This window comes from Lissotriton vulgaris, chromosome 4_1, assembly GCF_964263255.1.
Source record: "Lissotriton vulgaris chromosome 4_1, aLisVul1.2, whole genome shotgun sequence".
Classification (NCBI taxonomy): Eukaryota; Metazoa; Chordata; class Amphibia; order Caudata; family Salamandridae; genus Lissotriton; species Lissotriton vulgaris.
Window position 1 is genome coordinate 321486806 of NC_141691.1, and position 144179 is coordinate 321630984.

Below are 144179 nucleotides of genomic sequence, written 5' to 3' on the forward strand. Positions count from 1 at the left end.
GTCATTTCTCTCTGTATGCTGCAGCGTACAGAGAGAACAGGGAGAGTGGGGGGTGTTGCTCGAGGGCAGGGGGAGTGGCATGCCCACTGTTGTTCATACTGTCTGCTAGGGCGGCCTCAGGCTGCCCAAGCAGTCAGTATGAACAACAGTGGGAAAGCCACTCCCCCCTGCCCTCGAGTAACGCCGCCCACTCTCTCCACCAGGAACTTCTGGTTTATCGCCGTACGGGAAGGCAGAAACAAATGGTAGTTATTATGGTAATATTTACCATTTGTTTCTGCCTTCTCGCACGGCAAGAAAGCAGGGGGGCGGCGCCCAAACGCCCCCCATGGACGAGCCACCACTGTGCAATTGTATGGAAAAGGAAAGAAAGACTAAGAAAGTTGGCAATAGATTCTGAATGGGATAAACAATGGCAGCCCTTTCATCCATGAAACATGACAAAAGAAAACCTTAAATCTGTATCAGAGCCTGAGGTTTATATTACACATCTACATTTCAGTCTCCTGATGTCTCCCCGCTAGTTGCTTTCCTTTCTCGGGTATCCTTGTGCAATTAATGGCACCAATGATCGCCCTATCAGCATACCACTGCTGCTCTTCATGCTTGTAGTGCCAATGTTAGATGATGGTCCTTACCTATGTGTGCTACATTGGACGGGCAGGGACATTTTCGGGACACTAGACCCAAAGAGTTTGGTTTCAATTTGAGTTCTATATTGATTTTAATGTGCAGACAAATCCAATGTTCAGATGGAGATGGTAATTAAGCAATGATGCTTTAAAGCAATGCTTGCATTGACTATGGTTTTGTTTTTATATATCTGTAAATGAGATTCGGCTTCTCAAAAAAGAAATAGAAATTGTCTGAAAAAGGAATTATTATAAAAATGGACTACCCTTTTCTAGATTCAATAATGAGACATTTTAGTGATAATACAGAGATTTCCTTTCCACGTGATACTGCAGAGCTAGAATAGAACAAATAACCAAGGGTCACAAATACTTACATTGATGTAGAATGCCACACAGCGCGTGCACGCTTGTGTGTGTGTATATAGCCTTCATATGCATTGGCAACAACAATCAAATAAAGTAATATATATTTTTGAAACTGAAATGCATTAGCTTAAAACAATTGGATTGATGTCTGCCTCCTAGAATCTTTTAGTCAATCCAAAGTAAACTGTCTATCTGCATATTCAGAATACAGCACTCTAACCAAGACCATATACAAATTAAGCATTTGCAATGGAATAGGTCTCACCTTTGTGAGAATTTAAGCTATTGGCATTGGCAATGATATTGCCTTTTATTTATATGTTTTGATAATTAAAACATAAATAAAAGGGGGTGTGGCTACGAGGGCCAGCATGGCGGACGCAGCTTAGTACAGCTCCGTCCTGCCAGCCACTAATCTGCCGATATATCCTGTCCCCCATGCCGCTTTGAAGTCCCGAAGTGCAGCGCTTTGTTCTGGACCCCTGGGGGAGGCTCCGGTGCCAGTTGCGGAACGAGGGGGCAAGCGGACGATCCACGGAGCGGAGCAGCGGTCTGCGGCCTAGTCTGCGCCTCCGAAGCCGAGGCCTCGATTTTCAGGGACCCCCGGGCTCGCAGTGCGTGAGGCGGCCACCGAGACAGAAGAGCTGCGGGTGGGCCGGCACGTCCCGACCAGGGCTGGTTGGTGCAGACTTCCCCAGAGAGCTCTGGAGGTACGTGGGTGGCCACAGTGAGGCCTGATCCTTCCCGGGCGGCAGTACAGAGGCCCAGAAACCCTGCAGGCCCAGAGGTAGGCCGTGAAGCCAGGGAACACAGTTTGGAGCTGCCTCAGACCGGTATTCTTGTGGGGTGGAGCTTGGCAGGGGCTCGGGGGTAGATCGGCCCTCGCAGTTAGTGGTTGGAGAGCAGGGGTGCGCTGGAGTGGGGGCGAGGCCTGACACCCCCCCAAGGGGTGCTATTGTGGTGGACTGCGGCCTGGTGGGGTGCCAGGCATACAGGGCATCTTATTCACCTATAGGAGCCCAGGGAACCCTGAATCCTAAGGAACACTGGCAGTGACAGCAGTGACATGAGGAGTGGGCACCAGATTGCCTGTATGTGGCACATATTCAGTGTGAATGGCCTCCATGGGCGATTTATATTATTTATTTATTTTACAGATTTGTAAAGCGCATGGCTGCCCGTGAGAGCGTCCCTGCGCTAGTGATAGATCAGAAGAGGTTGAGGGGGAGGTGAATTAGGGAAACAGCCAGGTCTTAAGTAATTTGCGAAATGGAAGAAGGTTGGGCTGGGCCCGGATGTGTGAGGGCAGTGTGTTCCACAGCTTGGAGGCATTGTATGAAAATAATCGGCCTCTAGAGTGGGCCTTCCTAATCCTAGGTACTGATGCCAAGTTTGAGTGTGAAGAACGGAGAGTTCTGTTAGTTTTGTAGGGGGCAATAAGGTCTTTAGGATGGGTGGGGCCTTTCTGTGCAAGATTTTATGGGTGGTGCAAAGAGCTTTAAATGCACTCTTTCTTGGATGGGCAGCCAATGTAGTGATTTAAGGGCTGGTTTGGGTGAGCAGCGGCTGTGTGTCCCCGTGAGAAGACAGGCGGCAGTGTTTTGCACAGCCTGGAGTTTTGCCAGCACCTTGTTGGGGTCCCCTAGATACAAGGCATTGCCATAGTCTAAACGGGACACCACAAGGCCCTGAATCAGTAATTTTTGAGATTGTGCAGGCAGCAGAGGGAGGATTTTTCTGGAGGTCCGTAGGAGACCATAGCAGGTTCCGGCCATTTTCCTGGCTTGGGTGGAGAAGATGAGACCCTCGTCCAGCCAGATCCCTAAGCTCTTAATTTCACGTTTAGGGGTAGGGGGTATGCCCATGCAGGGAGGCCACAGGGACTCGGGGCGGAAGTGTGACTGGTTGCCCAGGACCATGACCTCCGTCTTTTCGCTATTAAGCTTAAGGTGGGACCTGTCCATCCATTTGGTTATGTCACCAAGACAGTTTTGAGATTGGTGGAAGGGTGGTCATGCTGACTAAGGGATACCACCAGCTGGGTGTCGTCCCCATAGGTCAATAGCTTGATCCCAAATGGAGCGACGATCTTCTCAAGGGGGGACATGTACACATTAAAAAGGGTCGGGCTCAGAGATGAGCACTGAGGGACCCCACAGTGTATAGGGGTTGACTTGGAGGTGAAATTACCGTCCGCTACCTGGAAGGAACGGTCACTCAAGAAGGATTCCAGCCAGGATAAGGCAGGCCCTGAGATACCCAGGTCCTTAAGCCTGTGGACCAGTATGGAGTGGTTGACGGTGTCGAAGGCCGCACTAAGGTCCAGGAGGATCACTGCCACTGATCCTCCTGAGTCAATGATCTTTCTTGCTTCTTCGACCACCGCCAACATCGCGGTCTCCGTGCTCTGGCCTGGTCTAAAGCCCGTCTGTGAGGGTTTAAGAAGGCCATTGACTTCGAGGTAGTCGGAAAGTTGACGATTGACATATTTTTCCGCGACCTTACTGATGCCTGACAGTAGGAAGATCGGCCGAAAAGTACTTAGCTCCAGGGGATCTAAGTGTGGTTTCTTGATCAGGGCTTTAATGACTGCCTTTTTCCAGCTCGGCGGGACAATACCATGAGAGAGCGAGGTGTTAATCAGATTCGCAATGAGAGGCAGGATGGTAGGGGCAACTGATATTAGGATGTTAAAAGGTGCAGGGTCCAGTGGAAATCCACTTTTGATTGATTGTAGTACTGGGGATAGCGTATTTACTGTTGTGGGAGCGAACCGAGTCAGCTGGGGCTCCGGAGCCTGGGATACAAATCTGGGCGGGTTATGAGGGGAAGGTTTGTCTGGTGTTTGTAGGGGGAGGGAGGTGAGAATTTTTTTAATCTTGGAGTAAAAAAATTCGGCTAATTCGTTGCACGGCTGACCGAGGGTTCCACCGGGGAGGGAGGATCCGGGGTTTTTAGGAGTTTTTTTGCAATTTGGAAGGTCTCCCTAGATGAATTGGCAGATAGCATAATTTTTTCTTCAAAAAAGTTGGACTGTACAGCTTTGAGGGCCTTTTTATATTTAAGGATCATATGTTTATATTCTAGTTTCTTGATGGGGTCGAAGTTTTCTCTCCACTCTCTTTCAATTTTTTTGCAGAGCTTTTTTACGAGACGTACTTCCTCGGTGAACCAGGGCGAGGTGATTTTACCTCGAGGTTTGCAGGTAGATTTTTTCGGGAGAGTTTTATCCAATGTCTCTCCAATCCACTTTGAGAACTCGGAGTCAGCTAATATGGGATCCGAGACTAATAATGGAGAGGAGAGCTCCAGGTTGTACTTCCATTTTTCCGGGTCTAATTTAGCCCAGGGGCATGTAGGTTTGCTAAGTGGAGGTCTGGGGCGGGAGAAGGTGGAGAGCCGCCAGTTCAGCAATATTAGGAAGTGGTCTGACCATAGTATCGGGGTGGCACCTAAGATTGTAAGGTCAGGGATGTTGGTGAAAATAGGGTCCAAGAGGTGCCCTAGCGTATGGGTGGGATACCGACTTTCCAGTCTAAGCTGGTGGGTTTCAAGGTCTAGTAGCAGATCAGAAGCTAGTTTATCTTCGCCCTTATCGAAGTGGATATTAAGATCTCCTAGGATCATAAAGCTAGAGTGGGTGGCAGCCAGTGTGCCTGAGTGTTCCAGAAGTGAGCTACAGAATTGTCCTATTGGGCCCGGCGGGCGGTAAAATGTAAATTGATACTTGTATAGCGCACTACTCACCCCCAAGGGTCTTAAGGCGCTTGTACGAATACCGCTGTGGAACCCATCCTGGCTTTCCCTGTGAGGCGTCCACTCCTGGGCACCCCCAAGGTGGAGGCCAGGCATCCTTAGCGTTGTAGGGGCTGTTGTGGAGGTTAAGCAAGCTATTGCCCAGAGTTGCAGAGTGGGACTCCATGATTGGAATAGGCACCGAGGCGAGAATTATCAGGTCCGTTGAATTTTGAGCCCAAGACCCGCCGAGGCGGGGAATTGAACCCTGGTCCCGGGCTAGACCTCTGCATCAGGGTCTGCCGCTCTGGTAGATAAGAAGTCCCGAGAGAGATTTACATGAGGAGACTTGAATCATAAATAGAACATTTTCGCAGTCAGAGAGGGGGCTGCCTTGAAGACGGCAGGAAAGATGGTCCCTATAAATTATGGCGATTCCCCCTCCCTTCCCTTTTGATCGGTCTACATGCTGGATAAGAAAGCCCTCTGGAAGAGACTTAATGATGTCTGGGTCTGAGTCAGGTCCTAACCATGTTTCTGAGAGGAAGAGGATTTCCAACTGGAGGTCTTCTAGGATTCGGTAGATTTCTTCAGCATGTTTTGGAAGCGATCTACAATTGACTAGGGCCATACGTATTGAGATGGAAATCGCTCGACAAGGCTCATTCAACTTAAGCTTGTAAGGGCGTGAAGGCAGCGGTTGGAGGGACTATCCCCTGACATAGAGTGTAAGCAGGGGGTTGCTACCTTCTGTCTCATGTGCATCAGGGCATCTCTAGAGTATTCGAGTGAGACCTGATGATATCCTCCCATAGTGCCGAGCTCTGAGCTCTGCCTAGCGCAGACGAGCGCAGACAGGCTTACCTCTGGCGCACCTCCGGCACTCCATCGTCGCGCCCGCTGCGCTTGTCCACTGCGCAGCCGAGATGGGAGGGGCATTTTGTAGTGCTGGGGCCTAATCGCCCTAAACACTAGCCCGCTGAACCTGCGGTCCACCCAATATGGCGCCTGAAGGGAAATTGGTTGTGCCTAGTCCCGCGTTCCAGAGGCCCTTAATCGTCTACTGATGCAATGGCAGTCCCTAAGCAGTTGATTTGCGGTACTAAGATCCCTAACGCCGAGCCCTGTGGCGCAGGCCAGACATGGGCGCCTGTGAGTTGTGTACAGTGGACGGGACTGGCGCTCCTAGCCTGGAGATAGTAGGATCCTGCACGGGATCCACAAGAGCAGCGACGGCCCCCCCACTGTGGAGGGGTGAGGTGAAAGGTGTAGGGCCTTGGAAGTACGTGGCCCCTTGGCCCTTCCGGAGCTGGACTGTGACTGTCGCCACAGAGGGGTCTGTCCACGCATTGAAGGATCTGAAGGGGAGCTGAAGGGGTGCCGGTTGACGGGACACTTGGACTGTTGGTGAGTCTCCTAAAGTGCCGCCCAAAATGACATGAGGTGGGAGTGGAGGGAGCACCACGAAGCATGGGCTAATTGACAAATATACAGGGCAGAATGGAGGGGCCGGAGCAGCAGGAGGCCCTCAGAACCCGGGGCCTGATAACGCGACACTGCTAGCAGCCATCACCCAGTCCCGGGATATGTTGGACGCGAAGATTGGGGCGGTGGGAGCGGACGTTACCCTGCTGCGCCAAGACCTGCGCAATGCTGTAGCCCACATCACAGAAGCCGAAACAAGACTATCGGGAGTGGAGGAGGATGTGGCGACCCTGAAGCGCAAAGTAGCCAACATGGAGAGTGTACAAAAGAATCTAGCGCTCCGGGCAGAGGACACGGAAGGGCGGGCTCGGCGAAACAACTTGCGCTTTGTTGGGCTACCGTAGGGCTGCAAGAAGGGCAACATGGAGAAATTCCTGATGCAATCACTGACAAGTTGGCTCCCCTCGGCTTCCCTATCAAACTGTTTTGTGATAGAACAGGCACACAGGGCTCTTGTTCAGAAACCACTGGTGGGGTCCCGCCCCGGGCGGTCATTGCTAAACTGTTGAACTATCATGACTGCGACACCATTTTACAACAGGCACGGGTGAAAGAACCCCTTCTCTATGAAAATCAGTGGATCCTTATTTTCCCGGACTACACAAAGATGGTGCAACAACAACGACAATCGTTTATGGGGCAAAGGAGGGTCTGCGAGACCTCAAGCTCCCATATGCCCTACTTTATCCGGCTCGTCTGAGGGTAGTGTTCGAGTCTCTTACCCACTTTTTTGACATGCCAGAAGAGGTCTTTCAATGGACCGACGAGATAGTGAAACTACGGTACATACCCCACCGGGCCTGAACTCCGACGCCTCGCAGAGTGGAACACAGTCGCAAACGGCCAGAGGGTCGGGGAGCAGGGGGAACTGGCGTTCCAGGTACCAAAGGTGCTCTAACTCAGGGGGGGCTGAGGGGGGCTCGAGGGGTGCTGCTGATCCTCCCATAGTAGATCCTGACTGTATGTCCCTTGGGTAATTGGATTATAGATACACCTCACAATTATAATGCACTAGGCATTGCTGAGGGGGCCTGGTGAGCGCTGCTCTGGAGGAAAGCTCGGACTAACAGGACTTTAAATGTATGATGCAGTTGCTATTCAAAGCTAGCGGGGTGGGGGGATGATGGCAGCGGGTTATTCCCCAAGTTTGGTTTGTTGGGGGGAGGCGGGCTGATGGGTAGTGAGGGGGGGATCCATTGGTGGGGCCGGGCTCAGGTCCTAAGTTATGGGCCTAGGGCTACCCGCACCGCGATAGGTACTTCAGGGTTTTTGAGGTATGGGGTTGGGAACTGGGAGTTGGGGGAGGGGGCGGTTTGTTGTTTTACGAAAAGGGTCCGTTGGGGTAAGGTCACACAACAATGAGGACGTCTTCTTGTTTTATTTACATGCCTCTAAAGGGCCAATCGTAGGGACAATTCCTTTCATGGGTTACCGATGGCGGATGCGGAGACTAGAGAGCTAGGTCCCGGGGCCTCTCTTCGAATCCTCAGCTGGAATGTGCAGGGTATGCTGGACCAGATTAAGAGGGGAGCTGTACTGCGACAGGCTAAACGGGAGCGAGTTGATGTATTACTCCTACAAGAGACACATTTATTGGGTAACAAAACACTTTGCTTACAGCGATTTGGCTACCAACAGGTTTGTCATGCGGGCTTTGTCAGGGGCTCCCGTGGGGTGGCCATATTAGTGCACTGTAGACTCTCCTATGTCTGCGCCACTCAATGGGTAGATCCACAGGGTAGGTACATATTTATCAGGGGTAGAATTGGGGAAGAGACCCTGGTGTTCGGTAGTGTGTATGCTCCACCTCCTCTGCAGTGGTCCTTGGTAGAGAGGCTCTTTGCGCTTTGGGCCGACATTCCTGAGATGTCAGAGGTGGTAGGGGGGGATTGGAATGATGTCATGGATGGTAGGGTGGATAGATGTAGACCCGGAGGTGGGCGGGGGCTACCAGCTACTACTAAATTGGGGGACATGGGTAAAAACTTGGACTGGGTGGACACATGGCGGTATCTACACGCACTTAAGCGGGAATACACATACGTATCTGCAGGTCATAACTCCTTCTCTAGGTTGGATTATATCTTTGTCCCACGATGAGTCATTGGTAGGGTACGATCGGCGGCTATTTTGCCGCGTGGGCTATCGGACCACTCCCCTGTAAGTATCGAGTGGCTGCTGGGTGGGGTGAGGCAGCCATTCCGATGGCGCCTATCCACATGGCACCATCACAATGAAGACTACCAGAAGCACATGGGGGAGGCCATTACCCAATTCTTGGCTGAGAATGTAGGTTCAGTCACAGCGGCCGGGACGGTGTGGGAGGCCATGAAGCCCACGTTGCGTGGTGTGGATATTGCGTGGTGCGTTGCTGCGTGCCGACAGCGCAAGGCAGACTTAGTACGCGCCACCGAGGACATAGAGACCCTGGAGCGTCGTTGTAGCGGTTGGAGAAAGTCAGATGGTGGGGCAACTCCTCCTGGCACAGCAATCTTATTCATCCCTGCTCCTGGAGGAGGCGCGTCAAGCGTGGCTGGCGACGCGCAGCAGAATCTGTCAATGGGGGGATAAGTCGGGAACAATGCTGCACTGGCTATGCCAGGGCACGTTCCAGGCTCAGACTTTACAGGGGCTTCTGGATGCCGCTGGGGATCCGATCACAGACCCGAAGGCGCTGGCGGAGAGTTTTGCGCTCTACTACCCGTCCCAGTAGGCCCCAAAAGAATGCCTACCAGCGGAGATGGTAGATAAATTCATAGCAGACTTGCCGCCTAGGGCAGTGTCGGATGAGGTGCGTGAGAACCTCGAGCTCCCATTGACGGTGGAGGAGTTGGGAAGGGCCCTGGGAGAACTTAATACTGGAAAAGTTCCAGGACCCAATGGGTTTCCAAGTGAGTTCTACAAGAAATATCCCCTCCACCTTGGCACGCCATACAAGTCGGCACTAGAAGAAGCGCGGGAGCGTGGCTGCCTCCCCGCAGACTGGAGACATACTGAAGTAGTAGTATTTCAGAAGCCGGGTAGGCCTCCGGAACAACATGCTTCCTACAGGCCCATTTCTCTATTGAATGTTGAGGCCAAAATTCTAGCCAAGGCGTTGGCTAATCGTCTCCTGCCACACATGGCGGGACTCGTCCATCCAGATCAGGCGGGGTTCATGCCACATAGGGCTACCATACATAACATTTACAGGGCCCATGTAGCAGTGGCGGCGGTTCAAGAAACTAGGGGGCAGGCAGCACTTCTCTTAGCCGATATTGTTAGGGCCTTCGACTCACTGAGCTGGGTTTACTTATTGGCGTTACTAGCCCGGCTTAACCTGGGGCCTCGATTCTTGTCCTATCTGAAATTATTGTACAAGGACTTAACAGCCTCGGTTAGGGTAGCAGGTGCCATATCCTCTAAATTTGCAATCGGGCAGGGTACTTGGCAGGGTTGCCCCATTTCGACGTACCTATTCACCCTAGCCATAGAGCCACTGGTGGCTTGGGTGCGTATGGACGCTCAGCTTCGCGGATTCGAATGGGAGATGGGTCCGTCCGACAGAATAGCCATAGATGCAGACGATGTCTTATTCTTTCCTACCAACCTTAACAGATCGGGGCCCCGTATACTCGAGATAATGCAGATTTTTGGCGAAACTTCGGGCCTGTATCTGAACTGCCGTAAATCCTCTCTGTGGGTTCTTGGAGCGCAATCCGGAGTTGGGGAATGGGCTTCCACGCTACAGGTGGCAGGTGGGGGCATTAAATACCTAGGAGTGTTTATCTCAGAGGTCCCGGCGATCTCCTGGGAGCGCAAATTGGTGCCAGTATGGGACCGGGTCCGGACCAAAATGAAGACATGGTCCCATATGCCCCTTACGATCTATGGCAGGTCGGCCATTTTTAAAATGGTGGCGCTCCCCGTTTGCTTTATCAATTGCAGAATCATCCTTATCCGATATCACCCCTGTGGTTCCACCAAGTGAATTCAGTGCTGGGGCAATTTCTTTGGGCTGGAGGTGTGGTGAGGGTGGCATTGCAGACGTGTTTTCTTTCAACGTATTGTGGTGGTTTAGCGACCTCCGATATCCTCTCCTACTACCAGGCCTCTCATCTCCTGGTTCTAAATGAGTGGTGGTACGGGGATAGGGGCGACCCAGCGTATGCCCTGGAAAGACACCTGATGGGTTCGAATTCCCTGCATAAGATACTGTATGCGGCACGGCTTCGAAGGAGGCTGCCGCCGGCTACTCAACTAGTATTCCAGATTTGGAGACAGATGCTGCGACGAATGGGATGACGGGGCACCCTGACTGAGGAAACCCCACTGTGGAGTAATGAACGCCATCTTGCGTTGGAGTCCCTTCGGAGTTGCAGGGGATGGGATAATATAGGGATTTCATGGCTGGGGGATGTAATGTCAGGTACGAAACTTAAATCCTTCCAGGATCTCCGAATGGAGTATGCCATGCCCAGCTCCCAATTTTTTCAATACCTGCAGTTCTGCCATGCCATTGCGCCGAGCTTGGAAGGTCTGGATTCCCTCCCGGAGTTTAGTCCATTGGAAGCTAAGGTCTTTATGGGGGATCTAGGGGGAAAAAAGTTATCTTGCATCTATCAGACACTAGTCACACACTGCTCCATGACATTGCAGAAGCTCAGATAGTCATGGGAAGGGGATGTTGGAGTGCTGGAGGAGGAGGACTGGCAGGAGGCACTGGAGGCTCTTAGGGGGGCAGCCATTGTGATGCGCCTGCGGCTTATCCAATTTAAATACTTACACAGAATCTACTACACTAGGGAGAGACTATGGCGGGCAGGCCTCATTGCATCCCCGGATTGTCTTAGATGTGAGAGGGAGATGGGGACATTGTTTCACACAGTATGGAGTGGCAGCGCGCTGGCTAGATTCTGGAGAGGGGTGTGGGATTGTCTGTCCGAGGTCCTGGGGTGGGAACTCCCACGCACAGCGCGACTAGGTCTGTTGCATGTGATGGACGAGGTTGGGGGGAACAGACATAAGAGGCATCTGTTGTTATTAGGCCTGACCCTCGCCAAACGAGATATTGCTAAAGCATGGAAAGACCCCGAGCTCCTTCTATTCCGGTATGGAAGAAGGGATTCAATTTCTGTATGGGGCTGGAGCAACCGATCTTTGTAGCCCGTGGTTGTCCGCGTAAGCACTATAAGATATGGAAGAGGTGGGCTGGTTATAGGGGCCTGTGGCTGGAACCTCCGGCGGAGCGGGAGGATACTGTGGAAATTATATGTTGAGCCACGATGGAGGATGCATGTAAATTTCAGACTGAGAACTGATTTGCAGAATAGGGGAGACGGTGTTGTGTGACCCGGGGGGGAGTATTGGGGGGGGAAAGGGTTGGGGGGTTGGGGAGGGGGGGAGGAGTTCATATTGTTAAGTTTGATATTGATACCTGACAAAATGATGTAAACATTGCTACTTTATTGAAGACTTGTAATGATTGGCAGTTTCCTCCGGAGTGCGGGGTGCTGCACTATGTATGCAATCTATCAAATAAAACCTGTTTTTAAAAAAAACTATAAATAAAAGGTATTGTCATGTACAATGTCAATAGCTCAATCTCTTGTAAATGCGAGACCTATGGAAAGAAGTGGCCGCAATTGTACCAGGCGGCTTAGAAAGTGAAAGCGCGCTGAATGTTTCAGGAAAACATGTTGTGCCTGCAGTAGGAGAAACTACTTAAAGAAAAGAGTGCTTTAGAATAAAAAAGACTCAGCATGTTACAACCAAAGTAAAAGGGACAGTCCTCATCAGAGGTTACGATTGAAGACAAGGCAGTACTAAGCAGGGACTAATAAGCCCATTAGCACATCAGAAGCCAGCATTTACGAAGGACAATGACACAAGCCAATGACAACTATGGGCAGAGAGTGGGCGGGGCTTCTAGTCCATACTCCAATACAGCATGCTCGCAGAGCAGCGCATGCGCTGTCCAGGTGCGACTTAAAAACAAGATTTTTGTCCCTGTCCAACATGTCTCTCCTACATCTCTTAGGGCCAGATGTAGGTAGACTAATACCGGTCGGTAACGGCCGCAATTCGGTAATTTCGGCAGTTACCGACCGGTATATTGTAAATGAGATGTAGGAGTTAAAAATCTACTGATTCGGAAAATATGAGTCGGTATTTTCCCGAATCGGAATTTACTGAATCGTTAGTTACCGAATTCTTATTTACCTAATCGGTAAATAAGAAATGGTAAAAAATGTCTATGGAGATGTAGGTAACCAAAAAAATACAGAATTTCATGAAATTCGGTATTTAAGAGTCAGTATTTACCATGGATTGAAAGCAGGTGGTAACCAGGTGCAGGCTATAAAATAAGGCCCCAAAATGCAACAGTGTAACCAGAATGGCGGCATTATACGGCATAGCAAGGCGGCTACAGCTGCAGGCAGCAGGAGAGAGAGAATAGAGAAGGGAGGAGCAAGTGTACAGGCAGAGGATAACACTCTTCCAACTGACTGAGCCAGATATACTGCAAAGGTACAGGCTACACCCCCAAACCATCCTGGACCTGATCAGGGACCTGCACCCACTCCTGGAGCACCCAACACCAAGGGCGCACGCCATCCCACCCCATGTGCAGATGCTGTGTAGCCTACACCTGCTTGCCTCTGGTAGTTACCAGAGTGTGATTGCTGCAGTAGGTGGTGTATCCCAGAGATGCCTGTCCTGTTTCTTCAGGAAGTTCCTTGAGGCCATGATGCAGAGGATGCATCATTATATTTGTTTCCCTGACACACCTGCGAAACTTGCGAAGACCAAAACAGATTTATATCAACTGGCACACTTCCCTCACGTGATAGGCTGCATAGATGGCACCCACATCCCACTCTGCCCACCTGCAGCAATAGAACACATATACAGGATCCGGAAGTCAGCGCACTCCATCAATGTGCAGGTGATATGCAACGCTGGCAACATCATTACAGACATTGTGGCCAAATTCCCTGGGAGTACCCCAGACTCGTACATATTCCAGAACAGTGGGATTTACACACGCCTTGTTGCAGGAGAGTTTGGGGATGGATACCTGCTAGGTAAATGACTGTGACACACCTTGATAGTAATAGCAGATGAATGTATCACGAGTATGTAACTAATGACACTCTTTTCCACCTAGGCGATAGTGCATATGCCCTGAGGTCCTTTGTGCTCACCGCCTACCTCAATCCATCTAGCAGGAGTGAGAGGCGTTACAATGTGGCTCACAGATCGACTCGCAACGTTGTTGAACGCACACTTGGACTCCTCAAGAGCGGGTTCCGCTGCCTCCAAAAGAGCAGAGGTGCACACCAGTATACTCCAATCCTGTGCTGCAAAATGATAGCGACCTGTGCCATGTTGCACAATCTTGCCACCAAGGAAGGCACAGAGGTGGAGATCACACATCATGAGGACATTGATGATGACACAGAACAGGCAGAGCCCTATGCAACAGGAGCAGCACCAGCAACAGATGGGAGACTGAGACGGGCAGAGATCGCATGCCGATATTTCTAAGTAAGGATACACAGACAGGCTTAGTTTTTGAAGTACGTAGTTTAATTGTTACTACTGCATTTAAATAATACAACACCATGGTACTACAGTGTCTATTATCATGAGTGGGTGGTCACAGTTAACCTCACCGTGACCTGTCCTGTGGGTTGAGGGCATGTTCAACTTTGCATCCAATCACTACAGTGCGGGATGCAGGAGGCTGGGTCTCAACGCTTTCGGTGGTGCCTGGGTCAGCAGATTGGCATTTGCTGCTCCTACGCATTTCAGGGACAGGAGTGCTAGAGCCACTCCTGCTGGTGGAGTCTTCTGTTTCCCCGACACTTGTGTCTCCAGCAGAGGCTTCCTGTTGTGGAGCATTAGCTCCATGGCAGAGGTGACTCTCCCCATCCCCCTTGACAAATCCATGCAACAGTGCACAATTGCATCCTGCATGGCGACAGAACGCCGGCACAGCAAGGAGGTTGCAGTAGCAAAGCGGTTCATTGCTTTTGTCTGTTGACGCATACACTGACGATCCCTGTGCCTCTCTGAGCGGTCTCTATCTAATTTGTCGCAGAGAGCACTCATGTAGTGGGTCATGTCCGTCATCCCCTTTGCCATGGACTGTATTGCCTCTGTCATGTTGCCAATACCCTGGTCTATGTTTGACATCTTGCCATTTATACTGCGAACCTGCCTGTGAACTGCTAATATTGCCTTTGCCTGCAGGCGCTGAACCTTTACCATGGTGGCCTCAAGACCGCAGAAGACCCCCACACCATTTTGGCCTTCGCCTCTCTCCCGTGCCCTTCGGCCTCGGACACTGGCTCCTGAAGTAGTCTGCTGCCCATCGTTGTCAGACACAGGTGGATTACTTGACATGACACCCTCCTCATCTTCCTCATCTGTTGTTTCAAGAATCCTGAGAGGGGGCACTTCAAGCCTCCTTGACTTTCCCTGCACAGATGACTGTGATGTTGGTGTGGGGGATAGTGCTGCTGGTTCCGACTCTTGTGTCCCGAACAACAAAGGTGACTGAGGCTGTGGTGTGGTGGGTCGCTCAGGTGTAGTGGCTGCCTGCGCTGTGGTTGTGTCTTGCTGAACAGCGCTATGACCTGCTCTGTCTTTTGTCTTCTCCCTCCTCTCAGTTGTCGGTGGCCTCTCTTCCATCTCCTGAGCTGTACTGCGCGATGACTCTCCTGTGGACAGATATGGACATTGGTTCAGTGGTGTAGTTCACCTGTGTGTCATGATTAAACCACATTCCTATCACACAATTACCTAGTCTTCCTCAGCGTCTGGGTATAGTGTGTAGCATGCCTTGCTGAATTCTATGGTGACTGCATTAATGTACCTATGACTACATCTCCCATGATGCATTGCTGGACATAAGTGAAACTTGTTCTGGAGTCTGATGCAGACACACACAGTGGGGAAGGGGGACAGGGAAATGGGTGGGGATTTATGTCCATGCATCTTACCTTGTTTCCTTGCAGTTGTGGCAGAGCTGTCAGCGTCCCCAATCCCATGGATACTTTCCGGCTCAAGGGTGGATTCAACCAGCTCCTCAAGGTCTGGCAGTTTTGGTGCTCTGTTTTTACCTCCACCTGTGGCTGCAGTTTCTTTTTTCTGTGCAGCAAGTTTTTTCTTTGTGATGATCCACGGATCGTCCCATCTTTTTTTGACGTCATCGATGTCCCTGTGGGTGACCCCAATGGCATTTACCTTGGACTGGATGTCAAGCCAGGTGATACGTTTCACAGACTGCAACATGCAGTGACTGTTTTCCAAAAATGTTGGTGTGGTGTTTAACCACCTCCTCAACCAGGACCTGCAGTTCTGCTGGGCTGAACTTGATTTTCCTCCTGCGCTTAGCTGCATCCTTCTGGCCATCCCGGGTCTCCATTCTGCTACTCAGGTATGCTCTGGGAAGCCTGGTCACATCTGATTGGTGGGTTCCTCTGTGGCTTTGTTGTGGGGTGTGGTGGGTGTTCTTGATTGATTCACAGGCTCACATGGGTTATTTTTATAATTACCGAATCAGTAAATACTGATTCAGTAAATCCCATTCATTCCTACGTGTCAGGAGGTAAACCATAAGTTCATTATTTTTCACCATGTTTACTCCATCATTATATGCCTTTTAGTAAATTCATACTTTATATTTGAATCCACATTCCGCATAATAGGCCTTTGATCCATGTTTCTTATGTTCGCGCTGTGCCCCTCTGGGCCTCTTGCAAGAACATGACAAGTGCCGGATTTGTCCAGTGCAGTGTATTTATTAAAAAAGCCCAATGCATTTCGGGCATCGAACGCCCTTCATCAGAGGTCACTATAAAAAATAAACAATACAAACAATAATCGTTTGCACCATGACCAACATACATCTTATGCAGATTTACATTTCAGATTAACATTCATTATTTCCTTTTTCAAAGGCCTATTATGCGGAGTGTGTATTCAAATATAAAGTATGAATTAAATAAAAGGCATATAATGATGGAGTAAACATGGTGAAAAATAATGAAATTATGGTTTTCAAGGAGTAATACATGGCCGCCAAGATGGCGCCAGTTAGCAGTGCAACTATTTGGGGCGAGAGGTCACCCCTCCCCTTGAAGTTGTTTATTACACAGGTGCCGTTTGGGTAGGGCACCTTCTCAGTCTGCACACATTCGTTGGATAATTATGGACAAGATGGATTTAATGTGAAGATAGGGAGTGCATCTCATCCGTTAATTAATAACTTCATGAAGACTGCCCTGAACTGGGATAGCACCCACCAGAATTTAAAAGTGAAATAAAGAAAAGGGAAACTGACCTGAGTCCACATGTCCGGTGAAACATCTTGGATTCGTCGTACAAGTCGGAGTGGATATTAGATGGAAACTAACTTGATAAACTTTAAAAACAACTAATTGCACAATGTGGTGATCAGCTGTAATAATGTTTTGAGAGTGTTTATTAGCAGTTACTGTGGTACATGGAGTATTGTGATTGAGACGATTTTGCATGAATCCTCATGAGTTCACTGCATTATGGGAAATGTAGTTTCTGGTTGTAAAACAGCACTAGCAGAACTGATGGCGGGAGTAGATAGTGTAGAGGGCCAATCAGGAAGTAGCAGGGAGGTAACATACCAGTGAAATAGGGGAGGGTTAAGGAAGTGAACAATCACTTTGTGGAAGGAAGAGGAAACCTGACGGTTTTAAACGTGCATGGCAGGTACAGTACTAGCAGTTTTGAATGTCATGGTTGAGGGGTGACAGCTTAGTTAATGATGTAGTTACGGGAGAGGGTATGTAAGGTAGGAGTGGATTGATTGTAAGAGACAGAGGGAAAGCACAGGTTTTAGTGAAGGAGTGTGGGATAAACAAACCAGTGGGAGGAGCAGTGGTTTAAACACAGGTGTGCAAAGTAAAGTGATCTATACTTAGGTAAAAGGTTATTAGTTTGAAATGAAGGGAGCAGTGGGTTTGAACAGTTGCACGAACGGTTGGGTGTAGGTGGGAATAGACAGCAGGAGCTATATTAGATTAAAGGGCCAAGAGTTCCACAAGTCTGCTGATATAGCGCTTGGTATGTAGGTTGCGAGCAGGAAGGAAAAGAGATCGGTTAGCAGTAAAAGCGTGATCAAGGGAGAGGAGATTAGAGAGAGTGGTTCTTTTTTGGATCGGAGGCTTTCATTGGTACTGACTACGAAGGGGCAGAGTATGGGGGGACATGAGAGGGTTGTACAGTATCATGGCGTTTGAAAAAATGAAATAATGAATGTTAATCCGAAATGTAAATCTGCATGAGATGTATGTTGTTCATGGTGCAAATGATTATTGTTTGTATTGTTTCTTTTTTATAGTGACCCCTGATGAAGGACTTTCGACGCCAGAAATGCATTGAGCTTTTTTAATCAATACACTGCTTTGGACAAACCCGGCATTTGTCATGTTCTTGCAAGAGGCCCAGAGGGGCACAGCGCGAACATAAGAAACATGGAAAAAAGGCCTATTATGTGGAGTGTGGATTCAAATATAAAGAATGAATTAAATAAAAGGCATATAATGATGGAGTAAACATGGTGAAAAATAATGAACTTATGGTTTGCAAGGAGTAATACATGGCTGCCAAGATGGCGCCAGTTAGCAGTGCGACTATTTGGGGCGAGAGGAAGCCCCTCCCCTTGAAGTCTTTTAGAAAGTTGGCCTTTTCTGTCTTAACCATTTGTTGCATGCAGCCTGTATCCTGGGTCACGTTCTAGGTGTAGCTGGCAGTTGGTCTCTGTGTATTTCTGCCAGACAGTAAGACAAAGGAGGAATAATTGTTGGCAAGACGGGCTATCTCTGACTTGATATAGGGCAGAGCTCTCACCTACCACATTAGCACATCACAAAGGCTTTTCCTCAACACACTCACAAAGGGTTTTACCCTAGTCTTTTGTGTGTCCAGACAAGCTGGGGCCAGGGCATGGAAGCATGAAATTCCAAGCACTTCTGGGGGCGGAACCCTCTAGAGACTTATCCTACTTAAAGCTGGGGATAAGAATAAACAATTGATCCTCAGGCCTAACTCTTCATTACACCCCATGGTCCTGAAGACAACTCAGAATGGCTGCTGTGCTGCTTTGCCGCAAGAAGGACTGCTACTCTGCTGCCTGAATGGAAAGGACTGGAGCTGCATCTTCAACCCAGGACCCTCAGAGTCACTCCAAGGGCTAGTTGGCTGGCCTCCTGATCAGAGTTTTAGGGATAGAAAAGGCTCTTGAGCCCAGCACCTGGACTCTGCCTGCTGTGAGTCTTATACCCAAGTGGCCAAGTCCTGCCACCCCAGTCCTGTACCTTTGGAGGTGGGCCTAAATGTGCTCTGACAGTCAAGCTGTGGACCAAGCAGGACCAATGCAGAGAAACACATCACCTCACAGCTCTGCATCAGAACCACCACTTTGCAATACATGCTCGACGCAGGACCCCGCAGCTCTTTGGAACTGCTGCTGTGCAACACTTCCCCGAAGCACAACCTCACATCGCAACCCTGCAGCACCTTCGAACAGCCACTGCGCGGCTCATCCTTGACGCAGAACATGACATCACAACTCACAGCTTCGTCAGAACCTGCACTGCGTGATGCATCCTCGACTCGGGACCTTGCAATGCTCCACATTTAAGGTATTTTGTTCAGCAGTTTAGCTTTTTTCCTGTGTATGGAGGACTTCATCACAGTCTGTCTGAACTTGTGACTATGTCCTGGTCTGGCACAACCAGATAACCACGGTTGGCGCTTTGTGCTTTTGTAACGCTGGTTCTAAAAATTGGATTTTTGTTATTTTGGTATTAAATAATTTATTAAATTGTACTCTATTTTTCTAAATTGGTGTGGGAATTTCCTTATGTTGTGTCTTCACTTTATTACTGCTTGAAGTGATGCATAAATACTTTAAACATTGCCTGTAAGTTAAGCCTAACAGCTTTTGTACCAGCTACCAGAGGGCTAAGAACAGGTTAATTTGGGGTTTGCTTGTGACTTCATCCTGACAGGAATTGTGGTTTCTGCTTGAGTAGGGTTCCACCCCCTCAACCAGTAACTCAGTTTCCTTCTTGCATTGGGGTTCAGCAATAGGATCTAGGAGTTGTGTTTGTGCAGTGCCTTACAGTGATTATGTGTGACCATTAAAATCCCAGGTACATTATTTGACACCATATCAAACTTTTCTAATTCTCTTTAATTGGCCTTTTCGCTTTTTCCAAACCTTCCTTCATTTTACGTGACTGTCTGTGGCTAGTGTGGAATTTGAGCCTGACAAACTAACTAGACTGCGGTTGAGCTCATGATATTCTGTAAGGGGAAGGATACTTCCAGCCAAGCGGAACAGCAGAAAGATGAAACTCCAGAAGGCTCAAATGGCTTGGGGGAAGCTCATCAATCACTGGTAGGAGCAGGGAATAACCAGCAGGGAGAGGATGATGTGGAGGAGCAAGTGGAGGACCTGGAAACAGGTCTTGAAGTGCAGCACACTGGGGAGGGGGATACATTGTCTTTTGAATTGGAAATCCCTCCCAGAGAAGACAGCAGTGTGTCCTCACAAGGCTTCTCCCCTGAGGAGCTGGCAGACAGAATGGCTAAAAGGGAGTTTAGGCTGCAGATGACCCCCTTGGGAGTTATCAGGGACCAAGCAAGTAAAAATAAATAGTAAACAACTGTTAAAAAATAATCCCTCATACAAGACAAAGCCATCCTGTCAGAATCCGTACATGATGGCTCACCCTACAGTCCTACTGCAAAGCTTCACCCCAAGCGAAACTCCACAATAGCTTCTCTAAAACCACCAAAGAGAAGTTCCTGAGATTCCGCCTATGCTTACTGCCATGGGCATACCACATGCCGCCGTGGCTGTGCCGTCCAAAGCCAGCAATCTGTTGACTCTGCGGAGAAGGAGAGGAGGACATAGTGCACTTTGTCACCATATGCAGGGAATTAACACGGGCATTTTTCGGACCCTCCTTAGACCACTCTTCAATAAGAAACCTATACCGACCCATAGGCAAGCGGTGCTAGCAAGCTTATCTGGCGAGGACGTCCAACTAAGCTGCTGCTTGGTAAAATTCATAATTGCCGCTGAATTTAGTATTAAAAAACAATCTGATTGCCTGGGATGCGGCACTGCAGCTGGGTTGAACTCGGTATCCTGACCGATTTTGTGCAAGACTCGGACTGCATTTCCACTCTACTGAGAACCCCAGCACAGTCAAGTCCTGGCACATCACGCACTTTAAATGGATCAACCAATTCTGAATGTCGTGGGGGCAGCCCACCCACGTTCTATCAGCCCTCCAAAACAGCAACCGGGCCAGGAGCTTTATGCTGTGGAACGCTAGTACTGAATTTTCAAAATTTGTTGTTTTGCACCCCATTGCTTCACAGAAGCCATTTCTAATATGTATAATCCGTTTTTCCATCTTTTAATTGTTTTAAATGAATGCATTTGTTTTATTTCAGCGCAAAGGTCTTAATCAACTATGCACTGAAACAAAAAAGATAGCTTGTTGTACCCTTAGAGCTAACTTTGGATACAACAGTGGGTTAACCTTTGCTGCCCTGCACTCAGCCATAAAGTTGTGCTTGCACTCTGCACTTTCCCTTGCACATTTTGGCACCTGCTTCTTGCTGCTCTATCTACTCTGCTGCTAAGTTTACGACTAAGGAGGATACTTTTTCCTGCTTGGCTGCTAAACTTTTGTCTATAGAAATTGTCTATCTGCACTTTTGTCTATAAAGGTTTTAGGTTGCTCATGTTAATGTGTTTTAAATGGTGGCTCACACTTTGTTTTAAATTGTCATCCTGAAAATAGGACACGAGATGCATGTTTGTAAAGGTTTTAATTTACTGTACAATAAATAATAGTTACTTACTTACTTACTTACAAACTCAAGATGGAGCAAAAGAAGGCTGCGGCTGAGAGAGTAAGGGTAAGGGAAAAACTGATCCTAGAAGAAAGGAGAATGGACCATGGGCTAAATCTAAGAGAGTTTAACATAAGCAGGCAGAGTCCAGCAAAAATGGTGGCAGTATACCCACAGTGCCCTCTGAAGACACAAGGGTCCACATTTCCAAGGATCTAGTACCTAACTTTGGTGTGGGAGATGATGTCGATAAGCGGTTTGAAGCGTATGAGGTTGCCCTGGAGTTGCATGGAGACCCTGGAGAGATTCTGTGGCCAGTGTCTGGAGGCATATATCCAGTGGGAGGGATGGCCTGATGGCCCTACAGAAGGGGACAGGATAAAGTGTTCCCCCCTCTCCTGACTGAGGACAACCTTATCAGAAAGTATGGCCTCACTCCTAAAAGTGCAGGCAGATGTTCTCTTGACAGCCAGAGGGTGCTTCATCAGTCCAGGGTGGATTGTATGGACTCCTTTTGCAAGGCACTTGAGGGTTGGGTGAAGGGCAGTGAAGTGAAAGATTACCATGGGCTGTACAATTTGATGGCAAGAGACATGTTCAGTCTTTGTATTTAAGAGCTGCGCCAACACCTGATTGATATTATGCTCGCTGACCCCAGTGAGCTTGCTATGGAGGCAGACGCTTGCTTAGCACCAGTGGCCAGAAGAAGGTTTCTGGAGGGAATAACCACAAGGGTTGACAGGGTCCCTCCAGAGAAATGAGGGAGGAGGAGATACAAGTAAAAATAAGGTGTTCTCTAAAGGTCCCCAAGAATAAGTGCCGTGATCGTAAGCCCTCAGGGAAGTTCACCTCCAAGTCTCATGAGTGTAAACAGGTCGGGCACTTCAAGGATAATGTTGTGTCCCAAGAGGGCACATCCCTCCACTGGTAAGCAGACACTGGGGCTGGCTAGTGTAGCACTTGGGAATGAGATTGTCCCAGTTAGTATGGGGGGAAATGAAGCTGTTACCCTAGTGTCCCTGGGAGATGGAGATATGATGCCAAAGTCCACATACCTAGCAGCACTAAAATGTACTGGCAGTGGGTCACCGTCAATGGGCAGTGGGTTGCAGTTCTTAGAGACACAAGAGCCGGCAACAACCGTCAGGTGTCATCTAGTGTCTTAGGGCAGTTAGTCCCTGAGGTCTTCCTCCAGGCTCCAGTAGTTGACAACCACGAAAGTTACTATCCAGTGTCTCTGGTTCCCTTTGAATGAGAGGTTTCTCAGGATCCTTGAGGGTAGCTGTGAGTCCATCCATGCCTGTGGATTGTCTACTCTGTGATGACTTGGAGCACACCATGTGGAGATGTTGGGGTTGCATGAGTGGGTGTGCCTGACCACAAGGTCCATGACCACCCAAGAGGGTAGTCAGAAGGACCTGGAGCCCAGAATAATTGCCCAGGCACTTGCCAAAAAGAGGAAGGGCAAGGAAGCAGGAAACAGGCTCCTATATGATTTCTAGGACACGGGTTGTATTTTTGCTCCAGGCTTTCACCTATGCTCTATTTTATTTGCATTTCCTTGTACTTTTCTATCTCATGTAGATGTGCCCCTTTTAATACCTGTTGGATTCATGGTTGCAGATCATGTGTCCATTAGTGCCTCTTCTTATCCCTCTGCCATACTTTCACTGTGTGATTTAATTCGGGGCTGTGTGTCCTCCACAGTTTATCATTTAATTTTTCTGCTGGGGTTGCAGGTCCAACCTGTTACTTTAGAATGCTGTAGATGGTAAGCTGTTACATGTGCTTCTTGTTGGGCATTGACCTTTCCTGGTGGAGGGTCATTTTTTACCTACTCCATGGTGGACTGCCTGACCCTGTATCCTGTTGGCAGGTTTTTGTATTGACGTATCACCACCACAGCAGCCCCATAAGGGGTGTGGTGGCCTCCTTCAATGATCATCTGTGTCTTAGGGCTGATTTAGATGTTGGCAGATCTGGTTTAGTTTATAAGTATCAAGGACCCCCTGAGAATTAGATGCAGTAATTCCTAGGTCAGGGAAAACAACATATGAAATATAACAACCCAGGCAACAAATTCATAACAATTGTGAAGTAAGAGACTCAAAGAAAGGAAAAGAATTTATAATACCAGAAAATTCAAAGACAAGAAATTTATTAATACATTTAAAAAAGAGGAAAAATCCTATTGCAATCAAATAAAAAAATATACATTTAAATCAACACTATAAAATACAATAAACAGAAAACAAATACAATTTAAAAAGTGGCATAGATAAGTTCTCGACGCGCGTTTCGGCGACCAGCGCCTTCTTCTGGAGTAGTCAAGTAATACGTTTTTTTTTAAAAAAAAATTAAAAAAGTGTCTTGATTCTAAATAAATCCATATGGAATGTTTTGGTCATGAGCTCCTGTATAGTCAGGTCGATAGTGTTCACTCAAGGTAACACATTTTCTGCAAATATCTTTGGGATAATGTGCGAAATGTTTCGATTTCTAGAAGCAGTGACGATGATAATAGAGTGAACGTTACAATCTGCAAGCTGAAATACAACGCAGTGTGCTTAGCCTCCTGGTTGCCAAAATAGGTAAGTAGTAAACTTTAATTTGAATTTGATGACAGGATACCTCTAATAAGATATCTCAAGGTATGGGGCTCGTGTTCGATGCTCCCACGTATTTTTTGTTAATATGTTGCAAACCAGGGGCGGCACACAATGCAACTTAGTTTCAGAATACAAGCGGCTTTGTGTGCAGGATACAAGTTGCTTTGTGTGCCGCCTCTGGTTTGCAACATATTAACAAATAATACGTGGGAGCATCGAGCAAGCAGTTTGCCAGGGCAGGTTTTGGCCAATTTTGTTACCGGGGGCCGATGTTGCCGACCCCGGTAACAAAACCGGCCCCCCAGGGGCCCAAAACCAGCCCCCACCTTAGCGGCCTACCGGGGAAATGCCCGGTGCCCGCTATAGCCAGTCCGGGCCTGGTTTCATATACTTCTTTTTTTGTCTTGCTCTCTTGCTTAATGCTGGACTTTGGGCTTTGTGTGCTTGGCTATTTGTGCACACTGTCTGGTTCTCGTTTCTAGTGTCTCCCCTACTTACCTTGTTACTATTTGCTTTAGACTGCTGAGGGATGCTATGGGCTGCCTTAGCAGGGATAGATTTTCCTTTTTGACTATGCAAAATCTATACCTTGTTATGGTATTACAGAGCACCCGGCATGTTATGTTATGTTAATAAAATTTCTAAAGGGTGGCTGTTACCCTAAGGTGTCCTGGCGCTGACCACTGCCTAAATGGTTCCTGTGGAGTGAGTCACTATAACATAAATAACCAGGTTTTTAGCCCTTGCCTGAAGGAGAGGAGCTTGTTGCATTTCTGAGGTGGAATGCTAGATTGTTCCAGGCTTTTGCTGCAGAAGCAGTGAAGCTCCCGCCTCCCAAGCTAGCTTTTTTGATCAAGGGAACCATCACTTGTTTTGCTGCCAGAGAGCGCAAGGTACTTCTGGGGACGTACAATTGTAACAGTTGTTTCGGGTCGTTGGGACCTCCTCTCTTTAGTGCCTTGAAGACTCTGTAAAGGGCTTAAATTGGGCCCAATGTTTCACTGAGAACCAGTGAAGATGTCTTAGTTTCCTCTTGTCCGAGACAAACTCAGGTGTACCCATCAGCTGCCTGGCTGCTGCATTTTGTACTATTTGGAGTTTATTCACATGTTTCTTCTGGATATTCAAGTAGAGACTATAACAAGTAGTCTAAACGTGACTTAATAAGTGCTGTAACCACTGTCCTGAGCTGTCATCCGAAAGAAAGAACTTTATTTTCCTCAGAATTCTGAGGAGAAAGAAACATGAAGAGACAACCCCACTAATCTGATCTCCAAAATTGAGTTTATTGTCCACAATCACCCCCAGGTTCTTCACTTTCTCAGCTGGTGCTGGAAGAGTCCCCACTTCTTTCGGCCACCAGTCAGGTGTCCAGATGTTCATGTTATTATGAAAACTACACACTGTCCTAGAGTGTAACACCATAACAAGGTGTAAATACAACTGAGCAAACGGTTTTTTACCACAACCATGTCAGTGTGCAGCAACCAAACAAGAAACCTTATAATTCTCTGTTCAGAATGTTTCAAATCCATATGCAAGAAAACAAATTCTATTTCAAATGTGATATTCCCCACTGCAGCTATTGCGAAACCTGTGTGGTGTCTCTAGGAATTATCATAATCATTGAAACAGTAGGAATACAAATAATAAACAGTGGCTGAATTAAAGCAAATTAGAGTTATTTTACACACAAAGTGAAGGTGCAATGATACTAAGTATGGAGCTTATAAAGGCGCACCACAGCGTAGTCAAATATGTTCTTGCTCGCTCTGGCGGCTTCTGGAGGCTCTTCTGGGGTTCTGTAGCCATGGCTGCCTATTGGAGCTTAGAACCTGGGCATGCTTCTTCTGGTTGGCACATTCAATCTTGTTGGGTCTTTAGGCATCCCCACCTCCAATATGATATGGGTTTTGGTGGTGGTTTCCTGCTGAACTCCTTGTTAGGCTTGAAGCTTGGATACCCTAGGCAATGTTTGCATACTGTTGTGTGCCTTACTGTTGGGATTTGGTCTCCTTCTGCCCTGCCGTTCTTTGATATGGGATGTGGTTATGTACTTTTCCCTTGGCTCCCAGTTGATGATTGAGAAGGGGATACAACTGCTAGTGGCTGGGGTTGATAGTTTCTTGCTGCAGGTTTTGTTGTGTTTCTCTCCTCAGTTGGGCTTGTTTTCTGTAGGTCAAACACCTGCCTTGCCTTGTCTGTGCTCTAGTAAGTGTATGTGAACATGTATGAGTGTATGCCAACTTCTGGCCTTGGCTGCTTTGTGGACCGTAGTATACTGAAACCTGAACTTTGTGTGGAGTGTGCTTCCCGTGGGGCGCTGTTTTTTCTCTTTGAGTGTCTGATCCAGGCATGAGGCTTGGGCACTTTTCTGTTTTCCTTACAGGTGACTGTTGACCCTGCTTCTGACTTTCCCTTTTGGTTTGCCTTTGGTACCCAGCTCGAGTTGGTATGCTTTTGTGTCGCCATTTTTGTTGTGAAGGGTTTGGGCTTTTTCTTTTGCATTAATTTGAAATGATGAGACTGTGAAAGAACTATACAGAGTATCTTCGAAGTTAACTCAGCATCAGTACCACCCTTCACTGCCTGTGATCTAAGATTTGTTATTCACCCTGATGGTGAGGGCAAATATGAAGAGCCCGATAGAGACCCGTCTCAGCACCTGCTTTTTAGAACTGCCGGTGCTGAGCACCGCCTGGACCCGGGCCACTTAAAGTCCTGCATCGGAGGATTACCCCAACCCCTAAATCAGACCCTCTCTGAGGGAGAATCTGCAGAGTGGCTGGCTGTGCACAGCAGTAAGTTTCTGACGAGGGGTGGGGTTCCCACAGCTTGGTCTGTGTGGCTTGAGCTAAGCTATCACGTTTAATCTTTGACGCATTCGATGATAAAGGCTCTTTGCTCATCGCCACCCTGATAGACAACCTCGCCAACCTCGGACTGGAACAGCTCATCACATCGCCAACCCACATCGCCGGACACAAGCTCAACGCCATCTTCTCCTCTAGCCCACACGTCTCCTTCAGCCACATCTCCGAACCCACCTGGACAGACCACCACTGCATCCACTTCACCTTCCGGAAACCTGTCACACAGATCCCCCGTCACTGATGGGGCAAAATCACCGAAGTACAACTACAGACAAACATCACACTCAACCCACCGACCAACCCAGATGAGGGTGCGCGCACCCTTAGACGATGGATGGACGACTGCACCAACACCTTAGCCCCGCTGAAAAAAACAACCCTCAAAGACACCAGCAAGAGAGCCAACTGGTTCACCTCGGAACTCCTAGCGTCAAAGCGCACCTGTCGGAAGTTGGAGAACATATGGCTCAGCGAGAAGTCACCGGGCAGCCGCGCAGCCCACAAAGACGCCATCCGCAACCACCACCACCTCAGCGGGACCGCCAAGAGGACCTCGACAACAACGCACACAACAGCAAGGAGATTTTCAACGTTGTGAAGGAACTCTCCAACCCCAGCTCTAAAGCCAACGGCATCCCACCGTCGCAAGCTCTGTGCGACTCCCTCACCTCCTTTTTCCACCACAAGATCGCCGACATCCACGATAGCTTCAACCCCCGGCGAGACGGCGGCCCTCATCCTCCTGGACCTCTCCGCCGCCTTTGACACCGTCTGCCACCGCACACTACGCACATGACTCCACGACGCAGGGATCCGAGACAAGGCCCTGGACTGGACCTCCTCCTTCCTCTCCGGCAAAACCCAGAGAGTCTGCCTCCCCCCGTTCCGATCCGAAGCCTCCAAGATCATCTGCAGCATCCCACCGGGATCCTCCCTCAGCCCGACGCTGTTTAACGTCTACATGGCGCCTCTCGCACGCATCACCCGACATCACAACCTCAACATAATCTCCTACGCCGACGACAAGCAACTGATCATCTCCCTCACCAAGGACCCCCTCACCGCTAAATCCAATCTCCACCAGGGAATGAAGGTTGTCGCCGACTGGAAGGAGGATAGCCGCCTTAAACTGAACACAGACAAGACGGAGATTCTCATCCTCGGGCCCAATCCCTCAGCTTGGGACGATACCTAGTGGCCCACATCACTGGGGACGCCCCCCGCACCCACCAACCATGCACACAACCTGGGAGTCATCCTCGACTCGAAACTCACCATGACCAAACATGTCAACTCTGTCTCCTCCTCCTGCTTCAATACCCTCCGTATGCTCTGCAAAATCTACAAATGGATCCCGACAGACACAAGGAAAACAGTCACCCAGGTCCTAGTCAGCAGCAGACTCGACTACGGAAGCGCCCTCTACGCCGGAGCCCCGACCAACCTCATCAACAGACTGCAAAGAATCCAGAATGCCTCTGCACGCCTGATCCTCGACGTCCCGCACCGCGACCACATCACCACCCACCTGAGGAACCTTCACTAGCTCCCTGTCGACAAAAGAATCTCCTTCAAGCTCTTGATCCACGCACACAAGGCACTCCACAAGACCGGCCCAGCCTATCTCAACAGTCGACTCTCCTTCTACGTATCCAACAGGAAACTCCACTCTTCAGACCTCTCCCTGGCTACCGTCCCATGCATCTGTAGAACCACAGTCGGAGGCAAATTCTTCTCCCACCGGGCCGCCAAGACCTTGAACACCCTCCCCCTCATCCTACGACAAACCGAAGACCTTCTAACCTTCAGGAGACAACTCAAGACCTGGCTGTTCGACCAGTAGCAACAGCACCCCCTTCCTCCCCACCCCTCAGCGCCTTGAAACCCTTGAAGGTATGTAGTGTGCTTCACAAATTATATGATTGATTGATTGATTGATCGCCACTTCCCCTCCACAAGCTCTGTTATCTTCTCCTTCTATAGCTAGAGTAAATACGGGTCTCGATGCTGCTCTTTCGGTTAACTAATGATGCTCTTATTGACTATAAACTATTCGGCTTTCCAGTCCTAGCCACAGTAGTGATCGCCTTTGGCATACACATGTAGCCGTGGAATCCTAGTGGGGTTACTACTAACTGTGCAGCTACTACGTTGGCCTTTCGAATTCATTGGTTATAGGCAGCCTATTGTTGACAGCTCTTATGCAATTCTTGAAATAGCCCTTAGGGGGCACAACAGACCTGTGTTATCGTTTCAACTGTTTTAGTTTTTCAATAGAGTTAGTTACTTACTTTATGTAGATGAACGTCTAAACTGTGATTTGTCATTCTGTTTCTCATCAATATTGCTTCCGGATTTATGTTCAATTACTGTACATATGGCTATTTGTGTATTTTACGTTTTTTGCGTGTCGGTAGCATTATGTTTTCGTCCCACCTTTAGTTCTGTGTGTGTGGGGAGGGGTGGCAGGAGGAAATTGGGGGGGGGGGGAGGGAGGGGGGACAACTACTCTTTCGTTGGGTGGGCTTGTTATTGTGTTTGATTTTAGTAGCCTGTGTATAGTGCTGCATACCCCTGAGAGATCGCGAAGCGCTTCTGAGAAGTGATTAATAGGTAACTTTGTTATACTTGGTGAGTAGAGTGTGGTTTATAATGTGGCCTGTTAGTGTGGTGTGTAATGCCTGGTCGTATTCTGGTGAACTTGTAGCCATGTCTCTTCCTGGAGTGAAATGAACAGGCTCTGGCGACCCTCAATATTTTAAGGAGGTGCAGCACCGAGCCTGGGGTGGCACAGCGCGTACACTCAAACTTTGACGTAGAGTAGAGGTTGGCACCTATCTCCCTTTCTAGAGCATAGTCGGGTATGTTGTGGCAAGGCTGGTCCAAATACCAATGACTCATTAGGTGATGGCTACTTCTCAATACTTGGAGCACCAAAGAAATGGAGGAGTGTCATCTTGATCCCATTTGAGATATCGTAGGAGTGACTCGTATTCATGCGCAGTCAGCACTCGAATATATTCTGTGTAATTAACGTTACTAGGTGGAGTAGAGTATTGCATATTTAAGGTATTCCACATGACATACTCATGTATAGAACGTGAATAATAAAGGTTCATGTGACAGGATAAGTTAACATAAATGTGTCCCATTGTGAAGTTAGTAATTTTGAATGGGTCTTTCTGTACTTTTATATGATTATGTTGAGGTTGGTCTATAATGATCTGTTTCTAAATTTATAATTAAGCCCTACTAAACTCAGATTAAGTTGTGTTGTGGATTATTGTGTGACCACATTGGTTGCACTGAAACGAAATGTTAACAAATTATAGTTTTCTCCCTTTACCTCTCGTGCTGCTGGGAAGGTTGCCTATCTGTACATAATGATTTGCCTGGGCCCCAGCTCCAACAGCATCAACACAAATAGCAGATCTCCTAATGACAGCAGCAGGACTTTTAGGCTGCTGACTTGAAATAGTAACATCAGCAAGAATGCTGTCAGAAATTGCAAGTTTACTAACACATCCACCTATACATTCACTTCAGTGACTTAAGCTGGGGGTCGAGGCCCTGGGAGGATGATTGATTGCTCCCTTTTGGTACCCAAGTGGAAACCTATGGGCTGACCCAGGGACGCTGCATGTCTATAATGCACTTATGCATGTGCTGCGCCGCCAATGAATAACCAGAGCATGAAGTGCTTCAATCGCTCCATTCCCAGGGAAATGGCCGACATCTCATTACATGGATTGCCTCCTCACCAGTGCATCACGCGCTGGCATCCTCACTACATTGCGTATCGCGCGGAAGGCGGCGCTGGGGAGAGCACTCCATGATGCGGTATGGTAACAGGTACTTGCCAACCCATCTGTGGAGACCAGGATGCCGCTTGAAGGTAATACAACTTTATGTGTTATACATGCCTGTATGACGTCAGAGGAAATGAACACCTTCTTTCCAGGAGCCGACTCCTCCTGCCCCGCTGCCACCATGTTGGAGACTGACTACAACACATGGTCATGCCCAAACCTTAGCAACTTTTGGTCTGAGTCACTAGCCAACTCCGGGAATCTCTGGGCAGACCACCCTCCATAGATGGGATGGATGTGCCTTGGGCCTTTTCACATGGCCCAGGTCCTACAGGGGACTCTCTCGTTTCCTTGGCTTGACATTCGTGCTTGTGATTCACTCTGTGATGGGTCCATGGAAGGCAACAACCCCTCCTACCACTGACGCTTGGCCGTGGGAAACTCATTGCATGGGCAGGGGCTGAGCGCGCACTGCTCCATTGTGAAGAAGCTCGTGGGATTCAAAAACACCCGTTGTTGATGAGTTGAGATGTCCTCCTTGAGGCTTTCCATGCACAATACAATGACACCCTTCTGCTGTATCGTTCGTCCTAGGACTGCTCCCCCTGGTGCTGGCAGCTACTTATATCACTGCGCAGCCTACTCTAGCCCCCCTCATTGCCTACCTCACAGAGGCGAGAGAGCGGGCAAGGCGTTGCCTTCCACTATTGCTCTATGAGGTGCCTGCTGTCACATGAACATGTAACTAGGATCTTCATATCATCATAACTAGCCACAGCGCATTTGACAGAAGTGCAGGTCGCTTGCCATTGCTCGATGCGCACTTCTGCTATAGGCCCCTTTCCTCCTTGACAAGCGACACCTGCTCCCGCTAACCTGACACTAAACCTTTGAGAATCGGGGCCAAAGATGGTAAGTAACCACAAAGGCGACTGTAGTTTTTACTCCTGTTCACGCTGGCACTGCAGCCCTCGCAAGACAGCACCTGCAGCATGTGCTGCATTTCTTCAGCACCTGCAGCATGTGCTGCATTTCTTCAGCATCTGCAGCATGTGCTTCATTTCTTCAGCACCTGCAGCATGTGCTGCATTTCTTCAGCATCTGCAGCATGTGCTTCATTTCTTCAGCACCTGCAGCATGTGCTGCATTTCTTCAGCACCCGCAGCATGTGCTGCATTTCTTCAGCACTTGCAGCATGTGCTGCATTTCTTCAGCACCTGCAGCGTGTGCTGCATTTCTTCAGCATCTGCAGCATGTGCTGCATTTCTTCAGCACCTGCAGCGTGTGCTGCATTTCTTCAGCACCTGCAGCGTGTGATGCATTTCTTCAGCACCTGCAGCGTGTGCTGCATTTCTTCAGCACCTGCAGCGTGTGCTGCATTTCTTCAGCACCTGCAGCGTGTGCTGCATTTCTTCAGCACCTGCAGCATGTGCTGCATTTCTTCAGCACCTGCAGCATGTGCTGCATTTCTTCAGCACCTGCAGCATGTGCTGCATTTCTTCAGCACCTGCAGCGTGTGCTGCATTTCTTCAGCACCTGCAGCGTGTGCTGCATTTCTTCAGCACCTGCAGCATGTGCTTCATTTCTTCAGCACCTGCAGCATGTGCTGCATTTCTTCAGCACTTGCAGCATGTGCTGCATTTCTTCAGCACCTGCAGCATGTGCTGCATTTCTTCAGCATCTGCAGCATGTGCTTCATTTCTTCAGCACCTGCAGCATGTGCTTTATTTCTTCAGCACCTGCAGCATGTGCTGCATTTCTTCAGCACCTGCAGCATGTGCTGCATTTCTTCAGCACCTGCAGCATGTGCTGCATTTCTTCAGCACCTGCAGCATGTGCTGCATTTCTTCAGCACCTGCAGTGTGTGCTGCATTTCTTCAGCACCTGCAGCGTGTGCTGCATTTCTTCAGCACCTGCAGCGTGTGCTGCATTTCTTCAGCACCTGCAGCATGTGCTTCATTTCTTCAGCACCTGCAGCATGTGCTGCATTTCTTCAGCACTTGCAGCATGTGCTGCATTTCTTCAGCACCTGCAGCATGTGCTGCATTTCTTCAGCATCTGCAGCATGTGCTTCATTTCTTCAGCACCTGCAGCATGTGCTTTATTTCTTCAGCACCTGCAGCATGTGCTGCATTTCTTCAGCACCTGCAGCATGTGCTTCATTTCTTCAGCACCTGCAGCATATACTGCATTTCTTCAGCACCTGCAGCATGTGCTGCATTTCTTCAGCACCTGCAGCATGTGCTGCATTTCTTCAGCACTTGCAGCATGTGCTTCATTTCTTCAGCACCTGCAGCATGTGCTGTATTTCTTCAGCACCTGCAGCATGTGCTGCATTTCTTCAGCACCCGCAGCATGTGCTGCATTTCTTCAGCACCCACAGCACGTGCTGCATTTCTTCAGCACCTGCAGCACGTGCTGCATTTCTTCAGCATCCGCAGCATGTGCTGCATTTCTTCAGCACCTGCAGCATGTGCTGCATTTCTTCAGCACCTGCAGCATGTGCTGCATTTCTTCAGCATCTGCAGCGTGTGCTGCATTTCTTCAGCACCTGCAGCATGTGCTGCATTTCTTCAGCACCCGCAGCATGTGCTGCATTTCTTCAGCACCCACAGCACGTGCTGCATTTCTTCAGCACCTGCAGCACGTGCTGCATTTCTTCAGCATCCGCAGCATGTGCTGCATTTCTTCAGCACCCGCAGCATGTGCTGCATTTCTTCAGCACTTGCAGCATGTGCTGCATTTCTTCAGCACCTGCAGCGTGTGCTGCATTTCTTCAGCACCTGCAGCGTGTGCTGCATTTCTTCAGCACCTGCAGCGTGTGCTGCATTTCTTCAGCACCTGCAGCATGTGCTGCATTTCTTCAGCACCTGCAGCATGTGCTGCATTTCTTCAGCACCTGCAGCATGTGCTGCATTTCTTCAGCACCTGCGGCGTGTGCTGCATTTCTTCAGCACCTGCAGCGTGTGCTGCATTTCTTCAGCACCTGCAGCGTGTGCTGCATTTCTTCAGCACCTGCAGCGTGTGCTTCATTTCTTCAGCACCTGCAGCATGTGCTGCATTTCTTCAGCACCCGCAGCATGTGATGCAGTTCTTCAGCACCCGCAGCATGTGCTGCATTTCTTCAGCACCCGCAGCATGTGCTGCATTTCTTCAGCACCCGCAGCATGTGCTGCATTTCTTCAGCACCCGCAGCATGTGCTGCATTTCTTCAGCACCCGCAGCATGTGCTGCATTTCTTCAGCACAGGCTTCACAACAGTGTTGTCTGCGCCACGTCCAAATCAAAGTTCTAAGCCGAGGATGTGTTTGGGAATAGTGACAGGACATAAATGTTCCTTTCAGCATGTCTCCAGGCACATCTAACAGCTGCTTCTCATTATTGTGGTAAACGACCCCTTTAGCAGCGAGACCTGGAATTTGCATATGTAAGGCTGTCTCTGCCCTCTCATCCACTGAGCAATTTAACCTGCGATTGTCTTAATGAAAACAAGCAGAAAGCCAGCAACTAAATTATATTTTTCATTTCACAGCCCTGCTCTTTGAAACTAGGACATCTGCTGTCATCATCTGTTGGTTTTTCTCAATCAATAGCATGTTGCATTGTGGGACTTGTAGTTGTGCTTTTGACACTTTCATCATGGACTTCAAATCACAGCATAAAATGTGCTGTTGGACTAAAATGGTGGAACTGGCCAATTCTCAGCTATGTTTTAAAATTTTACAAAGTCAACAATTATATTTACAAAAATTGCTTGTTTCACACATTTCAGTTGTTTGGATATGGCCAGTATCAGTTGTCGGACCAAGAGCTTCATCTAGGAAGACTGTTAGGCAGCTTGCATCAGTGTGGTGTATTAAGTAATGTCTAAATGATATTTCTTCCCTTTTCAATTAATGACATGTATTAGGCCTTGTGATACCAGAGGTTCTACAAGCATTTGCTATCTGACCCCTCTATGCTTAAGATGTATGTTAGATGGGTGAAAAAAATAATGAATATATAGTTTTATTAACTGCCTACATCAAGCACTTTGTTTCACTATTGATGAGGATGGTTTCTCCATGCTGCTAGCAGAGGAGGATATTCATGTCCCGAGAAGCTGTTCTTCTTATCTGACGGTGTGGTCATGGGCTTGAGAGAAGCAACGTCAGATTGGAAAGAAAATAAATAAGTCTCCGCTAGAAGTGCATGTTGTGGAGGCGGCTACAACCCGGCTTGGCGCTAGGAGTCGGGGGCGCTTGATTGGCGGCCTTGTAGCGTGATCCCGGTGCTGCGGGGCGGACGAGCGGGGGGCCCCTGCTGAGGAGTGATGGCGGCAGAGCAGAGGGCGGAGGACCCAGACATCGCGAGCCCGGATCGAGGAACGATTGGTGGCAAATACCAGCTGACATCTGTGAGGGCCTGCCATCTTGGGACCGGGTGCCGGCATGTAATGGTGGTGCGTGCAGGCACCGGAAGATAGTGACGGGGCCTCGCCTACGGAGCAGAGCGGTGCTCGGCTATCGAGGGACAGTGAGGGTCGGCCCTGCCTGGAGCCGACACTCTAGGCCACATGTGTGGATCGGGGGCCGGGCGGCCGGCAGCTGGGCGGCGTGGCTGCCCGAGGTGTGTCACAAAACAAGGCAGATTGACTAACCTTATGAATCAGGTACAGCAGGAGCGGGGTTGTTGCTAGTTTCTCTCCTCCCTAGGAGCGGCACCTCAAGTGAGTCTTATAGATGAACACTCCCCTATGAGGACCTCACCCAGGGAAGGGGAAAAGTGGAGAAATAAAACATAAAGGGCCGGCAGCCAGAAACCATCTACAGCGCGTGACGACAGGATAGGTTCCATACGTTAGGTCTGTGTTCTGGTTCCTGCAGAAAGACACAAGGGACTGGAGAGCTAGTGGTTATAGTCTTCACTGGTAAAGATTCATACAAGTAGAAAGCTACTTAGCTCACGACTGAAGTCTCTTCTTTCTCAGCTGCGTAGTTCCAAAATAATCCTGGAGTAAAGTTTGGAAACAAGGCCTCTTGTCTTCATCACGATCTCCAAATAACAATCCGAGCCTCTCAACAGCTCTAAGGTTAACCAGAAAAGTTCAGAGCCCCAAAAAATAAGCAAAAAATAAACAAAAAGAGAAGAGCCGTACAATCGCTCTAAATGTTAGTGCTCCACTAACAAATGTCATGTACCTCCGTAAGCAATCGAAGTATTAAATATCCAAGTTCAGGGTTCTTGAGACACCGCGGAAGCAGAGAGACTCTATCTCAGCTCTCGCAGTGTAAGACACAGTTCACCCAGCGCGGCTCCGAGTTGAGGGTCAAAGTTCAAATAACACCGTGGAAACAGGGAGCGTCTAGCTCGACTCTCAAACGCGGCACACACAGCGCGTATCCAAAATGAAGGTCTGCTAAATCCAAGGCGGAGTATACAGACATCCAAATACGAGTTCAACACTACGGGAACTCCAGGTCAGACCGGGGCAAACACCACAGGTGACAAGCACCGAGCGCTTCCTGGGAGGGGCAGATAAAGAAGCAGAAGCAGAGCGGAGAGGGGAAAGAGAGGACAGACTACACAACAGGCATTCTGGGAGATGTAGTCTATAGGCTAATACAACTAAAACGTGACAAGGTGGATGAGACGCCCGCGGCCTGACGGGGTGACCACAGCATAGCGAGGAAGAGGTGGTCCTGGGACGCGACGGCCGCACAAGGTGACGGTAGGCTGCAGGATACCTTCAGTGGAGTATGGGCCTAGGGGAGCGGCTGCGTGAGGCTCCCGGAGGTGGCTGCTGACTGGTGTGGATCAGCAGGCCGGAAGCAGTGGGCCTAGTAGGACTGGACTGTGCGACCCAGATGGCTGAAATGTGACTGTGGCTGGGGGCCCTCAGAGCGGATATAAAGGTCCAGCAGCGGTTGGCACATGGTTACTGGATGGCGAGCAGTTGTGGTATTTGAAGCGGGCGTTGGATTTGGAGCCCCGCGGTGTGGGTGCAGCACGCCCCGTGAATGGAGGGTGCCAGAGGTGCCCTCAGGGTCAGTAGCGGCCACCTGCGCATCGCCATTGAAGCGGAGTAACTTCGTGGTGCAGTGTCAGAAGCCGGTCGTGGCAATGGGACAGCAGTGGCACAGGCCTGGTGCATAAGTGACAGACAGAGCTGGGCAGAGCTGCGGCCCCGGCTACATGTGTGATCTGTATGGTGGCTGGCTAGGTGCACCCTGGAATACGGCTGGACTGAGGAAAGCGGCGATTCCGAGGTGGGGTGATGTCCACATCCCGAGGGCGCAAGGATAGAACTGTGAAGGACCTCTTCGCTAAGGTCCAGGAGGATCAACAACGGGATGCCATGGCCTCGGACGCGAAAAAAGAGTTGTTGGCCCTGGGTCTGGTTCTGAGCCTATCACCAAGGCCTTTTTGGAGTCTTTGTTCACATCTCTGAGAGATGATATACACACCTTTAAAGCGGAGTTCGCCAGAGAACTCAGGGAAGTCCGCAGGGATGTTGATGTGATTGGGGAGCGGGTTGCTGAACTTGAAACGAAGGGTGACAATGCGGACACTGAGCTGACGGCTTTGCAACAAGAAATAATACGGCTCCACGACCAGCAGGCCGATCTTCAGACCCATATGGAGGATTTAGAGAACCGCTCAAGGTGCCACAACAACGCAATGTGCCTCTGAACGACGAAACTAAAGACCTGTTTTGCTATGCAAGGGAATTATTCAATCATGTCTTGGGGCATCGGAGCTATGCCTAGACGGGGCCCATCGTGTGGGGGCTTTGAGGGCTGCCTCTGGGCCCCCCACCCCAGACATTCTTGTCTACATACAGGACTTCCGCACGAAAGAGGAGATCCTGCAGAGGGCCAGACAAATGCAGCCACTGTCGTTTCGGGGGCAATCTCCGGTCCTCTTTCAAGACCTTTCTGCTCTTACATTACAAAAGTGCAGGCTCTTCAAGCCGGTCACGATCCACCTACAACAGCAAAAAATGTCATATAACTGGGGCCATCCATTCCGCCTAGTGTTTAAGTTTGATAACAAGCTGTATCAGCTACGTTCTGTGGCGAAGGCCTGCCGAGTGAAGGGTATTGACCCACCAGCAGAGGATCAGGGGACGATGAGTCAGGGGGCCAAGGCAGAGGATTCCAGGCCCCGATGGCGCATGCCGGGTCGATGGTGATGGATGAAGAAGCCCCCGGCGTCCGAGATTGCAGAAGGACAACGAGCGGCGGTGGAGAAGACTGCCTCAGACACTCAAACATCCCAGACTGGCTGAACTAGATGGCTAACTTGCACCTGCTTGTTTTCTTTGGTCATTGTTGGGTCGGCTGGTGGGAGGGGGAGCTGATGGGTGTTGCATGGATTACCCGCGACACGACATTTCCGATCAGCTGAGGATAGAGGACAATCTACCTGTGTACTGATCGGATTGCCCTGTTGCTGCATATTACCAATCACCTACGGATGATGTACAATGGGTTTTGTTGGAAATGTTTGGTCTTTTTTTCTTGGGGTTTTAGTTGGGGTAGGATAACGGGGAGGGGGTGGGTTTATTCCAGGTCCACGGATACCCATGGGAGGGTCCCAGTGCTTGGCCCATAATAACTGGCAGGGCGCAAGGTTTGCTGCATCTTTTTCGGGGCAATCAGCTTCCCCTAATAGCACGAGGGAGTTTTTTTGTGAGCCATGCCCAACACTGAACTTAGAATCCTGACGCTAAACGTTAGGGGGCCTAATAATCCAGTGAAGCGGAAAGCGGTCCTCTCCATACTAGATCACTCGAAGGCCGATGTTTGCCTCCTAGAGGAGACGCACTTATTACAGAGGGATTGCCACAGGCTTGGGTCACGTTGTTTTCCACTCCAATTTTTTTCCTCAGCCTCCACTAAAACTGCAGGACTTGCGATACTGGTGGTGCAGCGGTTCAGGGGTAAGGTTTTGCAGAAGGGGCGGAGATAAGAGGGAGGTTGCTGATCTATAGATTTTCCCTGGGTTCGTCAGTATTTACTATAGGTTCTGTTTATGCCCCCAATGAGGGTCAAGAGAAGTTTTTCCATCTTGCGCTTAGTGAGGCTGTCAACACCACTGACTGCCATGTTCTGCTGGGTGGGGATCTTAACCTGGTGTTTGACAACACTCTAGACAGGTCATGTCAGCGATCTTCCCAGACAGGTGCTCTCATCTAAAGGGCTGGCCCGGTTGGGGGAGGTGGGTATGGTGGACCTTTGGCGTAGCTTCCATGTGGGGGAAAGGGAATACACATATTACTCTAATGCCCATAAAACCTACACCCGTTTGGATTATTTTTTGGCTTCCACATCCCTTCAGACACTCATGACTGAGGTAGACATAGGTGTTGCTTCACTCTCGGATCATGCACCAATGATAGTGGTGTTTTCTCTTCCACTGGTTACGCGGGCCACGCGAGGCTGGAGACTGCGGGACACACTTCTACATTGTAAGGAGGTGGTTGGGAGAATTACGGGGGTCATTGCGGACTATGTTACACATAATATTAATGCAGACACCACATTGGCGACACAATGGGCAGTGCTCAAGACGGTGCTGCGAGGAGAGTTCATTGCGATCTCGGCGTCGGAATACGTAGAGCGCGCGCGTAAAAGGGAAGAGCTTACCCAGAAGACGAGCCAATTAGAACAAATGCATCAGAGAACGGGAGCCCCCAGGGTTTGGAGGCAGCTTAGGATTATGCGGCAACAGTTGGCGGCGCTGGACCAGGATCGAGCTGAGTATGCGGCCTTGCGATTGAAACATATGTATTATACTGGTGGGATAGGTGTGGGCGTCTCTTGGGCCAGAAATTACGCGAAGTTTGGCAACGACAGACGGTGAAGGAGATTGTCCCCTTGAGTGGCGGGCGGGTCACTGAAGATGCCGATATAGCCACTGCTTTTAGCGATTTTTATAATTCTCTCTACACCGGGTCCTCCCTTGAGCCCGCTACAGGAGAGTCCTTCCTAGATTCTGTCCCTCTCCAGGCTCTGACGAAAGAGCAAGCAAACATATTGGACAGGGACGTCAGGCCAGAAGAGGTTATTGCGGCTATCTCGCGTCTTAAGCTAGCAAAAGCGCCTGGCCGGACGGCTTCCCGGCTATTTTTTATAAGACGTTCTGCTCACAGGTGACCCCCCTACTGACGCCCTCTTCAATTCCTTCTTGGAGCCAGGTGCAATCCCCAGAGACCTATTAGATGCTACTGTATCCGTTATTCCCAAGCCAGGGAAGGACCACTCGCAATGTGAGGCATACCGCCCCATATCTCTTCTTAATGTCGATCTTAAGATTTATACAGTCATTCTCGCGGCCCGGCTCGCACCCCTCATGAATGGCCTGATTGACCCGGATCAAGCTGGGTTTATCCCAGAACGCCAAACCGCCAACAACACCAAGAGGGCTTTACATCTAATAGAGAAAGCTATGCGTACGCCTGGCGAATTTATGATGCTAGCGATTCGGGTCCATTGGCCATACCTAGAACAGGTCCTGATAAAGGCAGGGATGGGGTAAAGGTTCCACACACTGGTTATGAATTGCTACAAGTTCCCCACTGCGACAGTCCGGGTCAATGGCTGTACTTCACCTCACTTTCCTATTGAACGGGGGACGAGACAGGGGTGCCCCCTATCGCCCCTGTTCTTTGCTCTATATATGAAGCCACTGGCGCAGGCGATGAGACTTCACTCGCAGGTGCAAGGGATCAAATTTGGTGCCTATGTCCATACCATAAGTCTATATGTGGACGACGTGCTCCTCTCTTTATCTCATCCCAGAGAATCGTTGCCTGCTTGTCTCAATACTCTTGACATGTTTGCACAGGTGGCAGGCTTTAAAGTCAACATGAGTAAATCGGTGGCCCTAGACCTCTCTCTGGAAGGGCAGACGCTGGGCGCATCTGAAAGAGAACTTTCCCTTCCGATGGGCGTCTGATGCCATCCCATACTTGGGGATTCAGCTGGCGCCTACATTGCATGACACAGTTTGAATAAATTATGCACGGGTACGCCAGAAAATTAGGAAAGAGTTGGGCAGATGGAGACACTTTCCACTGTCCTGGCTGGGAAAGGTGGCAGCAATAAAGATGACAATTCTTCCGCAGATTCTTTATTTCTTCCGCACAATCCCCCTGTGTCCGCCAGTTGGTTGGATCCGTTAGACTCAATCGGAGCTGGCGCAGTTTATATGGAATGGTAAACGGCCGCGAATGAAGCTCCGACTGGCTACACTTCCTCCCAAGAAAGGGGGTCTCGCTCGGCCTCCCAGACTTGCTTCTTTACTTATAAGGAGCTCAGCTGCGGTTTCTTGTGGAATGGAGCAGATGGGAGTCCGAGAAGCATTGGCTCTTCCAAGACCAAGCGGTCGCAGGTGGCCCGCTTTAGGAAGTCCCATTCTTACGCCGGCAACATAGACCCGCCAACCTCTATGCCTCGCATATTACCAGAGTTCCGATGGAGGTGTGGGATCACACCAATATCAAGCACGAGCTCACCTCGTTTCCGTCGCCCCTCACGCCCCTGATGGACAACCCAGACTTCAGACCCGGGCAAGATACTATGGCTTTTGCAAAATGGCGTCCGGCGGGGTGTAGGTCTCTGTACCATTTATACGCCAAGGGAGGGGTAATATCATTTGAGGCTTTCCGACAAGAATACGGCCGGCCGGAATCGGAACGGCTCAGGTACCTACAAGCACGACATTGGGCATTCAATGGCCAGGTTCGAGCTGAGGCGGATCGGCGTCTGTGACCCTATGAATATTAGTTAATTACACGAAAAACTGATAAAAGCTTATATCTGACCTATATCGCATGCTCCAAAACAAGTACACGCACATTTATAACTCGGGAAGGGCACGTTGGGAGAGAGAGCTGGGGCCCGCGCTCAGCAACAAGGACTGGGATGGCATTTACTACCGGGCGCGACAATAGTAACATATTGGTATTACACGCCGGAGAAGTTACACATGATTGATTCCAGGAAGGAGGCTACCCGGCGCGGGTGTGGGGAGACGGGCACACTGGTCCATCTACTGTGGGATTGTGTTCAGCTGCAGGGGTCCTGGAAACAAGTCATTGACGAGGTTGATAAGCATTTTGACACGGAAATCCCACGGTTCTCTTCATATGTTCTGCTAGGGTTGCCTAACCCCATCACATATCCATTGCGCTCCCGCAAGGACCGATTACTGGCTATTGCTCTGGGTTCTGCCATCTAGAACGTCTAATCCCACTGGCGCACCATGCACACCCCCACGTTCCAAGGCTGGCTACATCGTTTGTGGCACGTGTTAGGTATGAAGAAGCTGTCCCTGACATTCGTGGGGGAGGGTGCTAAATATTCGAAGCTCTGGCAGCCTTTCTTGTCCCTGCTTGCCACAGAGTTCAGAGAGGTCACCTGCCCTCGCTATTTGCGTTTGTTGCGCCTGTCAAATGTGGACCATTAGGGATCTTTTTTAGTGGACTGCTAGGCTTGTTGAGAGGGGGTAGCGGACCTGGAACATGGGTTGTGGGTGGGACGAGGGGGGTGGGCTGGAGGTGGGGGTAGTTGGGTGGTTTTTGGGGGGGGTTCTTTCTTTCCCCTCCCTTTTTTTCTTTTTTGTGTGGTTTTTGTAAAATGTGTCGACACCTACAGTGTGTTCAGCCCTGGTGCTAGTTCTGTCTCATGATATGGCTCACTGTATTCTATTGTCTGGGCTTATTTGTCTATAGCGTACTCAAAGTAAGATGCCTTATGATAATAAGCTCTTCTTGTATGTGTGCGCATATGTTAATAAAAAGATTTAAAACTAAAAACAAAAATACAACAATTGGTTTGAATTCACTTTTATGCAGCTGGCCCGATAAAAGGAGGGTAGACAAGAGTTAAGTGTTTTGTTCCTCAGCCTTCTGTGCTGTAGAGCCTGTGATACCACTGTGAGCGTACGGTGGAGGAGGATCCTGCTTCCCACAAACTCAATCTGCCAGCAAAGCCAGGAGGAAAACACTGCAGAAGACTCTTTGTCAGTCGTTCTTCTTGATAGAGGACAAATGCCTGAGGAGTCTGCCAATAATGATCACATGGTAGCTGTTGGGACGGGAAAGTTCCCTTCATACTCTGCCCTGAGTGCCCGAATGCATGTGAAACTGGTATCCTGACTTTTTGTTTGGCCCTAGCATCATATTAATGTAGTGTATATAATGCGAGGGCCAGGGCCTGCTTTGGACCTGGAGGGGCACACAAAGCATGCTCTCATAGTGGGCATTCGACTACTGTCCATGCCATGGGTAAGTCAAATAAAGCAGTGGATACAGTTTACTGAGTTTTTCTGGATCATTGGTGTGATCAGGCCCCTTTCTCTGTACCAAACACAGCGATGTCTACTGAACCATCTCTAGTGTTCTGCTGTTATGTGAGCTCCAGATCTCTGGCCTGTTATATTTCTCTGTCAAGTAAGTGTATGTGTAGTGAGTGTGTAGCACGTGTGGTAATAGGAATGTGTGTGTGATAAGAGTCTTGGTCCTGGGACCAGTGGGCTTCATTCTGGGTTGCCTCTGGTTGAGCATCAGACACTGACATGAGGAAGAACGGTGAAGACACTGACACGAGGGAGGATAGAATCAGGGGTATCCTTTGAAATTCAAGGAGGGACCCCTGGTATGTACAGTTGATACAGCTTCTTTAACACAGAAACAACAAGGTTGGACATTTGATAGATCTTTGCTACTTGAGAACGAATACTGCAATCACATGAGAAGCTGGATTCTTGAGTTCCTAGCAATAAATAAAGGAAGTACAACGGTAAATTTTGTATGGGATGCCCTAAAAGCAGGATTTAGGGGAGAAACTATACAATATTCCTCTAGGATTAACAAACAAGCTAGAGAATCTCTAAGACTGCTACAGGACGAATTAAAGAGGGTGGAAGAAGATCTTATAGGGGCGACAAGGGGCCCCTCCAATATAGAGGAAATAGATAATATCCAGCAACAGGTTGCAATAGCCAGAGCATCAATCACAAATGAATACACCATTAAGGCAGTAAAAAAAGCTACAGCCCATCGCAAAATAATGTATGAAGTTAGCGAAACAATGGGGAAGCAGCTAGCTATACAGATGAGACAGCAGACCGCACAGAATGTCATACTCGAGATCGATGACCCGACAGAAGGTAGGGTAACCGACTCAGGGAAGATCAGAGAAGCATTCTGGCGCTTTTACAGTGCACTATATACAGAGGAGGGAGAAATAGACCTAGACATGACTACCGAATATTTAGAAGCAGATACCTGTAAGCAATTAAAAGTAGAAGATCAGGAAAGACTAGAAGAGCCCCCCACTCTTGATGAATTAATAAAAACAGTGAAGGATCTCTCCCATGGGAAGGCAGCAGGATTAGATGCTATCCCATTAGAATTTTATATAGCATTTCTGGACCCACTCCAAGAAATATTGTTAGATCAATGCCTACATGTATTTAGAGGAGGCCAGCCTCCAAATTCATGGTCGAGGGCAAAAATTGTGTTATTCCCGAAAAAAAACAAGCCCCCGGATCAGATGGGCTCCTATCGCCCTATTACTCTAATAAATGTTGATTCAAAAATTTATTCTAAACTACTGGCTAATCGTATTTCAACAATTATTCATAAATTCATATCCAGTATCCAACATGGCTTTATCCCCGGGAGAGAAACCACAAATCATACACGGCGGGTAATCAGCCTATTTGACAGTACTCAAGTAGCAGGAGACCCGATGGCGCTAATATTACTCGATGCCGAGAAGGCTTTTGACAGGGTCTCCTGGCAATTCCTCTGGCAGGCCATGTCCCGGGTGGGATTCAAACAGGTTTTTATAAGGCAATCCAAAAGTTATATAATAATCCACGGGCCATGGTAATGGTTAACGGCTGCCTTTCTAAAGAATTGATAATTACGAGAGGAACTAGGCAGGGATGTCCCTGTTCCCCATTGTTGTTCACCATTTATATTGATCCGTTTATTCGCAGACTGGAAGGCAGTAGGAACATAGCCCCTATATCGACACAAGGCTACCTAACAAAAACCCTTGCTTATGCCGATGACATCGCCATCGCTACGTCCAATCCAAACTTGGCTATGCCTACTATTGAGTCAGAGGCCAAAATATTCTGAAAAATTTCAGGGTATGCACTAAACCAGGGGAAAACGCAGATTATTATTAATAATAACTGTGATATGACGGACTCGCGTATAACAGAATCTGCTACCTACCTAGGGGTGACCATCACATCTGACCTAGAAAAACTTGTCGACTTAAATCTGAAACCCGCATTGAATAAAATGCAGAAAGATCTCCTCCGTATTAATAATTTACACCTCTCATTGATTGGAAGGGTCAACGCACAAAAAATGGTCTATTTTCCAAAGCTACTGTATATATTTTGGAGCCATTAATCTTGAAATTTCAGACCGTTGGTTTAAGACAATGGAGCGTATCTTTACAAACTTTATCTGGTCATGCAAACAACCCCGCCGTTCATACAAACTGCTGACGCTCCCCAAAGAAAGAGGAGGTCTAGCGCTCCCAAATCTTAGAACATACTATTGGGCAACAGTCCTGTTATATAATCAGGAACTCGTCCACCTTGAGGGGATAGAGGTAGGGGAAGTTAACGAGACCCCATCAATTCACCGGATAATACTGGGGGATAACAGCACAGGCTATCTGTGGAGATATCTATTCGATAGCTATCACAAAAAAGTGAGATTAAAAACGCTTATAGGAGCGTTTAAGGTATGGAAATCTGTGAAGAAGATGGAAGGTTTAGGTCGTTTATCCTACTATACACCAACTCAAAACAATCCCTCCCTACCGGAAATCTTCAAAGATAGCTGTATTAATAGGTGGAATGTGGTTGGGATGTTTTTTCTCCTCAGAGGGGCTACACTCCTTTGGAACCTTGAGGGATAAGTTTCATCTGGAATGGAAAGACTTCTTTAAGTATCTTCAGATTAGAGACTTTTTGTCAAGACATACAATGGGAGAGGGTATCATGCGCAAAATAGACATAGCTGATAGGTTAAGCCACTCACAGAAAAAACTCAAGATCGGGGAGATATATTCTCTATTACTGAAATATCTAACAGATGATATTCAAAAAATCACCCAGAAGTGGCAAAGTAAAATCTCAATCTCCTCTGAGGAATTTGAACACTCATATGGGTTATCTCAAACGATCCTCATGTCTACTAAACTTCAAACTCAATTCTATAAAATATGTTTTTTTATGTATTATATCCCGGACAAAATATCCAAATGGGGTAGTGGGAGAGGTACATGTTGTTTTCGATGCAATTTACAAAATGCGGACTGTATACATATTTTTTCTGCCTGTCCCGTTTTAATTCCTCTTAAAACAAATATTGCACGTTTTCTGACTTTGATCCTCGGAATAACGATTAATCTATTAGATGAAACCATAGTTCTGGGTGTTACAAACCCTGCTAACCACAAAGCTGGTCGCGAATTGATTTTTATTTCGATGGCTGTAATGAGAATATGTATAGCCTCGGCGTGGCTAGATCCTATAGCCCCATCATATCAACAATGGTTTGCAAGATTGTTAGTAATTTTTAATTTAGAGATGGCGATAAACAAAAACAAAGGCAGGAAGAGTCAGATTAAAGGACAAAAAATCTGGTCTCCCTTAATAGAATGGTCTAAAATGCAATGATATATACAGTAATAACCAGTATGTTTTGCTTAAGCCGCAACTCATCTTTGCAATCTCACGAAATTGAATGTTAATGCATCAACTTAACTTGTAAATTTTCCTTTTCAGTATTGTTTTGTATAGCTTCCAATGATTTTCAATTGGCCAATTTCTTGCTTTCTGATCTGCTCGACCGGGGAGGGAGGGGCGGGGTCTGTGTTATTTGTTGTATTGTCTTTCTGTTGTAAAATCAAATAAAAATATATTTTAAAAAAAAAGAATTTCAAGGAGGGCCTTGATAGCAAAACACTGTAATTAATTCTTCATGAGCATTGCTATTGCCTACATGGTAGAGTTAAGGGCGGAACTGAAGTTTCTGTTGTTCAGGGGCTTTTCTCTTTGTTTGTTTTTGAGTACCTTATATGATGTGTGTAATCAAGCCAATATAAAAATGGATACTTGCTATAATTGGTTGGTCAATAGAAAGAGGGATGATAAGTGACAGTGGGCTATGATTCAAGGGGCCTAAAGAGTGCAGAGAAACATTGCTCTAATATAAAGGAAGTGTTAGCTTGCTGGTGGAGAATTTCTTCAGACAATATGTATGGGGAATTGAATTCACTGCATAAGCAGACTTAGATCTTTGTACAGCCAGGGGGTCGGAATATGACACACCACTAAAGTAGCTTTAGTCTGCCTACAAGAGTATGTGTAGATTATGGAGTAATTCTAGGTGTTAGAAACATGATGGATGAATATTTGAGACTGCTGGTCACAACAGTTGAGCTATGAGGAAATGAAGATGAGTTAAGTTAAGTTAAAAAATTTGAATAGTGCACTACTCACCCGGAGGGTCTCAAGGCGCTTGATGGGGGGGGGGGGTACTTTACTTATCGAAAATCCAAGTTTGGAGTTGTTTTCTGAAGGAGAGGTGGTTCTGTGTAAGGTGGAGGTGGGTGGGGAGAGAATTCCAAGTCTTGGCCGCTAAGTAGGAGAAGGATCTTCCCCCCATGGTGGATCTTTGGATGCGTGGAATTGCGGCAAAGGCTTGATTGGACGATCGTAGTTGGCGGGTGGGGGTGTAAAAGGACAGGCGTGTGTTGAGGAATTTGTGACCTAGGTCGTAGAGGGCTTTGTGTGTGTGGGTGAGGAGGCGGAACGTTATTCTCTTGTTGACGGGGAGCCAGTGGAGGTCTTTCAGGTGGCCGGAAATGTGAGCATGGCGGGGGATGTCTAGTATGAGTCTGGCCGAGGCGTTTTGGATGCGTTGGAGTTTTTTCTGTAGTTTGGCTGTGGTTTCGGCGTAAAGGGTGTTTCCGTAGTCCAGTCGGCTTGTGACCAGTGCATGGGTGACCGTCTTTCTTGTTTCGATGGGGATCCAACGGAAGGTTTTTTTGAGCATACGTAAGATGTTGAAGCAAGATGATGAGACGGCGTTGACTTGTCTGGTCATCGAGAGGGAGGAGTCCAGGATGAAGCCCAGGTTACGTGCGTGGTTCGTCGGTATGGGTGCGGTTCCCAGGGCCGGTGGCCACCATGAGTCGTCCCAGGCGGAGGGGGATGATCCTAGGATGAGGACTTCCGTTTTGTCCGAGTTCAGTTTTAAACGGTTGTTCTTCATCCATTCGGCTACTTTTTCATCCCTTCGTGTAGGTTGGTTTTGGCGGTGTTTGGGTCTTTGGTGAGGGAGAGGATTAACTGGGTGTCGTCTGCGTAGGAGATGATGTTGAGGTTGTGTTGGCGCGCGATGGATGCTAGGGGACTCATGTATACGTTGAAGAGGGTGGGACTCAGTGACGATCCTTGTGGTACGCCGCAGATTACTTCGGTGGCCTCTGATCTAAAAGGGGGAGGCGGACTCTCTGCGTTCTTCCGGCGAGGAACGAGATGATCCAGTCCAGTGCTTTTCCTTGTATTCCGACGTTGCTGAGGCGTTGTATAAGGGTGCTATGACAGACTGTGTCGAAGGCTGCGGAGAGGTCAAGTAGGATGAGGGCAGCTGTTTCTCCGTTGTCCAGTAGAGTTCGAATGTCGTCAGTTGCTGCGATGACGGCGGTCTCTGTGCTGTGTTTGGCTCTGAAGCCGGACTGTGAAGGGTCGAGGGCTTTGTTGGAGTTGAGGAAGGCGGCAAGCTGAGTGTTGACGGCTTTTTCGATGACTTTTGCAGGGAATCGGAGGAGCAAAATGGGGCGGTAGTTCTTGAGTTCAGTGGGGTCTGCTGTGGGTTTCTTCAGGAGGGCGCTGAGTTCGGCATGTTTCCAGCTTTCCGGGAAGGTAGCAGAGTTGAGGGAGCAGTTGATGACGTCTCGGAGATGGGGTGCGATAATGGAGTGTGCTTTGTTGAAAATGTGGTGGGGGCATGGGTCGGTTGGCGATCCTGAGTGGATGGTGTTCATCAGGCGGATGGTGTCTTCAGTGGTGATTGGGTTCCAGGCACAAAGGTTGTTGGAGGAGGGTTTTAGTTCGGGGGTGGGTGGGGTGGACTGGTCTCCAAAGCTGTTATGTATGTCAGCGATTTTGTTGTGGAAGAACGAGGCTAGAGAGTAGCAGAGGTCTTGGAGGGAGTGATGTCGTTGGTGCCGGCGGTGGGGTTGGTAAACTCTTTGACGATGTTGAATAGTTCCTTGCTGTTGTGAGCATTGTTGTCGAGTCGATCCTTAAATGCTGATTTCTTGGTGGATCAGATCAGTTGGTGGTGTTTTCGGGTGGCGTTCTTGAGGGTGGCTAGGTTGTCAGTGGTAGGGTTTTTTCGACAGGCTTTCTCGAGGGTGCAACAGAACAATACGGTGGGGGAGGACCTAGGGGAAGTTTAAAGACCAGGCTCTGGGTACTATCCCCACAAGAACTGATAAACAACAGAGGTACCAGAGGGTCTCAGATCAATGCGCCCATAAGTAAAGAAAACCAACCAAGAACCCACAATTTCTCACAGGTTGTGTCACAGAGAGCTCTCCAAGGATGAGGAAAAATACCCATCAGTCACCATTCGGATCCGCCCTTCATCATTTGGGATTTTATCCGTACCACCCGTCAGAGGTTACTTGTGCTCTACTCGGAGGTCAACCCGGTGGTAGGGGGTATCCTCAGTGAGTATTAGAGACGACAGTGTGGTGTACCACTCGGTGTAGGTGAGTGGCAGAAAAAGTGGGACTGGGGTGTGCAGTGCAGAAAAAGTGTGAAAGAAAAGAAACCAAGAAAAAGTGTGTTTAAAATTGGTTTTGAAAGAGCACTAGACAAAAATGTATTCCAGGTGTGCTTGACATACCAATGTTAAAAACAGTGCAACCGCAAGCTGTCTGTTTATGTAGACAGCCTAAGGTAAGTATGGTCGACTAGTTTCAGCAATTTAAGGACAATTGCGTCCTTGCTTTCATCAGGACCAGAGTTACAGCAAATACTACTGCACCAGGTGAAAAAGTAAATCAAAATGAAAGGTGACACCAAAGAAACATAAACAACTGAACACGGTCACCTGAATGCTCCGGGTGCCCTTACAGTCTGTGCAAGTCACTGTAGAGAGAAAAGGAGAAGGTATAGCTAACAATAGCAAATGGGCCAAACAGTAAGACCATCAATTATGGTTTAAACTAGAAAACACACACAAAGTGTTGTTTAGAAAGAGCACTTTCTAGGTGCAAACACAGTTTGAATACATTTGGAACAAAGTTTCAAATGCCAAATGTTATTGAGCTCTTACCTAAATCTGTAAGGCAGGCTGGCCTCACCCCACCTGGCAGAGGCTCAGGGGAAAATGAAGCACCGCTCTAGAAAACATGCAGGACACACGTTAAAACATAAAATGCACATGACAGAACAAGGCTCTTCTCACAACCATTAGCCGAAAATACATGGTCCTATTTAACCAACAGAGGTGATGTCATTCTCTGAGGAAGGCTCCGTCTGAGTAACTACCCATGGTGGAAAATGCGCGGAAAAGCGGCAGGGTGCAAGGGCTCCTCTTACCTAACCGTCGGTACTCCTGGCCGGCGTCCTGGCCGTCTGGGGAGGTACCGACAGCTGGCGCGGGACCATAGATAAACCTTACTCCCATTGGGTACGTCATCACGTGGGGCGTTCAATGGCGCCTCAGGATTGGTATAGAGGCAAATAGGGCTATACGCCCACTCGCTGCCCGACCGGACAAGGTTCGAACGTAGTCAAGGTAAACAGCAACAGGCAGGCGGAGGGCTGTTTGAAAACCGCGTTGCTATTGGACGCGTGGTCACGTGACACGCTCAATCGCGTCTCGTGATTGGACAGGGTGCGTGCTAAGCTGCACTCCTATTGGAAAACCAGGTCACTGGCTCATGCCGGGTCTGCCGTCATGTAGTCAAGGTGACGAGGGTAAACAAAGGGGTAAACAAGTCCTAATCGTGCACGGACCTATGGAAATGAATTAAAGAATGTAAGCAGCGTTCGATTGAAACGCTGTTAAATTTAAAGCGCTAGCGAGCAACATGTAAATGCGCAGGACTCTTAACTCACGAGGAGTTTAATTATATCACATAGGGTCAGGGCGAAGATGTTTATAATTCACCAGGAAAAGAGCAAGGCTGTTATGGAGTGCTACCCATAGGCCAAGTGGTCAAATGCCAGGGGATCCATAATATGATAAAGTGGTACACCCACCTGGAGACCTAGCTTGAAGCAGGGTGTAAATATCTCGGGGAATCTTGTGTATCTGTCTCCCTCCTGCTAAGGATAAAGCTATCTGCCTCCTACTGTGGGTAAGGCTACACTGTTGAGTGAAGCTGAAATAAGACGATGGTACTGCTGGAGGAATCAGTTACAGTGAGGACCACGGAATGTCGTCATTCAGACCCTCTTTGTGGGTTTTCAATTTGAGTACCCATCTTTGTTCTTTTTTCATTAAGTAGCTGGCCACATCTGATTTGTGTGTTGGTATGAAAGGTTGTTCAAGAACAGTCCACTGAAATTCTGTGGCTAGGTGTTTGGCTTCCAGGAAATGGGCAGTAAGTTTAGTGGCTTGTCTTGCACAACGGATCGTGCTCTTGTGCTCAGATATCCGTATGCGGACCTTGCGTGTGGTCATGCCCACATACTCGAGGGTGCGACAGATCTTCTTGGATTTCTTAAGGTCATCATTGAACCAGGGGGCTTTTTTGCTACCTTGCTTGGTTTGATTGTTTTTCAAGGGAGCTAATTCGTCAGCGCTGTGGGTGATCCATTGTGTGAGGTTGGTGGCTGCTTGGTTTGGGTCTGATGAATTGGCAGGAGGGTTTTGGTGGAGCGATGTGAAGAGCTGGTCGGTGGTGATTTTGTTCCAGTTTCTGCGGGGAATTGGTTGTGGGTGGTTGTAGGTCGTAGTCTTTTTGTAGTAGAAGTGAACACAGCTGTGGTCCATCCAATGGAGAGCTGTGGTGTGATTAAAGGAGATGTGATTGCTGTAGGTGAAGATTGGGTCGAGCGTGTGCCCGGCATAGTGGGTGGGGGTGTTAACAAGTGTTTGAGTCCAAGATTGGCGAGATTTTCCAGAAGGGTGGTGGTGTTGCTGTCATTCTTTTCCAGGTGGAAGTTGAGGTCTCCCATCTCCCAGTAGAATGTAGTCCTCGGAGGGGAGGGCGTGTGGGCTGATGAAGTCAGTGATGCCTTCGCTGAAATGTGTGCGTGATCCTGGTGGCCTGTAGATGAGGGTGCCTCTGAGTGTGGTCCTGGGGTCGGTGTGGATCTGGAAGTGAAGGAGTTCGGCGGCTGCGAGGTTATCGTCGGAATTGGTCGTGATGTGGATGGTGTTCTTGTGGACGATGGCAATGCCTCCCCCTGTTTGGTTGGTGCGGTCTTTTCGGATGATCTTGTAGCCGTCCGGGATGGCTATGGTGATGTCAGGCGCCGATGAGGCATTCATCCAGGTTTCTGTAAGAAAGGCGACGTCCGGCGATGTGGTGTCGAGTACGTTCCAAAGTTCAATGGCGTGTCTGTGAACCGAGCGGGTGTTGAGCAGGATGCACTTCAGGTGGTTAGTGTCGGAGCTCTGTTTGGAGTCTGTGGATTTGGATTTGGTGTGGGGCCACCAAATCCAAATCCTGCCAGGAGTGGCAGGTGAAGGGTCCATGGGTGTGTCCTGGGGCGGCTTGGTAGCAGTTTGGGAGTCGGCCGGGGTTAAGTGCTGAGAGGGTTGCGGCGTCGTACGTTATGCGGGTGGAGTGTATTTTGCGGGGGCCAGGGGGTTTGGCGCTGGTCGCGGTCCAGGCGCGGACGGGCGCAGACGGACTTACCGTTGGCGCACCTTCGGTGCGCATGGGGTGCGTCCGCTGTGCGTCAACGCTGCTCATAAGCTGTTCTGACATAAGTGGATAGAGGGGGGGCGGAGCGAGGGAGGGGCAGCTGGGAGGTGGGAGCGGGGTGCAGGGACGGGCTGGGAGGCACAACAACAAGATGGCAGCAAAACAAAAGCGAAACAGGACGAGATTGGGGCACAAGATGCAATATCGCTATGATGTGGGTAGAGGCAACGGCACAATCAGGTACTAATCAATTAAAAGGCAATGCGGACTTGGCAGTGAAGTGCTACGAGTTAAGACAGGCACAGATCAAAATCAAAATACACGCTATGTGGCCTCTTCAAGTATAGCACTACGCTATAATCAGGCACTGATAAATTACAAGCAATGATAAATTACAGGCAATGAGAGCAGAGCGCTACGTTAAAATCAGGCACTAATAGGATGCAAGCAGTGAGAGCAGAGCGTTACGATACCAGGTGACCAGGGAGCGTGGGGGAGCGATCGCTGAACGACTGAATTAAACACTTTGAAGACAGTGAGGTTTTAAGTAGTGCAGTTTAGTACATTAAGACTAGAAAATGGAAACAAACTGATCTATTGCAATATAGCTACAGACTTTTCATGGCATAAAGGGCGGCCGTGTAGCAAACATGCACTTGTGGTCACTGGTGCCATTAAATGTAGCAGATAAGAGTTTTGCAATATAGCTAAGAAGTTATTGTAGCATAAAGAAACTTGGCAACACAAAGATGCACTTGCGGCACCAGTGGGTTGTAAAGATCGAGTTCTTGATAGGGGGTCTTAATGCTATGTAACGGAGCTATAAATAGAAGTGTAATATCATAATTTTGCTAGCTGGGAGTGGGCAAAGAGGTTGGTTTTAAAGTATGATGATGTGTGCCTTGCATATGAAACAACAAGTCACAAAAATATGTAGTTTATTATGCGAAACAAATAACAAGACCTGGAAGTCCCTGAGAGAAGATTGTGCTTGACATAGCACAACCATTATCTTTGAGGGCCAATCAGAAGGATGATCATAGTAGTTTTTGTATTGGTCAGAAATAAAATTTGTAAATCGTGTAGATTCACAGGTTGTGATTATGTTCTTTGAGGAGCAGTTTGTACTAGAGGTGTTCAATCAGAAGTTGCAACAAACAATGGGGCACATGCATCAACCTATTTAGGAAGTGCAAACGGTGCGAATCGGTAAATTCGGCCGTTTGCGATTCCTAAATAGGTTTTTGGGATGCATCAGACATTTTTGGGAAAATCGCTATTTTTAGCGAATTCCAAAAATGCGATTGTTTTTAAGGAATCGCAAATTTGCGATTCCTTAAAAGCAATGCATGATTACTTTTAAAATTGCGAATTCGCAATTAGGGGGTGCAAATTACCACGAGGGTGAACCTCGTGGTAATTTGCGAAAATTTATTAAAATGCTTAAAATTGCATTTTAAAACACTGTCATGTTACAGACACACATGTCCTTAGGACATGTGTGTGTGAAACATGCACTTCAAAATACATTTCAGGGGTGCAGGGGGGGTCCTTTGGACCCACCCCTGCACCCATGGAATGCATTAACATTTTGCGAATCGCTAATTGAAATTCGCAAAATGTCAATGCCTTCCCATTGATTCCTATGGGCCTTTTGGCCCATAGGAATCAATGGGAATTGCGAAATCGCAAATTAGAATTCTCATAATATTTGCGATTCGGTAAAAATTGCGATTTTTACCGAATCGCAAATATTATGCGATTTAAATCATGCATCCCATTTTGCGATTCTTTATTTGCGATTCCCTAAAAATCGCAAATAAGGAATCGCAAAACCGGACTTTGATGCATGTGGCCGAATGGGTGCAGATAGTTTACAGAGAAATTATGGAATTTTTGAGTGAGCTGGATATCCAGCACACCCGAAAGTATGTTATCATCCCCAGAGCACCAGGTTGGTGGAGAGAGTTGGAACAGACTACTTAACGAATGTCTACACTTGCTTGTTTTGATCAACAGGACTGAAGAATAGTAATGAGGAAACTGATTTGTGCTTATCAGCCTACATTTAGTCTTGCCAGTGAAACAACCTCTTACAAACGAATGCAAGTTAATTGTGCTTCCAAGCTCAAGCAGCAGAATGAGGTTGCAAAGTTAACCATCAGCTCTGCGTGAGCAGTTCAGGGTGAAGTTATCCTACTAGGTTAAGAAGAAACTATCTAGGTGTTCTACCCATTCGCACGAACGTGAAGAGATCCGGTGAAACTGTCTGATGGGTTTGCATGAAATTTGGCAAGTTGGTGCATGTCCTTGACTGTAGATTGAAGGACGAGAAGTAGTCAAGGGTGTAGGTGAGTTGCCTGTAGGGGTTCCTGTGAAAGGAATCGGAGTGTCAAGGAAAGAGTCCCTGACTGGATGAAAGACTTTGGCACTTTTTAAGTTTGGCTTGAGAGTGCAGCTTTCACCAGACCATATGTGAATAAAAAAGAGCTTTCACAAAAACTTCTTTGCCTCCGCCCAGATGCTGGTTTATCTGTGTAAAGATTTTGATTTGTCAAAAGCAGTCTGCTTCCACAGAAAGAGCGTTTAACCTTCAAACACCGGGGATCATTTGATTATCCAGCTGCTTGAGCCATGATCTTTATCAAGCAAAGTTTGCCATTGTGATAGATAGAGCTTGCACTTTAAGATGCCACGTATGTTACTGGGGTCCTATTAAACAATTTCTAAATAATTCAATAATTATAGTGTTTGTTCTTCTCTAGCTGGTATGACGGAACGCTTATGCTCAATACGGGATGGCTTTGTTTGTTACGGTGCCAAGCCAATAACCAAAACTATATAATAGATCTGTTTACTAAGAAAAATTACGAAAAGGTCAGTGGGGCTGACTTATTAATTGTGAAAAGAATATCCCAAAGTGAATATGCATATAAGAGTGAATTGTTATCACTCTATTAAAATCTGCATAGTGGTATTATGTTTCTTGGAATCTCACACTTTACTGTAGAAGGGAAGCGTATTAATGTTGGTTACCCTCTCTGACAAACCGTGGGGATGAAAGATTTGCACTGTGATAATCCTTGTTAGGTTCTATTAGGAGACTTAGTATTTTCAATGCCAACTGTATTGTTGTTTACATTTCTAATGTTGTGGCTGTATGGTTAATGGTGCCTTGGTACAAACAATACAGTAGACCTAAGTTGATTAATGTGACAAGCCAATGATAAATGGTACAGGCCGGATTGGTTCGCTGGTTATGTCTGAAGCCTTAGGTCTGATCTCTTTGTTATAAAACAATATGACAAGGGCATTAGGGTTGGCGTACATACGTTAAAAAGCCTTTGTTAAAGCAAATAGGCCTTTAATGGTGGATTGTTATCACACCATGTTACAGGCTGTAGACACATATGTTGTTACATGAAAGCTCACAGATTACTATAGTAGCAAAGATTTGGGAGTTTGTACTCCTGATGGAGCAAGGTTTCACATATTCCGAAAATTACTTCTATTCAGCCCTCTCTAAATAACTTGTAATATATTAACCAACATGTTTTGTTTACTAATATTTGCATTACACAACATTTGTAGCATCTAGGGGAAGCTTGCCTATGTGTTTCTACTAACAGTAACTCTAATGCATTAAAATGGCAGCCGAAAACACGGAAAACCTTCTGCGCATGCGTCTGTCACATTTACGTGGCATGATGTACCTCTCTGCTTGGTGGGAAATCTCTGCTTCCGCGCACTAGTGCCAGAATGGCTGCTTTATATCTCACATGCTAATGCTTATGCTGGAGCTTGTACTAAACTTGTTCGTTCTGCTTAATCATTAAAACACAAGTTAAAATAAAGTAATGGGGTTAGAGTAGAGATAAGAGGTATACAGTGCAATCATTTATTTTTGTATTCTAATATGTTTCTTTTTGACTTTGGTACTAGCTCGTACTTTGGGCCTGATCACTGATACTTCTTCCATCTTGGACGATTCTGCACACGTGCACTCGGACTCTGAAATCGCTGAAGCATTGGCATTGAACATCTGCTAACACCCTTCTTGCCCATGATGTGCCTAGAAACCTGATCATCTGACCTCTAGAAAGGAAGCTACCAAACACAATGTATTCAACATGTGTACTAATATTGTTGGGCGGAATAAACTCATGGGAAAGTAAATGGTGGGTGGGGATTCAATCAATATGATTCCAATAGAAATTACATCATCTTAGTATTGTGTGATGACCTCTCCTCGTCTTTCCAACCAATCACTGAAGGGGAACACATGGATTTGCAGCATTTAGGGGTGGTACATTGCCCTTAAAATGGTATAACTAAGGTAGGCTCAGATAGAGAAATTGTCCGACTTGTTCGAATAGCTGACCTGTCTCTGACCCAATGCACTCAATCGAGAGCAGAGGGGCTGGCGGAGCAACTGTGGTGGCACGACGGAGCCGAGACGAAGAGACGAAGAGGAGTGATGTATGGTGTGGGGCGACGGCCGTGCCTGCGAGCGGCTGCGAGTGCCTGCAGGTGAGCGGAGAAACCAGCGGGCCATTTGCCAAAAGCCAACCGGCCAAAAGCCAACCACTAACCGCAAATCGCCCACGCAAATCGCCCACGCAAATCACCCCTTCGCCCACCCGACCCTCGTTCACATTCTAGTCCCGGTCCCTTCAAAATCTCTGCTCAACCCACGCTCGATAGTGGTAGACGACCACTGTGGGGAAGGAAGCCTCCAAGGATCCTGAGGCTGATGAGAGAGGAGCAGAGTGCAACCAGCTGCACCGGAGAGCTTGCAGATTCCAGTCCAGTCCTAGTTTTCCGTTTTCCGTTTCCAGTGGTGGTGTTTCCGGCAGCACCATGTAAACAGCAAGGAGGCCCCCTTCAGCCACCTTCAGCCTCTTCCAGCCTGCTGCAGATCCCCCCGCATCTTTCTATCTCCCAGCTGGGGCTGGCAATTGGAACGCCGATTAGACATAAACAAAGCCGGTATTTTGCTGGTATTCTGAAGCTTAAGCAGCTTCCAGGGTCTACACAGCACTTCTCACATTTCCCTCGCGCTGCCGCTCCCCTTCCTCGGCTTGACTGGTTCACCCTCCTTCCCCTTCCTTCTTCATCCCTGTTCCCTTTTGCCTCAGCCCCCTGCACAAACCATTTCACAGGGTGACTGTGGATCACTACGCAGCAAACTTAAACTCCAGCAAAACACAATAGAGCCTTTGAGGCAAAGAGAGAGAGAGTATACAGGTCAGAATCGTACCAGGCACTTCGTGGCAGATTTGCAGTTTGTAAACTCGACGGAGCTGGTAGAGGAGCGCCGGAAAATTACCTGTGGGACAAAAAAAGGAAAGGAAAGCACTTTTTTTTTATCCAGGAAGACGGATGACAGACTGAGTAATCTTTATAGTACTTTCCATCCACCCTCTACCTACCCCCACATTACTACTAATCGCATAACCCAACTAATTGCAGTACCAACTCCTGTTCCTCCACAAAACTGTATTAATTGAGTTGAACGTATTGTACTTGCTGGTCTGCATAGACCTCTTCTCCAGCGCTGTTGAAACTTGCCCCAAAGCGATACTCATAGCAATTGAACGATTTCATCAACTCCGCCTGTTACAGTGATTGTGTATATTATCAGTATTGGCTCTGTGTTCATTTCGTGTTTTTTTTTTGGCGAACCCGCGAATTGAAGAGTGGAAATCCTGCGTCCGGTCTTTGGTGTTGCATGAGCGGCGCATCTGTGGTCTGGTATACCTCTCTAAGTGGTCGGCTTGCCTAAAGGTTTTCTATTCTTTAAGATCTAAGTAATTACTGCAAAAAAATTGCACTATGGTAGATTGGTGTTCTCTAGGGCATGCAAAAAAACAGAGCTAATCGTTTAAGGAATAATTCATTGCAAATAAACATTCTGAAGAGTTTTAAAACCATTCCATCTTTTTTCCCAAAAAAGGAATAGGTCTTAAATCAGCAGAGATGCAGGGATCTCTTCAACAAGATCCTGTAGATCACGTAGGAGCCAATGAATCCATAGGAAAACCACTGCCCGAAGTAACCTCTAATTTATTGTCCGAAAACAGGGGCCCATGACCTATAGAATTTGGGGAGGGTGATTCCTTGTTGGCTAATTTAACTATTCACTCTCTATCTAAAGGAATTGTTGAAACCGAAGGGACGCCTCGCCCAGTTTCAGATCCAGGTGAACATATTTTAGAAGACTTTACGCTTCCTGATATTAGGTTAGATCAGTCCCTTAAGCTGCCCCAAGTGTCTAACTTGGAATCATCTAGGATAATTATTCCTGCTACTTCTCTCTCGGTCAAGCATTGCCCAGCCAAAATGCGTCTGTTCAGCAGTACACCTAGTGAATCGGGCTCAATTGACTCACGGGGTTCCCTAACTCCTGTTTTGTCCTGAGCTGTTTTCCCTCAATCAGCAATCCAGAATCAAAAATACCTATGTCAGCATCACTATTTTGTCTGGAAAGAGTGCTGTCTTCTATTCTAGCTTTTTAGGAGAGATCAGTAGGTAACTCCGACCTTATTCTGGACTCTGTTTTGTCCTTGACAAAGTTTATAGCCTCTGAACAAACATTTTTGACAAGCAGAGCTGGAAAATCTCCCTCTATCATCGCTAACACAGGGAAGAGATCATCTATTCCCCCACTTATAGAGGATAACTTAGTCAAGTTTAACTCTATTTTATCTGCCCTACTTTAAATGGTAAAAGTCGGGACTTTGACACTCAACCTTGGAAGCCAATCAAAGGGAAAGAAAACACGAATCCGGTAGATAATTTACATCTATCCTTCTTGCAGCAATATTTTGATCCTGAGCCTTTAGTTACAATGGCTGTATCGTTGTCTTGTCCACAAGTTATGCTGGAAAAAATAAATACAAGTATATCCAGAAAGATGTTCCCCATTTTTCTCAAAACAATCAAAAAGTCCTGTAAGCAACCAACAGAGTCAGATTCGAAAGTTGGATGTTCATTTGTCCAAGAAACGGCCATTATGAATATATGTAATATTGAGTGTAAAAAAGAGAAAAAAGCAGAAGGGTTAGCAAAAAAAGGACAAAATGGTTACGTTTTGATCCCAACCCTACTAAAAAAATGCCCGTAAAACTGGATTCAAATGTTTTGAAGGAGGAGGATGGCCATTCAGGAATTAGCCAATTGGGCCATTGCTCCTCTCTTCCAAATTTAAGGGTACCTAACGAGCCGTTACAAGAAGCAGTGTTGACAGACTTAAATGTTTCCCCTATTGTCCAGAATACTCTGAATCCCAAAGCTTCTCTATTTGTTTCTTCCTTAGGTATTGATGCCAATTATAACCCACACGAAAATTTTCTCAAAGTGACCAGTTTTGTTGATGCCACGCAACATCTCGCCCCCAATATTTTGTTTTTTTCATTCATTTTTTACCTTGAACTCCATATGAATAGGTCCTTTTTGCTGGGGTGCTTTGCTGTAATTCCAGGCCTTCAATTGATTGAGAGCAATGACATCGCCTTGGTTGAGATCCAAAAATGTAATAATAATCTTAGGGGTGCAAGAGTGACATTTAAATCCAAAGTTATCTCATATTTGATTCTGGTACATAGTGATAAATTATGATCTATTGGCATTGATGTGTTAATCCCAGACGTGGAGCAAGCTTCAAACAAAGTGGCTTAACGTAAGCTGCCTAACTTTGATTTGGAATCCTCCAATAGGGTTAAACCTTTGTTAGAGAGAGAAAGTACATTACGGTTCTTTCTTGGTAAAGAAGGTAGGAGGGTTTCCCTACAAATAGAGAAAAATACTGAGCACGTGCACCCCGTAGAGGAGGAAAAAAAGAAATGGAGCTGGCTAGCAGGTACACTTAACACAAATAGATCCCTAAGCCTAAGAGGTAGGTAACCTTCCTAGCAAGGATATTAGTGTGTTATCCTGGAACGCTGCCGGCTTAAGTACTAGTAAAAATAAACTGTTATTTTTAAAAGAGCAGCACGCCGATATTATTTGTCTCCAAGAGACGTGGATCACAAATAATTGGTTCACGGAAGATTATAAAGTACTAAGGAGGCCGGCGTCTCCAGTAAATAGAGGCCACGCTAAAGGAGGTATTGCCGTTTTGTTAAGCACAAGCCTCAACTGGTCATATAAAGAATTTCACCATGCCTCCAACCTAATTCACGCAATTAAGATAAACCACAAGTATGACCAAGGCAATTTGGATTCCTTGCTGATCGTAAATGCATATCTCCCCCTTGATAGATCTTATTCCTTCCTATTGAATGATTTATTTGTTCTATTTTCTCTACTTTGGAGAGGGAAAACTGTAGGTCCCTTATATTAGTGGGAGATCTGAATGCTAAAGTTTCATCGTACAGCTTAAAGATATTTGCTAATTCTGAAAAAAATGAGACCCTAAATATCCCCAAGGGTCAATTCCCGACTCAATGCAGGACTGACAAGAGAGGAACCCAACTATTTGAAGGTTTTAGAAACCCAGATCTCATAATTGGGAGGCTATAAAAAGATATTCCAGCAAACTATACTCATGAGGCGCCATCTGGGAGATCTGTCATAGACTATTTAATTACTTCGGCAGATTTTGTCTGTAAACTTAGAAATATGAAGGTCATGGAAAATGCTCTTATTGATCAAATGATGATTTGCTTTAAATTTGAATTTATTTGCGCTAAGTAGATCCCTGGAACTTCAAAGGTAGTATAGTTGGGTTTAATGCGTCTAATGGTAGAATCCACTGGAATTCTCAAGCTACCACTAAATTAAAAGCAGCCTTAATGGTTCTAATTAGGGACCAATGGCAATTATTGATGGGTGAGTGTGATCCTCTCGAATTGGATTTATTTGAAGTGTATTCCCACAACATAGGAGCCTTGGCCAAATCTTGTAAATTACCGCAAGCTTCAACTAAATGAAGAATACATTTCAATCCATTATTAACCCCTTCCATGCTGATGACGAACCCCAGCCGTCATGCACTACGGTGCTCGTGTGCTGATGACTGCTGGGGTTCGTCACGGCCCGCCCCTGTTCGTGCTGTTTACAGCACACCAGGGGAATCGCGGCCGCATGGAAAGGGTTAAAATTAAATAGGGAAATAAATAAACTAGTGAGAGCCCAGTTTTTGAATTTTTCTCATGAACAAAGTAATTTATTAAATTTACTCAAGAGGAAGCGACAAAGGAAAAAACGCTCTCTAAGGCAAACAAAAGAAGATGGAGTATGGGTGCAATTAAAAGAGGCTGCATCAAAAAATCATGCCAAAAGATATTGGGAAATAGTCGCCGATTGCTGTGGCACAAGAGTAAATTTGCTTCCTATCCCCATTACAGAAGAGGATTGGAAAGTTAATTTATTAGAACTATACTCTGCTAATCATAATTCTACTAACTCTGCTAATCATAATCCTACTAACTCCACCCTCGTGACATCTAGTCAGCTTTTAACTTCTGAATCTAACCATGTATACGTAATCAATAATGTCGTCGGAGCAATCAAAAAAATGAGATCCTCTGGAGCGATGGGTCCCGACGAAATCCCCATGACAATAATTAAGAAAGAACCACTTCTGTGGGCTACCTATCTAACTCACCTGTTTAATCAGTGCTACTCTCAGGGAAAAACTCCTCCATCTTGGTCCAGAAGTATTCTAGTCCCCTTATATAAAAAGGGTTCTAGAACACACCCTGGTAACTACCGGCAAATAGCCCTATTGGATGCTGCGGGAAAGATCTTCGTCCGTAGCATCCTTGATCATCTTACGGAATGGGTGGAGGAGAAGAAGGTTCTCCCTCTAGTGCAAGCAGGTTTCAGGAAAAATCATTCCACCTTAGACAACATCTTCATGTTAAAATTAATAGAGGAGAAATATACAATTATCCGCAATTCAAATGTATATATGGCGTTTATAGATTTCTCAACGGCATTTGATAAGATAGATCGCCCTTTATTGTGGAGAAAATTGCAAAAAATGGGTGTGCCCCATCCATTGTTATCCCTAATTATTGCACTACATTCGCAAACTTGGTGCAAGATACTAATGAGTGGAAATCAAAGTCTCTCTGAAGTTATTCCTACTGAAAATGGCCTGAAACAAGGTTGCTTGTTAGCGCCATTGCTGTTTTCTCTATATATAGCTGATTTACCTGATAGTTTTATTTGTGTTGAGGAGACCCCCAAAGATAGGTAACCGGTCATTTGCATGCCTCCTTCATGCAGATGATATTGTACTAATGGACCTAACCCCTATTGGGTTGAACAGAAAGTCGATTTCCTTGCAGAACTATGCAGTCAACTACTTCCTGAAAATAAATTTTCAAAAAGCACAATTTTAGATATGAAATGAAAGAAAAATTGAAAATTATGTAATTTCAATTGGCACATAGGTCCTGAAAAATTGGAGGTTGTAGACTCACATCCTTATTTAGGGAAACTAATGGCAGGTAGCAGAAAGAACAAATTCCATACTGAACACAGCGAATCTAAAGCAGTATCGCACGCCAACGGTTTGCGTATCTTTTATAATGCTATGGGTAGAAAGCATTTTTTGCATGCATTAATGGTTTTTAAAGTAAAACTGTCATCAACTCTGCTTTATGCCATTGAATCCATCTCTGTCAAAGATTGGAATTTTTTGGACAGAATCGAAGGTCAGATATTACACAAATTGTGTAATTTTCATACTTTAGTCCCAACGGCTGCTATTAGGCTGGAGTTTGCTAGGGTTATGCGTTGGGGATACCAGTTGAAAAATAGCGAGCAAGATTTATTAAGAGGGATCATGTGTCAAGACGTTTTTGGTGTTCCGGCAAATAACTATTCCTTATCATGATTTTTTATTTGCACAAAAAAACTTCTCTGTACAAGAAGATTTAGTGAATACTCTTCTTCCTTCAGAATTTAAATCTTTTTTTAAAAACCTCTAGTGGAAAGATAAGTTTGATTCTGGTAAGATAAGTTGAATTCTGTAATTTCAAAAAGAGACGAGTTAATTTCAAGGACAAACACACCAAAAACATCTAAAAAATATGTATACTAGAATTTACAGCATGGAACCTGAAGGCTTCTCACACTTTGTCGCATGAATCTTTTACCTTTAAACGATTTAACTGCACACTGGTCCCCTAATCTGAGTAATGGAAAAATCTGTAATCGTTGCAATTTGAGTGTCCAGACCTTGGATCACATCTTGTTTGCATGTCCTGCATTGACCTTGTGCCGCCATCGTTGGCTTCGACCATTTTGTTCTTACAAAATGGTGTCAAAAATGTAACTTTTCCATCGACTTCTTATTTTGTCCAAAAAATGAAGCAGTGTGTTTAAAACTTTCTAATTATTTTAAGGAGTTCATGTGTATATTTGAATCCTGTTTTCGCTGCTGTTTGCACAAAAGGGAGTTGCTGTGTTCTTCTTCCCTCTTCTTTTCTGCTGCTAGCTTAAAGTCTCAGATAAAGTAAGATACTGGATTGCGCCTTTTTGCACATGTAATGCTGCTATTGTACTACTCTCTGGCTAGGATAGGATATGCTTTATAAATTCCGTTTGCTGCTAAAATCGAATAATCTGCTGATGATGAATTTTGCATTTTATTTTGTATTTTAACTTGTTGACTTATTGTCCCTCATACATTTTTTGTACTTTTTAGGATACATCTTGCCATTTTATTCTGTCTTCTGTCTGTGGAATAATTGTTGCTATATTTACACTTTCATGTATTCATTTGTATATATTTTATGTGGACCTCATATGAGTTCCAAATCTTTTTTTTTTAAATGTTTTTATTATTGCAAGAAAAAACGGCTTATAATTACATTTCATGATAGTAACAATTAAAGAATAGATAAACATGAAATTATCGTCACAAAAGCAATCAGAAGAACAGAGGAGTGAACTAATACAATTTAACAAAAGCAAATGTAGTTTTAACAAAAAAAAGTAAAGATCTCCTTAGACTTAGCCTCTTCAGACTTGATTGCCATAAAGTTAATATTTCAAAGTTCAAATAAATTTTTCCAGATTTTTTCCTTCCTTTTTATTGCCTGTGGACCTCTATGTCTTGCTAATGAAAGTTCCATTGTTCTTATTTCATTTATCAAGGTAAACCATTCAAGTGTGTTTGGAGGTTCTTTTGAAATCCATGATCTTGCTATTACTAACCTGGCACAGGCGAATATTATAGTTATCAAGTCTTTATGCTGACGGTTATCGTCTTGAATGTCCAGTAGCACCAAGTGTGCTGTAAGAGGTGGGGTAATAATTTGTTTATTATTTAAGACATCCATTATCCCCTTCCAGAATGTAAGTAACCCGGGACAAGTGAAGAGCATATGTTCTATGCCAGCTGCATTCAAGTCACATTTCGGACATTTTGTTCTGTCATTTACTTGATTCCCCTGTGCCCAGCTTGATATTCTTTGCGGCGTATAATATAACTGCATAATGGTTCTATATGATTGTAATCTTAAATTAGATGAATGGACTATTGAGTTTATATGGCATAATGAAGCTACAATCTGTATGGGGTTGATATTCATACCCAATCTACAAGTCCATTTAGATGCAATGTTAATGCTATCATCCGTTTTACCCCTAATTAAGTATCCATAGCCCAGACTAATAAGTGATTTTATTTTGTCAGAGTATAAACATGCTAATAGGTCTGATTGGGCCACTTTGAATATTTTCATCTTTCGGTGCAGGTAGTCTCTTATTTGGATATATTCAAAATACATTTCATCATTTAGATCAAATACTAGTTTTAATGTGTCGAAGTCCATAAGGCCATTTGGGCCATATAAATCCCCCAATGTATTAACGCCATGTCTAGCCCAAATATTTCCTGCCCCGTCTGAGAAAATATCCGGTAGGCCTGGGTTGCCCCATGGTCTAAGTTCTACATTGAAGAAGGAGATCTTATCAATGATCATGATTTGGTCCCAAATTCTTTTGATATGATTAGCTGTCTTAAACTTAACTCGTTCAAAGTAATTAGGATCATGTAAACGAAATAGAAACTGGTTGCTATCGGGTCCCAGCATGTATTGATGGTAAAATAATGAACTATCATCTTTCAACAAACTTCCTATACGACGAAAAAAAGTCACAAGAAAATATATCTTAAAGTCGGGGAAAGATAGTCCCCCTTTTTCTATTGGTAGTTCTAAAAATTTTATAGCCCTACATGCTTTTTTGTATCCCCATAGGAAGCTGCTACAGATACCCTCTAGTTTTTTAAAAAGTCTACTAGGTTGTAGGGGTATTGCCCTAAATAAGTATAGTAATTTCGGTAGAATTTTCATTTTTACAAGATTGATGCGCCCCACTAAACTAAACGGAATCTTATGCCATTTTTTAAAAATTAAGGCAATTTCTTTTAATAAGGAGTCATAGTTCATAGTTATTATCTTATCTATATTCGCTGCTAGCTTGATTCCTAAGTAAGTCGCACTTTGACATATGCCAGGAATAGACTCTGCTGATTTATAATTAGCAATGACTTGTGTCTTGCTTATGTTTAATTTGACACAATACCAAACTGTGCAGCTTCTTCGAATATTTCAGGTATGGCTCTAACTAAGTCTGAGGTATATACTGCAATGTCATCTGCGAAAGCAGTTATTTACAGACTCTTCCCGCCATGGTGAGTTGGAATAATATTAGCTTGTACTAACAGTGCATTTAAAAATGGTTCTAAAGATAGAGCGAAGAGCAGAGGGGACAGAGGGCAGCCTTGCCTTGTTCCCCTCCCTATCTGAAAGTTAGCTGACTCCTTTCCCCCATAACTAATCTTGGCCAATGGGTTGTCGTAGAGTGAGGATACCCAATCGAGATATTGGTCCTGAATGCCCATCTTCTTTAACACTTCGCACAAGTATCCCCACCCCCCTCGGTCAAATGCCTTTTCCGCATCTAGCATAACCATTCCGAGTGGGGTGAGAGTAGTTGAGGCTACGTCAAAAGCTGTAATTGCAGTATTTACATGGGCCGTGGTGTCTCTTCCCATCACAAACCCATGTTGCTGAAAATTAACCAAATCCGGCATGATGGGAGCTAAGCGGTTTGCCAAAATTTTAGAAAATATTTTTACATCTGAATTGAGCAGAGATATCGGCCGATAAGAGCCACATTCCTCAGGGGGTTTATTCTTTTTGAGAAAAAATATTATTTTAGCTATTTTCCAAGATGTAGGAGCTTTTTCCAGATGTAGCTATCGAGTTAATTATGGATTCTAGAAGAGGCAGTAGTTCTTGTGCACAGATTTTATACAGTTCCAGGGGTAGACAATCCTCTCCAGTAGGTTTTCCCAGAGGTAGGGCAGAGATGGCTAAGTTTATTTCAGCTAATGTTATTGTTGAGCTAAGTTGTTGAAGAGTTTCTATATCAATATCTCTTTGTGTTGATAAATGTTTGTTGAGATATTGCAATATTATAGCCTTGGTGGGAGTATTATCTGGGGTGTATAATTGTCGATAGTATCTAACAAACTGATCTAAGATCTGATCTGGTTGTTCATACTCAAGTTGATCGGGACCTTTGTTGCTTGTGTAGTAGCTTCGGCAAGTTGCAGTTCTGTTTGCAATATATTAGAAGTAATTATCTTAGTGGCTCGGCGTTTCTCAGCATTTGACCGCAAAATATATTGCTGAGCGAATCCCCTAATACTGCATTTACAAATGTCCCACACTGTGTTTATATTAGCTGAATTAATATTCAGCTCTACAAATTCTTTAATGTGCTCTTTTAATAATGTAACAAAGCGAGATTCTATGAGTAGGTATCTTGGAAAAGTAAAATGTTGTGTCTCCTGCCTCTGATCTCTAACTTCGATTTCAAATAATATCGGATTATGGTAAGATGTGATCCTTGGACATAATTCAATGTTGCAATGACCGATTATTTGGTCCGTTGCCCAGACCATATCTATTCGGGAACAAGGTCTATGGGGTGCCGAGTAGTAAGTATGTCCCGCTATAAGAGGGTATTTAGAGCGCCATATATCCTTCAAGGTATGCAATCTACCCAGTTCCAAAATCGCAGATCTAACTTTGCGCATTCTAACTAGGGAGCCCTGCCCAGTAGAATCTATTTTGTAGTTAATAACACAGTTGAAATCACCCATGACCAAGACCTCCCCCTCCCATTCTAATAACTCTATACTTAGCGGTTCGTACAGTTTAGGGTCATCTATATTAGGCCCATATACCAAACATAGAACAAATTGTTTGCATTCGAATTTTACTTGAGCAATCGCCCACCTTCCCCGTGCATCTGAAGCGGTCTTAAGAATTTCAGCCACCATTCGTTTTTGTTTAAGAATGGCCACCCCCCCCCAGATTGAGGCTCCCAAAGTTGAGCATACCACCAACTCGTAACCCAATTGAGATAATAATTTTCTGTCCTGGTAACTAATATGTGTTTCTGACAAGAGCGCGAAATGGAGTTTATACATATCAATCTCCTCTTGTACTAATCTTCTCTTTTGCTTGCTATTGAGGCCTGCAACATTCCAAATTAATAGTCTTAACTTAAGCATTTCTTATATTGATAACTTTAATTCTCCTCTGTACATAGTCTTTATTAAACAAATATGACTTGCTTTTGTCTAATGCATATTTCTTTCTTGCAATACAAATTTTTCCCCCTTTTTTGGACCCACCCTTGCCCACTGCCCAACCCCACCCCTTCACCCTCACGTCTCTGAGGGGGGAGCACCCCTCTATCCCTTGCTGCCGCTGTGGGGGCAGCGTAGGGAAGTGTTAAGCATGGAGACTACCCCACCTGCTTCCAACATAAAAGTCTTCAATTTATCAAAGAGAAAAAAGCAAAGAAAAGGAAAGAGACAGACAAAAGAGAGAACCAGAAAGGGAAAGAAAGAAATGGAATAAAGAGGAAAATAGAAGAAGATGAAAAAATGTGAAAGAAGTTCTTCCCTAGACGTGCTTCATTTAGCACTACAAAATCGAGTATTTCTCGGATAATCAGCTCGTCTGAGGATGTATCCTATGAAATTATTTCAATTATCTTTTTCTATCCTAAGCGTGCTTCGTTTAACATTGGAAATTCGAGCACTACCCGAAAAATCAGCTAATCAGAAGTATGTCCTATTGAAGCTATTTCACTTGTCTCTTTCCGTTGTAAACTTTTCTAGAGCCTGGACGGCTTCTTCAGGTTCGGAAAAAAAGTATGGCTGGCCGTTTCTGATCACCTTGAGGCGAGCAGGTTCTTGTAAATATACTGTACAGCTTATGGCCTTAAAGGAATCAATCATTTTGCTAAGCTCCCAGCGTCTATCCATAGTGCCCTTACTCAGGTCCGAGCGCACAAAAAAGGAAATGTTATCAATAGTGACCGGGCTATTAGGTTTAGCTTTGAGAGATACTGCCTGTCTCAACAAAAAGTTCCCAAAGTATATCAAAAATGGTCTAGGAAATTTGTTGCTTTTGTTCCTTTGAAATAGAGGCAGCCTATGCACCCGTTGCAGTTGAGAATCCCAGTCCCAATCCGATAGATCACTGAAGGCTTTTTGAAATAATTTCATAACAAATGATCTGGCGTCGGCCCCTTCCGTGACCATATGAGTTCCAAATCTTAATAAATATTTGAATTTAATTGAATTGAGCACTCTGTCAGAAGAATCGATTACCCAATCAGGGTATTAATTGGTTTTCCTAGAGAGAGGGATGTGACGCTGGCGTTGCACTTAGCTGAGGTCACTTGTCCTGATCTGCACCTGTCTTGTCCCGTGGACACCTGATTAGTTGGGAGCCTGGTCCTGGTCCTTATTTTGCCCCAGCCCATGGCCAGGATTGGTCATTACACCATTCTAGGTAAATATAATCCATGTGGTATGTCCATGTGCTATTTCCCTTTCTCACCCTTCCCAGGTACCAATGTCTAAAGGAGTTACTGTGATTTCTTACAAACTTTACGTCCTACTGGTAATATTTCTGCTTGTAAAATTTATGGTCACAAGATTGTGGCCCTTTTCATTTTGACTCAGAACATCTATTATAGACAATAGTTTTAAAACTTTCCCCGAGTCTGTGGTTATTATAAGAAAATTAAATGTGTTTACATATAGCTTGTTTATGCTAACTCCCTCTGATTCACAGGACTTATAGTAGGTGACAAGGATTGGTAAGTCATGGTTTACAGATATAAGTCCTAATCGGACCTCTGGGCAAACTGATAGAGTGATTAAAGTAGTAAATTGGTTAGGCAGGACTGCTAGTTCAAGTGTGAATGTTGTATGGGCCCAAGGTGAGTATGGTAAAACTGAGCTAGTTGGTCCTTGCGCGCTCAATCACTCCATGTGACAAACCCTGGGGGTAGAAGATTTTCATTGTGATAATCTTTGTTAGGCCTTTGGAGGGGGGGTTTATATTGTTTTATCAACTGTAATGTTGTACATATTTGTAGTTTTATAAATGTGTGCATGATGGGTGCTAGTATACGCACACTTCAGTAGGTCTGGTTGATTATGTGTTAAGCCAGTGGTAAAGGCTATAGGCCTTATTAGTTCATTGGGAAACGTTGAGTCAGATTCTATAGATTTGATCTGTTTATTAAAAACAGTTATGAGAAAGCAAGTACTTTCCTGAATTACGGATTGTGAAAAACCTGAGTTAAAGGCAATAGGGTTTTAATAGTGGATTATTATTACACTGTGGCCATAGCCTATAGGTAGGTATTTTGTTAACTTGAATAGTAGGCAATAGTTCGGTCGTTGGAGACCTTTTCAAACAAACTGTTACATTTTCTGGGGCTAGAATTAAGAAATCCATGGCATTTTGGCATGTCTTGCTACCAAGATCTTAGAGCTTAATTTCAGAGTTAAGTATGTCCTTGGGAGACGAGATTCAGGTCTGACTGTTTGCCTAGATTGCATTTAGATATTGTGGAGGAAGCACTCTCTGACTATATAGAAGTTTGCAAGAGTGATGTGAATATACAAAATAAGCAAAAATGGAAAAAAGGGTTATGTAAAACATGGTTATGCAATCATAGCATGGCCTAGGGAAAAAACATGACGAAATAGGAGACACAACCATTATGGAAGGTAGCAGATATGTTATCAGTAGAAAAAGGTGACAAATTAGTTCCAATGGCCAGCTTAGGATGAAGGATTTTGGAGGTAGTGCATGAAGGCAATTTGGGCACATGGTTTACCAAAGGATGAATAAAAGAGGAGTTCTGGTTGCCAGGTATGGATAGAGACATTGAAAGGAAAGTTGAGGAAAATCCCCCAATGCAACGTCACTGATAAACATTTAGGAGTCAGATCTCCACACAAGGTATCAGTAATTTGTCCTGATAGGGCTTGGATGAATGTGGATCTGGATTTCGTAGGACTATCAGTCAACAAATATGTTAGTTTTAATTGGTAATTGTTCATTTTTGATGAAAGTGAAATTCATTGGTGTACCAAATACAGGAAATGTTAGCAATTTTTTTTAAAGTATTAGTTTAAAAACAAAGGGTACCAAACAATGTTTAAACACACGGAAGGTACCAGAAGTCTCCTTGGCTTGGAACCTGTCAAGTGTTCCACATGAATAGTCGGATCAAACAAGGTTAATCCTAAAGAGAGACCTTTGTGCAGGTAGAACAAGGAGAAAAGATACAGAATATAAAGATGAAAAGTGTACCCATCAGCCCACTCATTAGTGGAACTTCTTCATCTGGGTTTTTTGGAGGCTGGTGTCCAATGTGTCTCTCATCAGGACAAACCTGAGGCTGGCAAACCAAGGACCCAATAGTTGGACCCTCAACCACAAAAGATGACAGAGTGGAAGGCTGAAGGGGCACAGTTGCAGTGTTCAGAAATAGTGAAAAATGAAAAGGAAAAGGAAAATAATCCAAGTGGTTAAAAATGCCTATCTTGATGTCATAGAAAAACTTTATTAGGTCTGTCCATCAAGGTGGTATGATTAAAAGCAGAGTGATAATAGCATGCAAGGAATTGCTATTCACCATGAGTGTTATCTGGTCAACATGTTTCAGCCTTGATAGGCTTTCGTCAGGTCACCCCCTCGGCTCAGTCCGATATCTGAGGCAACGACGGAGAGTGCGGGCCTCCTTTACCCTCAGCAGTTGCCAGGTGAGGTGAGGTTTTTCCTCCCTGCAAGTTGGGAGAAGATACACCAATTTCCATTGAGAATTGGACATAGTCTGTAGATTTCCTATCACAGCACACAAAAAGTAAGTGTTGCAGTAGTGCATCATAGGTCCTGAGGAAAGCCTATCAAGGCTGAAACATGTTGACCAGATAACACTCATGGTGAATAGCAATTCCTTGCATGCTATTATCACTCTGCTTTTAATCATACCACCTTGATGGACAGACCTAATAAAGTTTTTCTATGACATCAAGATAGGTATTTTTAACCACTTGGATTATTTTCCTTTTCCTTTTCATTTTTCACTATTTCTGAACACTGCAACTGTGCCCCTTCAGCCTTCCACTCTGTCATCTTTTGTGGTTGAGGGTCCAACTATTGGGTCCTTGGTTTGCCAGCCTCAGGTTTGTCCTGATGAGAGGCACATTGGACACCAGCCTCCAAAAAACCCAGATGAAGAAGTTCCACTAATGAGTGGGCTGATGGGTACACTTTTCATCTTTATATTCTGTATCTTTTCTCCTTGTTCTACCTGCACAAAGGTCTCTCTTTAGGATTAACCTTGTTTGATCCTACTATTCATGTGGAACACTTGACAGGTTCCAAGCCAAGGAGACTTCTGGTACCTTCCGTGTGTTTAAATGTTCAGTTGGGGGACAAGGTACTAGTAGGTCTATAAAGACATCTTTCCCTTAGGCCCTCCATTACTCTTTGTTATTTTTGGTACCAAACAATGTTCCCTATAATTTTTTTCCTCTGTGTGCGGCAGTTGAGGGTCTCTGTGCGCTGCAACTATGGCTATGTGCACCAGGAACCAGACCGCGTGCGCGTGCAACGCCAAATGTCACTCCTTTACTGCTTCTGTCAGCCAGCCCCTTTTGTTACTTGCAGTTTATAAGTTTAAATCCTAATATAGAACATTGAGCTATTAACAATGAAAGAGCTGCATTTCCGTTCATTGCAAAGGCAGAAACCCTGCGACAGACCACCCAAGCAGAAGAGTAACATAGCTTTTGATTGTAAGAACTTAAGGATGTTTTTGAACAGTAAATAAGAAAAATTCAGCCTAAAATTTTAAAATCAGTATCAAGAGGAATAACCTTCAATCATGTTTTACTTGCAGATAAGTTTAAACAAAACACAGAACAAGGAACAGTAGGGCGGCCTATTCAAGGGAGTTTCTCAAATACTAAAATAGATATCTAAATAACAGTCAACCACTATAGGTCTCAAACCACAAAGTGACCAGCTAGAATTCAAGTTCTGCATGTTTGACCCCATACCTCATGCTATGCTGTAGGCACCACGAGGGAGAGGCGGTACAGCTTGCACCATACACACTGCAGCCTCGCAGAGTAACTACATTTAATACAGTTAGTGAGAGTGCGTGTGCTAGACTGTGGGTGCGCATGCCTTAATGTGTGTGACTGGCGCATTTCCAGTATATGGCCAGCATAATGTTAATAATTCTTTGCAAGTTAAGGGAATCCATGGTATGATGGTGCCTACCATTTGAATAAAACTAGCTCAAGCTTAATGGTGGCAGCTCCAGGAATCTATGGCACGATGATGCCTAACCCTGGGATAATGCCACCCCCTCTTGCATAATTGTAACCCTCAGTATGTTGTGGGCATCCATGACTTGCAAGGCCTGGACATGCAAAGCACAATCCAGCACTGGCAGCAGGAGTTGGTAGTCTTTACCTATGCTCAAACATGTTTTTGAGTGTCTTCATCTATGTCAGTGGTGGCTGGTGACATGTGGAAGTGGTGAGGTGTAAACCAATAGTCGTACTTCTCGGCGGCGAGCAGGCGTAGAGAACATTTTGATAAAAAGAGTGGGCAAATGGGGAGTTTTCAAGTAAATTTGTGAGTGCAATCCCACTATTCGGACTCCTGCCTACTGAAGCCCTGCACCAAAACACAGACAGACCACACTCACCCTACAGTAAGATAAGGCCTTCCGCTACTACCACACGCTACACACAGACCGATCCCAGGCACTACATCCCAACAATGGCTGACACTATGACTACCCCAGAACTCTGCAGTTAAAACTTCTCCCTCGTTCTCGCCCTGTTTATTTCCAGCATTCTCCCTCGCTTGCTCATTTTCTATTGTTCCCCTCTGTCTCGACTTCTTCCTTCCATTTTCTCACACCCTTGTTTTCTGCACCCCACACTCTGGGGTCGATTAGGATCGCGGACGGACTTGAGTCCGTCCGCGACCCCAGAGTATGAGGGAACGTCCGCATGGGCTGCGGCGTTCCCTCATGTGCGATTAGGATGTGACATCCTGGATATTTAACATTGCGGCGGGTGCTGCTTCAAGCAGCACCCGCCGCAATGTTAAAAGTGCATGTGTAACATTTACATGCACAAAGCGGCAGGCACCGCGCGGTGCCTGCCGCATTGTGCATGTAAATGCTGGGGGGTACCATAGGTACCCCCCATGTGCACCCCCCACCCACCAACACCCTGGGGGCCCGCAACGGGCCCCCAAAATCAAAAGTACACATGCTTTTCCACGGCGGAAAAACCGCCGCGGAAAAGCATGTTTTCAAATGCTTCCTAATTTGGCCGGCGGTGTCTGATAGACACTGCCAGCCAAATGAGAGCTTTTCCGCCGCGGTTGTAATCCGACCGCGGCGGAAAAGCAGCGGACAGAAACCAAGACCCACCAGCCATCGTAATGTGGCGGTGGGTCTTTGGTGAGCCCGCAATGGATTTTCCGCCTCCTCCGGGCCGGAGGTGGCTTCCGCCGGCCCAGAGGAGGCGGAAAATCCTCCATCCTAATCGGCCCCTCTATCTTTATCGTTCTCGAACTCTGTCAGCCTCTTCTCTCTCCCTCTCTTGCAATCTCTTCTGCCTCAAGCCCGAACATCTTTCTCTCAGCCTCACCTCGCAGTCTTGCTCACAGCTCTCCTTCTCTCTCCCCTTCTTCTCCCCCATTTCATTCTCCCTCTCTCTTAGTAACCCTCTATCTCCTTCCTCTATTTTCCACTCTCTCTCTGTCTTTAACCCCCTCCCACCCTCTCTCTCGTTGCTGCAGTTAGAGACACGTCTACATACTTAAAGATGTCAGATAGGACTGTGCGTTCCTAATTTGAGTTTTGAAAATGAAGGGAAAACAATAGTGTTTCTGTTGAGGCCTGTCTGTGCACAGTCAAGGTAGTGAGAGGTGCCCTACCAGTTCTTTCATCAAAGTTGCTATAATTATCATCACCGTTGTGACACAGATGTGGGGACTTTTTCCCTTTGAAATACTTGTGTGCGTTTAATGAGAGATCTAATGCCTCTGACTTGGTCATATTGACTTTAAAGCCTGATACTCTAGCAGAGGCGTCGAGACCTGCCATGCAAGCCGGTAAAGAAGTTTGGGGGGAGGAGAGTGACAGGAGAATATCGTCGGCATAAAGACTGATGGTATGTGCGTAGGCCCCGAATTTAATGCCTTGCACCTCTGGGTCGAGTCGTAGCCTCTGGGCTAGCGTCTCCATGTATAAGGCAAAGAGCAGGGGCGACAAGGGGCAACCCTGCGTCATGCCCCGCTCGATTGGAAAACGGGTCGATGAGCGTCCGTTGACTTTAACCGTCGCTGTGGGAAATGAGTAACAATTAAGCGCCCATGTGCGGAATTTGACGCCCAGTCCCGCCTTCACCAGCACTTGCTCCAGGTAAGGCCAAGGAATGCAGTCAAATTCCTTCTCGGCGTCTAACGCCAGAAACATATATTCTCCCTCCATTCTCGCTGCTTTTTCTATAAGATGTGACGCCCTTTTTGTGTTGTCTACAGTTTGGCGTCCCGGAATGAAGCCCGCCTGGCCCGGGTCAATCAAGCAATGCATTAGTGGCACCAGCCGGGTCGCCAGGATACTCGTATATAGTTTGAGGTCTACATTTAATAAAGAAATAGGCCTAGATGCCTGGCATCGCGTACGGTCCTTCCTCGGTTTGGGGATGACGGAAATGGTAGCGTCCAGCAGATCCCTTGGGATTGCCCCTGGCTCCTCAAAAGAATTGAAAAGAGCGGTCAACAACGGCACCACCTGCGCACAGAATGTTTTATAGAAAATTGCGGAAAATCCGTCTGGTCCGGGCGCTTTGGCTAGTTGGAGGCGTGAGATGGCTGCAATGACTTCCTCCGGTCGTATCGGCCGATCTAGGGACTCTGCCTGCTCTGAAGTCAGGGACGGACGGGGTATGTCCTCTAGGAAGCTCGCACCCTCCGCCGGGTCCAGGGGATCCCCTGCATATAAAGAAGCATAAAAATCGCTAAAGGCTTCGGCAATGTCCGCGTCTTCGGTAACCACCCCTCGATCTTGTGTATGAATCTCCTGAACCGCTTGGCGTTGTTGCACCTCCCTCAGTGCCCGCCCCAGCAGCCTCTCGCACCAATCCCCCCCTGTGTAGTATAAGTGTCGCACCCTCAACACAGCGTTTTCTGCCCGGTCCTGATCTAACACAGCTAGTTGCTGTTGCACCTGTCGCAGCTGTCTCCATACCCTTGGGGCCCCGGTACGCTGATGCATACATTCAAGCTCGCGCGTTTTCTGTGACAGCTCTTTTCGCTTGCGCGCTCGTTCCGAGTTCTCGGCAGCCGATACTGCTATCAGTTCCCCCTGAAGGACTGCCTTGAGCGCTGCCCAGCGAGTAGCTAGTGAGGTGTCAGTGGTGTTATTATGTGTTAAGTAATCTCTAATAGTCCCCTTAAGCTTCTCCGCCACCTCAGCTCGATGCAGGAGTGTGTCACGCAATTTCCAAGTGCGGGGTGTGTAAGATGTCGGGGGGAGAGCGAACACTCCTAACACGGGTGAGTGGTCAGACAGGGACGCGGCTCCAATCTCAGCTATCTTGTAGAGTGTCCATCACTAAATTCAAACCCCCCCCACCAGGATATGTCGGTCAGGAGTTGTGGCGACCTCTGTGAGGGCTGTGTTAAGAAACTTCTCTTGGCCGTCATTTGGCGCATTAATGGAGCACAACGTGAAGGTGGAACCCCCCAGGGAAAATCCATATGCAAGCAGCCGCCCTTTCAGTTCCGCTCCCTTCTGCAACACTCTCCTCTGAGGTTCTTTAACTTTGACTCCATTTTACATTCAGACTCCATTTTGTGTTGCCTTTACACAGGCTGCATGATTCACGAAGTGTCTCTGCCCTTTTGAACTGCAATGTGTTGAAAACCCCCTCTGTCCTTGTCCTGAAACTCATCTCAGACACCAGCTGGCCTAAACTAATTCTTGTCTGGACCACCTAATCCCTGTATCAACTATCTGTTAGCCTTTAGTATTCTTCTTGTGCTGTATATTATCTTTTGGCCTACGCTATTCTGTCCCTGTGTTTTCCTATTCCACAAACCTTCCCTTTGAAGCACGCAAACTTACTGATTGACCTATAGGTGCTGTCATTGATTGACTTATGGGATTGGGCAAAGACATGGGGAATGTTCTGGTTACATGATGCCTTGTTTTGAATATTTTCCTATTGACTATTGTTTGCCAGATCTTGCATGTCCTTGTTAGGCATTTTGCATGCTTGCAAAAGCTAGGACTGCCCCTTTCTTTTATGCTGAGTTTTGTAACCCTAAGCATATATAAGGCCTCTGTTTTCTGTGTTCTTCAGACTGCCTCATTCAGTTGCTAATGCTTCTGTGTGACGTAGCCTCGCAAAATAAAGATGTCTTTTTATTCCAGCTTCTGTGCCAAGTTCTTTATTCTATTAGTGAGACCCCTGAGAATGAAGATTTCGATTCTTCTAATGGCACCCAACGTGGGGTTCATCAGAGAAGTGACTATCTGTGGGAGTGATCTTGTCAGAAGACTGAAATCTACTAAGGAGGACAGAACAGGATTCTATTAAGAAGGTACTCTGTGCACAGGGATTCTGGAGATTCTTTGTTTCTGCAGCCCAGTATATTTCTGATCTTCCTGATTTTGATCCTCCACATGATGTCACTCCTGACTGAGAACCTTTTTGGCACGAGTATTCTAAAAAAAGACCGTTAGGTCATGTAGAACTTGACGGTTAGAATTTGGATAACCTTTTGATTAGTAAGAGTAAGAAGTATAAGTGTGTCGCTCTCATGATCTTGTTTGATTTCTTGGTTTTGATTTGGTTATTGCAATTACCAAAGCCGAGGAGGTTGTATATTTGCAAGTTTATCATTTTTGATAACCCCTTGAAGTTTGAAGCTAGATTAGTGAGCTATAAAATGCCTGGTCTTAGCAAATTTAGGACTGTAGCTTTGGAATTCCGGAATTTGTGTTGGCCAACTTTAGATATGTTTTGGATTTTGGATATGCAAATTGCAATTTGTATAGGCAGGTAATGAGGATTTCTTGGCATGCCTGTTTTCAAGCTCATATTAAAGAATGTGTTGCTTTTTTGAAAGGTACCATAGTGTGATGTGAAGTAAATTAGCCGGCTCCCCTAGAAGGAATAACTAAATAGGTTTTAATTTAGAAACATATTTCTTCCTCAGTGATTTTTTATCCCCAGAGAATTAAAATATGACATAATACAAAACAAGGATCCTTTGTTCTGCGCAATTTTATGAATGAAGATATGCAGAGCGATTTTTTTGTGTTCTGCCAGCCAAAAGCTAGTGAATTGAGTTTGTTTTGGCAGTCTTTTGAAACACTATCTAGAAGCGTTTCTTGTAAATATGACTTTCAACTAGTATTTGAAAATGGTTTGGTTTAAGTACAGTCTGAGGACTGTCCTTTGTTTCTGTCCTGAGTATTGATTTGTGGGTTAAATGTGTGTTTAAATGTCTATGTGGTTTTCCCATTAGTGCAAACTTCTGTAAGTGAATAGCGATGGCGCTATTCACGAAATGCATGGCTAAAGCGCCCTGTATTGTGTGTCCTGAGTGTTTTGACCCCTTTCTGTTTATGTCTGAAATGAGCTAAAATGTGTGTTTGTGTTTTTTTATGTTTTCAATCTATTAAGCAAAATGTCCAAATGCTTAAAAAAATATAATTAAAATTCACATTCACTAGGAATAAAAAGGCCCCAAAAACGAATGGTGTGTTTTGTAGAAAAACAAACTTATAGCATTTTTACTTGCATACATTGTATTAGAAATTTCCAGGTAAACACTTCAGCTGAAGTAAAAAAAAATTCTGAACTCAGACGCATATTATAGAACATGCGTTGATGTGTCTTAGTTTGAAAAAGACGGCCTCCGTGCGCATGTTACAAACCCTGAGAGACTAGCTAAATAAACAGGAGTATTTACTTAGCCAGGACTTTTCCTCAGTTAAACACGGGTGAATCCTTGCATTTCAGAATGTTGTTTTCAAAAGGTTCCAAAACTAAGGTTCATTATTTTGTATTACAGGAAGACATTTCAATTAAGGGTTTCATCTCTTTAAGCATTTCTGTAAACATATTCTTGGGTCTGTTGCTGAATAAAATTGTCCTTTTTAGAAAGAGAAAAATGTGGCGCAAACTTTTGTCATGATTCAAGTTAGGCTTCTGTGCTTAGGCTTATAAATGAATGCGTCTTAAAATGATAGGCAAGAGATGCAGCTTGCTTTTATATGTGGAAATTATCAAAAATGATTGAGTTTATTAAAAATAATTATTAATTATGAAAAATAATTATGAAAAATAAGTGCTACAAAATTCATTTTTTACTATTCATGAAGCTTAATGCTCATACCGTGACCTCCTAGCATTTTAATTTAATTTAAGTTGTGTTGGGCTTCATAATGAGGACATTAGCATATGGAATGTTACTTAGCGCAGGCGTAAAAAACTCATTTGTCTAAGGATTTACATGGGATATGTCTAATGTCCAATCTCTGTAATTTGTAAAGAACATTCTGAGGATGATTAATATGTAACACAATTATAGGATATTTATTTTTAAGTGCGCCTAATATCAAAGTCGAATTTTGGTAAAATAGACCATTTAAAACAGCATTCTTGCCATTTATAATAGCTTTAAAGTGCTTTAGGCTTCAGTAAATGCATACATTTAGGTATAATACAAATTTGCAGGCTGTCCCCATTTGGGGTTTGCTTTTAAATGGCCCAGTGAGATCCATTTAAGGTTGATGAAATGAGTACCATCGCAATAAGCATGTGTTCTAAAAACTGGTATGTGTGTTATTAGGTTCTGTGAATTATTCACAGCAAATGTTGTTTAATAATATGGGAATAGAGATACTTTTTAGCGCCTAAAAAGGAGAAATTATTTTTCAAAATAGAGTGATTTATTGCAGGTTAGGAGGAATTAGGAAGGCTTTTTGTCTTTGTCAGCCTCACAGTGAGCAAAAGCTGGGGGCTAGGAGAGCTGCAGAGGTTGGCTCAAGTCACGCTGCGGTGCTATCTTTAGTTTCCCTGTAAACAATGGAAGGAGGCTGTCATGTTGACATTTGTGACCCTTTTAATCAGGGCCTGGTCTCTGTGAAATGCAGAATGACCTTGCTAACGGGCCTCTAAAGAGGGGGGTTTCTGGTTTCTTCAAAAGAACATCAATAAAATGAAAGAACCTAATTCCAAAGGGAAAATATGAAAAAAGGGTTTCTTTGAAAGTCCCAATATCCTGCTAAATGCTCTGCAGAACAGATACATTTGTGTCTCTGCTCTGAAAAAATAATGTCTGTTAGTTGCTTTTATTTGACAGAAAATGAAGTGTTGCATTAAGTCTTAGACCGAAAATAAGACGCAGCCCTTTACTAAAATTTTGAAAGCTACATGCCTAAGTGAGAACGATTTGGCAACTAAGAATTATTTTTCTCAGTGGAAATTGTAGGTGCCAAATTAATATGGAGTGTCAGTGTAACAATTTTACTTTTAGAAAGGTAAAACTGAGGTGGCTTGATGTTACAAGCTGACTGTCAAGATGGTAACAGTTAAGTAATGGAAATTTATTTTTGTGTTTGTTAATGTGTATCATGTTTTGTCTTCTGATTAAAAGTTATAATTGATATTTAGTTTTTATGAGAAATGTTCCTCTTTTGTGTGTTGTGTATTTTTTTTGCTTCTGCCTACAGATCATTCATGGATTGTTCTGGGTGATTTTAAGGCTGACAAGACACGTGAGTTTGGTTGGTTGAAACAAGATGTGTTTTTGCTTAACTCCTTTGGAAAGAAATGTTCATGTGTATTTTATGTTTGTGTATTTGGTCCTATCATGACTTGTTCTTGCTGGTCCTGTATGTTAGAAGAGAGACAGTAAAATTGTATTTGACAGCAGATATTCACTAACTGGTAATCTACTGTCAAAAGGAGGGTAAGGATTTTAAACCTGACAAATTAAGCAGGCCCGAATATTGGGTTTTGGGCTGCAGGTTCACTGTTCATAAGTACATGACATGGTGTTGTACGTATATATGTGTCACCTTTCGGTTACAAGAAGGGAAGGAGCCAAGACTGGAGGGCGACTGTTTATCTATTTTTATTGCGGTTTACAGACTGTTGAACGCAAAATAAAGTCTTAGGTCAGACACGTTAACAAAATGACCGGTGGCAGGATTGTGGTCCTCTGGGCACTTCCTGGGTCGGGTCCGGGACACTCCAGCACATGGAAGAAAAGAAAAGAACGTGGCTTTTAGGGTATTGTTCACTTTCTAGATATGCTCGGAATAGGGAGGGAGTGAGGGAATAAGCAAGAACCACCACCACATTCAGTGAGTTGTACACAGCTTTTGCTAAGCGAGGTGCCCCGGTGCTTGTACGGTTTCCTATCCGGTCCCTCCCTTCTTAAAGTGCAGCAAAGAACCCAAACGAGCACGCACCTGGGAAAGCCACGCGTCCTCCTTTGCGTGGCTGGGCGAAACGCGGTGTCGTTGGCCTCCTGGCTTTACAGCTGCCTCCGTCCGCTTCTCCTCGGTCCTCAGCTCGGCACCTTCTCCGCTCCTGGTGTCGTCTCCTTCCAAGGACTCCGTCTCCACTGTGCTTTCCGCCTTCCCGATCGCGCGGTTCTCCTGGCGTCTCACTTCTTCCTCCCACGACGGAGACGCAGCGTCTTCCGGGTCTCCCCTCATATGGTGAGAGGCCTCTCCTGATAGGTCCAAAAAGTCAGGTGGTCCAGATGCGAGGCCTTCGTCACAAACACAAAGGCTATCCTTAAAGGGCCCGTAGTAATCCGCCTGTTGAGGAGAGGGACAATCGGTTAGCCCAGCCGGGGCCGAGCAGGGGACCCCCTGACAATATGCTATTGTTTTGTCTATGATTTTTGTGCTTGATATACAGCAAGTATATCTGATGGCTTGATATGTGCGTTTTATGCTTTTTTTATTTTATGCATGTTTTTGTTTTATGTTGCTGCTTTTGATACTATTACAAGTTTACCTGTGTTGTGAAGGGATATACATGACGATGCGTATCGCTGCACAACAGTTGGGTTGATTTGCTAAATTTCACAGATATGATATTTTCATTTTTGTGAACGACACAGACAACACTTCACCAGTGTATGTCAAATTTGGCTAAAAATAGTATTCAAGAAAAATAAAAGATATACAGGATCAAAGTGTGTCACCTGCTGTTAGTCACTTACTGCCCTCTTCCCTTAAAGGAACAGGCAGCCCTAGATTTATATATCCTAATTGGACGTAAGGATAAATTATAGATCTGTGACTCTTGTACATGGTGACCTAATTTCTATATTAAATTACTCAGTTTTGTTCTGCTTCCTAAGTAGTATATGGCTTTGTGCCATAAAGGAAACCAGGTTTCATTTTTCCCTGAAGAAGGAAATGGAACATTAGCTAAGGTTACCGTATATGGTGTAGCGGCCAGCGGTAGAGTTACATTTGTGAACTATTTTGATTTTTTGTGTATCACTCATACTCTTGGTATTGTGTCACATGCTTGACTATCACCCAAGTAATTTCTTGTTCTTCCTATAGATTTTTTGCTTTTGTTGCTTCTCCCCTGACCGATGTCTCATTGTACCTAGTTATTGGGGATTTTAGCTGTGTCCTAGTCCCATTTCTCTTTTCCGTATTCCTTTCACTAATCAGCTTTTATTATTATTAGTGTATTGTTCAGGTTCACACTTCCAGACTGCAGTAATGTCCCAGAAACCCCTATATTATGTATAATTCCCTTTTGGATGACCAGACTGGTTTTTAAGAATTTTTCTTCGGCCTACTTCATGTCCTTGATAATCTGTATTATGCGATTTTTCTTTTGAGATGTTCTAGATAAGGAATTTAGGAATACCTAGACTTAATCCTGTCGCTATCTACCCTTAGATGATGGAGGATATGCTCTCACACGGAAACCCAATTGAAGAGTCTAGAGGCACTGTTTTGCCTACTACCTTTGTCTTTGTATTGCCTTTGAAAATGACAGTGTATTCTAGACCAGAATTGTCCAATGGCATATGGCCACTCCTTTGAAGATTGCAGGCCACCTGCTTGCAATCCCCTTGTTATACAACGAACTGTTTAAAGCATCGCACTTGCTCCAACAGACGGCATTGGACATCACAGAACCAGAATTTCAGTGCAAAAGAGCGAAAGAGAAGGATTCCTGTTTTGAGGCTTCAGTTTTCCACCTGTCATGTGCTGGTAACCTCTGACAGTGTGCAGTCCCTTGAGCCCCTTGGCCTGCGTTTTGGCCACACACACCCCTTTTCCTTTGCTTCAACGGAAGGATCCAAGATTGGCAAAAGGCACTACATTCTGAGCGTCCTCTGACACTGAATGATGAGTGTTGGAGTCTGAGAATGGTCCCGGGTCTGCACGAGATGATCTGTGCTCATGATCAATGAAGATCATGCTATCTGTAGTGTCTGCCGCAGAGGAGAGACACTGGTGCACTGCATTGAGACATTGAGACTTTCAAGTGAGCTGTGAGTGTTTGCCAGGAGGGCACTCCAACGGATACTGAGAAACATTATTTTTCATGGGAGGCCTGAATCAAGAGGCCCATGCAACAACAGGAGCAGATTTGATGGACAATAGAAGCCTGCCAGAGAGGCTTTTGAACGGACTCTGGGCATAGTTGGTTTCACAAGAGGTTTCCGTGTGATTGCATAGACTAGGTGTTATGAGACTGATTCTTATTGTTTTGCTGGCATTGTTTTAAAATAGTATTCTGTTTAGTAAAAGCAGAATAAAGTCCATTCTCCGGAGAAAGGTATCCCCTTTTCACCTGAGAGCATTGATAAGGATCGCCACTGTTTTACCTGAATATATAATAAGTTACTGAAATGCATAGGAGCCTTAAAAATGTTACTAGATAATTTTAGGATTTGCTTTTTGCTTAGGGTTGGGAAAAATTATAATTTTGTTTGTAATAGGGGCCATTACTATATTTTAATTATGACCCAATGCCCTGTCCTCTTTGTATTCCTGCTCATACCTTTAATGAAATGTTTAGAATGGAAAATGCTCGCCTAGAAATGAATTAGGATTTGCCTGTGTAATGGCAAAAGGAGGGTCTGAGGTTCTTTAATTTTGACTCCATTTTACATTCAGACTCCATTTTGTGTTGCCTTTACCCAGGCTGCATTATTCACGAAGTGTCTCTGCCCTTTTGGACTGCAATGTGTTTTTTTAATAATAAATTCTTTATTCGGTTTTTATCATATTAAAACCATAAAAGCAACAGTATAAAATTACAGCACAGTACATTTAGTAAGATATCCGAAAGAGAGATAAATTCGCTCAATTTTAAAGGTTCTTCCGGTGCCTAATAATGCATTTTAAAAAGTTCAATACATGTTAACAGGTGCGCTCAGAGTCTAACATCTGCAAGGATATCATAGCCGGGCGACATTGTCTGAAACCCCAAGGCTTTAGTAATGGGAATAACCAAATTTTCCTGTGAGGATGAAAATATTTACAAAACAATATTGTGTGCATACACGTCTGTGGAGAAGTCTCATCACATGGGCATAAAGTCAGTTTTGAATCCCAAGTGTTCTTTCGTGGGAAGGCCACTAGTCTGTGGAAAAGATTAAGTCTAAATCTAGTCAGGAGCATCTTGTCATATGAACTGATTTCCAATGCGAGATAAGGCTGAATTTGTGGGGTTAGCTGTACCATATTTGCGTGTTGTACAGATTGTTTGGTTGAAAGCAAAGTGATTCTGAGAGTCTCTAGATGGCTCATGGCTTTCTGTTTCAGCTCTTTCTTGGTTATCTCGGTCAAAGTTACTGGAGTGAGATAATATCTTTCCAGGCCCAGGTCAGTGAAAAATCGCCTGGCATAGGTAAGCCAGGCTATTTTGTGCGCACGGTCCAGTGGCATTGAGTCCTCTAGAATGTCCTTGGTCAACATGTTCTTATTGGATAGCCAGATACGTCTCCAGAGTAACAATGGCTGAACTTTTATCAAGTCCTCTATGTAGGGGATTCCCAGTTCCGCGTGGCATGCATATATGGATGAGCACTTGGGGGCAGATAGAAGAAATCTCATGAACGAGTTCTCAGCTATTTGGAGAGAACCAACGTCAGCGTGTCCCCAGACACCGGCCCCATATAAAGCGATGGCTTGGCATTTTGCGGAGTACATTTTTAGCAGCTCAACTGGTGGTCTCCTTCCGAGTCTTTGGGAAAAGTTCATCAGGGCAGCTATAGCTCTCCTAAAAAGATGTCTCCTGGACTCGATGGCTGCTTTCCAATTTAGCCTTTCGTCAATCATTATGCCCAGGTAAGGGTACTGTGGAGTTCTCTCGAGTTTTTGTTCGTTAAGGAGAATGTTCTTTGTTCGTTTTCTCCCTCCACCTGCCACCATTACGAATTTTTTTTTGACATTTATGTTCAGATCTAAGGCGCCCATAAATCCAGCATATTTATTCAAGGATTTCTGAAGTTCTATTGGTGTACGAGCCAGAATGACTGCGTCATCCGCATAGAGCAGTGTGGGGATCAGGCGTTGTCTTAGTCTTGGCAGGTCCTGCCCCCCCCTCAACATCTTCTCTTCCAGCCCGTTTGTATACAGGGAGAAGAGGAAGGGGGCTAGGACGCACCCCTGCCTGACTCCTCGCTCCACTCTAAATGACGCAGTGAGCTCTCCCTTTGTCCCATAGCGCACTCTCGCAGAAGCGTCTGCGTATAATTCCCTTAAGAAATCCAGGAGTGGAGGGTCCACCCCCATGTTTCTCAAAAGGGTCCATAGCTTCGCGTGGGATACGCAATCGAAGGCAGAGGACAAGTCCACGTATACCATGTACATTGTCCCCTGCTTCGCATGAATGTACTTGGATATGATTAGGCTTAGATTGAGGGCCTGTTCTACGGTTCCGAACCCTTCTCTGAACCCGAATTGTAAGTCCGATAGGATCTTTCTTTCGTCTGCCCATTGTTGGAGTTGTTCCAGGACTACTCTACCAATTACTTTTCCTAAAGAATCTAATAAAGAAATGGGACGATAACATTTAACGTCTTGGCGGTCCCCCTTTTTAAAAATAGGTACCTTGATGGAGTTGGACCAAGACTTCATCAAACCCAGTTTCGCAGTCGCAGTGCATACTCTAGTCAGTATGGGGGCCCAGAGATCCGGAAGTTGTTTGAAAAGATCTACAGGTACCCCATCTGGTCCTGGCGCTTTGCCCCCTTTGCTTAAGTTCAGAGCCTGCAGTACCTCAAGTATGTCAAATTGTATGCTGATTGGAAAGTCGACGGGAGGAAGGGGGTAAAGTGATTCTTCTGTTGGAGATGTTTGTTTAAAGATGTGAGAGAAATGATTTACCCAGGTTTCCTCTTCTATTGCTACGTCGATCGGGGGTCTGTTGGAGTCAGAGAGAAAAGGGGTTTTTACTATTCGCCAGAAGGACTCGCTGTTTCTTGTGAGTGTGCTTTTATGTAAATCGTCCCATAGAGCCTGTTTCAGCTCTTGTTTCCTTAGTTTCCTGACCTTTTTGTACTGGAGCCTTAAATGTTGGATCAGTTGTTGGTCTCTTTTCGGTTGTCTGAGAGCCTCTTTTAACTTGGTTAGTGAAGTGGCCGTCATTTGGCGCATTAATGGAGCACAACGTGAAGGTGGAACCCCCCAGGGAAAATCTATATGCAAGCAGCCGCCCTTTCAGTTCCGCTCCCTTCTGCAACACTCTCCTCTGAGGTTCTTTAACTTTGACTTCATTTTACATTCAGACTCCATTTTGTGTTGCCTTTACACAGGCTGCATGATTCACGAAGTGTCTCTGCCCTTTTGAACTGCAATGTGTTGAAAACCCCCTCTGTCCTTGTCCTGAAACTCATCTCAGACACCAGCTCGCCTAAACTCATTCTTGTGTGGACCACCTAATCCCTGTATCAACTATCTGTTAGCCTTTAGTATTCTTCTTGTGCTGTATCTTATCTTTTGGCCTTCGCTATTCTCTCCCTGTGTTTTCCTATTCCACAAACCTTCCCTTTGAAGCACGCAAACATGTTCTGCCATTACTGATTGACCTATAGGTGCTGTCATTGATTGACTTATGGGATCGGGCAAAGACACGACTCAAGGGGGATGTTCTGGTTACATGATGCCTTGTTTTGAATATTTTCCTATTGACTAATGTTTGCCAGATCTTGCATGTCCATTTTTGGCATTTTGCATGCTTGCAAAAGCTAGGACTGCCCCTTTCTTTTATGCTGAGTTTCCTAAGCATATATAAGGCCTCATTCAGTTGCTAATGCTTTTGTGTGATGTAGCCTCACATAATAAAGATGTCTTTTTATTCCAGCTTCTGTGCCAAGTTCTTTATTCTATTAGTGAGACCCCTGAGAATGAAGATTTCGATTCTTCACCCCTTGAACCTCTGGGCCACCAGAATCGCCACCCCGGCTGTTTTAGTAGGGGAGGAGGAGTAAAATTGGTGCGGGAAACAGAGGGTTCGCATCCTAGCACAACCCTTCTGCAACAGGTGGGTTTCTTGCAGGAGACAAATGTCCGCTTTGGAGTCCTCCAGAAGGGAGAGTATCGCCTTCCGTTTCACCAGGTTGTTAAGCCCCCGCACATTTAGTGTGAGGACCCGTAAATCAGTCGGGGTCAGGGGACAATTCGTGGGGGCCGGACCCCCTCGCCCTGCTTGCATTAGTGGGAATTACCCTGCTCGCTAGTAAGCATGTTGCCAGACCTGGAACCTGCCCCCCCAAGAGAACCCCAGAAAAGAAGGAAAAGGAAAAAAGGGAGAAAGAACATAGTAACCTCAACAGTTCAAAACATACGTATTGTCCATCATCCCAAGGTGATTGGTGAGTAGGTAAAGAGGACGCTCATAGATGGAATAAGCGGTCGTCCTCCAATCTCCCACGACGGCCGTCGGGATCGTGTCCTGGAACCACGGGTAGGTGGTCCCCTCCGGCACCAGCCAGTGAGCCCAAGGGTAAATGCACAGAGGAGAGAGTTCATTCCTCCGTTGTTGCCTCCGTCCCACGGGCCACTGAGGCCACAGCCACTCCCCTTTCACGCTGGGTGACCGTGGGATCCAGTCTCGGCGAGGGCTCAGGTTTGCCGACCATCTTCCATTCCTGGGAGCGGCGACGTGCCGAGAAGGGGAAACTTCAGTGTCAGTTGACCCTCCAGGTAGGTCCAGACCCAGGAGTTCGCAGGCTGCCTTCAGCGACCTGATCTGTATGAGTTTCGATTTCCATTTAAAGATAAGTCTGAATGGGTGACCCCAGGAGTAGGGCACCCCTTGCTCCCTAAGGAAGACAATGACCGGACGGAAGCTTCTGCGCTTGGCTAAGGTGGAGGCCGCGATATCCTGATATAACACGGGCCGATGGTCTCGAAATTCCAAGGGGGAGAGGCCTCGCGCCATTTTTAGGATTTGCTCCTTGAGCTGGAAGTTGTGGACACAAACCAGAATGTCCGGAGGTGGGGCCTTAGTGCCTCGCGGTAGACCAACACGGTGTACTCTACCCAGCTTGATGTCATGAGGTGCTACTTTGTTCAGAATGGATCGAAAAAGCGCTTCCACGTACTCTCGCGGATCTGTACCCCCCCCTTTCCACGGCACTGCCCGTATTCGTATGTTATTTCGCGAGACCGGTTCTCCAGGTCTTCCGCATATGCCTGGAGGTCTAGGTTTTGTTCCCAGAGGCGCAGGACATCCTGTTGAAACCTGTGTACATCCTCCGCGGTACCCAGGTCATGTTCCTCTATCGTCGCGACACGTTCCCCTACCGCATCTACATCCAGCCGCATTTCCCTTAGGTCGGACGCAGGCTGAGAGCGCAGCTCCGTTATGTCTTCTTTGATTGCTGCGAAAAGTTCCAGCATGAAAGCTTTGGTCGCTGGGCCCTCCGGGTTATCGCGGGGCGGGGATTTCCCAGTGCCTGGCGATGCCACCTGTTGTGTGACTTTATGCCCTGTGTCCTTCAGCGGTTTGTCTTTTCTGAGTCTGGGCGCTGCCATGTCCCGGCCCCCCGCTAGCGGCTGGTGCAGTCGCCGCCCTTCCCGGTGTCAGGCCCTCACCCAGCGCCTCGCTATCGCCCTCCGGAGGTCCAGGCGGTCCACCCCGCTCTCTCACGCGCTCCAACTCCATGTACGCAGGGTATCGTGGGCAGTTTCGACTGCGGTCGAGGGGCAGGGAGAAGTAGGCCCTAATATGGCACAGGTCGGTGCTGCAGTGTCCGCCCTCTGCTCTCTTGCCACTCACCCCACTACTGCACGGTCGGGGGGTCCAGGTAGCTGTGCCTCCAGGTAAGCCAATCCCTCCCCAGGCCCCTCAGGTGCTGTGGGCCCCCTCTGCGCCGTTCCGCTCATGGCTGCTGGGGTAGCGCGTTGTAGGCCTCAAAAGGGCGGCCGCCTCGCTGTTCGTGCCGGGTCAGGCCCTCACCCAAAGCCTCCCGCAACCGGCCGCCGGTCCCTTCTGTAGTGCTCCTCTAATGGCTCCAGATCCAGGGGTGGCTCACCAAGTGTGGGCGCAAATTTTCAAGGTGCCGATCCCGCCGGCAGCAGGCTGCTCTCACAGGTGCATCTGGCGGCGCCAAGTCCCCGCCAAGGCTCGCAAGGCGGCAGTCTTGGCCGCAGCTCCTCGGGTCGCCAGGAGGAGGGGGAGAAGCCTCACCGAAGTCCGCCACTGCTCTCGTTGCCACCGGATGCGTCGCGGCCGGATCACGTCCAACTGCGCTCGCTCCCTCCGAAGTCCGTTATGCACGGCAGCACCAGGGCTGCTCCTCCTGCCGCACTCTAGGCTCCACCCCGGTCGTATGCAACCCCTGGGATTCTGGGGCTATGCAGGCCGCAATCCTCCGCGGCTCCGGCAGAGTCTTAGATGGCCGAAAAATTGCCGCACTGCCCCCTGGCGTGTGCCGGTACTTTCGACACTGTTTCTGGCCAGCTGCAGGACACTCTGCTGGGCGCTATACAAGGCTCTGGAAGTGCGGCGCCGAAGGGACCGAAAAGTGCGTCCTACTCCGCCGCCATCTTGGCCACGCCCCCCCCCCGGTTTCATTTTAAACACCATTCTATTCAGACACACCACCATAATGGCAATGGATCTGCTAGAACGAAAACTAGGCATAGGAAAAACCAAATACCAGCTTTTACTTCTCCATTTATCTAATTTTTATTCAAAGCAAACTTTAGTATGTCCGACATTTAGGCATTTATTTATTTCTTTATTCAATAAAAATCTTTAACTTTATTTTCAAAATGATCATTTATTTTTAAAGCTCTGTGGGAGGGCAGGCTTGATGAACAGGCGTGGAGGCTTAAGTAAAGGTTTAAAGATGATTTATTAACAAAAGTGTGAGATGTAGATTGTTGAGATAGAGTTACTGGATGTTCCTCCTCTTCATCCAATGAATCCCGTGAACTGGAATGGTCTGGTGACCCCGGAGGCTCATAGGAGGATAAAGAGTGGAAAAGGAGCCGTCAGAATGGTATATGGCACTATTTAGGGGTATACTCCCATCACCACACCTTGGTGCACTAGATTTGTTAATGTGCCTCGAGAGTTCCAACAGCCAAGGATAAAGAAAGAAAAAAGGAAAAACGAATTCGTGGAAAAAACGATAAATCTCCTTAGCAGGAGTTTAGTTTAAGTGCCTAAGTCAGGAAAAGAAATGGTGCACACTCATTCAGTTTTTAAAGTAAGGGTTCTTTGTCTACGGGCGCATTTAGTCACAAAAAGGAAATTAACACTAGTATTGCCCCACTGTTTATACGCTTCTGCCCCCGATATTCCCCACCCACTTCTTCTCCCACCCTCTCCCAGTTACCCCATAGCCACAAACACTCACCTGGCCCCGCCGTAACTCTCCTGAGTCACGGCCGCTCCCCAGCCACCTCCGGACACCACCAGCCCTCGGACCAATGTTCTTCACCGTCTTCAGTGTTCTCTGGCATCCAGGTCTTCTCTGTGCCGGGTCCCGCATCTTCTCTCCTCAAACCGGGTCCCGCGTCTTCCTTCCGTAGGTCGGGTCCCGTGTCTTCTCCTTTCCTCAGACCGGGTCCCGCGTCTTCTTTCGGTTGGTCGGGTCCCGCGTCTTCTTTCTTCAAACCGGGTCTCGCGTCTTCTTTCCTGCTAGTCTCTTTCCCGCGTTCTTCCTCCTCTCCGTTACACTAATTCCACTCTCCTATTATTGGTCTCGAGCATCCTCTTCCGGTTCGCGAAGGCGGGACTTCCGGGTTGTAGCTCTGACCGCGTCCCTGTGGAAACAGAGTAGAGGAGTCTGGATCTCGTGGTCTTGTGGATTGACATGGAACCGTCACCCATTTGGTAAGGGTATCGCTCCGCTCGGTATCTTTCTCACATCCCCTTTCCCTTGCTGTCTTTCTTCTAGGGGGCTGTGACTCTTGTGGATATCTCGACAGATAGTCAGCATTCCCTTGTTCTCGCCCTTTTCTATGTCGAGTGTGGAATCTATACGGTTGTAAGGATAGAAACCATCTTAGCACTCTCTCGTTGTGGCCTTTATTCCTAGCTAACCATTCTAATGGTGCATGATCTGTGAATGATCTGTGAATAGAGAGAATTCTCTTCCTTCCAGATCATACAGCAAGGTTTCTATTGCCCATTTGATGGCAAGGGCCTCTTTCTCGATTGTTGCATAATTTTTCCCTCGAGGGAAGAGTTTACGGCTAATGTACAGAATTGGTTTCTCTCCCTGAGGTGTCTCGTGTGAAAGAACTGCACCTAACCCCTGATCAGAGGCGTCTGTTTGCAGGACAAAGGGACGAGAATAATCTGGACTAGTTAGGACAGTTTCCGATGTTAGAGACTTTTTCAGAGTCTCAAAGGAACGTCGTACTTCACTAGGAGGGGATTGTAATATCTGTTCCGTTTTACAGTTCTTCTGTAGATCAGTCAGGGGAGCCGCCATCTGGGAAAACTGAGGGATAAATCTTCTATAGTAACCTAGTAAACCCAGGAATGCTCTCAAATCTTTTTTTGTTTTTGGAAATGGTATTGGGAAATAGCCGATAATTTCGACGGTTGTGGTCTTTTGACACCTTCCCCCAATAAGTATCCTAGATACTTGACTGTTTGGGCTGCCAAATGACTTTTGGCTGGGTTGATTTTTAAACCCTGTGCACCTAAGGTTTGCATGATTGTGGTGAGATGGGTTAAGTGTTGTTCCCATGTGTCGCTGTATATCACAATATCTTCAATGTAAGCTCCAGCAAAATCACCATAGGGCCTTAGAATTGTATTCATGGCCCTCTGAAATGTTGCAGGAGCCCCATGTAAACCAATGGGCAACATTCTAAATTGGTACAACCCGTCGGGTGTGGAAAAGGCTGTTTTTTCCTTGTCTTCTTCTTTTAAAGGTATCTGCCAGTAACCTTTACACAGATCTAGGGTGCTGATGTATTTGGCTTTCCCTATTCTTTCTACCATTTCATCCACTCGAGGAAGTGGATAGGTGTTGAATTCTGAAATCTTGTTCACTTCTCTAAAGTCAATGCAAAATCTAATTGACCCATCTGGCTTAGGCACGAGTACAATGGGAGAATTCCATTTGCTCTTAGATGATTCTATAATTCCCATCTGTAACATCTTCTGCACTTCCTCTCTTACTGTTTGTCGCCTCGCTTCAGGTATGCGGTAGGGTCTTAGTCTAACATGCTTACCAGGTGGTGTTTTTATGGTGTGCTCAATAAGGTTGGTCACCCCTGGATTAGTGGAAAAGACAAAATCAAGAGGTTGTAACACCTCGATTAACCTGTCTTGTAAAGTCTTAGGCAATTCCGGATCAATCCATTGATGAAACAGGGGTCCCGGGGTTTCTACGCTATGAACAGCCACTGGAGCCGGTCCCTCCCATTTCTTCAGCAAATTCACATGATAAATCTGCGAGATTCTTTTGTTGCTTTCTACTTCTATGCGGTAGGTCACAGGGGTGACTTGTTGGAGTACTGTGTAGGGTCCCTGCCACTGTCCTAACAGTTTCTGGTCTGATGATGACATCATAAGTAATACGAGGTCCCCCACCTGGAAAGTTCTCAGTTTGGCCCCTCTGTCATATTGGATCTTTTGTGTGTTCTGTGCACCTTCCAAATTGTTTCTAACTATCTCTCGTATTTGTCCTAAATGTGTTTTTAGATTTGAAACGTATTCAGGTAAGAGTTTGGTATTATCTCGTTCAATCTCCCACTGTTCTTGGGCCATATCTAAGAGGGTATGGGGTTTATGCCCATAGAGTAACTCAAAAGGAGAATAACCAGTACTTTTTTGTTCCTTACACCTGATGGCAAAGAGGGCCAAGGGAAGAATGTCTTCCCACCTTCTGGTTTCTAGGTCCAGCAGCTTCTTAAGAGTGGCTTTGATAGTGGCATTATTTCTTTCCACCAATCCATCCATTTGTGGATGATATGCAGCTGTTCTGATTTGTTTTATTCCTAACTGTTTACATATATCTTTCATCAGTTTGGAGACAAAAGGAGTTCCCTGATCAGTTTGGATCTCTTTGGGAAATCCTACCCTGGAAAAGACTCCAATCATAGCTTTGGCTATATTAGTAGTGTCAGGACGACGGACTGGTATGGCCTCAGGAAATCTAGTGGCATAATCAACCATAACCAGTGCATATCTATATCCACTTCGAGAAGGTAACAGGGGACCAATTATATCCATACCCACTCGACTAAAAGGGTCATTGATAATGGGAAGTGGTAGCAATGGGGCTCTGGGAGGATGATAACGACTGTGTCACCAACAAATAGGACATTCTCTACAGTATTTCTTTACTTGCTGGTATATTCCTGGCCAGTAGAAGTTTTCTACAATAGTTTTCTCAGTTTTATCCGCGCCAAAATGACCCCCTAAAAGGTGACTATGTGCAAGATATAATACTTTTTCTCGAAAGGGTTCTGGTACTAACAACTTGGCTTTTTGGTCAGGACCTCCTTTCCGATACAACAATCCATTCTTAGTAAAAAAAAATATGGACCTACATGTTGTGGGTCTTCTTCTTCAAATGCTTTTTTCCATGCCTCCTGAAGTACAGGGTCCTCTCGCTGTGCAGCATGAAAATTGTGGTCTGTTTCCCAAGGGTTTTCTATTGGAATGACTGGCATTACCATGGGTTTTATTCCTTTTTCAGCCCTTCTCTGACTTCGGCTTTTCCGGGGTTTAGAGGACGGCCACTCTTTTTCTATGTCTTTGGAAAAAGGAGCTGTAGCTAGCCATTCATTCACTCCCTCTGATCCTGACTCCTGTAGCAACTGGGGTAGCTTGGCGTAATCATTACCAAGAATGGCTTGTTCTGGTAGTCGGGGTATTAGACCTACAGTTAGGGACGTGCCTTGATCCTGAGGATGTTGAATTAATACCTTAGCGGTGGGATACTGTTTGGTGTCCCCATGTACACATTTAATGGCGACCATACCGTCAATGGGATCTATATTGCTACCTAAGACTTGAGGTCGGACTACACTATGTAAACATCCTGTGTCAGCTAAAGCTGTAACTGATTGTCCATTCACAGAGACAGTGCATTTGTAAGGAGGAAGTTTCTTGTTAGGGGGAGAGCAATAGTAATTGCGAGCCATTCCTATTTCCATAGGCTCCTCTCGTTGTGCACAAAATCGTGCTATATGTCCCATCCCTCCACATTGGAAACACTGGGGCCCAGTTACAGGAGGTCTGATGAATGGGATACTGGGCATAGGGGTGCTGGGAACAAGAGCAAGTGGTTCAGGTTTCTTGACTACAGGAGGTCTTGTCGGCCTATGGAGTGGGTGTCCCCCGGTTTCCCTACATTTTCTTCTGTACCCTTCTAAAAGTCTTGGGCCCTACTATAAGCACTAGCTATTTCTACTGAGTTTCTAGAGTGAGGTTCGCCTGCTGCCGAACCCAATGTTGAATGGGGGGATGCAGGGAGGTTAGATATTGTTCCAGATAAATCTTTGCCATGATTCCATCCTTATCTGTATTGGCAGGTTTCAGCCAACGGTCCGCCATGTCTTTTACCCTAAAGTACAGAGCACGCGGTGTCTCCTGCGGGCCTTCTTTCATTTGCCTTAGTTTTATTCTATAGGTTTCATCATCAATTCCCAGTCTTTCTAAAATAATTTTTTTTATCTCTGCATAGGGAACTGTTCCTTGGAGGGTGGCAGCTTGGTATGCGGACGGTAGGTCTCCTGATAACAGTGGCCCCAAATACTGACCCCATTTATCTGCGGGCCATGAGGCTGCACTTGCCATGCGTTAGAAATTCCTGAAGAAGAAATCAGGATCTTCTCCAGTTACGTATCGTTGTAGTACTACTGAGGGGAGAATTGTAGGGCCTCTTTGTTGTCCTAGGGCCGTGGTAAGTTTGTCCATAACGGCCCCTTGAGTCTGTTCTTGATCAGCGATTACTTGGTGTAATTATCCTCGATCTTCCTCGACAACAGTCAAAAAGCGTTCCATAACCTTCCCCGATGTTCTTGGTTTTCAGCCATCTTTGCTAGGGCAGCCTCCATTTCGCCTTTGTATCCCACTTCTGACACCACTTGTGGGAGGGCAGGCTTGATGAACAGGCGTGGAGGCTGAAGTAAAGGTTTAAAAGATGATTTATTAACAAAAGTGTGAGATGTAGATTGTTGAGATAGAGTTACTGGATGTTCCTCCTCTTTATCCGATGAATACCGTGAACTGGAATGGTCTGGTGAGGATGAAGGTGTTGTCCTGTTTTCTGTTTGTCCCTTGACCGTGGTGGTCACCCCGGAGGCTCATAGGAGGATAAAGAGAGGAAAAGGAGCCGTCATAATGGTATATGGCACTATTTAGGGGTATACTCCCATCACCACACCTTGGTGCACTAGATTTGTTAATGTGCCTCGAGAGTTCCAACAGCCAAGGATAAAGAAAGGAAAAACGAATTCGGGGAAAAAACGATAAATCTCCTTAGCAGGAGTTTAGTTTAAGTGCCTAAGTCGGGAAAAGAAATGGTGCACACACATTCAGTTTTTAAAGTAAGGGTTCTTTGTCTACGGGCGTATTTAGTCACAAAAAGGGAATTAACACTAGTATTGCCCCTCTGTTTATACACTTCTGCCCCCGATATTCCCCACCCACTTCTTCTCCCGTCCTCTCCCGGTTACCCCTGAGCCACAAACATTCACCTGGCTCTGCTGTAACTCCCCTGAGTCACGGCCGCTCCCCAGCCACCTCCGGATACCACCAGTCCTCGGACCAATGTTCTTCACCGTCCTCGGTGTTCTCTGGCATCCAGGTCTTCTCTGTGCCGGGTCCCGCGTCTTCTCTCCTCAAACCGGGTCCCGCGTCTTCCTTCTGTAGGTCGGGTCCCGGGTCTTCTCGTTTCCTCAGACCGGGTCCCGCGTCTTCTTTCCGTTGGTCGGGTCCCGCGTCTTCTTTCTTCAAACCGGGCCCCACGTCTTCTTTCCTGCTAGTCTCTTTCCCGCGTGCTTCCTTTATCTCCGTTACACTCATTCCACTCTCCTATTATTGGTCCCGAGCATCCTCTTCCGGTTCGCGAAGGCGGGACTTCCAGGTTGTAACTCTGACCGCGTCCCTGTGGAAACAGAGTAGAGGAGTCTGGATCTCGTGGTCTTGTGGATTGACATGGAACCGTCACCCATTTCGTAAGGGTATCTTGTCAGACTCCACGCTGCAGGATCCGGTTGTTGCACATAAAACTCCACCTCCCGACCTCACCAACACACTGTTACTTAAAACACAGTGTGTTCGAGGGATAGGGCGAGGGAAAAAAGAAACAGAACAAGGAGGGGACGGAAGGGGACTGCAGGGAAGGGATGGCTGAAAGACAAGAAAACAAGTACACAGGTTACAAATGTTCACGGGTAAACCCTACACTCATTTCCTTCTCACTAAGTATATCAAATGATTCACCTTTTTGAAGAAAGTGTAATCCACCTCCTCCCTCTTGTATCAAGTGTGAATAACAGAACCTCTAGTCCATAAGGAACACAAATATCAGTTAATATCATATACTACAAAGAACAGTTGTAAGAATTTCTCTTTTCTATTTGTAACGTACCCCGCCTTGTGTTAGTTCAATGTCCCAAGATAAATGTGTATTACACCACAATCCAAAGTGAATCCAATCCAAAAGTCTGTTACTTGAAAGACAAAAGTATTCCTTAGAATATGTACAATTAGGATCCTAAGTAGACACGGCAAGACGTAGCCTCCTACTACTGTCTTCCGCTATCCAGCATGATAATCCACCGTGTCCTCAATAAAGAATGCTCCAAACACGGCAAGGTGTAGAATCCCACAACCTTCCGCTTTGGCACTTGACCCTCTAGACACTAGTGCCTTTCTTCGTAGCGGTAGTGAGCAGAAAAGCTATCTCCACTACACTCCGCTCTCTCTTTAACAAAATATAAACACCAATACAGGGCACCGCCGTGCCTGTCTCTCAATCCGGTGCCTTTCTCTTGCACACCGACAAATAGCAAATCAATTGAACACAAGCAACACGTTGAACGCCACGCGCTGCTTCTTAAACTCACAGTACTTGAAAGAGCTGCAAGGGTCCGCTCTTCTTCTGCTAGATTTCCGCTCCTCCTGGTATGAAGCGTTTAACAGGAACGCTAAGGTATTGCAGCTAAAATCCCAAAACACACGCGCTACTCGGAAGAACCCGAATCAACAGGAAATGCCAAAGCGCGTCTCCTCTTGCGCACGCCGGTGGTATCAAAACGAACGGAATAAAGGTTTCTCTCTGCTGGGAACAGGGGGAAGACGAATGACAGAAACCAGCGACTGGAAACCAAAAGCACTGTCAGTAACAAAATCACGAACAGTGTTAACTGGTTCCTCCCATCTTTATATAGGACCACGCCCCCCTCCAGGACTTCTGGGATATGTAGTCTTTTCATATTAGGCAGGCGCCTTGGCCAATCCTGACATATCTCTCCGCTCGGTATCTTTCTCACAAGCTCAGAAATAGACATTAATTTAGAAGTTCAGTAAAGTTTAGCAAAGAACAGATAGTTCCAAATTCACTCTCTCCTAACATCCCTAGCTAACACCCTCATCTTATCCTAACAGTCCTGCAAAGAGAAATAAACAGTCAGTAAGCAAAGTCGTTGTAATGGCTGGATTTTTTTGAGTAGGTGGGATCAGCCCCTAGGGGCCCCTCCAACCCAGCCAGAACGTACTCACCTTCCCTCCTCAGGACTAACTATCCAGGCACCTGGTACCTACCTGAGGATGGGGAACTCGCAATATACAAGCTCATATTATTAAAAACACCACTAAATCTATAGGGATACTAAGAATACTCACTGATTACTAGGGATATCCATACCCTACACCACACTTATTCACATCAGTTGGTCTCGCGGCCACCCCGACCCAGACCGTTCTACCCTAGGGCAGATATGACACACAATCCGGTGCATCTACACACGGGCCTGCAGAACCCAATGCTCTCTTCTCCAAATTGTTTGCAATCCTGCAAAACTACACACTAGTTCGACCTCCTAGTGTTCTCATTTACTCAAGCCACAATCCAGTGGGTATACACACTGATCTTCTACTCAGTGCTCTCATTAACGCCGCATATCAACGACGACCACATTCCTATGAACACCTATATATATATATATAGTGGGAAGTCTCTTCACTAAGGGTCTGCTACTACAATATTAGGAGTTAGCCAATTAATCTCATATATCTCCTACTCTTGACATCATAGGTCCACTCACTCCCTATTTATGTGATCACCACTTACCTGATTGGGATTACTCATCCATTCACGTACCTAGTAACTACCTAGGAGATACATTTACCTTCAGTGAACAAGAATAGGAGATACACACCAGTTTGTTATAAACTGGGGGGTTATTTTATTACAACAATATAAACATTTACACAGATCTGACAAAGACTATAGGTAGAACACTCCGCTGAAAGAGAAAAGATTAAACATAACAGGAACACTCCGCTGAAAGAGAAAGGATTTAAACATACAATAGCCTAGGGAATAAGGACAAGATTAAGATGCAAGTGTAAAGTAAACTAATGTGATGAAAACAATATCACCTGATTAGTGTGAAGTCTTGTTCTAGCTGTCATCTGGGTTCCTCTCTCGTCTGTGCCTTGGCTCATCTCAGACTCCCTCTCTCTCCTGCACTCTTGGGTACACCTCTGCGCTGATCGCTCTGTCTCTGGACTCCTCTCCCCCACACGAACTGTCTCCACCTTCCATCTTCAATCTTAATGGTTCCTGCCGCTCTGATCACCGTTCATTCCACTAGCTTATTCACTCTGTCTCTGCGCCAATGTCCAATTAACTCCATCTGCTCCCATAGGTTAGTCCACGATCTCTCCTCCGTCTCTTCTAAAAGGCATTACTTCAGACTCCAGCTATTCACACCTCCTCCTGATAAGCAACTGCTTCTGACTGCTTCCTTCAGTTCCAGCTCACTATTCAACTCAGCTCTTCTCCAGCTTGAACCCTCTCTCTCTCTCTGCCAACTCCACTCCACTGCTCGACTCTCTGCTTGACTGACTGACTCCGCCTCTGCACTTCACTGATATAGAATGCTGTTTCCTCATGGAAAGTTCCAGCCATCAGCCTGCCGCCCACCAGGTCTCTGCATCACCTCGCATCAAGGACACACACCCAGCCGGCCGGCCTTTTGTTGTGTCTTCTACACAGAGAATAATACAGCCTACCGATAAGGGCCGGCCCAGACCGGTTCTCTCCAAGTGAAAAACAGCCTTAACTATAAACTTTGCCTTTGCCCTGAAAAGCCTCTCAGCTTCATCAAGATGGAGTCCCTCTAGCTCTAGGCCTGTAGGCCTGAAAGGGGTGAAATGCTCCTTAGCTCTGTCAGAATACCTACATAAACCATACCAATGTGTCTAATATGTCAAAGCCAATAGGCAATTGACAGGTTAAAGTCAAGAATAAAGGCATATTAAGCAGCTATCCTCTTCTAGGTCTGGAAAAAGGGCTTAAAAGGGCCAACACAGGCTAAGAATACCTATACTAGATGCGAGCAAGATTAATGATCTATATCACTGCTAAATAAAGCCAAAAACTCTGCCATAACAGTCGTACATCCAGAAATAGATCTTCAGTCTGGCAGCATCTCCAGAGGAAATCGAAAGAGCGACCCCTTCTAAGCAAAATCAGGGGTTTTATACACTATTTCCTAACTTAATCTATCTAAAAAGTAACTAACATCACCAATTCGAGTTCTGATTGGACAAATTTGGGGTAGATGAGCACTTCCTCATCATTACAGTATGTTTTTCACGATGAATCAGCAGAAAAATAAAGGGGCTTTGTTTAAGACAGTTTGTGGCCTAGGCGCTTCCTTCACTTGAAACATAGGGAAAAGTTCTCAGGCTCTGAGCACTACATCGTCCATGCTTGGCACCCATCCTAGGTTCCGGGGCAAGGCGCCCTTAAACCTCCCATCCCAGCACAGTCAGCTCACTCGCGCTTGCAGGCTTGTGATGCACATGCGCAGACCAATACTCGCTTGCAGTGAATCTGAGTGGCCATTTTCTGTATAGGCCTCACAAGCCACATTTTGGAACTATCATAGAAACAAACACAAATTCATGTCAATTATGGTAATGAAACCCTTCTGTTTACCTCCCACCATTTTAATATTTCCCTATTAGTTGTTACCTAGCAAATAAGCCACATAAATGCGCTTTATACTTACATATCCAACGACTTTTTGGCCCAAATAACGTGTACAATAAGCACATTTAAATTGCATTTGTTCATAATTAAGCTGTGCATTAATTCGCATCACAATAACAACACATATTAGTTAATTTTATTGCATCATGCAAGCAAGATTAGTATTCCCATATTTTCTTGTACGCATATTACTCTAAGGTTGGTTATTCAAGCACATCACACCATTAGTGAATGTTATTGTTATGGAACATTGATTTCGAGAGGGGTATACCAAATTTTGCTTTTACCACCTCGCTCCATCAATTCCCTCATCTGGTGATCCTATCACCAAACATCTCTCAAAATTTTGGAAAATTTAGCAGAGTATGTTTCAAGTTCTTCATATTAGTATAATCTATACCCTAGTATCCTTCTCCTTTATTTCCTTAAAAATCTTTTCCCTAACTTCTTCCATCTCTATTTCATTCTTTTCTCTTTCCCTTGCTTTTCTTTTTAGAATTGTCTTTTTTATTGTTTTTCTAAAATGTCTTCTACTTTTGCATATACAACATAGCCTTATCAGAAAAATCACTATTACTATAATTGTTATTGGAATTAGTATTTTACCTATTATTGAACTAACTATCTCCTGAAACCAATGCTTAATTGCTGTAAGCTTTCTACCTAATTTCTCAAGAACACCTTCAACCTCCATTGGTTCAATCTCTTTATGTAAATTTGTAATGTTTGTAATATACCTTTCTAAATTTTGGCTTTTATCTGGAATATACAACAATGTTGCACTTTCAATATTCGACAGACTCCTCCCTCTTTTGCTAAAATTATATCAAGGCAAGTCGATTTTGCATTACCATTGCTCTCATGGCAGCCATTTCAGTATCAACCATCAGGAAACCTCCTGCAGTATCTGTTGACAATCGATCAACTATCGTAGACAATTTTCGGATTCTATTTGCATTGAATGAAATTCCCACTGCTGGTATCAGTGCTCTAAAAACATCACCTATTATTTCTAATACACTCTCTCTTCTTTTTCTACTAAGAAGTTTGCCTATCTCATGTTTACCATTAGCACCTCTATCTACATGGAAGATTTTTGGAAAGACCAATCCCACATAACAAGTTCCATACCAATGGTCAGGTAACTTATAATAAGCTCTATTCCCGCAAATAAAATAAACACCCGGTAAAACAGGATCTTTTCCTCCTTTAAATCCCCAAACCCCTATAATTCTATATGTGTCTTTACATTGAGTTGCACCCACAAAATAATTGTCATACACAGTATTGTCTCTTCTTATACAAAATTTCCCTAACATTGATGTATCTATGTTTATGGCTACATTCACATTCTTATCATCCAGATTTTCAACATTAAATGCCCAATACTTTGATTTTTCATGCTTTACTTTCTCACTTCTTATAAGTAATTCTTCTCTCTTCAACCATATCTAGAAAAGTATTTTCCTCAGTTCTCAATTTACATGTCAAATTATGTTTAAAAGCATACTCATGAGTCAATTCCTCCATTTCTAAAAAATACTCTCCCCTAACATTTCCAGGTCTCTTTTTGTTCAATGAATTATCAATTCTTAATTTAGCAAAAATCTCATCTACATTGGAAAAATGGTATTCCAATTTTCCAACCTGATATAACAAACTTGCAATCACACTACAGGTTACTCCATATGTAAGAGGAAGGTGATGATGTGTCACACCTTCTGACACTGATGCAGGTAATTTTACACAAACATAGCAATCATCAACATTCATGGTTTTGATATATTCAAGCAATTGCTTTGAAAATGTGTTTTGTGAAAAATCACTGACAGACCTATCCTGATGCAACCCTGGTTTATACACATGAGTCTCATGAACTTCTCCTTTCTCACTTGGCTTATTCAAACTCGCATTTGATTTTAATTTTGTTAAATTATCCTGAAAAGGAATAACAATAGCTAAAATTATCCTTAATATTCTCAATAGTCCCATACAAATGGAACAACATCTACACCATTTTCTAAAAATAGAATACTTTGTTTTATGTTTATTAGTAGTTATTTTCCCTAACACAATTTTCTTCTACCTTGTGTCACCTATAGATTCCACAATATCAGTTTCCCTAACAGAGTTTTCTTCGACCTTGTGTCAATTCTATTCTAATCTATATTATAATTTATTTCTCTAACAAGTTTTATTCAACCTTGTGTCAACTCCGACCTCTTCTATATTTACAATAACCGTCTCACAGGACTACAGGCTTTTACTTAATATCATATACTTTGAATACCAATCAATTTTCTCTTAAACTGACTTCTTTTACTCACTTTTCCCAATTACTTTTGGGCAGTACAAGTTTTCTTGACTACTATTAACCTCAACAATAGGTGGTAGGACTATATCCCCTTCGATGCTCATGACGAGCTCAGCTCGTCATGAGGTACACCTCTCGTACACTCATGACGAGCTGAGCTCGTCATGAACAATGGGAATCCATCATTGTCAGCGCACGGGGGAAATCTGCACCGCACCGATGGTGATGTAAGTCCACTCAGGTGATTTGTATTTCTGATTTGGTCGTCTTACTCTTTTTGGCCTTTGAACATCTTCTACTTTCTTTCCCAGTGTTTCTCTCTGGCTAGTGATCTCATTCACTTGCTCTTCTGTCTCTTTTGCTTTGTTCACAAGTTTGAATCTCTGTCCACCAGTTTCTTTAGGCCAATTATCTCCTTTACAGATTTTCTTAGTCTTTGGCTCTATCGTGTTATGCTCCACTCTCCAAGCTCTAGTCCTTGGGCTTTTTCTTAATATAATTTCATCTGAAGTGTCATCAGTTTCACTTTCAGTATCTTCAACTGTGTCATGGATTATGATCATTACAATGTCTTTGTCTTCATCAGATTCAGCTTTCTTTTCTGTTACTCTGTTAGGAACACCTTCATAACTGGAACTTGGAATCTCATCCTTTTCGTGAGTCACTTCCTCTTCCCCAGTTTCAGGATTTCCGTTCCTGCCTTCAGAGTTTCCAGATTTCTCTTCAGCTTTTTCCACTTCAATGACCTTGTCTTCACTTGCTTTTGCGTCTTTAATGGTGTCTGTCCTTACCGATTCTCGACCTACAAATTGATCTTCGGAATCTAGTATCTCCACAATCTCCCTTTCACCTCCACCTTCAGACGCAGAACTGGCGTCTGATACTTCCAGATGTCGACGTTCCTGTCGATCTTCAGTATCTGGAGTCTCTTCTGATTGAGCTTCAGAATCAGAGTCAGTTGTACTTTCACCATGGTATGGGTATTCAGGTGCAGGCACACAGATAATGTGGCTGGCATGTACCCACCTCTTCAATCCAGCACACTTGACTGCAGTAGTACTGACCAAGATTACCTGTCATGGCTTCTGCCACCGAGGTACCAAAGAGTTTCTTCTGCGATGTACCTTCACTCGAACCCAGTCTCCAGGGACAAGATCATGAGCTGGGTTTTTCTCTTTAGAATTTGACTAAGTTCCCACCTGGTGGAGCACAGAAGTTACCACATCAGACAAATTTTTGCAGTAGTCCAAAATGATATCATCATTTATCGTTAGCAATTTGTCAACAGGTACATAAGCTTGTCTCATTACCCTGCCCATCAAAGTCTCATGTGGACTTAGTCAGTCCAGTTTTCTTGTCAGGAATACTTCTCAATGTCATAAGGACAAGCGGCAAAGCCACTTAAGTCCTGTTGCCAAACACATCTTTGCAATTCTGTTTTTAATAGTTCCATTTACCTGCTCTACTACCCCTGAAGCCTCAGGTCTGTAAGCACAATGCAGCTTCTGGCGAATGTCCAGAGCTTCACAGATCATCTGCATCAACTCATTTTGAAAATGTGGTCCGCGGTCTGATTCAATGGACACTGGGAATCCAAAATGCGGTATTATTTCTCGTAAAAGCAATTTGGCAACAGTTATTCCATCATTCCTCCTTGTGGGGAATGCTTCAACCCATCTGGAGAACAAACAGATTATCACAAGAACATATCTAAGCCTGTTGCATGGGGGCAATTCCACAAAATCCATTTGAACCCTTGTAAATGGACCACCCTCCCGTCCTATGGTTCCCAAACTCACAACGGTTCTTCTGTTTGAATTAAATTGTTGGCATACTAGACACCTTCTGCACAAACTATCAGCAATCATTCTGAATTTGGGATTATACCAAGTTTGTCTGAAAAGATGAATCATGGCATCTCTTCCAATATGGGCTTGACCATGGTACATTCGAGCCATGTCTGAAATCATGCTATCGGGCATTACTGGTCTTTCATCTTTGTAAACCCAAATTTCCTCTTCTTCTCTCTGTCTACATCCTGCCTTTATCCAAATATCTTTTTCTTCTGATTCTGCCTCCTCCTGTATTTGCTTCACTTCCTGCCATGTCTCAACTACAGTGGTTCGCATCAAAGGACTCGGAACATGTTCTTTTGATTTATCTCGATTGATTGAAATGAGATTTTTCGCACAATGCTTTGCAATGGCATCCGCATAATTATTTTCCTCTAGAAATATAATACTCATTCTTTTTGTGTGCTGTACACTTTACCACAGCTATTCTTTCAGGAAGTTGAATTACATCAATTAGTGTCTTCACAAATTCAGCATGGGTGTTCCTGCAAAAGTTAAATAACCTCTTTGAGACCAAAGTTGTCCATAATCATGAACAACTCCATAACCATATTGACTATCAGTCACTATGGTTACTTTCACCTCTTTTCCCAGTTCACATGCTCGTATCAAAGCAATCAACTCCGCTACTTGAGCAGAATGAACATCACATAATCTGATTCAGGTTGTTGGATTCCACTGGCTCAGACACTGCAGGAACGATGTATGGCCCAATCCACTACCCTGACTCAAATGTCGCCCATGGGGTATATAACCATGAGATAACACTGGAGCCCAGGACAGGGGGTGGGAAAACAAAACAAAGGGAATGGACGTCAGAAGGCTTCACCCTGAGCTGGACTGTTCAACGACACTTGGCCACCACCTCCACGCTTCTGTATCTAAGAAGCAATATACACACAATTACTACTAGGACCAATACCTGTTGAACGCCCTTCCCCCCTTTTCATAACCACACTCCACCATATAAAGAAAACACAACCTCCTTACTTGTTTATCATACAGGATCAGCCTCGGGAGGTCTCGGTAGCAGGGAGAGCTTAAGAAAACTGCTGGAGGTGCCTCCACATCCAGGAAGGTGTCACGATAAGGCACTCCTTCACTCGGGGACTTTGAACTTTTTGTACGGGATACTAGGGGGAAAAAGCCTTGTTACTAGGCATAAAAACCCCCCAAGGGACTGTCCATATGCGGGAATAGGGTCCTAGGGTACAAACAAAACAAAACCCCGCTTCCGGGATTAACAGCGCTCTTCGTTGTCTCCAGCGCGGTGGAAAACGACCAAGCAGCCCATAACGAGGTGGACTGCCTACACTGGATGCGGAAGCAGAACGCGCAACTCGGCATCCATGCAGCGTCTTCCAAAGGTAATCTGGCTGTTTTCTCCAAAAACGAAATGCTTCTTCTTTCTGCAAATATCCGAGGGGACTGGAGCCCCAGTTAACCCTCGAATTTCCAAAAAAGTAACTGTACAAATGTTCCAAGAGCAAGGCACAAGGTTCCGGAAGAAGGAATAAAAAAAAACAAAGTAACAAGGGGAGGGAAGGGGCAGGAAAATAGAACCAAAAAAGGGAATATACTAGCAAGGGAACACGAGCCCGTGAACCCAAATCTGACTGAACGGGAGTTCAATACAACAACCCAGCACCTGGAACCCAAAGCTAAAAGATACCAAGCACTGAATCACAGGTGGGGCGGTTCTTTAATCACAACAGGGCAGGTCATGTGATGGTGAAGTATGGCCATGGAAAACAGACTAGACCTACTTTCCTAACACAGGTAATAGTTCATCCTCAATGTCTGGCCTGGGTTTTGTGCAATACTCAAGAACATCCAGACATTTATGATGAAGCTCACCTTTCTCTTCCGCTTCACTAGTGTCAGGTAATAATGTAGAAGGATTAACATTCACACATCTGGCAATAGTCACATTTTCAGCTCCCAAAATTACTTTTTCATAACGGGTCATTCTGCTGTTGGTCATGTATTGTGTTTTTGCTCTTGTGAGGAGAATCTCCACTGAATGAGGTACATACACCCTCACAGGAAATCCCATCACAATTCCTTCACTTTGCTCCAGACTTACACTGGTTGCTGCTACTGCTTTCAGACATCCTGGCAAAGCCTTTGCAACTGGGTCCATAACAGCAGATAAATACGCAATTGGTTTTCTCATTTTTCCATGTCTCTGAATTAATACTGACAATGCACATCCTTCTCGCTCACTGCAGTACAGTTCAAACTCTTTTTCATAATCAGGCATTCCCAATGCTGGTGCTTCACACAATTTTGTTTTCAGCTGTTCGAATGCTTCCATTTCAGTTTTAGTCAAAACTATTGGGTCTCTGATGTCTGCTTTTGTCAATCTCTGTAATGGGTTTTCAATCAATGAAAATCCACTAATCCACTGTCTACAATAACCTACCATTCCCAGGAACATTCTCACTTGTCTTTGAGTTTTGGGTGGTTGCATTCCTTGTATCATTCTGATTCTTTCTATCGTGACTTGTCTGATTCCTTTTGCAATCTTATGGCCTAAATATTGTACTTCTTTCAGACAAAACTGCAATTTGGATGGAGACACTTTATGTCCCTCTTCTGCCAAATGATTCAACAATGCTACTGTGTCAGTTACACATGCATCTTTCGTTTTTGATACAATCAAAAGATCATCTATGTATTGTACTAATACAGACTCTCCAGGCATGTTCAAACTTTCTAATGATTTCTTTAGCAACTGGTTAAAAATCGATGGACTCTCAGTGTACCCCTGTGGAATTCTACACCATGCTAGAATACGATTCTGGAATCGGAACGCAAAAATTGGCCGACTTTCTGTATGTAATGGGACAGTAAAGAACACATTGCATAGGGCAATCACTGTGTACCATTCTGCATCATGAGGAATTTGGTACAAAATCACTGCTGGATTCGGAACAATCGGGCAACATGGGCCAACAATTTTATTAAACTTTCTAAGGTCCTGAACAATTCTAAATGTTCCGTTTGGCTTTTTCAATCCCATGATCGGTGAATTACAAGGGCTGCTTTCTATTTCTCTAAGAATTCCTTGCTCAATCATTTTGTCAATCACTAGAGTGATTCCCTCAATTATTTCTGCAGTCATCTTATACTGAGGTATATTTGGATAACTTGTACCTTCTTTCACTGTAACTTTTACAGGATCAACACCTTTCATCAATCCTAGATCTTTTCCAGTAAAACCCCATACTTCCTCTTTCACTACTTCTTTTAATTCAACAGGATTCTTTTCTCGGTCAAAAACAGGAAATAACTTGCTCTGCTCTGCCTCAATCATGAGCATCGTCATTTTGTACAGACTGTCTTCATCTGGGGTTTGCAATTCTATGCCATCTGGTGAGCAATATATGTCACAGTTCATCTTACGCAATATATCTCTACCTAATAAATTAACAAGACTACTCTCACACACCACAAATTGATGCATATCTTTATAATTTCCAATTTCTACTTCAACTGGTTCTGTCAAAGGGGTTTGTATCTGTATATTTGCTACACCTACAACTTGTATGCTCACTCCCGAGAGAGGAAGATTTTGAATATCCACTGATCTAACAGTAGAACGGGTAGCACCAGTGTCCACTAGGAAAGTTATTTCTACATCATTCACCTTTCCGTTCACAAATGGACCAGACTAATCGGCCTCAAGAGTGGCTCCAAGCACACACTCTTCTCCCTCTCTCAGGCACCGTCATAAACTTTCATCCGACTCACTGGCACCTTCTTCTTGTAAACAATACTGAGGACACGCATTCACTCTTTGTGGTCTTTTTACCTGTTCACCTCCGCTGAATCATTTCTCTGCACTTTATCTCTGCTGGTTTACAATGTTTGGCAGTGGCGGTTGTGGCACCTCACTTTGCTGATTTGCTATCTGCTGTTGTTGCTGTTGTGGATTTACCTCAAACTGCACCTGTGAATTCAATGAATTATTTTCTATATTAACTCTTGGCAGACATTTACACTCTTTCTTCCAGTGCCCTAACTTGCCACAATTAACACAAGGATGCTTCTTCTTTAGTTCATCTATGTTTCCCACTAACTTTGGTTTACCCTTAAAATTTCCTTGATTCCCTGTATTTTTACTTTCCATTTGCACCACTTGCTGTTCCGCTACCTTTACCTGTGCCCACACGGCTTTCTCTTTCAGCTTTTTCTGTTTTGCATCAATCTCTTCACTGCAATATTTCGCTTTTCTCAAAACATCGTCCATAGTACCTGACTGCCAACCTATCATGTTGTATCGAATCATGTCTCCAATCTCTGGTCTTAATCCATACACAAATCTGTATATAAAGTGGCTCATATCCTTCTCATTTAATTCCTCATAACCACTATACTGTTTAAAGACTAACAGCAATCTTTCATAAACTTAATGTACTGATTCTTTTGGCTCCTGTGTGGTTCTGTCTATTTTTTCCCAATCAGTTTCCTTTGGAGGTATTTTATTTTTCAACCATACTATTACTTGTTCATATTTCCGCATTACATCTGGTGACGGAACTCCTGTGACTTTGTCTCTGGCAAATTCTTCCCTTGGCCAATTTATAGCTATTTTACATTCTGTCCATAAATCTGCTGGCACTACTATGTAAAACAATCCATCTAAATCAATCCATACAACTTTTGACACTTTCACAAATCTGTCTACTTGTCGATACCATTCTACCGGTTTCTATCTCAATCTTGGGAAATCATTAGTAAATGACAATATATCCTATCTGCTCCAAGGAACATGTACATATCCTCCTCCAGGTATCTCTGTCATAGGAAACTCAGTTGTTACTGCCTCATTTTCCCTGACCGAATAAGCTAATGTGGATTTGTCACTATTCTCTTCCTTCTTCTTTGCCCACTTAAGTCTCCATTTATTTACATCTCCCCATCTTTGTAACAGCACAATTAGCTCTTTTATTTGCAACAACTTTCCTGCAGTATTCATATTCTCAATATCTCTTTCTGCAAAATCCACTCTGTATGATTTCTGCAATTCACTTGCTAATTCCTCCAATTAATCATACACTGTTTTAGCTTTCCATGTAATGCTTTTACACATAAACATACGTTCATCATCCTAATATGTTTTCAGCCTATCTGTACCAATTGTTCCAATAATTAATTCTTCCATATCCACTTTGCTACATCTCATATTTTTGGTTCATTTTCTCTTAGTTTCAGAGTTCTAATCCAGACACTCAACTCCTTATCTGACGGTCCTACAGGAGTTTGTATTAAATCTATTTTATCCAGACTTTTCTCTGGTGTTGCAGAGTCAGATTCTGCACCAATCGGGTATTTGTACAATGAACTTTGGTTAAAAGTCAATTCAGGTGGATTCATATTAACAGTTCGCTTTATTTCTGACAAATCAGGATAAATATTCTCTCTTACTTTTTGCAAACCTTGTTGTAACGGGATTGTCAAGCTTGGTTCTTTTATTCTCTGATTTTCAAATACTGGTATTACCGGCCCTATCGTTACAGGGACAGTCACTGCTTCCATGTTTTTAGTAAGTTTCTGAATTAGTTCATGTGTAGAACGTTCATAATCAGAAATATTTGGTTGCACATCACTTCGATTCTCACTACTTTGCACACTTCTGTGTGAATCTTTCCTTGGTACAGGAGTACCTGTAATTCTAGCTTCCACAACAGGTGTATTTGGAATATATCTAACTTCTCTCTGTCTGGCATATCTTTTAAACTTGAATATGGTCTTGGGGTTTCATTATTTCTTTCATCTATTACCGGAGCATTTGGAGTAGTCCATAAAGAACTTGGCTGATATGGTGGCGGTCTCCTATTTAATATTTCTTCTAATACAACATCTTCTGATTCACTATCACCATAACTTTGGTTCGCTGTTTCTTTTTATTTTCTGTACATTTCCGACCCTCATATTCATCCATTAACGTAACTGGATACATACCATCAAACATATTACTGTCTCTCCATCTACGTATTCTGCTTTCATGGGTTTCACCCCATAAATTTCGACCTTTACCTCTCGGTCTGATATGTGTACATAGCCTTTCACTCTCTTGCTCATGCATCTCGTCTTCCCATTCAACTAAAGCCTCAAATTGCGTCGGTCTAGGTCTTGGCTCAAGCTTCATCATTTTGCCTCTCAAATTTCTCAAAACCACCGAATCAAGCGATCTTTCTTCAGCAAAATCTAACACACCATCATCCTGAGTATACCTTGCCCAGTTCTCTAACCAAACACATGTATGGTATCCAAATTTTGATAACATGTAAGAAGCAGGCGTTTTCGGTGGAGGAAGTAATTTTCCCTCTCTAGTCACAATTTCTTTGTCCTTTGAAAATACATTCTTTAATTTCTGAAACCATGAAGGTTTCTTCTTCGTAATAATAAGACATTTTTCCGATAATTCTCTGTCTCACAAAAGATCGCACACTTCCCTGTTTGCTGTTCCGTACACCAACCTATCACAGCGCGGTTTACACTAACGCACCAATTAGAACAAGATACGTCTTTCTAGTGCTTAACCAATCACTTTGCTGCTTTTTCGTGATGAACCTATCAGCTCCTACTCTGTCTTGGTCACGTGGACCAATCCCAGCGCGACACTTTTGACGTCACTAGCGCTCCGGCTTCTGCAGCACCGACTAACCCCTCCTTTACAGGGTTTTTTCAAGAAGCCGTATTTACAAGATATTGTACAAAAATCAGTTAGTAACTTACAGAAAACAATACCATTTGCCTGTTTCGCTGATAAAGTGATAGAATTTTCCAATCACACAAGTATTCTGTAACCGGAGTAGGCGATGCTTATCTCCTCAGAATTTTAGACTCGTCGATAAAGCAACACTACTGACCTTACCCTTCTATCAGGCAATAACAAACTCGTTTCTCCAGGAAAGCACATACAGAGATCTTTTTCACCTCCTTAGAGACAATCCCAGAGTTTCACTTGAACGCATATTGCAATTTCATTTACACGCGTCCATACAGAAATCCCTTCCCAAATCTACATGAACTCTGTATCACCAGTGGGTAGCGCTTACTTTTAGCCCACCACAGAATTCCTCTATCGTTAGTAAAGTAGACGCCACTCCTTTACCCTTCTATAAAGCTCGGGTTGAGTCCTACTACTCTCCTTAGTGATATGTTTTAGTCAGGAAACACAATGATCCCTATACTGGAAAACCGAGATTTCATAGACTACCCTCACTATGCATTTATCCTTTCACACCTAATGTCCCTAAACAGTGATATGCGACAATACCACCGCAGTATATGACAATACAACTTCTTTGCAACAGACTAATGCACTTTGCGACTTTACTTGCCACACTTCCTCTGCCTGCAGACAGAGGCACTAGCTTCACACAACACTTGGAAGCTTTTTTGAACTACATATAACGTAAAACGAACTCAACAGATGTTAGTTCATAAATCTGTACATTTTAAACTCTATATAGTGCTTTATACATATTCCTAGCTAATTTCCTTAGCAACCACTACTCTGCTACCAAGAAATAACTGCTACAGCGGGACTCCAAAAATATATTCCAAATCAATATGGCGATTTCCCCGAATCCTCAGAACACACATTCATTCAACAGTGGGGCCCATTACACTGCACACTTACTCTGTTCATTTAATTCGGCTTCACAGATCTGGTTAACGAACCAGGAGTCCTACTATAACATTGGCGGAGTGTCTAAAGCTATTTAACTATTTTATTTACTCCTGCAATATAAAGCAATTTACCATGGTTTCATTTTAAACACCATTTTATTCAGGCACACCACCATAATGGCAATGGATCTGCTAGAACGAAAACTAGGCGTAGAAAAAACCAAAGACCAGCTTTTACTTCTCCATTTATCTAATTTTTTTCAAAGCAAAATTTAGTATGTCCGACATTTAGGCATTTATTTCTTTCTTTATTCAATAAAAATCTTTACCTTTATTTTCAAAATGATCATTTATTTTCAAAGCTCAGAAATAGACATTTATTTAAAAGTTCTGTAAAGTTTAGCAAAGAACAGATAGTTCCAAATTCACTCTCTCCTAACATGCCTATATAAACAGTCAGTAAGCAAAGTCTTACAGCCAGAAATAGATCTTCAGTCCGGCAGCATCTCCAGAGGAAATCGAAAGAGCGACCCCTTCTAAGCAAAAGCAGGGGGTTTTATACACTATTTCCTAACTTAATCTATCTAAAAAGTAACTAACATCACCAATTTGAGTTCTGATCGGAAACATTTGGGGTAGATGAGCACTTCCTCATCATTACAGTATGTTTTTCATGATGAATCAGCAGAAAAATAAGGGGGCTTTGTTAAAGACAGTTTGTGGCCTAGGCGCTTCCTTCACTTGAAACATAGGGAAAAGTTCTCAGGCTCTGACCATTACATCGTCCATGCTTGCCACCCATCCTAGGTTTCGGGGCAAGGCGTCCTTGAACCTCCCATCCAAGCACAGTCAGCTCACTTGCGCTTGCAGGCTTGTGATGCACATGCGCAGACCAATACTCGCTCGCAGTGAATCAGAGTGGCCATTTTCTGTATAGGCCTCACGAGCCACATTTTGGAACTATCATAGAAACAAACACAAATTCATGTTAATTATGGTAAGGAAATCCTTCTGTTTACCTCCCACCATTCTAATATTTCCCTATTAGTTGTTACCTAGCAAATAAGCCACATAAATGTGCTTTATACTTACATATCCAACGACTTTTTGGCACAAAATGTTTACAATAAGCACATTTATATTGCGCTTGTTTATAATTAAGCTGTGCATTAATTCACATCACAATAACAACACATATTAGCTAATTTTATTGCATCATGCAAGCAAGATTAGTATTCCCATATGTTTGTGTATGCATATTACTCTAAGGTTGGTTATTCAAGCAAATCACACCATTAGTGAATGTTAACGTTATGGACCATTGATTTCGAGAGGGGTATGCAAAATTTTGCTTTTACCACCTCGCTCCATCAATTTCACACGCAGATGGATGCATTTGAGGAGGATGCATTCGCAGTCATTTAAGACGTATTTAGCTGTAAGTAGGAGCTTCTCTGCAACGCTGTGTAGATGTTTCCCGGGTACCACCAAGTCCCACGTGGAAACACTGTTGGTAGGGGAGGAGACGTGTCCGGTGGGCCCAGGCTGTGGAAGGATGTTCAATTTCCTGCACACCAGACGGGCCATAAGGCACCCAGGAATTCCTTGCTGTTCTGCGGCATGTCATCTTGCTGCATGGCTGAGAGTTAAAGGAAAGGCCGGTGTTCGAGAACCGATCACCTGCTCAACTCCTCCTGACCTCGCCATGCGCTGTTGCTGTGCCCTGCCCATGCAGAGCCTAACTTGTAACCGGATTTACCACTACAGGATGAGTCTCACAGTGACAGCAGTTGGCACTGGCTAAGGCAGTGCAGCACTGCTCGCTCGCTGACTCTCAAGAAGAGACAGACTAACGATGCCACACCAGCAGCTCCTTTAAGTGGATAATTCCATCAAGGGTTTTAGTAAGTCACATTTTAACACCTTGGCTGCTAAGGGGTTTCCCCCTCTTCCCCCACCCCCGGTGCTGGATTTCCAGATTTACCATTGTTCATGACAAGGTCAACTCGTCATAAGCACAGGGCAGGTAAAACCGATGACGAGTTGACCTTGTCATGAGCATGGAAGTGGTTAATATAATAATTTACTGCTGCTGACAGTTAAAATCCTGTGATTAATGTTCCCACTGGAGAGAGGTCACAGTTTTCTCTACTGGCAGTTTTCACTCTCACTATAAGTAGATATAAAGAAAGTCTGCCACCATTACAGAACTGTATTGTATGTGGATAGCTCAGTGGGTTTCTGCTTTTGTGACAGAGATCCTTTTTGTACTTGTGGTTCAGCCGCACCTGGAGCGGAGGTCGGGTGGAGGGTGCTGATTATTTAAAAACTAAATAATAGCTTTAAAAGCACCTGCTGCAGAGTTCGACTTTCTTGTTGCACAAATTAGTATGATTTCCGATTTTTGCTGTTTCCATGAACTTCATTGCATCATTTTGGTTGCAAGAAAGAGTCACTTTGAGTGTCACACATTTAGTCACTGAATGTCTCTCAAAAATCCACTGAATCCATAAAAATGTCACACATAAGCAATTTGAAACATTAGCAGCTGTGCTTAAATGTTTGTAATTTCTGATATTTACATGTTCCCCTTGTCTACATTGCTTGATTTGCTTGCTATTAAGTGTCACTCATATTTGTGGATATGTCACTCATAATTACACTCACATTATGAAAATGTCACACATAGCATTCTTGAAACCTTGACAGCTATGTCTACAGAAGCCTATTAATTTCTTCCTCCGAGCCGCGTTTTACAAACAAAAGAGTAGAGCAAGTTAAAAAAAACAGCGTGTACTTTCTGAAGGTAGACACTGTTTTTTTTAACTTGCTCTACTCTTTTGTTTGTAAAACGTGGTGCGGGGAAGATTGTGGGCTTTTGTCTAAGTATTCATGTTAATCACATCTCGTGAAGGAGCTGTGATTAGCATGTATACTTAAACATAAAGCACACAATCTGCCCCGCAAGTTCCAATAGACGCAAGCCCCCAAGCCCCAAAGCCAGCCTTACCTGCACCCCCTACTCTTCCACCGGCACACCGAGCAGCGCAACTATTTCCTGTGTGTGTGCGCTCTGCACATAGGTAAGTGCGCGCTCACCTTAAGAGAGGTGCGCGCGCGCACGCACGTTAGCGGGAACAGTGCACCATTAGCAATTACTATTTGGTACTACCAAATACTAATTGCTAATGGTGTACAATTTACTTTGAATGCCATGAGTGGCATTAAGCCTTTGCGGTCACAATTTAATTGGTTCTAGAGTAACTCAGTGGTTGAAAGACTTAGTGTGTTCACAGTGCGTAAAGGATGGATATTGGTGAGGCTTTAGAAAATAATTTTGTGGGATTATAGAACTACCACTACATGGTGCCCCTCTAAAGATCATGGTCTAATTGATGGGGAGAAGAAAGGTTAGCTCAGAATTATTCCCCGCATGGCTGGCTTCTGTGATGGGAAAACATTAAGATGTCAGTAATTTCAGTGATGAAGCTAAAGTTCAAGATTATTGTAAAACTAGTTTGAAAAAAGAACAGCTTATTAAGGTCTACAGAGCTCATGAATTGATTGTTTTTGATTGGATGAGGGTTAAAGATCCTTTGTTAAAAGAAGGTTTATCTAGGTTTTGGGATAAAGTGTACATCCAAGAACTACAGGGCAATTCTATGTAGGTCAATTGTGGTGTCATTTAGTCAAAGTAAATGTCCCCATTATTTAAATAAGGGAGCATCAAGAACTAGACAAACTTAATCAGGCAAAGCATTGTGTTGGCCAATCTACACTTCGGTGTGGCAAAGGGTCACACAGACTGTTTTTCAAATTGAGGGACTAAGCATTTTGCTGTTGACTATCGGATTAATGACACATATTCACATTCAACATGTGCTGTACAGTACTGTAATGAATTAATTTTTGGATATCTGCGTTTCAGTCATTTCATATTCAAAACAACGTGTTATTGCTCATTTTTGGGATTTTTTGTGTGTGGGGGAGGGAATATGTCTGTTAATTGTGTATTGTTTTATGAGATCATTCTGGAATGTTAATAACCCGCTGACAGCCTTGGAGTGCAAAATTGTTGGTGGTTCCCAATTAACCGATTTACGCATGTTCTGTGTGTCTTGTGCGCGACTAAAACATGGGGGACATACATGTTCCTTCCTCTGCCCACTGCCTCCTTTCCTTACCTCCTTTCTGCTGCTCTTCTGGGCTGTCACATGATGTTTCGGCACCAGAAAAAATACCCAAACTCCTCGGGTAAATCTGCAAGACATTTGTTCAAGTCCTCCCCCAACTTGTTTATGAACCTCACCGCAGAAATATTGTCCAATAACAGTTAATCTAATAACAGTTCTCCACAATTCGCCCCCAACCTAGTTTGCTAGAGTCTAATTCTAACTTGATGTCTGGTGCTCTGCCAAGTTGATTTTATTCCATTGAGGACTGAGTTTTATTCATCTTTTAAAATTAGTAAACTTGCTGTAAGCAACTGTAATCTGTGATGGCATATGCACTTTTAATACCGGCACAGCCCAAACCCTCATTATATTGAGTCCTTTCCGGCTTTGGGGCAAGGCTATGGGGCAGTGAAGATTCTAAGAAGAGGTGGAGGGCTAACAAGGAGCGGACTCTCAGTGGCCAGTATTACATGAAAAGCGAGTGAATGGTGATGTAGGCATTGTACCGCTGTTGTGCCGTCTGGTCTGAAGGCCAATGGGGAGAGGGCAGGCCATTCTCTTTGTTCCTCAAGGGGTCAGAAGTTTGCGTTTTCTCATGAGATGAGTATTACTTTGGGGAAAGTATAAAAGTGAGGAATTTCAGAGCTTCCCCCAAAAGTTAGATGTTTCAACATGTCTTTGACCATTGGTGACTGAAATAGCCAGGAGAGGGCACTGTGTGTATTAAGGAAGATTATTAGGATATCCATGGCAGAAATAACGGACTACTTATGTTGCATCACGTGTATTCTGCAGTGCATTCTTCCCTGACTGATTTATGTATTTGTAAAGCGCTCGATTGCCGAGGCGTCATGGCGCTAAGATAGGTTAATACTACTCCAGATGTTTTCATTTTTCAAAAGTGCTTAGGAAACAGCCAGGTCTTAACCTGTTTCCTAAAGATATTCCTGTTGGATTGCAGTCTTAGGTGTGGGGGGACGGCATTCCACAGCTTTGCATCTAGATGAGAGAAGCTCTTACCACCCCATCTAGCCTTTTTTGTTCTAGGCATCAGTACCAGGCCTGTATTGGCAGATCTCAAGCTATGCAGAGGATTGTACCAAGCAAATAGTTTTTGGATGTCAATAGCACCACCTCTGTATAACGCCTTGTGCACTAGGCAGAGGGCTTTGTATTTTACTCTTTCAGGGATGGTAAGCCAGTGGAGCGGTCTGATGCTGGCAGATGTGGGATGGTGTTTAGGAAGAGTGAGCAACACACGGGCCACCGCATTCTGTATAGATTGTAATTTTGCAATTTGACCATCGTCTATACCTAAGAATAATGCATTCTCATAGTGAATTTGAGAGAGCACCAGGGCACCAATTACCGTTTTCCTTAACGTGAAAGGGATAATCAGCAGATTTTTGCGTAGAACTTTCAGGGTGAAAATGCAAGCAGAGGTTACTTGGTTGATGTGCTTTCCAAGCTTTAGTTCGCCGTCAAATTTAAAGCCTAGATTCTTTGCCTTCATCACCGGAGATGGACACTGGCCCGCCTCCACCGGCCACCAATGTTGACTCCAGATTGAGGGGTCCTTCCCAAACTCAATGACCTCGGTCTTATCCGTATTACGTTTAAGGAAGTTGGCATTCATCCAGGTCATGACTGAAGTTAGACAACCATAGAACTGAGCCGCTGTAATATCCACCCTCTGCGAGACCAACAACACTATCTGCATGTCATCAGCATAAGACACCAAATTGAATCCATGCTGTTTAATTAGTTTCGCAAAGAGGGGGTAACATAGATGTTAAAAAGTGTTGGCGACAGAGCTGACCCCTGCGGGACTCCACGAGGAAGGCACAGGTTTGCGGACTTCAAACCTTCCCAGTGGATCAGTTGTTCCCTGGAAGCCAGAAAGGATGACAGGAGAGCTAGAGCCGTTCCTCTAATACCTGCAGTCTTCAGTCGCTGCACCAACACTGTGTGATTCACGGTATTGAATGTTGCTGATAGATCTAGCAGGATGAGGATGGCTCTACCACCCTCATCCACAACTTTGCGAATTTCATCTGTCACCGTTTTCAAAGCGGACTCGGTGGAATGTCTTGCTTTAAAACCATGTTGGGATGAAGCAAGAAGTAGGCTATCATCCAAATAATTCATAGGTTCTATGTTAATAGCTATTTCTAGAATTTTAGATGGTAATGGGAGACAGGATATCGGGCGATAGTTCTTAACCTCAGCAGGACCTAGGGTGGCTTTCTTAATAATCGGTCTGATACAGGCCTTTTTCCCTAGCTGAGGGTAAACATCGGTGCTAATTACCTCATTTAGAAGAGGGGTAATGTGTGTGCTAATCAGGTCAGAAACCAAATGCAGAACTGATGGCAGACACAGGTCCAAAGGAGATCCAGTTTTAGTGTAGAGTAGTAGGTCATTGACTTTCTCTGCTGCTTGAAAGGAGAATTGTAACAGGCTACTCTGGGAATAATTATCCTCCTGGAGATCGTCGTTATTATCCCTTGTTATAGGCACAGATTCTGTAATTCATCATATAAAGCCTGTACTTTATTTTGAAAAAAGGAGGCAGTTTTATCTCTAAGGTTCGGTTCTGGTTTGAAAAGGTTATCCTGTTGACGTTTGGCTAGGGCTGCAACTGTTTTAAAAAGCTCCTTCGAGGAGTTTTCGGCATCAGACATTTTGGTTGTATAGTAAGGTACTTTGGCCTGTTTAATGTCTTCCTTATATTTCCCTAGGGCCAAGTTATAGATTGTTTTATGTTTCCCACTATGGTCCATCCTCCAGAGCTGTTCAAGGCGTCTGCATTTGGCTTTTATGTGTCTAAGCTTGTCATATAGATACTGCTTTTCTATATACTGTGTTAAGTTAGCATGAGTTTATTAGGTGTTTAAACAACATATTTTCCTTCGGCTTCAGTTTGCACATGACACATAATTGTTATTGTAGCTTTCAACCTAGACGAAATATGTGATTTATTTGAGAATAATATGTTATTACTCTGATATCAGTCGTGCTTGGTACACTGTCTGAACAGTGAGTGCTGAACCCTCTAAGAATAACTTAACACAAGGTTGCTGGGAGGTCTGATCCTCGCACCACATTAGACATAACACAAATACAGTTGCTGCCAACATTTGGCTCTAAGCGAGTTTAAGATAGAGTTACTGAGAATGCAAAAGAACACTTGATGATGCTTCGCATGCAGAGAGCTGGTAGCAGATGATGTGATCCTCTCCTCCTGAGATTTAGAGGTATGGGCCCGCCCTGCTAAAACCCAAAAGAGTCCTTCATAGATATAATATAATATACTAAATAGGGAGGGCGAGAAATAGATGTTATTAATTTCTATTGATTTCAGCATTATAATATGCAATCACCGTTTGCTTACTATGGACTAGTAACTATGCTAATAACTTTGATTCTTATAATGTGTTTGCTTGTATTATATAAGATACTGCGTTTGAGAACCTTGCATTGATTAATAAATATTTCAAAAATGCACGTGTCCTCTTTTACTCCACGTTCTGGTTTGAAATGATTATAGAGCGAAAGAGTGTTCATGTGTTCCACGATACCTGAGGTAACCTAAGTTCATGTTCTGGTTTGTCTAAGTCATTGGGAGTTTGTTATGACCAATGAGACACTGTAGCTAGCTCGGTAAGGGGATTTTGGATACTGAGGTGAGTTTTGGGTCACCCTAATTCACTGAGTTTCCGGATCTCTATGCACAGTTCTGTAAGAGAACGGAATCCCTGCTACATGGCGCCCAATTGTTGGTGGTCTTATATCATGACACTCTAGTAGTATATCATTCAATCCTTGACACCTTCATTCCCGTTTCCGGAAAACGGTGGTGTCGGAAAAGCCTACCTAATTTTGAAATAGGTCTTTTCAAGCTTGAATCTTTTTAAACTGTTTCCTTGAATTACTACCCAGTTGTGCTACAAAGTAATCTTTGTTTTTTCACGTTCCTGTGCAGTCATGGCACAAGCCGTGGACATTCCGCAACATAGTCGCATTGCGGTGCGTGATCATTTGCGGGCGTATAATGGTCCTTTGGAAGGTTTGGCTGTGATAATGGTGGTTAGTGCGGAACATGCTTATCCATACGAATTGTTTTATTCATGGGTGACGTTTCCGGCGGTGGACGCTAATTCTGGTGTGTTCCACACATACACTGCCACTGCTGTACCTAATGAGTATACTCCGTACAGAGTGCAGGAAGTACCTATTGATGTTTGGCAGCATGGAGTTTGGGTTGGTGGCGCTCTACCCCATTCTTTGACCGCTCCGAGGTTAGGTCCTTTGTCCATTCCAGGTGCAAGTTGGCCTGTTTTGGCTGCATTTACTCCTCACCCTCTACACGGCAATTGTAACTTAGGTGAACTTCGGCGACTTCATGTTGTCGCTATTGCCCTGATTAGAGCGCTAGTGCACTACACAAGCCGTAATCTTCAGGGTGGAGGGGGGGGCGTGGCCAAGTGCCGAGCATGGTGGACGTGTAGCTCCGGAGCTCCGTCCTTAGCCCGCAATACTAGCCAGTTATCCTGCAATCCTGGCAGGCAACCCACCTACACACGGTGTGCAGAAGCCCCGGGAGCGAACGGCGTACAGCGGAGGGGTGCTGCTCCCCCCCGGACCTCGCCGGTGAAGCGCCGTGGCTGTGGAGCCTGTTGCGGCCTGAAGACCAGAGTGAGGCCTTGGCCTCGATTTATGACCTGCCTGCCCTGCCCCGCATTGCCGACTTGCTCCAGGCGGACCCCCGGACCTGAGGTGCGGCGGAATTCTCATCGCGATATCGGGACACGCGGAGGGGTCCCCCCACCCCGCCTGTAGCCTGGCAGCTTCCTCCACCAGGCTGCTGAACACCCGCTGGCCTCCCCCGCTGTGGGACCCGCTGGATGGCCCAGGACTCCGGACCTGCCGCCACCTGACTAAGCCCGGCTGCAGCGCCTGCACCCACGACCCCTCCGGTGAGGAGGGCGGGTCTGGAAGGGTACGGGACCCGCCGTAGGCACATCGGACTCAAGTCCACTCCCTGCACATCGCGCTGAGGGGCGCGGGGCAGCCGGCATCTGGGTGATCCTGCCGGCGCCATTTTGCTTTCACCCCGGGGCCGGGTCCGGGCCCCCGGGACTCTGATCTTGGCAGCCTGCTCACCCCAGACTCCGGCGACGGAGGACAGCACGCAGTGGGAGACCCAGGGCAGCACGCACCCACGGTCAGTACACGCCCATATTGCGGTGGGGCCAGCTTCCTTACATACCAGCGCTGGGGTGACCGGGCACACGCGGGAGGAAGAAGACGCGCGCTGCAGAGCCCTGATGCCACACTGTGAGCCAAGCGCTAACCTCGTTCCAGGCTACTAGAGATCCCTCCTCGTCGTGACCTACAGCTCATGGACTCCCCCCTACACTTTACACGGCCAGGCCGCTACCGACTAACAGGACCACGAGTGGGCCACCACTCCGCCCTATGACAACGCCGCGACCAGTCGGCAAACGCTATCCTTGCAGGCACTGACCACCATACTTCCTGGCTAAACCTGAGGACTACGCCACGATAGCCTGCAATCAGCGGATCCTGAACACGCTGACATCGCAGCCCGGCACCTCTGCGTGGACACGTGAGGAGGGAGAGATCGGCGGCTGCGGCTGCCCCGGCGTCGCCCTGCACACCAGGTCAATGGGTAGGAACAGGGGCAGGAACCAGGGCCAGGGCGCTACGGCAGACATGCAGTCCACGGGCTCCGAAGACCCACTGGCCTCCTCGAACGCGGACATCATCCCGCCAACTGGAAAGGGATCCCAGGACGCCAAGTTGGACCTCATCCTTAACGAAATACGCGCCACACGCGAGGCGTTAGAATCACGCATAGACAGCATAGCGACTGGCCTATCCCTACTGCGGGCTGACCATAACAAGTTGGCGGAGCGGGTCTCGGAACAGAAGATAGCGCTGAGTGACCTCATACCCCAGCAGACGGAGCACTCCGCGAAACTGGAGACCGTGGAGAAACAGCTTAAACAGCTATGGGGCAGGGTGGACGACGCGGAAGGACGTGCCCGCCGCAACAACGTCCGCATCCTGGGTATTCCGGAGAGAAGCGAGGGGAGGGATCCCACCCAATTTGTGGAGGACTGGCTCCGGAACTTGGTGGGTCAGGAAGACCTTACGGCCCTGTACAGTGTGGAACGAGCGCACAGGATGCCATTATGTCCCCCGCAACCGGGGGCGCCCCCTCGACCATTTATTGCGCGCCTGCTCCACTACAAAGATCGAGACACTGTTCTAAGAGCGGCAAGGGAGAAGGCGCCTATACGCTTCGAAGACAAACACATATCGGTGTACCCCGATTTCACGCCCAGAGTGCAAAGAGCCAGGTCCACTTTCATGGGGGTGAAGCGCAAACTCAGAGACAGGGATATGAAATATGCGCTCTTAATCCCTGCAAGGCTTAAGATACTGCACGGCAACAAATCCCACTTATTCGACTCGCCGGAAGAGGCGGAGGAATGGATGGAAGTCACACTCACCCCTCCGGCCTCCCAAGACCCACTTGCGAATGACCACAGGTGGGGTCACAGGTCCTCGCAGGGCCAACGAGACAATCCTTCCACCTCCAACCAACACCCCCCACGAAGCGCGCCAGTGAATACCCAACCGCCGGGGGACCAGGCAGCAGGCCAGTCTCAAGCACCACAAATGCGACTAACAGAGGAAGCGCTGGCCGCCCACGACGCGGGAGCAACCGGAGACAGGATCACAGTCACCACCGACACCCACACTGAGGTTTCCGAGTCGGTGGACAGTCTGCAACTGTTCCCCAAGATCACAGCCCAGATGGCAGCGGAGTTCTGATTGGCGACACGATTGGTCCTCTCCGGGTGGTAACGTATGACCAACCCCCCTTTCTCATAACTGGTGGGTTGCAGAGGGGCACACCCTGTCAAGGGCTACCATGCCAGAGCGGGCTATCAAGAGACAGCCAACGGAGGCCTACTCCCCCCGTTCTGAATATGGAACACATTGACTTGTGCCCGCGTTGGGCACCCTTGTTTGGCTCCCGAGCCCGTTGGCCTGGGGACCTTTTAGTTAAGGGGATATACGTTCACGGGGCACTCTCACTTAATACCACGACGAACCTGACATGGTCATTCATGAGCTCCGCTCTACCACCACACACAGAAGGTTATGGGACCTCTTAATGCCTATCATTTGTGCACCTGGAATGTGAGGGGACTGGGCTCGGTACACAAACGCCACAGAATTTTAGCACAACTTAACCGTAGAGGGACACAGATAGCTTGTCTACAAGAGACACATTTGAACAATGCTGAAAACGTAAAGATGCGCAAAAAATGGCGAGGACAGCTCTTTGCAACCTCCTATTCTGCGTTCTCCAGGGGGGCGGCGATCTGGCTTCGCAACTCTGTCCCCTTCAAGGCGTTAGAACAAAAGATTGATAAGGAGGGGCGATATGTATTTGTGCGGGGTTTACTGGATGGGGATGCCCTTGTACTAGGTTGTGTGTACTCACCGAACACAGGCCAGTCGGAATTTCTGCTAACTTTAAATGGGATATAGCTGCTTGGGCTGACCATCGGTGGATCATTGGCGGGGATTTCAATGCTGTACTCGATCTTACTTTAGATAGGTCCCACCCCCCCTATTGGCCACTGAGAGCAGGAAACAGGCGGGCGCTCTGACACGCTGGGCTGAGGGCTGGGATCTAGCAGACGCATGGCGCAGCACACATCCACAGGAGAGGGAATATACCTTTTTCTCCCCGCCCCACCAGCTCCACACCAGGATTGACCATATCTTCTGCTCCCGCTCCCTGACGACCTCCATTGTCCAAACCCAACACATGGGGAAAACCCTGTCCGACCACAACCCCGTTGAGCTCACCTGGCAGTGGGGCAAGCTGCTGCCCCCTATCCCGGCTTGGAGACTACCCCCCGACCTGCTTGAAGACACAGTCTTCCGATCGTCCCTATCCGACACTATAGACACCTACTTCACCACAAATGGGAACACAGCCAGCACCCGGCAGATCGAATGGGACGCATTTAAAGTCTGCCTAAGGGGGGAGGCGATGGCAGCCCGAGTGGGTAGAAAGAGAGAGGTCATCAGTCAGTTAAGCGAAGTGGAGGGTTCCCTAGCATCCCTGGAGAGTGAGGCGGCGGGCACCAATACACACTTCACACCATTACAGGAGGCTCACATTAGACACGCAGAGCTACTAGAGGACTTGCGGCTCATAGACTACAGAGAACACACGAATAGGCAGCATACACAGGCAGACCGAGCTGGCACCCTTCTGGCCCGACTCCTGCAAGACTCCCCACCTTGCCACCCAATCTTAGAAATACTGGACCAAACAGGTAACCCGGCCACCACCCAAATAGGGATTAATACGGCGTTCAAAGACTATTATACCACGCTGTATAGCCCCCCACCGCCACAGTCGGAGTTCACTTATGAGACCTTCATGGGGGAACTGGTCCTGCCCCGACTCACCGACATGCAAAGCAAAGATCTACAGCGCAACATCTCACTAGCGGAAATTAGGCAGGCGATACGAACACTCCCTAGGAACAAGGTCCCTGGAACTGACGGCCTCCCGGCCGAATTCTATACAACATTCATAGATCTCCTGGCCCCGCGTTTGCATGCTCTCTATTTGGAAGCCTTTTCGGTCGGCCTCCCTACCACAATCATCTATGCAAGCGTTGATCACATCCCTCTTAAAACCAGGCAAAAGCGGGCTGCAGCTGGCCGGCTACAGACCCCTGTCCCTCCTGAATACTGATTCGAAGATCTTGAGCAAAGTACTGGCGACGAGACTAATACAATATATACCGCAGTTGATCCATCCCGACCAATGTGGTTTTGTGCCGGGCCGGAGCACGGCCATGAATCTCAGCCGCTTAGCCCAACTGATGTTAGGAAACGGGGCGGACGCGGACCCAGAGGGCTGCATATCACTGGATTTGAGGCAGGCATTTGACTCCCTTAGATGGGACTACATGTTTGCCACACTCCTAAAATTCGGGATTCCGCCCAAATTCGTTGCCTGGGTCAGTCTTTTGTACACTCTCCCTACAGCGAGAGTGCGCACTTCCAGGCACATTTCGGGACCTATAGCTATAGCCAGAGGCACCCGACAGGGTTGCCCGCTCTCCCCTCTCCTGTTTATCCTCGCCCTCGAACCGTTGCTTTGCAGGCTCAGGGCACTGGCCCCCCGTTATGGTATCCTGAGACATGGGACGGCACATATTGTGTCCGCCTATGCCGACGACATCATATTGTACCTTCGGGACCTGCGGGGCGACATGGGCCCCATACCCCAAATATTCGAGAACTTCCGGGATATCTCAGGCCTTACCATAAGCGAGCCTAAGTCTTATGGATTCACCTTCGGGAATACAGACTCTTCCGCTCCCCTACCCTTCGCCCCACACGAGTTCCAGATAGCAGAAACCACCTTCCGGTATCTAGGGATGCACATCTACAGGGAAGCTGACATGATGATCGACAGCAACCTTGGCAGGACCCTGAGAGCACTGAAGTCACAAATCCAATTCTTGCTGACACTACCCCTCTCTGTTGCTGGCAGAGTGGCCATTTCCAAAATGGTAATGCTCCCTCGCCTTGTTTACCACTTCACCAACCTGCCATTCCTGATCCCAGCTGCGACATTTAAACACCTCGACACACTCCTTACAGAACTTGTATGGGGACACGGGCGCAGATGTATTGGCCTCGCTAAGCTGCAGCTCCCCTCAGGCTCCGGTGGTATGGGCCTCCCAGACTTTAGGGCATACAACTATGCGTGCCAGCTACAATGGCTAGCCTACTGGGTGGCGGGCCGCAACCTTCACGAGATCAACGTAACAGAGAGGGAACATGGAAGAGGGGACGTGCACAAGTTGCTCCTACCCCATTCGAACATACCGAGAGATGCCCCGCCACTCCTCCGGCTGGCGGTGACATATTGGCGGAAGGCAGTGAAATACACTCCCCCGTGTCATCGTATGCCCCCACGATCCCGCTTCTGGGCATCCCGCTGGGCTCGGGCATGCTCACGACAAACAGGCTAACGCCGTGGCAGGACGCAGGTGTGACGCATGTGGGAGACCTATTCGTGGAGGGGCACCTACTGTCCTTTACGGATTTCAGGACTGTGCATAGCGTTCCTAGAGGCTCATTCCTTTTGCACGCAGGCCTTCGTCACTATATAACGCACACCTGGGCGCCTGATGGACAGGAGCCAACTACTAACCCCCTGATGACGATGCACTACCTTATGGGCACGGGCGGCCACTTAACCAAATGGCTCACGGCTAGCATAAAAACCGGAAGGGCGGTCCCGCTAACACCACTCAGAGCAGCATGGGAAGGGGACATTGGTAGGCCACTGCGAGACAAATAATGGGAACGCATCCTCCAGTTTCCCAAAAAGGTAGCCAGAAACCCCAAACACAAGTTTATCCAGCTGATGTTACTACATAGGGCCTACCTGACCCCGCATCGCCTACAAATGATGTTCCCCGACGCAAGTAGCAACTGCCCACGGTGCGACGCTGACGACACATCACTACTACATATGCTATGGTAATGCCCCAAGTTAGGCCATTACTGGGCCACCATCGCTGACACGCTTGAGAGTGCTGGCACCCTGTCCCAATCGCTCACCATAGAACATACACTATTGGGCCTGGGACCGTCGACACGCACTAGGACCGTGGTGACACGTTTCACAGACTTAGCCCTATTACTAGCGAAGCGAGCAATCACGATGAGGTGGAAATCCCCCAGACCCCCTGACCCAGATTTATGGAAAGCAGAGGTAATAAGGTGGGGCAAGGCAGAAGGCGAGGCGCTGCAGCGAGAGGAACACAGAGGTCTCAGGAAAACACTGATCTCCCTAGACTGGTTCACTGTGCTGGGGACCTTTGAGGCTGGGGAGGAGGAGGGCGGAGGAGATACGGATACCTCAATACTCACGGGCTGATTGGGCCCAACCCCTCAGGACATTCACGATATAAGGTGCACTGTGCTGAGGTACGGCGAACCCCGTACCATTGGCGATTCTATCCCAGCCTGCCCAAGTGTGTGGGGAAAAACGAACACCACAACAAAAAAAATAAAAATACACTGTACTATACGGAGCACCTAATGACCAGGATGTAAATATCGCAATTATACGCATGTTTGTAGAGTGCCGGGAGGGATCTTTGCGGGTGGGGGAGGGGGTAGGTAGGTTAAGGGTCTGTTCAGTTGCAATGGTTCTGCACGAAACTGAAAAATCAATGATACTAAGCACCTGTAAATACTGAGCAGACATATGATTGTGACATTCTGATTATTGCTATGCCCAAATATGTATGTAACTGCTCCAATTACTATGCTAATAAACAGATTTTCAAAAAAAAATCTTCAGGGTGGAGCCCCGGGAGGTGCGGCACTTCCGGCAGGGCAGACTGATTTGAAAATCAGTCCTGTAATGGTCAATTCCGTAATGGGCAAGAAGCCCCAGGATAAGGATGATTTTCCTTTCTGGCTTGCTGAGAAATTTGACCAGCTGGAAGCGGTATTTCCAAATACGACTCCGGGTGAAAAACACCGGATTCTTACGCTTAGTTTGCCGAAAGATTTGGCCCCTGAGCTCGTTGACTGTGAGACATGGGGAAAGACTTTTGCAGCGGTCTATTCGAGATGCTTTGGCACCCCGTCTATGTCCAATCTGTCTACGGTCCTTAAACGTGTTCAAGATGATCACGGACCAGAGTCTGCGGTTGAGTTGGGTATGCGCCTGTGTGGCACCTTTGATGTAGTTTGCGATCTGATCCTTGCAAATGTCAAGGGGGATGCAGTGAACTTTCAGGTTGCTAACGCGTTAAAGGCGATTCCCGATGCCGAGAAACCCCGACAGTTAGCAAAGATAATTGTGGCGGCTTATAAAACGGTTGGCCGCAAAGCCAAGGGTCTAAAGCCTTTTTTTGATAAAGAGAAAAAGCAGCCCCAGGGACAATCTTCGGTAACGGCGGTTCAGCCCAATTCCAATAAAAAACAAAATTGGCCTAAAAAACAGAAACAGGGTAAGCAACAACAACAACAAGCTCAGACTTCTCGCCCTGCGTCTCCGTTGCCTGTGCAGTCGGAACATGTTTATGATTTGCGCGACCGCTCAATGATTAAATCTCCTGATCGTTTTCAGGCTTCTGAACAACGCTCTCCTCGTTCCTTTCACGACTCATCGGCTCCGTCAACCGGTGGTGGAGGGGGCGGCAGGGGCCGGGGTGACCAGCAAGGATGTGACCAGCCCCGCCAGCGCAACGGTGCAGACAAGCAGAAGGGCTCTACGCCTAAGAGACCGCAGTTTGCCAAGAAGAAAGTCGCAGCCTTAACGGCGCATCGATATGCCCCAGATTGTGAGAACGCCGCTTCGGAATCTGACGTGGGCTCTGACCTTGCTGGACAGCCACGCGGAGATTACCATAGTGAGAGAGGCCCTCCGTCCACTACTGAAGGTGACAGCGACTGACACTTATGTTGTGATTGAAACAGCTGATACGAGAGTTGCTCTCCCTGATAGACTTTTTGAAATTGTCCTGTTAATAGAAGGTGACATACAGCGTAATATAAAAGGGGTATTTTGGGAAAATCTTTCATCTACGTATGACATTTTGCTTTCGGAGGCTGACTGGCCCCCGCCTTTTGTTCTTGCAGCTGCGCGAGGGGAGGAGGTGATCCTCCCCAGTTTCGGGAACACTGTTTCGAGAGTGGAAGCGCTGCACTTTGCAGAAGAGTGGGCTCTGGCGCTTGCACCGGCTGTGAACCGCAATCAATGTGGCTGGGATAAATTGTCCCCAAGCCACAAGATTCCTTTACGGTCTCAGCTGCAGCCTCAACCTCAATATCTCATACGACGTGAAGCCAAAGCTTCAGTCGCGGCTATCCTTGAACAATTGGAATATCAAGGTGTAATTGAAACATGTGTGTCACCGATGAATAACCCCCTCTTTACTGTAAACAAGCCGGACGGCTCATATCGTTTGGCTTTGGATTACCGGCATTTAAACTCGCATTGCCGTAACTATGCAGTACAGAATACTCGCGGCTCTGCCCTTGTGAATAGTCTTGTGCGTAAGCGGTTCAAAACCACGCTTGACATTTCCAATGGTTTATATGCCCATAGATTGGACGGTCTAAGTTCCCAATGGACCTCCTTCACATGCGGCGGTGTGCAAAAAATGTTTTGGCGTCTCCCAATGGGCTATAAGAATAGTCCTGGAGTTTTTTCCGCCCGCATAGTCTCTCTGTTAGAGAGAATCGACCCAGATGCTTGTTCGTATGTGGATGACATATATCTCACAGACGACAAGCTTTGGGAGCATCTGTGTCGAGTGAACAGTATTATTTGTAACTTTGCAGACATGGGTTACAAGTTTAACTTTGCAAAATTGCACATTGCTGAGTACACAGTGTTGTGTCTAGGCTATGAACTCAACAATGAAGGAAAAGGTTTGGCTCCTCACTTCCTGGAGAAATGCGCACAGTTGCGTTCTCCGACAACACTGAAAAAATTACAGTCTTTACTGGGCTTCTTAAATTTCGGGAGAACATACATTCCGGAATATGCCCAGCGTATCAAGCCGTTGTATGCTTTGATACAACCATCTTTTTCCAAATCATGCTGGCTGCCTGAGCATTCAGCTATTCTGCAGTCTTTGCAAGCTGATTTGCTCGCCTCTGAATATTTACAGACTCATGATAACCAGACCAACCTGGTGATTGTCCCTGGGACGGTAGGTTTCACGTACCTAACTTTTAATGAGGGAGATACAGTACCTATTGCTTACAAGTCACACTTGTACACTTCGGCTGAAATGCGATTTTCCACTGTGAAGAAAGTTTTAACAGCTGTGCAGATGGCAATTCTTAAGGAACGTGCCCTGTCACAGGGAAAACGCATGTTGGTTGTTACCACGTGTCCTGCATTGGAGGCAGTTACGAAAGCCAGTGTACCAAATTCCAAAGCTTTGCACCCTCGGTGGATTCAATGGGCTGCATCCTTGACATCCCAGGATGTCACGTTTATATTTGACGCCACTTTACGGTCTCAGGAGTACGTACAGTATGAATTTGTTCATCCGGCTCCTTTAGCAATGCGGCCGTTGGAGGATTTCCATTGCATCATTTACACTGATGGTTCGGCGCAGGTTGCGCATGGCTCTAAACATGCCTACGTTTCCGCGTGCGCCATTGTGGTCGGTGCCATGGTGAACGATGAGTTCAAGTCCAGTGTCGTGCACACGCAGACACTTGGGGACTGCACCGCACAATTAGCAGAACTTCGTGCTCTGATGCTTGCATTAGAGTACGCTGATCCTTGTGTGACGACTTTAATCATAAGTGACTCTTACTACTGTGTCCAGTCTTACAATGAGAACTTGTTCTTTTGGATTCAGAATGAATTTCGTGATTCCAAAGGTAGCACAATAAAACATAAAATTATCTGGGTCCGAGTTGCGGAACTTAAAGAAAAGTTACCACTCGTGTTTGTGATTCATACTCTTGGCCACCAGCGTGTGGGAGTCCACGCTGTAGGTAACTCGCTTGCTGATGAAGCAGCGAAGTCAGCAGTATCAAAATACTTAGTTGCAGCAGTTACACGGTCCAAAAGTAAAATAGATGAAGACATCTTGGCGGCTGTTGCTGTGCTGAGAAGGGAGGTAAATATCCTGTGGGGTTCCCTTCGAAGTACACATACCACTTAAGTCCCGATAAGGTTCCTTATGTGAAAATTCCTGAAGTTGGCGAACGTTTAATTTCCAACTCGGATCGCAGAGCTACTTTGATTACAGCGGCGCATGAAGGTGTGGCGTCTGCGCATGGGGGCGTCTCGGCCACTGTAGCTCAGCTACAACAGAGGTTCTGGTGGCGGGGACTGTACAAACAGACGCGCGATTATGTCCTTCAATGTGACATTTGCCAGCAGATTAAGCCTTCAACTGCTGCGCGTCCGCCTCAGACATAGTTGTACATATCTAATAAACCGCTAGGTTGTGTTTATTTAGATCACTGCGGTCCTTTTTCTTCTGATACTGCGTATAAGTACATCTTAGTAGCAGTTGATTCATGCACACGCTTTGTGTGGGTATGGCCCCATCGCAGTGCTGATTCACGGACTGTCATAAAGGATTTGCGTGTCTTTGTAGGGATTTTTGCCTGTGGTACCTTCCATTCGGATCAGGGTCCGGCTTTCGCCTCTAAGGCGTATAAGGATGCTATGGTTTCGTTGGGGGTCCAAGTGAAGTTTTCGTCTCCGTACAGACCTGAGGGTAACAGTGTTGTGGAACGAATGAACCGTGACTTAAAGCAATCTTTGACAGCTCGAGTTATAGGCAGTGGCAGAAACTGGTTGACCCATCTCAATGGCGTGCAGCGTGCTCTTAATAATCTCCCTAGAAGGTCTCTGGGTGGGCGGACCCCATACGAAATGCTCTTTGGTATCAAGATGTATGTACCTGACCTCGACGGTCTAGACTGCAAGGCCCAGGCCGCGGCCTTTGACGTAGATGAACATTGCAATGTTTTACAGGATCTACAAAAGACCAGAGACAGTCTAGCTAAGGAACATTTGCCCTCCACATCGGATGTTGCGTTGCAGATCCCGGTAGTTGGCTGGCTACCCCAAGTTGGAGAACTGGTTCGAGAGAAGATCGATAACAAGAAAGAATTTGGTCCTTCATATCGTGCACCGGTTCGAGTTCTTGGAGTGAAGGGCACGAGAACAGTCATATTACCACCGCTTCCAGGTCGTAAGGAAAACAGATTTATCTCAATTGACAATGTCAAGATACACAGGGTGGCCGATTCTTCATAGCATGACTTCGGCAGTATCCTGTCCATCCATGGTGAGACATTCTGTGTTGGCCATTACTTCTGGTGCTGAGCCAGAGGTGTCCCTCGAGATGCCTGTTGTTTCCAATCCTTTATTAAATACTTTTCCTGTTAATGACACTGATGAGCTGAACTACACCTATCCAACTGATTTATCAATGCCGGATTTGCAGACTCGTTTGGCCACAGAATCCCGATTCTCTTTTGACTCTGTTTCAGTACATTCGAAGAAACCCTCAAATATTGCAATTTATGCCACATTATTTAAAAAAAAAATTTTGATTCCTCCTTGGACATACATTTGGATGATTCTATTTTCAATTTATCTTTTTATGTCAATTGGTTTTGTGTTTTATTTTTTCCGTCTGATCGATGGACACTATGTCAAAGAAAGAACAGGAATTCGGTACCTTAATGGAACATTGGCCCCTCTTTCCTCTTCACATTCAGCACACAGACTGAAAAGAGATTTGTATACAGTTAACATCACTGCTTGGCCTGTGCTTGATGAGATTGTGTGGGATGCGGTTAGGTTTCAAATACATGGCCCCACTGAAGTGATTAATGTTCCGAATGTGTTTAGAGTAAACATGGGGGATGTGGTAAAACAAAATATACGTTCTGATGATTGGGATATTCAGGCCGTGGAAGCATTATTCTCTGATTTAAAATATTATGCTGCCTTTGATGCTAAGGATTTATACTTAGATTCTGTTAATTATGGTGATTTGTTATGCTTTCAACATTATGGTAATCATTTTCTGCATAAAACAAGTTCCAGAAGGGGTGCTGTAAATTACACACAGTGGGAACATTGCCCAGCTCCATTAAGAGGCAGCTCCAGTACATTTATGAAAAAATACACTTATTTTACAGACTTTAATCAATCAAATCCTGAGTCATTTTATTTCAAAATGACACAAAAGTCCATGTCAAAAGTTAGACTTACCGATACAAAATTGCTGTATTCGAAGTCCTTTCTAGACAAGTTAGCTGTGGATGGCTACGAGCTATGGAAGGAAACAATTGACCTTAAATCGGTTTGGGGTACCAAAGATTGGCAGGTACAAGGCACTGAGGCTTTGCACCGTGCATGTCTCATCCCGAATCACATGTTGTTTCTAAATTCTACTATTTCCCAAACAACCTGCTTTGGATTGGCAACTTCTAAAAAATTGAATACACCAACTATCCCCGAATTGGAAGAATATTCAGGTTGGGGTAACTATACTGAATTGTCCATTCGTGAGTTACAAACTCTATTGCACAATTCATCCTTTAATGTATCCAGTTTGGATCCGAAGGGTTGGGTGATGTGGCATAGAAGCTCTGATTCTTGCCAACGTCGTTTTCTGGGTTTGACTGAAGGGTTTACACAAGTCAGGCCTGATCCCTGTTTTGAAACTGATCATACCGTCACAACTTACTCTGTAGGCAAACTGTGTCAGAATTGGTTGCAACATTCCACGTTAGCTGCAGTTAAACTACATCTATCCCAGTTAAATGATAATGTGGATTTAAATGATTTTATAAAGGGCCCGGCTAATGGTAGATCTAAACGGTGGATTTATGCGGTTTACAATGAACTTTGGAAATTTTCGCAAATTGAGGCTGCTAAGTGCCTAAGGGCGATTGACCAAACAAATTTGGAAAAAGTGCTTGCAGTTGTCGATAACAGTATTAACATGCTTTCTTCCCAAATTTACATGTTGAATAATATTGTTTCTTCTGTAGTTGACATTGTGAATGATGAGATGTCTGTATTATACCATGGTCAAAATCAATTGCGTTCTGTAATGCAGTTTGCATGGACACTACAGACTCTTAAGGCGGGCCGTGTGCTCTGGAGTTACATGAACGTGTCCTCCCTCTTTGCCCCATTTAATTTGACCGACAGGCAGCACATGCTTTCAATGCGGGATGCATCATTTTCTATGTTACATATTGAAAAGTTAGAATCTTTACCCTTTTCTGTAGCTGAAGCCGCTGCTGCAACATGGCTTATCCATGGATTAATTACATTACCATTTGCTTTGTACAAATTTACTAATTGTATGCGGTATATTGCAATAGGGCGAAATGAACCACTAGGCAGCGCATTCCTCCATGAGGCATGGTCTCTACCATACACATACAGATGTCTAAAGGATGGAAAGGAAGTGAATCTTAATGGTGAAAATTGCACACAGTCGCCTGACCGTTCATTAATATGCAGACACATCCAGTTCCACGGTTTTTGTAATCAGGACCGGCCTAATTTAGTCTGTGTTTTGAAAGGCACACCAGTACCGGCGATAGTTCCCACATTTACATTATTGACAAATAATAGTTATTTGCTTTTGAATAACGAAGAGTGTTGTGGTTTAATGGTCGGTATCGCTTCTGTGGTTACTGTATCAGAACGGTGGTGTGTTGCAAGAATGTACTATATCCTCCCACACATGGGAATTCAGATGTTTCCATCTGGCCGCGCATCCCAACCTTGAAAGCGGAGTTCAATGGTATGAGTAGAATAAGAGCCCTTTTGTCTCAAAAGGAAGTGGCCCTGAGCTCGGCCCGTGAAACTTATGTCCTTCACATAGCTGACACACGCACAGAGGTGCAGGCACTTTTAAATACTGACTTGCCGTTTCATTTCTGTGAATTAGTTCATCAAATCTTTAATGCCTCCTCCACGTCTGGCCTCGCTCATTTTTTTAAATTAGTTAGCAGTGGTCTTGTGACTACCTTTGAAAAAAATTTTGGTGCCATCCCCGCGTTCTTCCATTCTATATTTTCAAGTTTGTTTGGCGGATTCCCTGTTTTGCTGGCTTTGGCTGCAGGCATTTTGATATTATTTTGCTTCCTAAAACATGGATGCCCGTCCTGTGCAAGAAGCCACTCAGCTCCTTCTGACACTGTTTCGTAACCGGATGCTTGATTACTATGGCATCCTGCCGCTTGCGACTTTGAGCACGGCATTTGGATTATCATTTCGATTTTCCTATTATGTGTCCAACCTGTGTTTCATTGCCTGAGCTGCGATTTCGACTGGGCCATTGATTTGCATCTCTGATTGACGGTATCTCCTGACGTCGATTTTAATCACCTGATGGGCCCCGTAGTTGCTCACAAGTTGGTTTGTTCTGGCGAAAGGATTATGGCCTTGGCAGCGATGCATGGACTAATGGGTTAGTGGGACATACCCGCAGCGGTGCATGAGTTTCTGTCACATAGCGTTCTTGAGAACTCACCGAGTTGTCCTCTGATGTTGCTAGAGGATCTGGTGCTGTAGGAGCACGTATGTTCTTTCCCATTGCTTAATTGGATGGCTGAACTGTTTTCGGATGATGACTGTGATTTCATGTTGGAAGCTGTTGCTGCCTATTTTGCATATTCTGTCCAATCATGAGATGCCTTGGAGACTTTCATTATTATGGCACGTGCCTTTTTGGTATTTTTGAAAGATGCCTTTTTCTTACGAACATTTGATTTTACACGACCCAGGCCTATAACTTTATACTACAGTGGCCTCGCGTTGAAGACTTTTGATTGAGTTTTATTTTTGGCCACTATAGGCATTCATACATATTTTTATATAATTTTATATATTTAGCTTGGCTCAATATTGTTGAACTCTGCTTTCATGTTATGCCTCTATTCTAGTATTGGCTTGTTTTTTGACCGTCCTCTGATCATTGGATGCAAGATGCTGCTTTTCTATATACTGTGTTAAGTTAGTATGAGTTTATTAGGTGTTTAAACAACATATTTTCCTTCGGCTTCAGTTTGCACACAACACATAATTGTTATTGTAGCTTTCAACCTAGACGAAAGATGTGATTTATTTGAGAATAATATGTTATTACTCTGATATCAGTCGTGCTTGGTACACTGTCTGAACAGTGAGTGCTGAACCCTCTAAGAATAACTTAACATAAGGTTGCTGGGAGGTCTGATCCTCGCACCACATTAGACATAACACAAATACAGTTGCTGCCAACATTTGGCTCTAAGCGGGTTTAAGATAGAGTTACTGAGAATGCAAAAGAACACTTGATGATGCTTCGCATGCAGAGAGCTGGTAGCAGATGATATGATCCTCTCCTCCTGAGATTTAGAGGTATGGGCCCGCCCTGCTAAAACCCAAAAGAGACCTTCATAGATATAATATAATATAATATACTAAATAGGGAGGGCGAGAAATAGATGTTATTAATTTCTATTGATTTCAGCATTATAATATGCTATCACCGTTTGCTTACTATGGACTAGTAACTATGCTAATAACTTTGATTCTTATAATATGTTTGCTTGTATTATATAAGATACTGCGTTTGAGAACCTTGCATTGATTAATAAATATTTCAAAAATGCACGTGTCCTCTTTTACTCCACGTTCTGGTTTGAAATGATTATAGAGCGAAAGAGTGTTCATGTGTTCCACGATACCTGAAGTAACCTAAGTTCATGTTCTGGTTTGTCTAATTCATTGGGAGTTTGTTATGACCAATGAGACACTGTAGCTAGCTCGGTAAGGGGATTTTGGATACTGAGGTGAGTTTTGGGTCACCCTAATTCACTGAGGTTCCGGATCTCTATGCACAGTTCTGTAAGAGAACAGAATCCCTGCTACAAGCTCAGCCCCGTACCACAGCGCGATTTTATTGGAGATGTTTATTTATTTCAGGGAAAAGTTGGTCTATTGATGTCATTGATCCAGTAATCAATTGTTTGCCGCAGCATCAGGGTCAAGCCTAGTGTTAGGAGGAATAGCTACCAGTGTGTCTGCCAGTTGGTTTCTTTGAATATCTTTCCAACTGCGGATTTTGACCAAAGGCGGTCTATTCCTCGGATCTTTACTGATGTTAGGGTTTGCAATGTTGAAGACTATCGCATGATGGTCTGGCCAAGGTATGGGTAATACGCTTGACAGAGCTAAATCCTGGTTATTCCTAAGCATGCCATCTAAGGTGTGGCCAGCTGAATGTGTGGGCCCTAGTACTATCTGTTTCAGCCCATAACCTGCAAGATTGTACATCAGCATATCAGTCTCCGCATCATTATAAACTTCTAAGTGGAAGCTAAAGTTCCCAAGAATCGTGAACGATGGGGTATCAGAGCATGACTCGAGAAAAGTCTTAAGTGCCATGCTGAACCGGGACTGCGCCCCTGGGGTCCATAAATAAGGAGCCCCGGAAGAAGCAGTGTGTTATTCTTTTTGACGCTAAAGGTCATTGCCTCTGCTTCCACTACAGTCACCAGCTCTGTCCTCACTATGAACTGGGCCCTGTGTATTATAGCAATGCCTCTCCCTTTTTTCCCAACCCTGTCAGCACAGGCTACCTGATAGCTCGGGGGTATAGCAACATTCCAATGTTCCAATGTGGTTCAGAGCATTATTGGCCCATGTTTCTGTTAAGAAAACCAAATCAGGTTTGAAGAGTTGTATCGTATCTTGAATTTCATATTTATGTTTCCCCATTGATCTTGTGTTCAGTAGAATGCATTCAGTACTATCCCTAGTGTCAACCGGCAGTCTTGTGATTCCCGCTTGTGTCTGCCGAGGGATGTGGTCACCAGGAGGTCCTTGAAATCCCCCCTCACACCGGCACTTAACTGCTCAGTTTCCCATAGGGGTAGACGGGTATTATCCCCACTTTCCCTGGCAGTTATGTATTTGGTTTTCTGACAGTGGGCAGCTAGACCGCATGAATCACATCTCAGTTTACAATTAGAGTTACTTTCAACCAGTACAACCTCCCAGCACCATATACTCTTAATAGCATCACTGCACTTACAGTGCCCAGGAAGGCCCTTGGGTACTGTAGGGGCACAGGACTCATGCACCTGTGCCCACACCACTGGCATAGGGCACCCAGCTAGAGGGATGACTGATGTATGCCAGGGCAGTGGGTTTGTGGGCATGGCAAACAGGGATGTGTGCCATGTTGACTCTTTGTTTAGGTCTGCACCAGGACATTCAATCTGCAAAGGCAGGGTGTGGGTGTCAGGGTGCGGGGCCCCTAAGGGTGGCACAATAAGTGCTGCAGCCATTAGGGGTCTTCTCTGGTCACAATGCCCTGGGTACCTAGGGTACCATTTACCAGGGGCTGACATGTGGCCAGAGATGCCAATTGGGTTTTAGCTTCAATACAGTTTTAGGGAAGGAACACATGCCCTGGGCGCCTGATTGGCAGGAGCCCAGGGCACACTCAGTCAAATCACATCAGCAATTCAGCAAAAAGTGGGGGCATACCATGCAAGAAAGATGGCACTTTCTCACATTGAAACATTGTTATATCTAATACCAGGAGATATCAGCACAATACACGCAATAATCAGGTAAGTCGCACAAACATACACTGGACTCGAGGGGGAGACCAAACCATATATTAAGAAAGTGGAATGCAAACTGAAAAGGAGAAAGGTACTTGGACCAGAAGACCCAGAGGAGCCAGGGACACAAGGAAGACCCAAGGTAAGTACCCAGGAACCCCACAGAGGCTGTATGAAGAGTGGAAACACAGTTGCATGCTCAATGGAGAAGTCAGAGCTACAGTTTTAAAGAAGGACCCTTCCTGGGGGACCCAGAAGAAACGCGTTGAAAGATAGAAGGTTGGAGAGCCACTTCACCCGTGGTTGCCCCAGGAACCAGGTTACCGGCACCAGGGAAGCCAGGTGCATAGAGGTGAAGTGACATTGGAATCTGCCATAGAAATCAATGGCAGACTTTGAAGAAGATGCCCCTGGAGAAGATGGTGAAGAAGTCTGTTGGAATTCAAGGGGGTATTCTGAAAGGAAAGAACCTGCAAAAGAAGGGAGAGAGTATGTCATTTGGAGGTGACCAGGAGGCAGGGAAGCACAATGCCGATCAATGTCGGGAAGTTCTGAAGATTCGACAGTGACCTTTTCGTTACAGCTTGAGGATCAAGTGATGCTGAGAAAGACCAGGAGCCGTGCATGAGCTGTCCCATATCGGATCTCGGTTTCTAGGTGGTCGGTGTCCATCTGGAACATCAACCAGCCTTGGTAGCCACAACTGGCATGGCAGACGAAAAGGAGCAAACGTTGGGACCAGCAAGGTTCAAGGGAATCACCAAATCAGGAGAGCCAGAGCAGGCCCCAAGCAAGCAGAGGCACCCACTCAAGCAAGAGAAGTCCTCAGGAGGATTCACAGGCCGAAGGCACAGGAGTTGCAAGAGGACCTCAAGCAGGTCACCAAAGATGGAGGCTCACGGTGCAGAAGATGCTGTGAGGACCCTGATCTTCAAAGGATGAGGTGCTGGTGGCTGCTGCTTCTGGTAGCCCGAAGATCTCTGGAGTGCAGAGCCCACAAGACTTGGCAACAGCAAGCCCCACGTCCTTTGTCCACTTTTGTACTAGAGTGGAAACCAAGGGTTCCTGAACTGGTAAACACTGGAGTAGGCAAATGCACCCTTCAAAACAGTCCAGTGGAGCTTGCAAGCCCCCCCCCAGTCAAATAGACTAAGTCCTGTCTGGGAGGTGGTCGAGCCTTGCTCACGAGCTTGAGGGCAGAATTGTGTATGAGGTCAGCAGCAGCCCTATCTTGCTTGCAGACCCTGAAAGGCTGTTCCAGGAGTATACAGGGGTCTCCCAGGGATCCCCCAAGTTCATGGTATCATAGTTTTAGCACCAGAACCAGTGTTGGGGTATGATTGAAACATGTTTGATACCAAACATGACTGCGTTCGGTGTAGCCATTGTATAGTTAGACATCTCATAATGACTGATGTCCACTATAGGTCTAAAAATGGCTGACCAGACTTACAAAGACTGGAAAATCAACTCTGGGGTTTGAAGGTGTGTCTTGATCATGCAGGGGTAACCTCACACTTATAACCAAGCACCCTGCCCTCAGGACGGAAGAGCCTGCCATAGAAGTGACTTATAGGTTTTAAGTGCAGTGCCCTCAGATATAAGGAAACCAATATCTGTCATGAGGGGTGCAAGCACTAACTCACACAGGCTGCAGTAGCAGGCCTGTAGTCACTGTTTAAGTGGACTCTCATGGGTGACACAATACATGTTGCAGCCCATGGAAGGCCCCTAGTGTACCTATGCCCTGGGTACCTCAGTACCATGTACTAGGGACTTACAAGGGTGCAACAGTAGCTAATTGTGGAGGTACCAAAGTACTTACCATGGTGGCAATTTAGGGGAGAAAGCACAGTTGCTGGGGACCTGCTTAGCAGGATCCCAGCAGACAAGGTCAAAAACACACTGACACCAAGCAAAAAGTGGAGGTAACCATGAAAGCAGATCCCACTTTCCTGCAAACCGGAAAGGAGATAGCATCTCAGATTGCCACGTTAGAATTTATATTGTATAATAGTTTAAACATATTGATTTCTGGTCATTTTTGTGGCCTATCTGCCTTCTACTTATGACAGATACCTTGATGGCTTGCACAAAAAGCTCTCTTCTGGAGGCCAGTGCAAGAGTACTGTTGCTCCAGTGAGATAAACTGAAGATTGTGTGTTTACCTACTTTGCTTTCCCATGTAGTAGCAATTGATTTCAAACTGGCAAAGTTGAATCATCTTGATGATTGGACACATTGGGAGGTCACCACTAAATATTGCTCACAATTATACCTACTCCCTCATACCGGATAAGTTGAGTTCCCTGGCAGGATGTTGCCAGACGTTGTGGAGGACAGGATGATGCCCAAGGGTTGTGACCAGGTTGAGGACATTCCACCTTTAAAAAGCACAAAATGCTAAGCAAGGCAAAAGTTGGTAAATGTTTGAAACATCTAACTGAGTCCAATTCACAACTTATAAGGGTATTTCCCTTATTTAGGATGCAGTCTGCTTAGCCACTGATCCTGAAAGGAAGGTTTTGATCAACAATAATGTCACTTAGAAGTAAACCAACGATTCAACCTTGTTCTAACATAAGTGGATGCCCTAGGAAATTCCGCAGGGTCTGAGGCAAATGGAGGGCATATTATGGTCTGGATGGGGGGCTGGGAAATGGTTTGCGGGCCTTTGTGAGGCCCTCCCTTCAACCCTACACATCAGTTTTGGCCCCCTAGCATTCACTCATCCAGGAAGAGAAGGGACCCTGTGCTACTAACATGGGGACATGTGAATGGAAAGAAATTGATTGTTCAAGAAGCCCTAAAGGGTTGCGACGCAAGACTGTATGGTGCCCGACCATCATATGTATGTCACTGCATGACTTTAACTGATTTTGTTGTGATTTCTCTCGCTTTTTGTATCTAGCAAAATACAAATAAAAACTTTTTTTTTCTAAACAAAAACCTTGTTTTAACATAGTGGGTATGTAAGTACTTGTGTGTACATGTCAGTACAGGATGGCCTTTAAAGGTCAGTCAGAAACCCCAACTAGAGATTTTATGTGCGATTGATAAAAGGCAAAAGAACAGTATGCAGTCCAGACAAGTGACAAGGGTCTTCTGGTGTTGGCTAAAGATACTGGACTCAGTAGGCAGTCTCAGATTAGTTGATCAAATGGACTAAAGATTTGATAGGGCTTATGATTAGTTTTATCTCGAGAATAGGTAGGGTAAAAAACTCCAAGGAATGACTTTCTTGACTTTATAGTTTCAACGATGCTTAAAATAACTTGAATAAGGTTGGTAACCATTCTGGGGTAACACATTTAACAGACAATATGCATCCTGATAGGAACAGTAAACTGGCTCATCTCAAGCAAAATTACTGAAACCCATCCATAGCATTTAGACGTGGGTCCTCGGGAGCTGATTAAATATGCAAATTCTCAATCTTAGATAAGCACCAAATTGGCTTTCTACCCTCACAGTGTAACTTTAGGCACCTTTCGATTTTTTGAATCTGCAAATATACTTTACCTCTTGCAGGCGCACCTACATTTAAAAATCTTGCTATTAATAGTTTTGCCTCTAATGCACCTAAAGGTAAAAAGCATGACAATACAACGGCTGATAGCTCATTTAATTGAGATATATGGATGGCAGGCAGTATTGCGCCACTGCCTCACCTGACACAGGTTTCCATGGTGCTTGTGGGTGGGCAGGGTGTGCTGCACACCAAGGGCAGGAGAGGTGCAGGGAATGCTGGTGGGCCATCCCGTTCCCTTCAGACACTTAACTGGCGGCGGCTGGCCCGCCGGTACAATCCCCTGCATCTGCGCTCTTGTCCCGGGAGCATACTGGCTAGGAGGCTCCTCTGGGGTTTCCATTGCCAGAGTCAATCTTCTTCCCAGAATCCTCTAATGAGGATTCATAGGATATAGCTTCCCAATCCAAGATTGCGGCCATCCATAGACTATCATTAGGTATTCCCAACCCATTATGGCGCCAATTCTTTTGATGTAATTTCCAGGAGTCTGGGGTGTAAAAGGAACTCATAATTCTTTTTTCCTGCGTCGCAACGGTCCAACAGTCCTGTCGTAGATTCTTCGCTCACAACTCATTTCCAGTTAGAACGGTCTCCTGTTTAGTTTTCTTCTCCCTGGCATTTCTGTGTGATTCTTCCTGCTCCTTGTTGCTGGCCTGTTTCCTGCATTCCTTCCGTGCTCCTGGAACCTATAGTCTGCTCCTACTTACTCTGCCATCCTTGGAGTTTTTTGGCCCACTGGGTTCTTCCTCTGACAGGGGCTTTTTCTGGCAGGTACTATCTGCTTTGGCGCTGTCTTATGTCGGTGGCATTGTGGCTACTAGACGGGGTCGCCCTTACTTCTGGCAGACCAGGACCATCAAGACCTGGACCTCCCAATCCAACTGCCACTGAAGAAACATTAGCTTGCCTCAGGAAGGCGACAGGCAGAAGGAAGACATGCCAAACAGGAGGGCAAAAATGCTTTGACATACTGGAAGTGGAGCACTTCAGCCATCTTCAATTAAAAAATCATCTTCCTGAACTAGTGATGATTTACAATCCTAGTGCACCAGCGACTCGTTCAGCAGGCTGCCCTGAAGGTACCCAACTATGTAACTATTTATTTCAGGGAATGTTGGAGGCATTGCTAGAATTCTAAAAGATGATGATGTTGAGGCCCTTATTGTTAAACAAAATATGTCATGCTTTAAAAGAAACATGAGCCTTAGATAACATTGTACTTTAGGGATTCTAAAATGGTGGCATGGCGTCCAAAAAGTTAGTATCTTGAGGCCAGGTACTCCGAGGCCTCGCAATACATGTGTCATTAAACTACCACATAAAGGCTACAAAATTGGAGCTCAACGTTACTTTTTCCTCAGGTTTCACAAGTGATGGTTGGAGAACTAGGAACAAGGAAGCAAACTTAATAACAAACATTTACATAGATCCGTCCAACAATTTTATGAAGGAAGCAGTGGAGCAACTAAAAGAAACACTATGTAATTTAAGTGAACAATATAGTCACCAGGGAATTTTATTCAAACATATTATCAAGCCCCTCCGATGAGGACTGGTTTCATGAACAGATTTTATGTTGGATCATTCCAGAACATTCTGAGCCAGTTCACCCGAAAGACAAGTCAGGAGAATATCTGTAGGATGCTACATAGCATTGGCTAAGAGCCTGAAGCTAGAGGTTTAGTTCAGAGCATTCCATTAATTTTAAACATATGGCAATACATTCAGATGCCATTTTAGACTATTAATTTCTTTCACTTATTCCATTCCCTATCTTAGATGTTACTAGCTCATTCCGAGTTGAGATCGACCATCACCATCAAACCTTCAAGCTAATTAGCACTTGTAACAGAGTTACTTCTTTGAGTCCAGTGGGAGTAGTGAAAGGGATAGCACAATTAAAATAAACCAATTCAAAATTTATCAAGTGAAATTCCTTTACTTGGCCGATTCTT